We start from the raw sequence: 116,342 nt of genomic DNA, 5'->3' as shown, positions 1-116,342 counted from the left end.
GTACACGCAGCCTTAAAGGCTGCCTTGGTCAGGGCTGGTGTTAACATCTGGTCCCAGGCTTATGACAAGCACATTCCGAAACGGCCTGTCTTTCTGTCTCCCTGATCGCTCGGCCCTTGGTCTCTGAACCGGACCCTGTGCTACCAAGCTCTCTAAACAGGGCTCCTCGTTCCTCTCCCTTTCTGATTAAACTCAACCAATCAGTATCACCCTCTAAGGCACGACTTGGCTGCCTTTAGAAGAAGAAAAAGAAGCGTCATTGACTAACAACAGTACAGTACGAGAACTAAACCCAGCAGTATCTCCCCTGGCTATAGCAGTGCGGCAGCTGGTGGGGGAATGGCAGTTAAGCAGAGGAAATGGGACAAAAGGAGAGAGCTTAAGATTGTCGGAGAAAAACAGAGTTCTCACTATTTGTTTAGGTACAGCAAGTCAGATGTTTATTAACTCTCACATGTGCAGAGGGAGAGAGGTAAACAGGTCTCTCTCCGGTAACTAATTACAGCAAGCATTTATACCTTTCATTACAAAAATAATGAGGGACAGCAGCATTTTTGTTTATACATAGGCCATCTTGATATCTCATTTCCTCAGTTGTTTTGACTCTTGCCAACATACAATTATTTTCTATTCCTTATCTACACAAGGTCTTCTACACTTTATCTATGCTGAGGTCATCATAACTTCTCACACAGTCCTTTCTCACCCGCCTCACACAATCCTCGCTTCTACAAATCTCGCGTTATCAGGGTTACAGTTAGCCTGACTCTTGCTAACAAACGTCATGCATTACAGTTCCCTTCTGTCAGTTCTTTTCTCTGCTTCCACAAGATAATGCCCCCATGCGATTAAACAGAATCTGAAGCTGACACAGAGCTGTCAATGAGAATCAGGCCCGCTGGGTGAAATGCACCAAGGTCCTTTTTTCGCAGGGCTCGTAAGTTACAGTTCCATCCACTTGAAGGCCACTTTCCACTGTGAGAGCGACGTAAAAGGGCCTTAGTGTGTATGAGAAACAGGCCTGATGATTTGATCCTCCTCCTAAAGGATTCTGGGCCTGAACCAAAGCTCACTGATGTCAGCATGAGGCCCACTGACTTCAAGTGAGCTCTGCCATAGGGTCTAAGTGCAGTGGTATTGCATGGTTCTGAGAGCAACACGGCCCCTGGGGAACGACAGTCAGCGTTTCAGCTCGGATGGCTTTACTGCTGCTAGTCCTATATAAAAAGCTTTGGCCAAAAAAAGAAAAAAAAAATCTAGAGAGCAACTAATCTCTCTCTCTCTCTTTTTTTGGTAACCACAATTCTTCGATCTCTTTGGTTTTAGTTTTTAAAAAAACTTAAGCTGAAAAAATATTATTTTATAGAAATAGATTTTTTCTTAAAAAAAATCAAAGCGTCTTTTAGCATTTTATAGGTAAAATTTCTGCTGTAGAAACAAACAAACAAAAAAACCCCCTTTGTTTTAAAAAGGGGGGAAATGGTTCTCTGGCTTTGTGGAAAAAAATAGCATGATATGGCAAAAAGAAGAACAGGAGTACTTGTGGCACCTTAGAGACTAACAAATTTATTAGAGCATAAGCTTTCGTGGACTACAGCCCACTTCTATGCATCCGAAGAAGTGGGCTGTAGTCCACGAAAGCTTATGCTCTAATAAATTTGTTAGTCTCTAAGGTGCCACAAGTACTCCTGTTCTTCTTTTTGCGGATACAGACTAACACGGCTGTTACTCTGAAACTTGTCATGATATGGCAGGGTGTAAGCAGGGAGTGCGCCCTCTGCTGGTTACATGATGCTGCAGTTTTGCGGAGCCTGGAGGGAGAAAATAGAAAGTAAATAAATAAATAAGTTCTGTTTGCTTCAGTTAAAGGGGAACAGCAGTAGCCCTCAAGAAAATCTGTTGCTAAGTACTAATTATTTAGTAGTGTAAGTATTATAAAATACTCAGCTCATATTTTAGATTGTGACCCCTTGGGGCAGGGGCCATCTTTTTGTTTAGAATTTGTACAGCACCTAGCACCATGGGGTCCTGGTCCATGAGTGAGTGATTCTAGGTGCTACAGTAACACAAGTAATTAATAATAATAATTAGTGCTTTTCATCCATATATTGCAATCTCTCTATGATAAGTATATAATATAACTCCCCCCATTTTATAGATGGAGTATCTATGACACTAAATAGTTTGAGGATTAGTGGTATTATGTTAGAATAATAATAATAATATTGATTAGAATAATATTAATCTAATAAACTAATGCTATATATTAAAATATTACTACTAATAAGAATGATCTAATAGAGTATTTACAATACTCAGACACTAAGTGTTAACAATTAGTTTTGGAGTATTAAAATACACCACTAGAGTATTAGTAGTAGTACCATTTATTAGCATTAGAATATTATAAATACTCCACCATAAGCGCATGAGTAGTAACATACCACTAAGATGACACTTCTGTAGCAGCTGTCATCCGAAGATGTTAACATACTTTACAAACGTTAATGAATTAAACTTCCCCAGTCTCCTGGGAGGCAGGGCAGTGCATTATCCTGGTTGTACACCTGGGAAACTGAGGCACAGAGAGGGTAAGTGACTTGCCAAGGTCATGCAGCGAGACATGGACAGAGTAGGGGTAGGACCCAGGAGTTCCCCGTTCCCTGCTTAAGCGACTGAATATCTGTTCTTAACACTAAGGATAGAAGCCTGGTGCCTGGATTCCATCTGAGATGGGGAGGGGACACAGATGCATTTCTATGTACATTTCAGAGGCGGGGAGGACCTAACCACTTGCCTAAGAGAAGCACCTCCCATTAGAGACGTTCAGCTGAAGGAAGCCTGGCCAGGGCCATGAGCACAGGCAGCCGTGAGGGGTGTGGGAAGATGTGGGCAGCTGAGTGTCAGAAGGGAAGCAGCAGCTGCAGCCAGGAGATGGAGAGAAGGGGAGAGAGCCAGGAAAGGAACCGAAGCGGGAGAGGGAAGAGGGTTTAAAAGATCGCCTCTGTTAGAACTACGACGGAGGGGGAGGGTTAAGGGTTCCTCCCAGGAGCCCGGAAGTGGGTTTCTCACTCAGATGAGCTGAGCCAGTTCAGTCCTCGGTGCAGGTTTTGCCCCCCCCGGCTTCAGAGTCCCCCCCAGCTAATGTTAGAATAGGAACCACAACTCCTGGCTACTGGCTTTGCTGTGGCGATGCGGCCAGTGGGATCCTCAGCGGCTGGCTCATGGGGTTGGGAGGCTTTTAACTTGCCAGTTTGGCTAGCAGCCAGCCCTGGAGATCTGAGCCGCTGGCCACCTGACTGGCCAGTAAAACAGCCCAGGGGACACATGGATAAGCCAGAATCAAGAGGGTGGGGAACTAGGGGCTTAAACCTACAAATAGGGACCTTATCTTGAACATTCTGGGTATGATTAACATCGTCATCCATGTACAAGATACAAACCATCATGCTTCAAGGCGTGAGCCAGTCACTAGCTGGAGGGCTGTGGGGCTCTCTCTGATGAGTGGGGGTGCGGGACCCTTCCACATTCCCCAGCACTGCGGGCACACAGCCAGCAAACCCTGCAGTCCTCACTCCGGAAAGACTCCTGTTGGCTTGTGTGGGAGTTTGGCCCAAGTGAGGACCAGGGGACTGGGTGCAGCAGGGCATCAGAATTGGCCCACAGGGCCTCTGAAGCTGGTTCACAGCAGCAGAGATGGGATCTGACTCAGAACAGGCACACCCCGGCCTGGGGAGCCACCGGGGGCACACAAGTGGCCTGAAAGAAGGAGCATGTGCACAGTTGGCTTAGCCACGGGGGAGCTAAATCTGGGTCAGTAAATCCATTTAGACCATTTCCCAGTGACAGATCTGCAGAGAGGAGCCTTCACCAGATCCCCATCCACAAACTACTCGTGTTTGGGGACCTAATTTGTATTTAGAGCACATCGATCCTGGCACAGAACTGGCCCTGGCCAGCGGGCAGGGGGAAGAACCAAATATGATGGGGTTCCACCAGCTGGAATTCCCATTGCGACATTCAGATGAGCAAAATCCATTAGCCTGGAGCTCAGGCTGCGCATGGACACTCGGCTACCTGGAGTCCCCTTCTTGCTGGATTCCTTTGCCCCAGAGACAGGGGCCTTTTTTCTTGTGCACTGACCTTTCGTGGGTCAGAATTACCCAGGACGCAGGACCTGGTGATCGGGTTTTCTCCAAGGCCACCGCTGCTGTCTCCACCAGTGCCCCCAAGGGTGATGGTGACATTGGAGGTGGACGCTTCTGGGGACATGGAGCTGGCCGCAGCATTCTGGCCCCTGCTGGCTTTCGGAAGTGGCTTGCCGCAGGTGCGGCACACCACGGTGCGGGAACGCAGGTTGTACTCCTCAGGATCACCTGTGCCGCTGCAGTGGGCCTAGAGGGGTGGAAAGAGAAACAAGGGGGCTTCAGTACTTGATGGAACTTCCTCCAGGGCCAGAGGCCCCCAAGATCAGAGTGAGGAGTGGAACAGATCCCCTAGGTGGAGTTACTGAACCCCAGATCTCCTGTCTGATACGCGCTGGAGCGGCCTCTGTCTCTTGCCCATTTAGACAAGGGACGTTGTATGGGGGAGAAGAACTGAACACGCTTCTAACTGGGCACCAGCCCATCCTCTGTTTAATGAAGCCATCTGTCTGTCACCGGCCCCAGATTAGGAAGGACACCTTCAGCTCTGCAGGGAGGAGAGCACGAGTGCAAGAACGCACTGGGGGGGCTAAAACCACAGCAGCGTTTCAGCCATCAGCTGCGGCCTTGCAAAGCGGATGGCTTTGGAGAAGCCATCTCTGCAGCTTGGTTTCCACCAAAGCCCGCATCGTCCTCCAGATGAAACCCTGAATGCTCCAGGCTACGGGCTGGCTCCAGCTTGGAAGGTTATTCTCCCACTCCCCCATGGGGATGATCAGAGCCCTTTTGTTCAAGATGCTCCAAACGAACTCACATCCCCCATCGTCAGCTTGGTCCCATGGTGCAGGTGCTGAGGGTGTGTCCACGTGCAGAGAGAATCTCATGCCGTCTATGGAGAACAGTTTGCTTCCCTGACATTGTGGTTGGTTGTTTTCTAGCCAGATAACTGACAGGGTCCCTATACACCCATCGCCTCAGATCCCTGCGCCCCCGGGTCTGATCCTGGGAGGTGCAGGATCAGTGAGTGCATCAATCAGCAGGAGGGGGACTTGCCTGAGGTCACCCAGCAGGCCAGCGGCAGAACCAGATCTCTCAAGCCTCCTACTCCCTATATTCCACTGCCTGTCCCTGACAGGCCATGACACTTACACGGGGGTGGACGCTGCCTCCATCCTCCTCGTCATCATTGATGATCACCGTGCGCACCAGCTTCCTCATGGCCACCTCCTGGAAGGGAGGGAGGGAAAAGTCAAGTTGCAGCTACAGCTGCCAAGATCCCCCTTCGCTCTACGACTCAGGTGAAAGATCACCCTAGTGACTCCCAGCCCGCAGACGGTGACAACACACGAGGGAGAATCAGACCCGACTCCACTGGCCAATGCGTCACTTTCACCCTCCACCTCTTACCCCTCCCTCTCTTGCAGCCGGCCAGAGCATGTTGCCGCGAGACCTCGATCCCCCAGCTGCCACTGCCCTACCCCCAGCGCAAGCGTCTCACCTCTCCGCTGGAGTTGACCAGGGCGGTACGCAGGCTGTCTCCAGAGCCCCAGGAGCTTTGGGCCTTCCACACCATGTCAGTGGGAGGCCTATGGGTGGCGCCCGCTCCGGAGGCCCAGATCTAAAAAGGAACACACAGAGATCGGTAGCACCTCGCGCCAGCGGCATCAACCTCACCTAACTCCCCATGTGGGTCTTTGCCCCTGTCCAGCGGCTGCTCCACATGAGAAGATAAGAGTCTACTACAGCTGTTAACTAAAGGAACTGCTAAGATAACTCAAATGGGAGTTTGCTTTGGATGCTGTAGGTTCCAGGTTCAAACCCCCATGTCAGACTGCTGAATGGGGGGGGGTCACTACTCTCTAAACGGCAAGGAACGGAGGCAAGTGAGATGGGCTGAGAAAACCACAGGCAGGATCTGGATCCACATGGGGGAATTTGGTGCTGCATCAGGCTTCTGCTCATGCCAGGGCTGTGGTCTGGAGCTTAAGATGTCAAAATCCAGGACCACTTCAGTCCCAAATGGCAGGAATCCCACAAGAGCTGCTGCCGGGGTGCGATTTCTGCCATCCCAGGCTGATATCTGGCAGCGTCGGCAGTTCCTGCATGCAAAGGGGAGATCAGCCCCCCCACATTGGAGCGTTGTATCCCAGCTAGAATCCAAGCTGCAATCTCCCATCCGTCCCCAAGGGGGAGCCCTATGGCCATTCTACCAAGGGGCCCGGAGGTGAGATGCTTGTGCACTCAGAGGGGCTGGGTTTGCTCTGCTCCTCAGGAGGGTGGGACCCGCTGCTCCATCTCCCAGGGGCGACTCCAGAGTGACAAATGCCAACGGAGAACGGCGCATCAGCTCCCCAGGGCGCTAACCCTTCATTAGCCCCACGTGAGAGCAGTTTGTTACTCACCGTGACCACCTGGCTGGCCTTCAGGGTGAACTTGGGAGGGAAGCGGTAACTGATGAGGGCCGCGTCTCCATTCTGACGCTTGATCTGCCAGTTCCCCATCGCCTGGTCCTGTGTAACAGAAGGCAGAGGCCTTGAGAAACCGACCTTCAAGGTTGTTCCAGTTTTGCCTCCCCTTGGCTACAAATCTTGTGGTCAAGGGACTGAGCTGGGACTCTGCCACAGACCCTCTGACCTTCAGCAAGTCACCTCACCTCCCTTCGCCTCAGTTTCCCCATCTTCTGCTTGTATCCCTTTCCCCACCCTTTGTCTGTCTTGTTTATATACACAAAGATTTTCGGGGCAGGGACTGTCTCTCACCATGTGTATGTACAGCTCCCAGTACAGTGTGGCCCTGACTTCTGTTAGAGCCTCTAAGCACTTAGTTGACAGTGTGGCCTAGTGGACAGAGCACTGGACTCGTACTCAGGAGTCCTGGGTTTTATTCCTAGCTCTGACACTAGTCTCCTGGGTGACCTTGGGCAAGTCACTTCCCATTCCATGCCTCAGTATCCCCATCTGTAAAATGGGGATAATGATATTGAACTTCCTGGTAAAGCACTTGAGATCTGCTGATGAAAAGTGCCACATAAGAGCTAGAGACTGCTACTAAAGGAGTCAGAGCTGTGCTCCTACTTGATTCACTCGATGTTAAGACACCCTTGCAGCACCCTTTGTCTGCACAGATGGTTTAGGGCCGACCCGAGGGGAAGGACACTCAAGAACTACATGGTTTCCCTTCCAGCTACTGACCCATCGTGCCCCTGCTTAGGCATGACCAGCATCGCCACCAGGAAATCTACCTCGTTGGACTTGTTCCTGAGACGGACAAATTTCCCTTCCAGATCAACCTCTTCCACGGCCACGCGGCCGCTGGTCCTCGCGTGTTGGGAGAAGCTCGTCCGGCGCTCCCCGTCCTCCAGCTTCCTCTTCTTGGAGGAGCCCGGCGTGGTGGAGTGGCTGACGTGGATCCTGGAGCCCCCCTTCTGGGAGCTGGGGCTTGGAGACAGCCTCAGCCTTGGGAGAGAGGGAGAGGGAGTGAGTGGGGGCTGGGTGGGAATCAGGGCCTGGACCGCCTAGGGCGCTGGCCGATCCGGGCCTGGTTAGAAGCGACAGAGAGGACAAGATCTCATGGCTGCTTGGTGACCTGCGGACAGAGGCTGCCACCCCATGGGACGTCCCCTGAAGGACACGTCTCCATCACGACATCACACTTTTTTGTGACTGGCCCCTGTCTCTGTAACAGGCTGGGCCAACACCCCTCCCCTAGTAGGGAAGGTGGGATCCAGGTAAGTAGCTTGGGTCCGTATCCCACCCCCAATCGGCCCATCACTGCAGCACCAAACCCCTTCACATTAGGGTCAGGTGAATGCGACCAGGTCTGTCTTACCAGGCCACGCAAATCAGCATGTCCTCCATTCGCCCAGCTCCCATTGGCACATCCCTCACCCATCAGGCTCCCCACACCTCTCCTTGGCCACGCCCCCAGCAGGCTTCTCCCCCACCCTTCCTTGGCCACGCCCCCAGCAAGCTTCTCCCCCACCCTTCCTTGGCCACGCCCCCAGCAGGCTTCTCCCCCACCCTTCCTTGGCCACGCCCCCAGCAGGCTTCTCTCCCACCCTTCCTTGGCCACGCCTCTGGCAGGGTCCTCCCCCATCCCTGCTTAGCCACGCCCCCAGCAAGCTCCTCCCCCACCCCAGCAAGGAGCCTGTCTCTGCACCCACCTCTCCTCCTCTCCCTCCAGCAGCTTGCGGTAGGCGTGGATCTCCATGTCCAGGGCCAGCTTGATGTCCAGCAGCTCCTGGTACTCGTCCAGCTGCTGCTGCATCCTGGCCCGCATGTCCGCCATCTCCCGCTCCTTGTCGGACAGGATGCGTCGGCTGGTCTCCCGCTCCCGGGCCAGCGCGTCCTCCAGGTCCCGCAGCTGCGACTCCTTGGCAGCGAGCTGGGAGCAGAGAGGAGACACGGAGGAAGGGGGTGAGGAGAGCACACGCAGCAGAGGGAGCCCCTCGCTACCAGGGCTATTGGCCCCTTAGACACAGACATGTCACCTTCTCTTGGGGTGAACGTCCAGGGCCACTGAGCCATTACACAGCCTGGACTATTACTAGACACGGTCTATGGCGGCCTTTAGCTTCAACGGGCTTTGGATCAGGCCCACGAGCACCCATTGGTCCTAAGCCTGTTTAGGGTTTGGCTCACGGGTGCAGAATCAGGGCCAGGATCCGGCACGGCAAAGTCCTGCCGGCTTGTGGCCCTTGGAGAGACGTCAACCTGCAGCCCAAGTGGAAGTGCACAAGAGCCCCTCGGGAACCTGGAGCCGGTCTCGAGCTCTCGGGGTGGGATCGGCGCTGGACGGTCAGGGTCAGCTCCTCTGCTGGCAGAAACAGCTGTTGATAGAACTGCAGCCAGCAGAGAATTGGGCCCTTGAGCATCTCCTACCCCGGGATGCTACGGGACCCAGAACAAGAGCGCAGAGCCTGGCCCCTCCCTAGTCCTTATAATGCACGATGCGGAAGGTTTAAGACTAAGCTGGGTGGTGAAACCAGCAGTGGGGCAGGCAGCCCCCTGGCTTGCCCTAGGTGGGTGCAGCAGGTGAATGCACATTTCACGGCCACTGCTGTCATGCACCTGCTGGGTGACAAACGTCCCAGGGCACAGCTCTGTTGCAGCCAAGTGCTAGCCAGAGGATTGAGGGAGGCTGGGGGTGTTATGCCCATGTCCCCTCCAAACCTGCCCATCCCTCCCCATTCCTCCATGCCCCGCAATCATGGCAATGGGGGTGCGAATGCTGCCCCTAGCAGCCGGCCAGCTCCACTCAGCTCCCCTGCGGTGCCCAGCACCGTGGCTAGAGGGCAGCACCTAGCGCTGATTGAAGGGGCGTGTTCATGTCCTGAATGGAGCTCGCCCATGACAGGCGCTCAGCTGGGTTCTGGGGCAGCCACAAGGGGGCACTAGCGGGCGGAGGGGGCAGATGGCTGGACAATGCTCTCCCTGGCATCTCCTGCTCACCTGCTTCTGCAGCTGGCTGAGCTGGGCCGACAGGCTGTCGATGCGGATCCTCGACTGCTGCAGTTCTTCGTGGGCAGCGCCCACCATGCTGCTGTTCCTCTCCGCCGACTGCTTGGCGTTCTCCAGCTGCAAGCCACAGGCCAGGCAGGGTTAGCGCCGCAGAGGAGCAGCTCCCTACCGACGTCCCAGCGTGGTGGGAGTGAACGGCCCTGGGAGAGGCCGATCGGGGACCTGCGAGGGTGAGCTATCCATCAGCCCCTCGCAGGAGACAAAAACCCCGGCCTCTGGGCCAGCTTCCATCAGAGGCTGTGAACATGCCCGACAGGCGCTGATTTCGCTCCACATTCCCCACCGGGGAGGCTGGTACTAAGTGTTCTCTCCATTTCACAGGTGGGGAAAGCAGGGCCCAAAGAGCCCCCAACATTTTCACAAGTGGATCCCGAAAATCATCTTGCCAGCTCAGCCTGATTCCTCATTGAGGAGAGGCTCCCGTGAGCCTCTCAAAGCCAGGCTCCCGTGTGCTGCCAGCCGAGTTCCCAGAGATCAGAGGCTGCTGCTGCTGAAGATTTGGGGTTAAGTGACTTGCTTAAGGTCACATAGGATGTTGGTAGCAGAGGCAGGAATAGAACCCAGGAGTCCTAGTTCCAAGCCCTGTGCTTGAACCACTGGCCCACCATACTGGCATCTCTTTTTCCTGCCTCGTCTGTGCAGTGTGTTACCTTGGATCGGTAAGTCTTCTCCAGCTCCTCCTTGTACCATTTGACCTCCTCTTCGTGCTGGGCCCGCAGGCCCCGGAGGGCGTCGGCCAGTTTGCTCTCAAACTCCTGCTGCCGGCTGCTGTCTATCTCCTCCAAGCGGGTCTCGTGGCGACGCTCAGTCTTGTTACGTTCCTGGGAGGGGTCACAACAATAAGTGGAGGAGAATGTGAGCCTGGGTCTCAGAGATGGAGCTCACTGGCACAAGGCAGCGATCAGCCGTCAGCCTAGCTGGTGGGGCCCACACTGGCATCAGCTGGGACTCACCTGCCCCTGAGGTGGGAACTGTGCCAAGCCAGGCTCAAGTGGGAATTTCTCCATGTGTAATGTACATGCCCCAGACGGGGAAGCTAGAACAGAATGGGCCAAGGGGCCAGGGCCCATCCACTTTTAGCCATGCCCAGGCCCCCTGCCCCTCCTCTTCCCCCCAAGGCCTGGCCCCCCCTGGCCAGGCCGGAAGCTGGAGCCTGACTCAGGTTAGAGTGGCCCAGGCAGCCCAGACAGCTGTGGGGAGAAGTAGACCCTCCACCTGCCTGGGGTGGGGGGGCTCGAGAGCAGCCTCCAGCCCAAGTGCCCCCCCCCCGGGTTCCCCACCCAGGGCAGATGGAGGGTCCATGACTCCCCACACCTGCCCAGGTGGCACTTATCATGGCCCACCTGCAGCACTCGGGCCCCCAAGGCCCCGTCCCCAGGCCAGGCCAGAAGCCAGAGTTGGGTCAGGGTAAGAGCCACGTGGGCAGCTGCGCACCCGCCACCTGCCCTGGGCGAGGGGGGGCAGGACATGGGCTGGGGGCTGCACTCGGCCCCCGCACCCCAGGCAGGTGGAGGGGCCTGGTTCTCCAGCAAGGCTGCAGCTTGATTGGGGGGCAGGGCCTTGGAAGAGGAGCAGCGGGGCCATGGAGGGGGCAGGGCCTCGTGGGCCCCCCACTTCCAAGAAGAATCTGTCGCCCCTGACCCCAGAACCTGGTGCCTGATTCTCAGTGACTCCAAGGCCCCTTTATACCACTCTAGTGGCGGCTAATTTACTCTCACTTGACGGCTCCTTTAAACTGTCAGAGTGGAGTGAAGGAGCAGCTGCACACAGGACCCTGGCCCTTAATGCTGAGCTAGGGGGTTAGGGATGCAGAAGAGTCCCATACACTCTACAAACTGGCTTGGAAGGATTCGATTTTTTATCAGTAAATGTCAATTTCACCCCAAACATAAACCAATAAAAAATGTTTCCATTGGTAATGACAGAAATCTACAGCTAGGCAAGGTAAGAAAAATGCTGCTGGTGAACTTATTAGAGTTTGACTGAAGAACATTTCCTTTGTGTATTTTGACATGTGATGTTGACAATTTGTGTTTTAATGGTTGGAAAGTTTTAACTTTTCAAATCTCAACTTCTATTGTCGTGAAATAATTGTCTAGCTCCCCACCAATTTCCTATAACTGTGAAAATGTAAAGAGATAAAAATTTAAAAACTGCTTCAAAATAAGCATTGCTATTAGGGCTGTCGATTAATCGCAGTTAACTCACGCGATTAACTCAAAAGAATTAATCGCGATTAATCACAGTTTTAATCGCACTGTTAAACAATAGAATATCAACTGAAATGTATTAAATATTTTGGATGTTTTTCTACATTTTCATATATATTGTATTCTGTGTTGTAATTGAAATCAAAGTGTATATTATTTTTGATTACAAATATTTGCACTGTTTAAAGATAAACAAAAGAAATAGTATTTTTCAATTCACCTCATACAAGTACTGTAGTGCAATCTCTTTGTCCTGAAAGTGCAATTTACAAATGTCGAATTTTTTTTGTTACATAACTGCACTCAAAAACAAAACAACGTAAAACTTCAGAGCCTGCAAGTCCACTCAGTCCCACTTCTTGTTCAGCCAATCGCTAAGACAAACAAGTTTGTTTACATTTACAGGAGATAATGCTGCCCTCTTCTTATTTACATCTCCAGAAAGTGAGCCCAGGCATTTGAATGGCACTTTTGTAGCCGGCATTGCAAGGTATTTACGTGCCAGATCTGCTAAACATTTGTATGCCCCTTCATGCTTCAGCCACCATTCCAGAGGATATGCTTCCATGCTGATGACGCTCATTAAAAAAATAATGTGTTAATTAAATTTGTGACTAAACTCCCTGGGGAGAATTGTATGTCCCCTGCTCTGTTTTACCCACCTTCTGCCATATATTTCATGTTATAGCAGTCTCGGATGATGACCCAGCACATGCTCATTTTAAGAACACTTTCACAGCAGATATGACAAAACGCAAAGAAGGTACCAATGTGAGATTTCTAAAGATAGCTACAGCACATGACCCAAGCTTTAAGAATCTCAAGTGCCTTCCAAAATCTGAGAGGGACGAGGTGTGGAGCATGCTTTCAGAAGTCTTAAAAGAGCAACACTCCTATGCGGAAACTACAGAACCCAAACCACCAAAAAAGAAAATCAACCTTGTGCTGGTGGCATCTGACTCAGATAATGAAAATGAACATGCGCAGTCCGCACTGCTTTGGATCGTTATCAAGCAGAACTCGTCATCAGCAAGGACGCATGTCCCTTGGAATGGTGGATGAAGCATGAAGGGACATATGAATCTTTAGCGCATCTGGCATGTAAATATCTTGCGATGCTGGTTACAACAGTGCCTTGAGAATGCCTGTTCTCACTTTCAAGTGACATTGTAAACAAGAAGCAGGCAGCATTATCTCCTGCAAATGTAACCAAACTTGTTTGTCTGAGCGACTGGCTGAACAAGAAGTAGGACTGAGTGGACTTGCAGGCTCTAAAATTTTACATTGTTTTATTTTTGAATGCAGGTTTTTTAATATATAATTCTACATTTGTAAGTTCAACTTTCACGATAGAGAGATTGCACTACAGTACTTGTATTAGGTGAATTGAAAAATACTATTTCTTTTGTTTTTTTACAGTGCAAATATTTGTAATCAAAAATAAATATAAAGTGAGCACTGTACCCTTTGTATTCTGTTATAATTGAAATCAATATATTTGAAAATGTAGAAAACATCCAAAAATAGTTAAATAAATGGTATTCCTAGTATTAACCGTGCGACTAATCATGATTAATTTTTGTAATCACTTGACAGCCCTAATTGATATTATCCATCTAAATTACAAAATAAAAATAAAATTGAGCCAAGCCTGTCCACAAGACGTAAGAATCCCAATTCACAGGTAGGGAAACTGAGTCCCAAGAGGAAGTGACTTAACTAGTGTGTCACAAGACGTTAGTGGCAGAGCCGGGAATAGAACCCAGGAGTCCTAGCTCCTGATCCCATATGCTAACTAGTAAATCCTATTGCCGCTGGATTCTTTACCCTCTGCCCCCCAATCCTCACCAACAAGTGACTGGCAACCATCGCCCCAAAAGTTGACACTGCCAACACACCTCGCCTTAAGTCCTCTGTTCCTGGGGGTGTTGGTGTGACCCGTCCTCAGGGGGGAGCGATAAATCATGGGCCTGTACAGTGTATAAGTCTGCACCGAGGGGCTGTATTGGGGAAGGCCTTGCTCAGGGGCAGCCCGACCCCGCTCACCTCGCTGTAAATGTTCTTCTGGAAGTCGAGTTCTTCCTTCAGCGTCTGCAGACGGTTCTCGGCGTCCACCCGACGCAGCATCTCGTCCTGCAGCTGTTTCTTCACCTCGCCCAGGGCGGCTTCCAGCTGGGGAGGGGAGAGGGGAAAGTGAGCGCAGCCAGACGGAGATTCGCAGCCCCAGCAGGCGGGTCTCAAGCGCGGTCCCTCGCCAGGGGGCCGCTGAGCCTGGAGACTGCAGGCCAGCAAATCTGGAGACTTCCCGCAAATTGTGATTGCTCAATTTGCATATTCTACATATTCACCGCCTCATTTGAATAAACCACATCAGAGCTAAACCCATCAATTCTCCCCTCCCCCAATACCGAAATCATGCCTGTCAAATCCATTCCTCCCCTCCCCTCTGCCCCGCACCTCCCGCAGGTCAGGGGCTCTCCCTGTCACAAGACTGTGACAGCTGCTCAGGGGCCCAGGAAAGGACCCTCCAAATCGGGGATCTCCAGGCCAATTTGGGCGAATTGACACAGCTGGGCCGGGCATTTCCTACTTTGCCCAGGGCAGCAGAAGGGACCATGGCCGGCAATCGGCACAACTAGTCCATGGGCTGGATTTGTCCCCCGCTGCAACAGGAGCCAGACAAGGCTCCAGCCTTGCCGCTCCCATCAGCATTTGACAGGCATGATCAGCGAAGCGATCCCAGAGCTTCCAAGTCAGTGGTAGGAGCATGATTAGAACTGGAGCCTTCCCGACTCCCCCAGACACCAACCAAAACCTGGGACTGCGTTTCTCCCAGGGGATACTTAGAGAGAGTAGCTCACAGCTGCCTGTCCCCCATCCCACCTGGTGCTGGCTCCCTAACTCATTGGAGCCATTAACTCCCCGGAGCTGCAGGGTCCCATCCGCTTTGGACCACAAGGGGTTTCTCAGAAAGCTTGGCAGGATGCGTACGGGGAATGCCATGATCTCTGGCGCTGCAGAGGGGACCACAGGGGGCCCTGGGACAGCAGGGGACAGGAGTCAGGACCTGCCGCTCACCTTGTCCACTTGCACCCTCAGCTCCTGGACTTGACACTCCAGGTTCCTCTTCTCCCCCAGGGCGGTGGTGAGCGCGGCCTCTTTGGAGTTGAGTTGGGTCTTCCTGGAGTCGAGGCGAGCCTGAGCGGCCTGCAGGTCCCTTTCCTTCTTGGCATTCCTGGAACACAGCCAACAAACAGCTCTGTGGACATGTCGGGGAATCACCTGCCCCATGCAAATGAGGACCCAATGCTGGAGAGGGGCCCAGAGCACTACCCCCAGGTCCAAATACCCCTCCAGTCCCAGGGGAGAGCTCAGAACCTGATCCCAAGGGTCCTGGGGAATTTCACAACGGTGGAAGATGCTAGATTGACAACGCTGGTGCTCGGAGACCCATGTAGCCACAGTCCAGGTCCAGATTGCCCAATTCCTGCTCTGTTTCTCCTGGATCATGCAGCTACCATGCCCCCGACTTGGGATCTGCACAGACAGGACAGGGTTTGCACCAGTGCACTTAGTGATGCTTCAAAACCAGGGGAAACGACACGGGAGGCAGCCCCATTTCACACTGATGCAGCACATCCACCCCGCACCACTTGGCATAGTTACCCTGCTACAAATATCCCCTCTATAGACATGGCCGGAGTCTCTTTGATGTCCCAGTGCTCCCAGCGTCCCATTACACACACGGCTGCGCGATCAGTAACAAAAATAGCTTGTAGCATCCTATGTTACAGGCAATTTTACTGGTCCAGCCCTGCTGGTGTTTTTTGGCTGGTGATTCAGAGCGGCGTGTGGGTGTTTAAAAATTAAACACGGGCTGACGTATGAATTGGCAAGTGGCTTCCCGGGGAATCAAAGTAATGGTCCCTTTTACAGCACATCTGACGGAACATACACACGTGTGCACACGCACCCACCCTGCTGACAGCCTCCATCTCAGAATGCTTGAGCTGCGCAAAGCAAGTACAGAATCGTTAGTATTTATTATCTGTATTTGTGACCGGACCCCCGGGGTACAACCTTAAACTGTGGGACCACTGTGCCCCTTTAACTCTCCAGTCTGGGTTGTCTCACGATGCTTTGTGAGACAAGCAGCAAACCCCTCCAGGTGCTGTGATTAACTCAGTCAACAATGTGCAGGGACACACTCAGCTAAGTTGCACGAATACTCGCTAAGCCACTCATGAACTGCACAGAGGGAGACCCCAGCAATTCCTCCCAGCCTTGCACTCCCAGAAATGTACCATCTTCCACTGCCTGTGACTATCTCTTGAACAATGCAAGCTCATTAATTACTTCACCACGTTGTCAAAGGCTAGTGGACATGCCCCAGATTTTGTAATCTGAGCAAGATTCCCCAGGCATTTCAGGTAAAGATAAACATGTATTAACTACAGAAAGATAGATTTTAAGTGATTATAAGTGGTAGGCATAAAGGTCAGAGATGGTTACTTAAGAAATAAAAGTAAACATGCATTCAAAAAACCCTAAATTTTATCACACTCAGTAATATTTTAATCAAACAGCTTTTCTCACCCCACTGGATGTTGCAGGTAGGTTACAGTTCTTAATACACAGACTGAATTCCCTTCTCAGCCTGGGACCAATCTCCCCAGTTCAAAGTATTTGTCTTCTCTGTGTAGTAAGGTGGAGTGGCCTCCCACTGAGCCAGAGGGGGAGGAGCCAGTCTCTGATCCCTTGTGGGTGGAGCCAGGCCAGGCTCACCCCTCCCACCGGAAGCGAAGAGGTGGGACCGGAAGTATAAAAGGCAGAGCCGCTAACTCAGTTGAGGCTGAGCCAGGGAAGGGAGTGGATGTCTCCAGGCTGCTGCAGATTCCCGGAACTGAACCGGCACTGCCCCACACCCGGCCTCAGAGGAGACTAAGGCTATGTTTACACTGCACTTTTGTCCATAAAACTTTTGTTGGTCAGGGGTGTGAAAAAAAACCACCCTTGACCGACAAAAGTTTTACCAACAAAAAGTGCCGGTGGGGACACTCTCCCACTGACAAAGCTATCACCACTCACTGGGGGTGCTTTTATTTTGCCAGCAGGAGTGTTCGCTCCACTGTCACCACCTGCTCTCCAAGCACAAAGCAAGGTAGGAGCGGAGCTTTCAAGATAAATGGCCTGAGTCACTGATTGTCGCTTTTAATAACTAGGCTCAGAACAGGAGTGGTCATTTGGGAATCCCCTCGGGGACGGGAGCTTTTTCCAAGAGGGTCTGTTTGTATCAGAGAATGGCAGCAAAAACATCCATTTTTCGAGAATGCACCTCCCATTCCAGTAAGCAACAGATCCTACAGATTATAAACAGGGATCACTGCAATGCAGCCACCTCTGGAGTGGAGCAGGGCAGCTGTTTAACAGCCATGCCGCAGCAGGAGCTGGCTGCAGGCTGGGCATGATTGTAATGGATGGCTTAAGAAAAAGATTGAGGAGATTGTTTTAAAGTTTAAGGCTGCAAAACCTTTAGAAAACACGGCTCCTGATGTAGAAGCAAAATCTCTTCCTCCCCATATCCTTCAAAATCCTCCCCCATCCTGGCATGCCCATGGCCAGGGGAGAACAGACACAGACATTCAGCACAGGGAAAGCTGCATTCGAAATCCATCTCCAAATACCAACTAGTTCCTAGGATCTAAATGCAGAACTAGCAATTGTTCTAATGCAGAGATGACCACGGAGTTATCTAGAGACAGATCCGTCGTGGGGAGAAACACAGGAAGCTAAATATAAAATCCTGGGCAGCTTTTAAAGACATCTGTAAAATGTTCCTCCTGCTTTCTGGGCTGATGGATTATTTATGGCATGTTCTAGGCAGGTTAATTTCAGACTGTCCCTTTTGGGGGGCTTTTAGAAAACAAATCCCCTTACCACTAAACCTACTGCCTCAATAACATCCCAGCCAGGATAGAGATTTTTCCCTTTCTCCTACTCTGGATTGTTTTTCTTTCCCTTCACATCCCTCACCGTTTGCCAAACACATGACAACCCGCTATTCGCCTTGGCCCACGGCCTCGGGATATTTGTGGCTTCTTTCCCAAGGCTGCCAGCCCTGACTGCTCCCACTCCAGCTTCGAGGGGCGGCCTCAACCTTTGAGAGGGTGGGAGGAAATTCTCCCATGACCAGTTGCCCCATTGCCTAGCATGACTGTGATTTCGTGACCCCTGCTCATGCCCTGCCCCGGTGCTTACTGTGCCTTCAGGTCCTTGAATTCCTCCTGCACTTTGCTCAGCTCCAGCTGCAGTCGCGCCCTCTCCTTGGCCACGGAATCCAAGGTCTTGCGGGTATCCGCCAGCTCCGATTCGTAGGCCACTTTGATGCTCGACAATTCACGGCTTGACACCTCGTCAGGGATGGGGATGCGCAGCCGGTGACCGGCATTCTGCGACTCCAGCGAGCGCACCCAGCCAATGTAGACGGCCAGCCGGTCGTTGAGCTTCTGCAGGTTCTCCTTCTCCTGCAGGCGGGTCATGCGGGATTGGTAACCCGCTCTATACCATGCGTCCCTCTTCTGACCTGGGGTGTCCATAGCTGTTGACAGCCTGGGAGAGATGCAAGCAGGGGTCAGTGACTCAGATCCTCAGAGCTCCCTTCTTCACCTCTGCGTCTGCCTCGCTGGTACTGACAGCCTGAGTCACTCACCTGGATCTCCGCTCAAACAGGTGTGGAGAGTGGGAGGGGCTGTGCAAAAGAGGGCCAACCCCTCTGCTTTGATTAGTTAAAGGAGCAGAGGCTCCTGGAAGAACAGGCTCTGTTTAAACTAAGGGTTTGTCCTCATGGGAAGATTATAGCCGGATAAACTAAAGTGTGTATTTAAATACATAGGATGATGGTGGTATAATCCCCATGTGGATATTCTGGAATGAGAGCGCCTTTTTCAGTGTAATTTATGTTGCTTTGGAAGAGGTTTAAACTGAAGTGCAAAGTGCCACTCTTGTTCCAGAGCAATAAGAATAAATAACTACCCCTAGCACTTTTCTTTACAAAAGAGGTCAGTATAGTTATACCCATTTTACACAGGGGGCTACTCATGCAGAAGGAGGGAAGCAACTTGGCCAGGGCAGTGGCAAAGCCAGAAATAGGACCCAGGTCTCCAGAGTTCCAGGCCAATAATCTAGCCACTAGATCACACTGCCTTTGGAATAAGAGGGCCCATATTAGGAGTTAGGGCTTATCTACACAGGGCAATTGACCAGAATAGACCCCCCCCTTTGACACTTTTATTCCAGAATAAGGCCTTACCAAGAATGAGTCTATGGGATTCTCACCCTACTACCCAATGTTTGGTAGGGAAGTGTCTCTGCCTGTGGACATGTGCTTTGGAGAATCTACAAATGGCTCCAGTCAAGAGTCCTACTTGTAGTACGTAAGTAACATGGCTTCAAGAACAACTGAGTGCTGCCTATAAGCGAGCAAGGAATGCTGCAGAGAAAAGGAACCCCAGTAACAAGTAACTGAACAGGATTTGGTACCTGATGACCGTGTACTCATCTGAAATCCCGAGCATTGGAAGTCTGACCCGTAAGTCACGATCCAGACGCTACCAGACAGTCCAGTGTACCGCTTGAAGTGAGAGAATGGACTGAGAGACAGAAATCAACTGCTGCCAATGGGACAGTTAGTTAATTTTCCTGACATACCCACAGCGAAAACGCCTGGGACTCACTCCGCGACTAGAAATCAGGAACCCCAATCCACTGAAGGAAGTATTCTCGTTCCTCCAGAGGAAGAGTCCGATTCTGCCTCAGATGACAAGACAGAGCGTTTTTTATCCATCTCTGATGCTTTTTCACACCACTGTATTTGACAGGCTTCTTCTGCTACTGCTGCTGCTGAGAACGCAGTCAGAGCACCCAGTTCTGGATCTCAGCCCCGACAGCAAGGCTCAGAACGAGAGGGAGCAGAAGCTGGCGCTGCTCTACAAGTCACCCAACCGCCTGAGTTGTTGTGACGGCTACAGCGGACGCAGAAGAAAGATCTCCAGAGTAAGCAAGGCCTAAGAGACTGATAAGACCTGTGTCCTGACTCCCCTGGTGTGCCTGGTGACTTTCCGTTGAGTGTGGTGCAAAGGTTCAGATCACCTCTGACTGATTTCGCTCAGGTAGTGCCTCACGTGTCCTCTGCAGAGGTTCAAAATATAGCAAGTGTCAGATAAATGTTAGGATAGTACAGTTAAATAGGAATTTTGTGTAGGCAGATAGCACTGGTTCGCTAAGTGACTATAGACCAGGGGTCGGCAACCTTTCAGAAGTCCTGTGCCGAGTCTTCGTTTATTCACTCTAATTTAAGGTTTCACGTGCCAGTCATACATTTTAACATTTTTAGAAGGTCTCTTTCTATAAGTCTAATGTATAACTAAACTATTGTTGTATGTAAAGTAAATAAGGTTTTTAAAATGTTTAAGAAGCTTCATTTAAAATTAAATTAAAATGCAGAGCCCCCCGGACCGGTGGCCAGGACCCGGGCAGTGTGAGTGCCACTGAAAATCAGCTTGCGTGCCGCCTTTGGCACGCGTGCCCTGGGTTGCCTACCCCTGCTATAGACTTTGCAGTTCTGGACATTGGATACTTTTGATTTTTCAACGGTTAAAACCTTGGCCTTGATGGGTGCATCAGGATTCCAGGAGGGGGAGGATGTAGCCTCCCCACACACCTTAGCAAGGGGGCTGTACCCCAAGAGAAGAGACATCTTTGGGGCCCCAGTGGGGTCCACAACCAAGTGGTTGTAGCTCCAGTAATGTCAACAGTGTTTCACTGAAATTCAGTGACACAACGTCGATTTACAACAGCTGAGTGTCTGGCTCGGGCTGTGCATTTTATGGGTGCACGTGGTAGAAATCTATTACAATCAACAAACAGCACATATCTAAAACTCATCCCTTAACATTGAACTCTGGAGCCTAGGTTGGGATTACAAGTGTTTCTAGATAACTTTTTGCATGTTGGCAGAATTATTTTGATTAAACATCTTCTCAAGAGAAACAAAGGAATACAAGTCTTATCAATGCTCATTTTGAAACTGATAAGTACTTTCATTTTATTTAATAACTAGGTGTGACACCTCCAATGATTCTAAACAGCTGATCGCTTTGTCTCTTGTTCTACAGCTGAACCCTGCTCCCAGTCAAGTCAACGGGAACAAAGGTCATTCACTTTAAAGAGACAAAAGTGAGGAAATATCCTTTATTGGACCCACTTCTGTTGGTGAAAGAGACACATTTTTAAAATTAAGCCTTTGCTTAAATTCTTTGTGGGCCTGGGGCCTGATCCATCTGTCCAAGATACCACAGCACAGCTGGCACCAAATATTTTCTCTTGCTGCCTTCTACTGTCCTTCACTCCCCTCTCCATTTTGAGTTCAGTTACTATTAAATTAACACTTCCCTGTAGATTGGAGGTGGCTAAGGATTACAGGCCTGTTGGAATATTCTGAGGACGAGAGGCTAGAGACATGGCAGATCAAGTAGGGAGGGGATTTCAAGTGTTTGAGGAAGCATGAAAGAAGGTGTGAGGATGGCACTGGGAGGCAGGCACAAATGGTGGGGCTGATTGTAGGGCTTGGACAAAACAGAGGGGTTACAGAAGGATCCCAGGGAGAGAGAGGAGCAGGTTGTACAGGGCCTTTAATGAGCCTGAAATTTGGTGTGGGAAGTAGGGATGGTTGAAAATTTCCTGTCAAATTGTTTTCAGTGCAAACTTGTATTTCCAACAAAAACAAAATTTTCACAGAGAGTGTCTACTTCCCTCAAAGATTTTTGATTTTTCATTGGCAACCCAAAAAAATAAAAAATCCCTAAGTTGTCAACCTACAATTTCTGGGTTTTCAGCAGGCTTGGGCTGAACATTTGTAGTTTTCAACATTTTATGGATGAAGAAAAATGCAATGAAGGGGGTGCCTCCTGGTGGGTTCAGATGGGGTCGGTTTACCTCTCCTCATAGAAGCACAGAAAATAATAGGGACCAGAACCTCATTCTATTATTTGCTTCCTTTTTATGGTTTTTGCAGTAAGATGAATTATTGAGATGGAGGAGTTCAGTTTCTATTGGAGGATTTCTGCTGTGTTTCTAGTTATTATTAGTAGTAATATTAGTATTATTGTCCTGGACAAGGACCCCATGGTTATCAGGCTGACCAATAAGGTCTTATCGGTTCCTTGTATTTCCCCGTCTGTCTCCATCTTTTGTCTCTTGTTTTATCCATAAATTGTACACTCTTTTTGTTCGAGTCTACCCAAATGAAATATTAGGTCCACCGGAGTGTTGCCACTAAAGGGTCGTTACTTTTACCTGGCTTGGTGGTGAGCCTTCTCTTCAAATATCAGCTACAGGTGTGGATCCCCGTCTTCGAGGAACAGCTGCCTGGCAGCATGGAGTTTGGCAAAGGTTTCGGATTATCAAGTGAACCTCGATTCTGCAGCATTCGACCTGATCTAAATAACCAGGTCAAGGAGTGAAATGAATCACCCTCTAGAATTCCCCTTGGCTCCCATTTTTATCCAGTAGAGGAGAAGCGCCATATCGCACCACACGTAGCTGATCTTGGGAACTCGTTGCCATAAGGTATTATTGAATCCGAGATCTCAACAGGATTCAAGGCAAGAGGAGGCATTTATAGGTGTAGTAACTATAATTCACAGTTACATGACCTACGATAAACATTTATAAGGGACATAAAACCTCCCACTGATGGGCATAGCCAAGCACCAGCTGATGGGAATCAGGAATTAACTGTCCCGTGGACAGGTTACCCCAGAGGTGCAGGGGTTCTCGCAACCTCTCAAACAATGTGCCATCTTCTCAGATGACCAGAGGTCAAGGAACCTGTCCACATGACCAAGAAAAAGAGAGAGAATTGAGCGCGGTGCAAAGATTCAGATCCGCTCTAGCTGATTTCGCTCAGGTAGTGCCTCATGTGTCCTCTGCAGAGGTTCAAAATATAGCAAGTATCAGATAAATGTTAGGATATTCCGGTTAAATAGGAATTCTGTCTCGCCAGATAGCACTGCTTAGCTAAGTGACTGTGACATCGCGGTTGTGGACATTGGACAGTTTTGACTTTTGAACCGTTAAAGCCATAGGCGCTGACTCCATAGGTGTTATTATTAGCAGGTGGATAGCACCCACCGGCAGCCAGCTCTCCCCCTCCCACAGCGCCTCCCACCGATTAACTCCTCCCCCTCCCTCTCAGCACCTCCTGTCCTCCGCGATCAGCTGTTCCACAGCATGCTGAAGGCGCTGGGGGGGAGAGGGAGGAGTGGGGATGGGGCACGCTCAGGGGAGGGGGTAGAACTGGGTGGGAAGAGGTGGGGTGGGGGCAGAGCAGGGGTGGGAAGGTGGGGCCTTGGGGGAGGGGTGGTGTGGCGGTGGGGACTGGGGCTGAGCAGAGGTTGAGCGCCCCGGGGGGAAATGAGGAAGCTGGTGCCTGTGATGAAAGCCTAGGCCTTCACGGGGGTGTCCGGATTCCAGGAGTGGGAGCATGTTGCTCCCCACCCACCTTAGCAAGGGGGCTGTGCCCCAAGAGAAGAGACACCTCTTTGGGGCCCCAGTGGGCTCCACGACCGAGTGGTTGTAGCTCCATTCACTTCAACTGCATTTTACTGAACTTCAGTGACTCAAAGTCAACTTACAACAGCTGAGAGTCTGGCTCTGGCTGTGTATTTTATGGGTGCACCTGGTATGAAAAGATCCCAATCAATAGACAGCACCTGTCCAAAACTCAGCTCTCAACACTGAACCCTGGCACATATGTTGGGATTATAGATATCGCTTTGCACGTTGGCAGCATTTCTCCTTTTGATTGTACATCTTCTCAGGAAAAAACAAGTCATACAAGTCTTATCGATGTTTATTTTAAAACTAAAAATTACTTTCTTTTTTGTTTAATGACTAGGTGTGTCACGCCCAGTGATTTTAAACAGCTGATCGCTTTAGCAGCTGTTTTACAGTTGGATCCTGCTCCGGTTCAAGTCAACGGGAACAAAAGTTTAATGACGCAAGGTGGGTGAGGAAATATCTTTTGTTGAACCAACTTCTGTTGGTGCAAGAGACACATTTTTAAAATTAAGCATTTGCTTACATTTTTCCAGGATTGGGGTCTGATCCATCAATCCAAGATACCACAGCACAGTTGGCACCAAATATTTTCTCTTGTTGGCTTCTATTGTCCTTCACTCCCCTCTCCTTTTTGAGTTGAGTTACTATTAAATTAACACTTCCCTGTAGATTGGAGGAGGCTAAGGATTACAGACTTGTTGGAATATTCTGAGGAAGAGAGGCTAGAGACATGGCAGATTGAGTAGGGAGGGGATTTCAAGTGTTTGAGGCAACATGAAAGAAGGTGTGAGGATGGGACTGGGAGGCTGACACAAAAGTGTTGGCTAATTGTATGGCTTGGACCAAGCAGAGAGGGTTGCAGAAGCAACGGAGAGAGAGGAGCAGGTTGTACAGGGCCTTTAATGAGCCTGAATTTGGTGTGGGAAGTAGGGTTGGTTGAAAATTTCCTGTCCAACTGTTTTCAATGCAAACTTGTATTTCCAACAAAATGAAAATTTTCACAGAGAGCATCTGCTTCCCTCAAAATGTTTTGACTTTTCCTTGGCAACCTAAAAAAATCCAAACATTTTCAATCCAAAATTTCTGGGTTTTCGGCAGGCTTGGGCTGAACATTTCTAGTTTTCAACTTTTTTGGATGGAAAATTATACAATGCAAGGGGTGCCTCCTGGTGGGTTCAGATGGGGTTGGTTTAGTTTTCCTCATAGATGCAACAGAGGACCAGAACATAAATCTATTATTTGCCCCCTTTTCTATGGTTTTTGCAGTAATCTGGATTATTAGGATGGAGGAGTTCAGTTTCCATTGGAGGGCTTCAGCTTGGGCTAGTTATTATGAATTGCTATTAATAGTAATATTAGTATTATTGTCATGGACCAGGACGTCATGGTTTTCATGTTGACCAATATTGTCTTCTTGTTTCCCAGTACTTCCTCATCTGTCCATCTCCATCTGTTCTCTCTTGTCTTATAACATAGATTGTAACCTTTTGGGGGCTGGGACTGTCTTTTTATTTGAATATGAAATAAAACATTAGGTCCACTGGAGTGTTGCCACTAATAGGCCTTCACTCTTACCTGGCTTGGTGAGAAACCTTCATTTCAAGGATTGGCTACGGAGATGGATTTTGTTCTTCGAGGCAGGGTGTGGTTTGGCAAATGTTTCAGATTATCAAGTGAACCTCGGTTCTGCAGCATTTGACCTAATCTAAATACCCAGGTCAAGGAGTGAAATGAATCACCCCCTTCAATTCCCCTTGGCTCCCATTTTGATTTAGTAGATGAGAAAAGGCATTTTGCACAATGTGTAGTTGGCCTTGGGAACTCGTTGCCAAAAGATATCGTTGAATCCGAGAGCTCAGCGGGATTCAAGGCAAGAGGAGGCATTTATAGGTGTAGTAACTATAATTCACAATTATGTTACCTACACTAAACATTTATAAGGGACATAAAACCTCCCGCTGATGGGCATAGCCAAGCACCAGCTGATGGGAATCAGGAATCAATTTCCCCGTGGGCAGGTTACCCCAGAGGTGCAGGGGTTCTCGCAAACTCCTCTCAAGCGCCTGGTGCTGATCACCGTTGGAAACAGGATATGGGGCTAGAAGGACCCTCAGTCTAATCCAGTCTTGTAATTTCTCAGTTCACTAAGGGAACGTTGTCAGCTGTGTTTGGGGCAGAGCTAATGCCGTGAGCAGGGTTTCACGTCGGACCCCACAGTTAAGAAGTCACACCCTTCCCCCAGAACCTCTTTGCCTTTCAAAAAAACCTCATTCACACTCCCTCTATCTCCCCGTCCCATCAGAAGGTGTTGGGGCTCCTACCTTCCTCTTCCTGCAGATTTCCCCTTGCTCTGTCCACCATGTCCCTATCCAGCCTGGCTCTCACCTCCTGCTCTCTACCTCTGCACCTGCTCAGCCGGGGTCCCACCACCACACCGACTTCCTCTACTCCACATTCAATCTCACTTCCTTCTGCTCTTCTCCATCCCAGGCCTAGCAACCATAATTTGCCTTTTACTCACGCTGTGAGGGGGCATGTTCCCTCCCACTGGCCAATGAGACTATTAAGGGTATGCTGGCCCTTTAAGACTCTGTTCTCCTGGACATCCAGTTTACTTCTCTTTAAGCCTTGTATTGTAACCTTCCCAAGGGCCTGACTGCCTGGGCCTCAGAACCTCTGGTAGCCTTATCTCACTCCTCTCCTCATAGGGTTTCTGGGTATCTTTCTTAGGCAGCTCCTTGCTGAGGCACTCCATTGAGGGGGGTCCTCAGCCTCTCTGGCAGCCTCCCCGTTTTGTCTGAGCTGCTGCTAGTCAAGCCATGAACCCCTTTGTGGCTGGTGGCAGCGTAGGGTTTACACATCCCATCCCATATTCTAATGTCCTTAATCCTCAGCAACTCTTCGCCACTTTGTCCCTCTGCTCAAACTCTCCAGGTCTGTTGCTGAAGCTCCCGTCTCCTGGAGCTGATCATAGCAGTTCATGAAAACCTGTTCCCAGCCATAGTCTTCTAGGGATGGGTTCCCCATAATATCTTCTTTCTTTGAAGACCTTCAGAATAACATGAACCCAGAATACTGACTCCAATGCACTTCCTTCAGTCCTCACGTAGCAGAAGAACACAGACTTATATATCCTTGGAAGGGAGAAGAAAGTGGGTGGAGCTATGCAATGAAGGTCAGGTGGTTGGGTAGTTTTTTTCAAAAGTAATAATTACGCCAAGCTCAAAGTATTGCAACATTCTAGACAGGCTAACTTTAACCCAATGGAGTGCAATAACGGCAGCAAATTCCACCTAACACTGCTGTTTGAACTGTGCAAGGTGAGGGCTTATCCCTACAGCTCTGTTGAGTGAAGGATGCTGCGCACCTACCAATCTCAATGAGGTTTTAACTCAAACCCTAAGGAAATGTTACTTACCCTGTGCAATAACTGTGGTTCTTCGAGATGTGGCCCTGTATGGGTGCTCCGCTTCAGGTGTCCTTGCACCTCTTAGGCCCTGGATTGAAGATCTCTAGCTAGCAGTGTCTGTTCGACCTGTGCATGCGCCATGTGTCTCCTCATGGCAGAGACCGAGGCTATATAGGGTGAACTGCCCTCAGTTCCTTCTCTACCCAGTCATCCCCTAGGGCAGAACCGAAGCAGAAGGGAAGGAGGGTGGGCAATGGAGCACCCACAGGGGGACACATCTTGAGGAACTACATTTATTGCATTTGGTCAGTAACCTCCTCCTTTGAGTAGTGCCCCCAAGGGTGCGCCACGTCAGGTGATTTCCAAGCAGAATCCCGTGGAGGAGGCGGGAGCTTTGGAGCAGGGTCCAGAATTGAAGACAGCACTGCTACCCTTGTTACATCAGATCTAATGGCATGGAGCAGGGTGTCGTGCTTGGAAAATGTATGGCTTGAAGACCAGGTTAGCCACTCTACACATCTCAGACACCGGGACATTCTTCAAACATGCAGTAGATGTTGCCTGCGATCTGGCTGGATGTACTCTGGCCCCCGGGCAACAAAGATCCAACAAGGACTATCGCTGTATCCTTGTCTGTATCTGCCGCCCTGCCGTTGGCCTCAGCTGCTGATCAAGGGCTCGAGGGAGCGTGCACCCCCAAAGTGGAGCACCCCCAGGGACATTACTCAAAGAACAAGGTTTTACACAGCTCATAACAATATATGTACAACACCACTACTGAAATTCATGGCATGCGTTTCTAGAAGTTTGCTCAGTCCCTTTCATATAGCGCTGGGCAGCAAACGGTTTTATGTCCCATGAATATTTTTGAGAATGTACAAAAAATTCATCTTGAATCAGGATGAAAAGTTGAAATCTTGAAAATCCCTGCAAACCAAGAAAATGATTTGCTTTTCCATTTGGGGGTCAATCAAAACATTGTTTAGATAATTTCAAAACTGAAGCACTATCACAGAGAGCTCTCCAGATTGCAGCCTGGGGCTGTTGACTTTGAACGACTTTCATTGATGGATCTATTCCCCATGACTGTATTGAGTTCTTTGTTGACCGCAGTTATATTTATGGCCTTCACATCATCGCCTGGGATCGAGTTCCACAGACTGACTGTGCGTTGTGTGAAGAAGTACTTCCTTTTGTTTGTTTTAAACCTGTTGCCTATTAATTTCATCAGGTGACCCCTGGTTCTTGTGTTATATGAAAAAAAATAACACTTCCTCATTCACTTTCTCCGCACCAGTCATGATTTTATAGACCTCTGTGTCAGCTCACCCTTTCGTCATCTCTTTTCTAAGCTGACCACTCCCAGTCTTTTTAATCTCTCCTCCTACGGAAGCTTTTCCGTGCCCTTAATCATTTGTGTTGCCCTTCTCTTCACCTTTTTCAATTCTAATATATCTTTTTTGAGATGGGGCAACCAGAACTGCATGCAGTATTCAAGGTGTGGGTGTATTTTGGATTTATATAGTGACATTATGAGATTTTCTGTTTTAGTATCTATCCCTTTCCTAATAGTTTCTAACATTCTGTTAGCGGGTTTTTTTGTTTGTTATTTTTTTGATGCTGCCGCACATTGAGTGGATGTTTTCAGAGAACTATCCACAATGACTCCAAGATCTTTTTCCAGTTTAGACCCAATCATTTTCTATGTGTAGGAGGGATTATTTTTTCCAACTTGCATTCATAGAATCATAGAATATCAGGGTTGGAAGGGACCTCAGGAGGTATCTAGTCCAACCCCCTGCTCAAAGCAGGACCAATTCCCACCTAAATCATCCCAGCCAGGGCTTTGTCAAGCCTGACCTTCAAAACCTCTAAGGAAGGAGATTTCACCACCTCCCTAGGTAACCCATTCCAGTGCTTCACCGCCCTCCTAGTGAAAACGTTTTTCCTAATATCCAACCTAGACCTCCCCCACTGCAACTTGGGACCATTACTCCTTGTTCTGTCATCTGGTACCACTGAGAACAGTCTAGATCCATCCTCTTTGGAACCCCCTTTCAGGTAGTTGAAAGCAGCTATCAAATCCCCCCTCACTCTTCTCTTCTGCAGACTAAATAACCCCAGTTTCCTCAGCCTCTCCTCGTAAGTCATGTGCTCCAGCCCCCTAATCATTTTTATTGTCCTCCGCTGGACTCTCTCCAATTTTTCCACATCCTTCTTGTAGTGTGGGGCCCAAAACTGGATACAGTACTCCAGATGAGGCCTCACCAATGTCGAATAGAGGGGAATGATCATGTCCCTCGATCTGCTGGCAATGCCCCTACTTTAGACAGCCCAAAATGCAAGCCAGCTATATAAGAAGATTCCAGGATTGTCACTTTGTCTCTCTCTGAGGCCTACAACGTGCGCTGGGTCAGTGGGAAGGGACAGAAACAGCTGCAGGGTTGGTTGAGCTCTTTTTGTTTAGAATATCACCAGGTTCAATCATCACCGGGATTCGAGGTCCGTTCCCATGCAATTTTTAAGTTCTCTGCCATTTTGACTTTACGAATTACACCCATGTGACAGCAAGGCCTGTATCTCTGCCATGCCAAGAGTCCTACCCCACTGTGGTATCAAAGGTAACTCAAGCAATCACCACCCTTCTTCCTTTGTTTCAACCATTATAGTGCTTGTCTGAGGGAGGCTGCACAGATGGTTGATTAGTTGGACCATTTGCCGCCGTTCACAACATCACAGGCTTCCAGCTACCAATACTGACATAAAGTAGAACTGCGTCTACGCTGGGGTTTATACCGACATAGCTAATAATACACCCTTTATCCACAGTTATGCTGGCAAAACTTCTTAAGTGCAGTCTGGGCCTAAGGCCCATTGCCGTGTCAAAGCTGTGTAAACTGTCCTTAGTGTTTAGGGTGACCAGACAGCAAATGTGAAAAATTGGAACGGGGGTGGGGGGTAATAGGAGCCTATATAAGAAAAAGACCCCAAAATCGGGACATCTGGTCACCCTATTAGTGTAAATGAATTTCAGGCCTGCTGTTTTCCCCACAGTACCCCCCTGCCTCATTCAGAATTCAGGGGAGATGGGGAAGTCTAACTCCCCTCCAGCCCCCAGGACCCCACTAACAAATCACTTTCTGGTTTTTGAGTTTGGACAGAGAACAGGATTATGGTAAAAAGAGGCAGCCTGCTTTGACCCCAGGGACCCTCACTTGATCCACAAACTCATAGGAGACTTTACCCACAGGGCAAAATCCTGCTGGAAGGGGTTGGAGGATGTTTGATGCCTACCATGGTCGCCGTACGCAAGACGGGTGACACCTGGTAAGCGCACGCGTGTGCAGACGGTTTATGGTTTTATGCTGTTCTCGCGAATATTTTTGTCCTTAATAAACATACAGTGAGATGAGTTACGCCGGCAAAACTTTGTCATGCAGCCCAACCCTCTTATACTGGAATAGCAGTGCCCCCGCGGGGAGTTATACCAGTCGAACGACAGCTAGTTCACTCGACCCGTATAAGGCCTGGGTCTAGGCCAGTTTGTGTGAGAAAATCCCACCTCTGACACAGCTGTCCCGACTGTAGATGCAGTTGTACTAGCAAAAAAAAGTCCTTAACTGGATCTCCACGGGGAGGGTTGCTGACTAGATTATTTCATTTTTTGTATCATTGTAGCACCTAAGAGCTCCAGTCACAGACCAGGACCCCATGGTGCTGTACAACCACAGGGGGGCAAAAAGGACAGTCCCAGCCCCAAGGAGCTTCCAATCAAAGTATAAGAGGAGAGAGAACAGATGGCTACAGACAGACGGGGAGCACAAGGATACAATGAGCTAATATGATCAGCATGGCAGGCAGTGCTCTTAGCCCACCAGCCGCCTAACCGTCGTCAATGTTTTTTCCGGGCTCATGGCAAAGGAGATTTTTAGGAGAGTGCTGAAGGAGATCATGGGTAGGTCTGTGGATGGTTCCAGGGAGCCTGTCCCAGGTGTGAGGGGCGGCAGGGGAGAAAGCACAAAGGGGCTCGTTAGAAAATGTAACAAGTGGGCGCTGGAGGCTGGGATCATGGGCTGATGGAGGCAGGCGTCGACCTTGCAATGCCGAATGAGAGATGACAGGCAGGGTGGGGATAAGTCGTGAAGGGCCTTGAAAGGGAAAGATACCAGCACACGGCTTTAGTGGAGCCAAGGCCTTACTGGTAAAACTTGGCCGTGTAGACCAGTCCTGAGTTTATGGCTACAGGAGCTTTGGTTTTAGTGAGAGTCTCTTCTCTTCTAAAGCGTGGCTTGTTAAAGATGCTCATTGTTTGAGACTGTTTTGGGGATGCCTCTGCCAACCCATCCGGCAAGAGAGAAAGAAGTCTTCAGCTTCTGAGAAGTGGAGTTTGTGGGAGGACCCCGAAGCTTGGTCTACACCTAAAACTTAGGTCAAACTTAGGACCCTGAGAGATGTAGTTAAAAGCCAACCTAAACCCGGTGTAGACACTGCTATGTCAGTGAAGAATTCTTCTGTTGACCTAGCTGCTGTCGCTCGAGGGGATCGATTAACTAGAGTCTGACTTGCTGAGAAACTCAGTGGAATCAGGGAGTTGTGTAGCTTGGAAATACCCTGGTCAGGAGGGAGACACACATGGGTCTCCACCTTCCCTCTAAGCTGCGCGGCAGGCTATCAAGGGCTGCACAGGTGGGGAGAGGTGCCTCTCCCCCGGCCCCAGCCCCGGAGCCCTCAACCTCCCCCCCCACACACACACACTCCAACCCTCTGCCCTAGCCCTGAGCCCCCTCCCGCACCCCAAACTCCTCATCCGCAGCCCCACCCTAAAGCCCACACCCCCAGCCAGAGTCCTCACCCCCCCACACCCCAACCCTCTGCCCAGCCCTGGGCCTCCTCCCCCACTTCGAACCCTCCTTGGCCCCATCCCCACCACACATCATCTCCCTATTGGTGCACAGAACATTCATTTTGCACATGGATGTAAAAAATTAGAGGGAACATTGGTCTCCACCCAAGAGAGGCGACAGCTGAGGAGCCTGGAGCCCAGAGTGGGTGACCTGGCTGGACCACAGGGTGGGAGAATACCAATGCAGTTGCATTGAACTATGGCAACCAGTGTTAGCCCACTATCCCCCTCCTCCCCACTTCGTGGGGTGATGTTAGAGGCTCCCCCTGCATGACAAACGGCAGCTGAAATAACGAGAGGACACAGGCTGGGTAGGATCTCTGGTGTATTGATTTTGGAAAACAGAAATATTGCAACATTTCCAATTAACAGTACAAGACCTTGCCAGATCCACCTCCAGCAACCAAACCTTAACAGCGACAAAGCCGGGACGGCCCCTGCAGAACACAACTCGGCACCCGGCAGAGTGGATCGAGGTGGGTGACGCGGCAGGGAGGTGGTGGGGCAGAGGACGGGCGCTGTAGTGGGTACAAGCCTTGGCCAGTGGTAACGCCTCCAAGACAAGGAGATCGACAGATACGGGGATTGGGGTGGTTTTATTTTAGTGTTGGATTTTTGCACCGAAAGAAAAGGCAACATTTTGCCAACACAGCATTGACTGGACAACTCTACACTGACTCTACTCTGAGCTGCCCTTGGCCCCCCACCCGGCTCTGATGGAGGAGGGGCATGCGATGGGCTCAAACAGTGCCACGCAGGAAAACAAAAGCCACCGAGCACAACGGGGCCAATGGGCTGGATGGATCTTGCTGGGCCGTCTTGATCCATCCTGGGCTCGGACAGGCCTCCAAAACAAATGAATTAGTGTAATACAGGGTGGGAAAGAGACCTGTCCTGAAAACCATGTGAGCCCCCCCCCCCCCCCCATTCCTTAGCGGACTTGGGGTCTGATCCTGCCCACCGGAGTCCCCCCGAACTCCCACTGAAGTCAGCAGAAGGAGCGGGGTGTGACGCAGGATCAGACCCGCACTGGAGAAGCGGCACCTTGTGCAGCCGTCATCACACAACGCCAGAGCCTCAGTTGGTGTCAGTGAGCTCCGTTAAGGCTGACAGGGTCGGCAGGCTTCACACCAGCTGAGAATAAACCCAACACACTTTGCCCAGCCTCTTGGCGACCTTAAAGATCGCTCTGGTCAGGGCTGGCTTCGACATCTGGTCCCAGGCTTATAACAAGCACATTCCGAAACGGTCTGGCTTTCTGTCTCCCTGATCGCTCGGCCCTTGGTCTCTGAACCGGATCCTGTGCTACCAAGCTCTCTAAACAGGGCTCCTCGTTCCTCTCCCTTTCTGATTAAACTCAACCAATCAGTATCACCCTCTAAGGCACGACTTGGCTGCCTTTAGAAGAAGAAAAAGAAGCGTCATCGACTAACAACAGTACAGTACGAGAACTAAACCCAGCAGTATCTCCCCTGGCTATAGCAGTGCGGCAGCTGGTGGGGGAATGGCAGTTAAGCAGAGGAAATGGGACAAAAGGAGAGAGCTTAAGATAATGCCCCCATGCGATTAAACAGAATCTGAAGCTGACACAGAGCTGTCAATGAGAATCAGGCCCGCTGGGTGAAATGCACCAAGCTCCTTTTTTCGCAGGGCTCGTAAGTTACAGTTCCATCCACTTGAAGGCCACTTTCCACTGTGAGAGCGACGTAAAAGGGCCTTAGTGTGCATGAGAAACAGGCCTGATGATTTGATCCTCCTCCTAAAGGATTCTGGGCCTGAACCAAAGCTCACTTACATCAGCGTAAGGCCCACTGACTTCAAGTGAGCTCTGCCATAGGGTCTAAGTGCCGTGGTATTGCATGGTTCTGAGAGCAACACGGCCCCTGGGGAACGACAGTCAGCGTTTCAGCTCGGATGGCTTTACTGCCGCTAGTCCTATATAAAAAGCTTTGGCAAAAAAATACATCTAGAAAGCTATTAAACTACAATCTTTTTTTTTTCCCTCTTTTTTTTGGTAACCACAATTCTTTGACCTCTTTGGTTTTAGTTTTTAAAAAAATTTAGAAGCTGAAAAGTAATTTTTTTTTTATAGAAATAGATTTTTTCTTAAAAAAAAATCAAAGCATCTTTTAGCATTTTTATATATATATATATAAAATTTCTGCTGTAGAAAAAAAACACAAAAAAACCCTTTGTTTTAAAAAGGGGGAAAAATGGTTTTCTAGCCTTGGGATGGGGAAATAGCATGATATGGCAGGGTGTAAGCAAGGAGTGCGCCCTCTGCTGGTTACATGATGCTGCAGTTTTGAGGACCCTGGAGGGAGAAAAGAGAAAATAAATCATTATGAATTCCTGTTTGCTTCAGTTAAAGGGGAACCGCAGTAGCCCTCAAGAAAAATCTACTGCCAAGTACTAATTACTACACGCGGCAGTTCCCGGGCCCCAGTAGTTGCACGAGTTCTAACTTAACAAGTGACTCCTCTCATTGATTTCATTCGTCTGGCTGGAGGAACACCCGCTTCTGCTTATGGACGGTGACAAAATGCTCGCCAGTTGGAACCTTTCGCCAGCCAGATTTCAAGTAAAAAATAAGTGACCGAACTTTTCTTGGTAAGTGGCCTTTGCTTTTCAAATCCAGCCCTAGCTCAGGGACTCAGCATCCCTCTTACAGCAGTATTGGAATGATCCCAGAAGTATGCCCATAAGAACCCATCCCCGGACATGGGCAATACCAGGAGGGATGAGCTGGGGTGCTGATGAGAAGCGCAGTTGGGAAAGTAACCCAACTACTTTCCTGATGGACTGTTTTTTTCTCTAAATGGACAAACTATCCGAAATTCTCAATTACTGAGCAACAATCTGCACTCATTGGTATATTTTGCTTTCCGCCACCAACTCTCTGTATAACTTTTTTCATGAGTGATGTACCCGAATGCATGGATGCTAAATATCTAAACTGTATTCTTAAATTCATTCACCTACATTTGGGTTATTGCTGATTATGCACTATAGGTATCTTCGAAAAGAACAGGAGTACTTGTGGCACCTTAGAGACTAACACATTTATTTGAGCATAAGCTTTCGTGGGCTACCGCCCACGTCTTCGGATCCATCTCCTGCTCTTTTCGGGGATACAGACTAACACGGCTGCTACTTTGAAACCTGACTATATGTAGCTTATGACTTTAAAAACAAACGCCGTATTTGTGGATAATCTAAGCACTATACCCAGATGTGTATACACAATGTTTTTAACAAGCAACAGAGGGTCCTGTGGCACCTTTGAGACTAACAGAAGTATTGGGAGCATAAGCTTTCATGGGTAAGAACCTCACTTCTTCACTTGCATCTGAAGAAGTGAGGTTCTTACCCACGAAAGCTTATGCTCCCAATACTTCTGTTAGTCTTAAAGGTGCCACAGGACCCTCTGTTGCTTTTTACAGATTCAGACTAACACGGCCACCCCTCTGATACTTGACACAATGTTTTTAACATTAGCTTTAATAAACATTTGAAATCTGTTAAAATACTCAGCTCATATTTTAAGATGGTGACCCTTTAGGGCAGGGAATAATCTTTTTGTTTTGAATTTGTACAGCATTGAGCACCATGGGGTCCTGATCCATGAGTGAGTGTCCAGTAATGCAAATAAGAATACTAAAAATGAGTGCCTTTCATCCGTATCTCGAAGCGCTCTATAATCATATAAAAGCATTCCTCCCCATTCTATAGATGGAGTATCTATAACATTAAATAGTTTGAGAATTAGGGGTAGTATATTAGAATAATAATACTGATTAGAATAGTATTCATCTAATAAACTGATACTAACTATTACTAATAATGATCTAGAAAGGTGGAGTATTACAATACTCAGATACTAAGTACTAACATTTAGTTTTGGAGTATTATAAATACTCGATTAGAGCATTAGTAGAAGTAGTATTTGTTAGCATTAGAATATTATAAATACAGCAGAACCTCATTTATATGCTCTAATTAAGACCGGGGCCAGGTAGGGTAATAAAAAAATCTGGAAAATCTGGAGAATGGGAACGCGTAAGGCTGCAGCGCCATCTAGCTGCCATAGGTGAGATCACCTGCTCTGGACCTGCGAGCGCTGGTTGTGGGTTCATACGGAGAGCTGGATAATGGCGGGTCGGATAAACGGGGTTCTACTGTACTCCACCATTCGAGCATAAGCAGTAACATGCCACTGATACAACACTTCTGGAGCAGATGTCATCCACGGATGTCAACACACTTTACAAACAGAGAGTCATGGCAGTGCTATTAAACCCACTGCACAGCTGGGACACTCGGGCACAGAGCAGCTGAGTAACTTGCCAAGGTCATGCAGCGAGACATGGACAGAGTAGGGGATAGGACCCATGAGTTCCCCGTTCCCTGCTTAAGCGACTGAATTTTTGTTCTTAGCACTAAGGATGGAAGCCTGGTGCCTGGATTCCATCTGAGACGGGAAGGGGACACAGATGCATTTCTATGTACATTTCAGAGGCGGGGAGGACCTAACCACTTGCCCGAAGAGAAGCACCTCCCATTAGAGACGTTCAGCTGAAGGAAGCCTGGCCAGGGCCATGAGCACAGGGAGCCGTGAGGGGTGTGGGAAGATGTGGGCAGCTGAGTGTCAGGAGGGAAGCAGCAGCTGCAGCCAGGAGATGGAGAGAAGGGGAGAGAGCCAGGAAAGGAACCGAAGCGGGAGAGGAAAGAGGGTTTAAAAGATCGCCTCTGTTAGAACTACGACGGAGGGGGAGGGTTAAGGGTTCCTCCCAGGAGCCCGGAGGTGGGTTTCTCACTCAGATGAGTCCTGGGGCAGGTTTTGCCCCCCGGCTTCAGAGTCCCCCCCAGCTAATGTTAGAATAGGAACCACAACTCCTGGCTACTGGCTTTGCTGTGGCGATGCGGCCAGTGGGATCCTCGGCGGCTGGCTCAGGCGGTTGGAAGGCTTTTAACTTGCCAGTTTGGCTAGCAGCCAGCCCTGGAGATCTGAGCCGCTGGCCACCTGACTGGCCAGTAAAACAGCCCAGGGGACACATGGATAAGCCAGAATCAAGAGTGTGGGGAACTAGGGGCGTAACCCTATAAACAGGGACCTTATCTTGAATGTTCTAAGCATAATTAACATGGTCAACCATGTACAAGGTACAAACCATCATGCTTCAAGGCATGAGCCAGTCACTAGCTGCCTGGGTAAGGAAGAAACATCCCCCATTGTCAGGCAATTCCATTGGGGGCGGGAGGGGTCTCTTGTACTTTCCTCGGAAGCCACTGGTCACCCTAGGAGACAGGCCGCTGGTTTCGAAGGACCACTGGCGAGTCCCACGGTCCCCGTTAAGGTGCGTCATGGGCCCTTCATGTCAGGGGAGGTCCCTTGGAGGCAGAAAGCTCAGAACTTCCATATTCTGAAGGACCCTGGACAGTCTGGTTATGGACAGACGGGCCCATTCAGGGGTAGCGCTGACCTAGACAGCTACAGTTTGGGCTCTGCTGCAGGGAGAGTAGAGCTCATTTGGGCCCCTAGAGGAAGCTGGTGATTCGGATGTAGCCTCATTAGCCAGGCTCCTTGCTCGGGGGAATATTTCTCTGGCTTTGACAGGTTTTCTGTTGCAGACCCAAATATTGCAGCCTCCGCCTGGAGGGCTGTGGGGCTGTCTCTGATGAGTGGGGGTGCGGGACCCTGCCACATTCCCCAGCACTGCGCGCACACAGCCAGCAAACCCTGCAGTCCTCACTCCGGAAAGACTCCTGTGGGCTTGTGTGGGAGTTTGGCCCAAGTGAGGACCCTGGGACTGGGGGCAGCGGGGCATCAGAACTGGCTGCAAATGGCCTCTGGAGCCGGTTCACAGCAGCAGAGATGGGCTCTGACTCAGAACAGGCACACTCCGGCCTGGGGAGCCACCGGGGGCACAAAAGCGATCTCAAAGGAGGAGCGCGTACACAGTTGGCTTAGCCACGGGGGAAGCTAAATCTGGCTCAGTAAATCCATTTAGACCATTTCCCAGTCTGTCCAACTCAGAGATCTGCAGAGAGGAGCCTTCACCAGATCCCCATCCACAAACTACTCATGTCTGTAGCAGGAGCTGCTAGAGGAGAGAGCTGGATTTTGGCTTATCGAGTGGGGAACCTATTTGTATTTAGAGCACATTGATCCTGGCACAGAACTGGCCCTAACCAGCGGGCAAGAGGAAGAACCAAACGATGATGGGGTTCCACCAGCTGGAATTCCCACTGGGACCTTCAGATGAGCGAGAGCCATTAGCCTGGAGCCTTGGACACTTGGCTACCTTGGGATTCCCTTGCCCCAGAGATAGGGGCCTTTCTTCTCGTGCACTCACCTGAGTGCGTGGGTTGGAGTTACCCAGGATGTAGGACCTGGTCACCAGGTTTTCTCCAAGGCCGCCGCTGCTTCCCCCGCCAGCGCCCCCGAGGGAGCGGTAGCTGCGGGTGATGGTGAGGCTGGAGGCGGACGATTCCGAGGACATGGAGCCGGCTGCGGCGTTCTGGCCCCCGCTGGCTTTCTCTGCCGGCTGGCCACAGGTGCCGCACACCACGGTGCGGGAACGCAGGTTGTACTCCCCAGGATCACCTGTGCCGCTGCAGTGGGCCTAGAGGGGTGGAAAGAAAAACAAGGGGGCTTCAATACTTGATGGAACTTCCTCCAGAGCCAGAGGCCCCCAAGATCAGAGCGAGGAGTGGAACTGATCCCAGGCCCAGCTGAGTCAGCTCGGGGGTTTAACGAGCGCTCCAAGGAGGCAGAGGCCTAAGGCTGCTCTCAAGCTACTCCCACCCCGCCCTGCTGGAGCCCCATGGCTGTGCAGGGGTCCCCGAGAGGAGGCATTGGCCTTTCCTGTTTTCAGAGGGGCATCGCAGCTGGCCAAGAACCTCTCCGCCGTGGTAGGGCTGGATTGTGCCCGTCCAACACCCAGCCTAGTCTTGTGATCGGTACTTTGGGACGTCGGACCCCAGCAGATGTTCTGCCATTGCAGGAGGCCCAAAAGCCATGGAGCCCTGAGTCCATGGTGATGGGTGCATTAGAAGAACCTGAATAAAATAGAACGTGTGAGGGGGGGTGTCTCTACCTGGGGGTTGTGACCTCCCTGCCATGCCCACATTGCTGAATGTGGGGGCAAGGGGTACCGGCTACATGGTGGTCAGTGTGTGAGAAATGGTTGAGAACCTCTGGAATGGACGAACTCCTACCGAAGCCAAAGGGAGCAACTCACACCCAGGATGGGCAAACGGCTCCCCAAAATAGCTGGCTGTGGGACACATGGTGTATTCCTGCAGTCTGGTCTAGACACTGGTGCTACTCCCTCTTGTCACACACGTACCCGACTCCTGCTAACAGAGACGGGAGCTGGATTTGTGCATCGAGAAGGGAATCGCATCTCTCTTAAGCCAGAAAAGCCCTTTGTACTGGGGGAACAGCACCATGGGAACCAGAAGTGCCGCACTCAAATTTCATGTCAAGATCACCTAAGACGTAATTAAGTGGTGCAGTCCCTGAGCCGAGTTAGTCACACTTTGGACCACTCCACATGTAGAACCAGGGTGGGGTGACCCAAGATAGGCCCCAGGATGTAAGATTCCGATCTGGTGAGTTTGCAGGGAGGGGAGGGATGGTTTGAAGTCTGTTCCACTCAGGGTCTTAGCGTGAGTCCATCCCCTGGGGTATCGGAGTCAGGCCCACCCAGACGGATACTCAGCAGTGGCATGACCACGCTGTGCGAGGAAATGGACCAGTTTGGAGTCAGATCTGTTGCTTCCTTCCTCTCCTTGTCATGCCTGGTTCTTCTGCACCAATAATATGGACAACTCAGTGCTTTGAAGACATCAGGGGCAGTGTCATTAGTGGTTTACCTTCAGTTAGCACCCAGCTAACCAGTCCTGTCTATTCCTCAGCCCTGCCTCTGATGGCTAAGCCGGAGATTCGCCTGGGAGGAGAAATGTTTATCCAAGCCCATCCTGAACAGCTACCGTCCCCCCTGTCAAGGACCCAATATGGGCTGGGTGACTCTGCTTGAAGGTAGGAAGCGCACTCCTGGAAGGAATTCAATCCTCCCAACAAACGGGCAATGCCAGCCAGAAGGAGATCCTGGCTCGTTTCTCTGGGCTGATCAACATTCATCCTGACATGGCTGGTTGGATCCAGAGCAATGAAATATAAAAGTTGATCACGCACGGTACAGCACCAGCTGCACCAATCCGAGCTGCATCCGGCACCATCCCCTAGGTGGAGTTACTGAACCCCAGATCTCCTGTCTGATACGCGCTGGAGCGGCCTCTGTCTCTTGCCCATTTAGACAAGGGACGTTGTATGGGGGAGAAGAACTGAACACGCTTCTAACTGGGCACCAGCCCATCCTCTGTTTAATGAAGCCATCTGTCACCGGCCCCAGATTAGGAAGGACACCTTCAGCTCTGCAGGGAGGAGAGCACGAGTGCAAGAACGCACCGGGGGGGCTAAAACCACAGCAGCCATCAGGATCCTTGGACGCGTTTCAGCCATCAGCTGCTACATGGCAATGCGGAGGGCATCGGAGCAGCTATCTACAGATTGATTTCCACCAAAGCCCGGATCGTCCTCCAGACAAAACCCTGCATGCTCCAGGCTACGGGCTGGATTGCAGAGTTAATCTTCACGGTTCCAGCTTGAAAGTTTATTCTGCCACTCCTCCATGGGGATGATCAGAGCCCTTTTGTCTGAGATGCTCCAACAAACCCACATCCCCCATCGTCAGCTCGATCCCTTCGTGCAGGTGCTTGGAGTGTCTCCATGTGCAGAGATAATCTCATGCAGTCGATGGAGAGCAGTGTGCTTCCCTGACATTGTGGTTGGTTGTTTTCCAGATAAGTCACAGGGCCCTTCCCCCATCACCTCAACTCCCTGCTCCCCTGGGTCTGGTCCTGGAAGGTGCAGGATCAGTGCATCAATCAACAGGAGGGGGACTTGCCCAAGGTCACCCAGCAGGCCAGCAGCAGAACCAGGTCTTGAGTCCCCTACCCACTGGATCCCGCTGCCTGTCCCTGACAGAGCATGATGCTTACATGGTGGTGACGGTGGTGAACGCTGACTTCGTCATCGTCATCCTCCTCGTCATCATTGATGATCACCGTGCGCACCAGCTTCCTCATGGCCACCTCCTGGAAGGGAGGGAGGGAAAAGTCAGGTTGACCCTAGTGACTCCCAGCCCGCAGACGGCGACAACACACAAGGGAGGAATCAGACCCGACTCCACTGACCAATGCGTCACTTTCACCCTCCACCTCTTACCCCTCCCTCTCTTGCATCCGGCCAGAGCATGTTGCCGCGAGACCTCGATCCCCCAGCTGCCACCGCCCCACCCCCAGGTAAGAGTCTCACCTCTCCGCTGGAGTTGATCAGGGCGGTACGCAGGCTGTCTCCAGAGCCCCAAGAACTTTGGGCCTTCCACACCATGTCAGTGGGAGGGCTATGGGTGGCGCCGGCTCCGGAAGCCCAGATCTAAAAAGGAACACACAGAGATCGGTAGCACCTCGCGCCAGCGGCATCAACCTCACCTAACTCCCCATGTGGGTCTTTGCCCCTGTCCAGCGGCTGCTCCGCAAAAGACGGTACGAGTCTACTACCGCTGTTAACTAAAGGAACTGCTCCGATCGCTCGTTCCAGGTTCAAACCCCCATGTTGGACTGCTGAATTGGGAGCGGGGCGGGGGGGGGTCACTACTCTCTAAACGGCAAGGAACGGAGGCAAGGGAGATGGGCTGAGAAAACCACAGGCAGGATCTGAATCCTGGTGCTACATCAGGCGTCTGCTTATGCAGGGGCCATGACTTGGAACTTAAAATGTCAAAATCCAGCGCCACTTCAGCCCCAAATGGCAGGAATCCTACAAGAGCTGCTGCCGGGGTGCGATTTCTGCCAGCCCGAGCTCAGATCCGGCAATGTCGGCAGTTCCTGCATGCAAAGGGGAGATCAGCTCCCCCACATTGGAGCGTTGTATCCCAGCTAGAATCCGAGCTGCAATCTCCCATCCGTCCCCAAGGGGGAGCCCTATGGCCATTCTACCAAGGGGCCCGGAGGTGAGATGCCTGTGCACTCAGAGGGGCTGGGTTTGCTCTGCTCTTCATTAGGGTGGGACCCGCTGCTCCATCTCCCAGGGGCGACTCCAGAGTGACAAATGCCAACGGAGAACGGCGCATCAGCTCCCCAGGGCGCTAACCCTTCATTAGCCCCACGCGAGTGCAGTTTGTTACTCACCGTAACCACCTGGCCGGCCTTCAGGGTGAACTTGGGAGGGAAGCGGTAACTGATGAGGGCCTCGTCTCCATTCTGACGCTTGATCTGCCAGTTCCCCATCGCCTGGTCCTGTGTAACAGAAGGCAGAGGCCTTGAGAAACCGACCTTCAAGGTTGTTCTGGTTTCGCCTCCCCTTAGCCACAAGTCCTGCGGTTAAGGGACTGAACTGGGACTCTGCCACAGACCCTCTGACCTTCAGCAAGTCACCTCACCTCCCTTCGCCTCAGTTTCCCCATCTTCTGCTTGTATCCCTTTCCCCACCCTTTGTCTGTCTTGTTTATATACACAAAGATTCTAGGGGCAGGGACTGTCTCTCACCATGTGTATGTACAGCTCCCAGTACAGTGTGGCCTAGTAAACAGCGCACTGGACTGGACTCAGGAAACCTGGGTTCTACTCCCAAGCTCTGACACTAGTCTCCTGGGTGACCTTGGGAAAGTCATGTCCCTGTTCTGTGCCTCAGTTTCCCCATCCGTAAAAGGGGGCTAATGATACTGATCTCCTTGCAACGAGCTTTGAGATCAGCTGATGAGATCTGCTTTGGTTCTAAAGCATTCCAAAGCGATTTGCAAGCCACACACAACAGCAACTGTTGAAATGCACCCACCTCTGGGGTGGGACACAGCAGCTGTCTAACAGCACACAAAACAGAACACCACCTGGTTTACACTAGGAATTGGCTCTAAGTTTGAAGTCTCACAAAAATTGCAGCACCCTTTGTCTGCACAGATGGCTTAGGGCCGACCCGAGGGGAAGGACACTCAAGAACTACATGGTTTCCCTTCCAGCTACTGACCCATCCTGCCCCTGCTTAGGCACGACCAGCATCGCCACCAGGAAATCTACCTCGTTGGACTTGTTCCTGAGACGGACAAATTTCCCTTCCAGATCAACCTCTTCCACAGCCACGCGGCCGCTGGTCCTCGCGTGTTGGGAGAAGCTCGTCCGGCGCTCCCCGTCCTCCAGCTTCCTCTTCTTGGAGGAGCCCGGCGTGGTGGAGTGGCTTACGTGGATCCTGGAGCCCCCCTTCTGGGAGCTGGGGCTTGGAGACAGCCTCAGCCTTGGGAGAGAGGGAGAGGGAGTGAGTGGGGGCTGGGTGGGAATCAGGGCCTGGACCCCCTAGGGCGCTGGCCGATCCGGGCCTGGTTAGAAGCGACAGAGAGGACAACATCTTGTGGCTGCTTGGGGACCTGCAGACAGAGGCTGCTACCCCATGGGACGTTCCCTGAAGGACACGTCTCCGGCACAAAATCCCTCCCCACCGCTTCCCCCAACCTCTCGGCAGAAATACCAAGGGCTGAACTGGCTGTGGTGGTTGAGGACTGGCCCCCAGCATGGAGCTGGGAGGCTCATCAGCAGGGCAGGAGGCCAAGCCCACCTGGATGCTGCCTGTTCCCCAGGGAGGGAATTCTGCCTCTGGGGCCATCAGTTCCACACACGTTTGAGGTGCAGCTGCCCTTCTCACACCCCCAGCATGGCTGCGGGGATACAGGCTGCTGTGGGGAGCAGAGCTGAGCTAGTCTCCATTCCTGGCCAGCCCATCACGTCCCGCTCTGAGCTACCGGCCTCCCTGTCCACCTGAGCTCCCGGATGTGCCCCCTTCCCTCACCAACGCCCTAAAATCCCCATCCCTGCCTGGATCCAGGCTCGGCACCTGACTGTCCCCTGCATCTGGGAGTCTCCGATCGTGTCGGGTGGGAACAGATTTTGTGACTGGCTCCTGTCTTTGTAACAGGCTGGGCCAACACCCCCCCCCATTAGGGCAGGTGGGATGAAGTTGAGTAGGGTCCATGACCCACCCCCAATCTGTCCACCACTGCAGCACCAAACCCCTTCACATTCGGGTCAGGTCAACCTGACCAGGCCTGTGTTAGCAGCCCACCCAAATCAGCATGTCCTCCATTCGCCCAGCCCCCAGTGGCACATCCCCCAACCCATCAGGCTCCCCCCGCACCTCTCCTTGGCCACGCCCCCAGCAAGCTCCTCCCCCACCCCAGCAAGGAGCCGTTCTCTGCACCCACCTCTCCTCCTCTCCCTCCAGCAGCTTGCGGTAGGCGTGGATCTCCATGTCCAGGGCCAGCTTGATGTCCAGCAGCTCCTGGTACTCGTCCAGCTGCTGCTGCATCCTGGCCCGCATGTCCGCCATCTCCCGCTCCTTGTCGGACAGGATGCGTCGGCTGGTCTCCCGCTCCCGGGCCAGCGCGTCCTCCAGGTCCCGCAGCTGCGACTCCTTGGCAGCCAGCTTGGAGCAGAGGGGAGACGCGGAGGAAGGGGGTGAGGAGAGCACACGCAGCAGAGGGAGCCCCTCGCTACCAGGGCTATTGGCCCCTTAGACACCCCACAATGCTGTCATGCACCTGCTGGGATGTTTGCCTGTGACAGACGTCCCAGGGCCCAGCTCTGTTGCAGCCAAGTGCTAGCCAGAGGATTGAGGGAGGCTGGGGGTGTTATGCCCATGTCCCCTCCAAACCTACCCATCCCGCCCCATTCCTCCATGCCCCACAATCATGGCAATGGGGGTGCGAATGCTGCCCCTAGCGGCCGGCCAGCTCCACTCAGCTCCCCTGCGGTGCCCAGCACCGTGGCTAGAGGGCAGCACCTAGCGCTGATTGAAGGGGCGTGTTCATGTCCTGAATGGAGCTCGCCCATGACAGGCGCTCAGCTGGGTTCTGGGGCAGCCACAAGGGGGCACTAGTGGGCGGAGGGGGCAGATGGCTGGACAATGCTCTCCCTGGCATCTCCTGCTCACCTGCTTCTGCAGCTGGCTGAGCTGGGCCGACAGGCTGTCGATGCGGATCCTCGACTGCTGCAGTTCTTCGTGGGCGGCGCCCACCATGCTGCTGTTCCTCTCCGCCGACTGCTTGGCGTTCTCCAGCTGCAAGCCACAGGCCAGGCAGGGTTAGCGCCGCAGAGGAGCAGCTCCCTACCGACGTCCCATCGTGGTGGGAGTGAACGGCCCTGGGAGAGGCCGATCGGGGGCTGCGAGGGTGAGCTATCCATCAGCCCCTCGCAGGAGACAAAAACCCCGGCCTCTGGGCCAGCTTCCATCAGAGGCTGTGAACATGCCCGACAGGCGCTGATTTCGCTCCACATTCCCCACCGGGGAGGCTGGTACTAAGTGTTCTCTCCATTTCACAGGTGGGTTAAGCAGGACCCAAGGACAGGAAAGGGCCCCCAACATTTTCACAAGTGGGCCCCTATTTTCAGTGCCCAGCTCTGGACGTCTTGCCAGCTCAGCCTGATTCCTCATTGATCTCACACGGAGGGGAGGCTGCTCCAGGCCTCTCAAAGCCAGGACCCCGGGTGCTGTGAGCTGAGCTCCCAGAGATCAGAGGCTAAGGGTGAAAATGTGGGTTTAAGTGACTTGCTTAAAGGTCACCGAGAGTTGGGGGCAAAGGCAGGACTAGAACCCAGGAGTCCTGGCTCCCAGTCCTGAACCCCTGGCCCACCACACCCCATCTCATGTCATCTCCCTGGCCCTGTGCAGTGTGTTACCTTGGAGCCATAGGTCTTCTCCAGCTCCTCCTTGTACAGTCTGACCTGGGCTTCGTGCTGGGCCCGCAGGTCCTGGAGGGCATCGGCCAGCTTGCTCTCGAACTCCCGCTGCCGGCCGTTGTCGATCTCCACCAAGCGGGTCTCGTGGCGGCGCTTGGTCTCGCGAAGTTCCTGGTGGGGGGAGAGAGGGGCTGTGTGAGCCATGGCTCTCAGAGATGGAGCTCACTGGCACAGGGCAGCAAACGTGGCAGCAAACCATTAACTTCGCTGCTGGGACCCGCACTGGTGTCGCCTGGGAGTCACCTGCCCCCTAGGTGGGAGCGGTGCCGAGCCAGGCGCAACGTACATGCCCCAGAACCTGGCGCTTGATCCTCAGGGTTTGTCTACAATTGGGCCACTGTAGCGCTTCGAGTGTAGACTTTACCTACACATCTCCCATCGACACAGGGAATCCACCTCCCAGGAGAATAATTCTTCCACCCACCTAGTGCTGTCTACATGGGGACTTCGATCGGCTTAACTACACCGCTCAGAGCTGTGGATTTTTCCCCATTGCCCCAAAAGCTAGGTGGGGTTTTGTGAACGCTGCTAAATGGATCCCCTGCACGTCCTCAGCTGAGCTGCCACCGCTAATGCATCTCGCCTTGAGTTCTCTGTTGCTGAGGGCGTTGGCATGACCTGTCCTCATCGGGGAGCGATAAATCATGGGCCTGTACAGTGTATAAGTCTGCACCGAGGGGCTGTATTGGAGAAGGCCTTGCTCAGGGGCAGCCCGACCCTGCTCACCTCGCTGTAAATGTTCTTCTGGAAGTCGAGTTCTTCCTTCAGCGTCTGCAGACGGTTCTCGGCGTCCACCCGACGCAGCATCTCGTCCTGTAGCTGCTTCTTCACCTCGCCCAGGGCGGCTTCCAGCTGGGGAGGGGAGAGGGGAAAGTGAGCGCAGCCAGACGGAGATTCGCAGCCCCAGCAGGCGGGTCTCAAGCGCGGTCCCTCGCCAGGGGGCCGCTGAGCCTGGGGACTGCAGGCCGGCAAATCCGGAGACTTCCCGCAAATTGTCACTGCCTCATTTGAATAAACCACATCAGAGCTAAACCCATCAATTCTCCCCTCCCCCCAGTACCGAAATCATGCCTGTCAAATCCACTCCTTCCATGCACCTCAGCCCCCCACCTCCCGCAGGTCAGGGGCTCTCCCTGTCACAAGACTGTGACAGCTGCTCAGGGGCCCAGGAAAGGACCCTCCAAATTGGGGATCTCCAGGCCAATTTGGGCGAATTGACACGGCTGGGCCGGGCATTTCCTACTTTGCCCAGGGCAGCAGAAGGGACCATGGCCGGCAATCGGCACAACTAGTCCATGGGCTGGATTTGTCCCCCACTGCAACAGGAGCCAGACAAGGCTCCCGCCTCGCCGCTCCCATCAGCGAAGGAGTGGGTCGCCTGCCTCCCCCCTACCCACCATTCCACCTGGGGTTGGCTCCCTAGCTCACACCTCGCTGGGACCATTAACTGCTGCGTGGTCCCATCCGCTCCAAACCAGATGGGGTATTTCAGCAGGCTTGGCAGGATGTGCATGGGGAATGCCATGATCTCTGGCGCTGCAGAAGGGGCTGCGGGGGGCCCCGGGGTCAGGACCTGCTGCTCACCTTGGACACTTGCGCCCTCAGCTCCCGGATTTCATTATCCAGATTCCTCTTCTCCCCCAGGGCGGTGGTGAGCGCGGCCTCTTTGGAGTTGAGCAGGGCCTCCAGGTCCTTGAGGCGAGCCTGAGCGGCCAGCAGGTCCCCTTCCTTCTTGCCATTCCTGGAACACAGCCAACAAACTGCTCTGGTGATGTGTTCGGGGAACCCCCTGCCCCCTGCAAACGAGGGCCCAATGCTGGAGAGAGGCCCAGAGCACAATTCCCAGGTCCAAATACCCCTCCAGTCCCAGGGGAGAGCTCAGAACCTGATCCCAAGGGGCCTGGGGAATTTCACAACGGTGGAAGATGCCAGACTGACAGCCCTGGTGCTCGGAGACCCATGTAGCCACAAACCGGGTCCAGATTGCCCAATTCCTGCTCTGTTTCTCTCATGCAGCTACCATGCCCCCAACTTGGGATCTGCACAGACAGGACGGGGTTTTGCACCAGTGCAGTTAGTGATGCTTCAAAACCAGGGGAAACGACACGGGAGGCAGCCCCATTTCACACTGATGCAGCACATCCACCCCGCCCCGCCGGGCATAGCTACTCTGCTACAAATATCCCCTCTATAGACAGGACTTGAGACTCTTTGATCTCCCAGTGCTCCCAGCTTCCCATTACACGCATCACGGGGTGATCAGCTGGGAAAGCAGCTCGTGCCCCATCCCATGTTACGGGCTGTTTTACTGACCCTACCCTGCTGGTGTTTTTTGGCTGGTGATTCAGAGCGGCGCGTGGGTGTTTAAAAATTAAACACGGGCTGACGTATGAATTGGCAAGTGGCTCCCTGGGGAATTACAGCAGTGATCCCTTTTACAGCACATCTGACGGAAAACACACACACACACACCCCTGCTCCCAGTCTCCAGCTCAGACTGGAAAAGCAAGTACAGTATCATTAGTATATATCCTCTGTACTGCAGCAGCATCAAGGCCTCCCAGTTGTGGACCAGGTGCTAGGCGCCGAACAGACAGAGCACAAAAAGATGGTCCCTGCCTCAAAGGCCCACCAATGTAAGCAACCTCCCTCCTCCACACTACCTACTAAAGAGGTCTTGGATCCACAGGACATTTCAGAAACATTTTACATACCAGGGATGGGAAAAGGTGAGTGGGAACTCGGGCCTAAACTTTCTGGTGGCTCGTGATTTTGGGCGCCAGACCCGAGACCCGAAAGCGCCAGATTTCCAACGGGATAGCGCTCAGCTCTGTTTCAAAGGGAAACCCCTTTAAAAAGGCAACTCAGGTTGCGCACTGAAAAACCCCAACATCGCTAGCTGCCCGTGAAACTTGAGACCTTAGAGGACAGTTAATAAGGGATTGATTGAGGAGGAAAGACCAAGAGATTTACAGTAGAAGTATTTACAGCCCGGCCCTAAGAGTCTGGGGGTATTTGAAAGATATCTACACCAAGGAAGGAAAGGGAATTATTCAGGGTGCTCTGAGGAGCAAGGAGATGAAGGAGAATGGAGTTGCAGGCTGATCATCAGGAAACACCTCCTCGCAAGAAGATAGATGAGTCTTCCATAGGACCTTTAAAACCAGACTTAAGTGCTGGGCAAACCACAGCGATCCTGCTCCGGTTGGTGGATGTGATATGTTGGCTTGCAATATATTATGGACCCGCTAGATGGTGATGTATACTGCATGTACTCCAAGGGGGGCGTGATCCCTGGCATACAACAGAGACAAAGCTGGAACTCGGGCTGTAGGGAAGCCTGCTTAGATCTGTAGCTATTCTGATCAATAAACACCTGCTTAAGATGGACTTTGACTCCATACAGAACGACAGCATGGGAGGGTCGGACAGCTCGACCCTCTAAGTCTTATGAGGTTAACATCTCCTCCCTCATGTTGATCTATGCGTAGCTATTTATTCTTGTGTGCATAATATAAGATGGTAGCGTCCGGAGGCCCCAACTGAGATCATGGCTCCACCGTGCTAGGTGCTGCGCACCCAGTGAGAACGTCTCTGCCCCAAAGAGCTTACAGTCTAAACAACCACGACAGACCACAGGTGGAGGGGAAGTGCTGAGACTCTAAGAGTAGGAAATGCCTCGGGAGGAAGAGTCACCTAAAATAAGGAAATCCAAGTGGTTTGTTCTCATCTTGATCAAGGCAAGCCAGGCTCGGCAAGGTCAATCGGCGTCTCGAGCAGGCACAAAGGAGAGGAACGGAACCTCAGAAATATCCCCACTTGGAACCCAAACTGCTGAGACCCTAGCAAGTAGGGTTGCCAACTTTCTCATCGAACCGAACGCTCTAGCCCTGCCCCCAACCCCGAGGCCACGCCCTCACTCACTAATTCCCCCTCCCTTGGTGGCTCGCTCTCCCCCACCCTCACTCACTTTCACTGGGCTGGGGCAGGGGGTTGGGGTGCGGGAGGAGGTGAGGGCTCAAACTGGGGGTGAGGGCTCCAGGGTAGGGCCAGAAATGAGGGGTTCAGGGTGCAGGAGGGGGCTCCAGGCTGGGGCAGGGAGTTGGGGTGCGGGAGAGGGTGAGCGCTCCAGCTGGGGGTGCAGGCTCTGGGGTGGGACTGGGCAGGGCCGGCTCTGGCTTTTTTGCTGCCCCAAGCAAAAATAAAAAATTTGAGGGAATGCTGCCCCAAGCACGAGCTTACTCGGTTGGTGCCTGGAGCCGGCCCTGAGACTGGGGATGAGGGATTTGGGGCACAGGAGGGGGCTCCAGGCTGGGGGGTGGGGCCGAGGGATTCGGAGTGAGGGAGAGTGCTGCAGGTTGAGGAAAGGGGTTGGGATGTGGGAGGGGAGTGCTGGCTCTGAGGTGGGGCCAGAGATGAGGGGTTCAGGGTGCAGGAGGGGGCTCTGGGCTGGGGCAGGGGGCTGATATGCGGGAAGGGGTGCAGGCTCTGAGCTGGGGATGAGGGGTTCATGGTGTGAGAAGGGGCTCTGGGCTGAGGCAGGGGGCCTGGATGCAGGGGGTGAGGGCTCTGAGATGGGGTCGGGGATGAGGGGTTGGGAGGGGGCTCAGAGCAAGGGATTGGGGCGCGGGCTTACCTCCGGCGGCTCCCGGTCAGCAGCGCAGCAGGGGTGCAGAGGCAGGCTTCCTGCCCATCCTGGCACCGCGCTGCGCCCCAGAAGCGTCCAGCAGCAGGTCTGGCACCTAAGGGGGAGGCACGCAGTCGGCTCTGTTTTCTGCTCTCACCTGCAGGCACCACTCCCCCCAACTCCCATTGGCCGGTGCTCGGGGTAGGGGCAGCACGCGGAGCCCCGTGGCCCCCCTGCCTAGGAGCCAGACCTGCTAGCCGCTTCTGGGACGCCGCATGGTACCAGGACAGATAGGGACTAGCCTGCCTTAGCCGGGCAGCACCGCCAACTGGACTTTTAATGGCCTGGTCGGCGGTGCTGACCGGAACCACCGGGGTCCCTTTCTGCCCGGGTGTTCTGGTCAAACACTGGACACCTGGTCACCCTACGAGCAAGACCTGTAGGTTTGCTCCCTCTCCTGTGCAGGACTGGGGCTGCTGGATTCATTCTTGCAGTGAGTCTGAGCTGAAGGGAGGACTCCTGGTTTAGATCGCTCTGGTACAACAGTATAAAGATCACGCAGGTCCTCACGTGGGCAGCAGCTGGACTGCGTCATAAAGGCCACCCACCCGAGCTGCAGAGACCGCTTCAGGTCCCTCCCATCGTACGCTCCGAGTGAGGCCTGCACAGAGAGACAAGCCAAATGCTGGCAGCTCAGCCGTCTGCTGCCCTTGTTGATACAGGCTGACTAACTTGCTATTTCTGCTAACTCCCCAGAGCCACATCTGCTTAAGGACAGAGCTGGCATGAATTTGACCCAGATTCCTTTAGAGAGATTGAGGCTCAGGACTCCTGGGTTCTAGTCCCAGCTCTGCCACAGAGCCATGATCACCCCAAGAAGTCCTGGGTCAGGGCTCTGAGGTTGTAGTCGCAGTTGTGCAGCCTTCCCTCCCTGGGCCTCAGGGTGAGGCTTACTTGGCATTTGTGAAATGCTTCAAAATCCTTTGCTAACAGGAGCTATAATGTTTATAAAGCAATGGAAACGCTGCGAAGTATTATTACTCGGTGTCACGTATGAAAGGACTTTTTAGGTGTGCAAATTCTTTATCTGCATCTGGGGCGCTGCAGAAATTGGGATTTCCTGCCTTCTGGGCATTTTGAAATATTTGAGATTCCACCCAAGAACCCTGGCTTTCCCAGGCACAGAATCCATTACACTCTGAATTGCTGCTCTTTGCTTTGTGCAGATGTCAGTAGCCAAACAGTAACGAATGCTGTAAGAAGAAAGCATCCAGGTTACTTTCAATATGTGACGTAGTTCATGCCGATCATCATTCAGGTTTCAGGGAGGTTGCTGAACCAAAACCAACCAAACACTATCTGACACTATTTTGGTAGGACCTATAAAAAGAAAGATCGTTCCTTCCGCACGATCGGGGTGCTGATCATTCCTAGTCCCTAAAACTGTACTGGAAACATCTGCTGTGGGTGTCAACACCCAAGTAAAAGCTGGGCTGGAAAGAGGAAGGGTCTCGGCAAGACTGTTAATTTTAGCTAGCAACGTCAATTTCAGCTCTGTTCTAAACAGCCACCGTGGGCTCAGATCGCATAACCTGGGGGTCCAAGTGGGATCTGTTTGGCTCCGGCTGTGTGAAATGGGCATTTATGTGCTGAAGCCCCAAATCTCAGCACCTGCAGGCAGGTGACCTTTAAAGAGAGAGCCAAATTTGTGCGCGAGAGGGTCTTTGTTTCAGACCTATCTCTACCACCGTCCTACAGATGGGGAAACGGAGGGAGGTGAACTGACTTGCCCCAGGTCACCCAGCAAATCCCATCACCAAGTCATGGATAGAAGCCGGGAGTCCCAGGCCTCTGTTCTAGCCCAGTCTGCTTCCTCTCAAACCACTTTGCATTTGGTGCAGCAACTGACACTCGAGTGCACAGCTGAGTTATGTGAGGCTGGCAAACTGAATCCCAGCGCACATTCTGCAGGCAGGAGAAAAGGCAGGGGGGCGACAGCAAACTCCTGAATCATTAGATCATGGGTAAAAATATCAGGGCGGCGATGGCCAAGGCTGATGCCCAGTGCCACGGGCTGGCCTGCTTTGCACACAGTGCCGGCAGAGGAAAGCAAGGAGCTATTCCCTCACGCCCCTTGTCTCGCTCCTATTCTGGGAGCCATACGGCTACAACCGCCCTGCAAACAACTTCCAGCAAGAGGCAGGCCCGAACCCAGCTCCAGAGGCTCATGGGCAGATCTGACTAGCCCTAATCTAGCCAAAACACACCACCCACCGCAGAGACGGTTCCCGGCTGGCCCTACCCAGCCCCCGGGGCTCCCAAGTCACTGTAGAACCCTACGCTCTGTACATGCCAGTGACTCAGAGAAGGAAAATGCCAACTGAGAGCGTTTCTGGAGCTTCTCTGGCTTATTACAAACACCCTTTAATGCTGAATTATCCCCATCTGGCAGCAGCCTCTTCCTTACAACCAGCATGACGGGGATACAGGGATCTGGGGCTTAAACCCCATGGCCTTTGATTATTGGCCAGCACTTAAATTCTCACTCTGGTTATTCCTTCCCTTAACTCTTTCCTCCCTGGCCTGATCCAGACAAGCCAGGAGACCTGCAACTCTGAAGAGCTGGGCCAGGGCTCATAGAATCAGACTATCCAGGTTGGAAGGGACCTCAGGAGGTATCTAGTCCAACCCCCTGCTCAGAGCAGGACCAATCCCCAACTAAATCATCCCAGCCAGGGCTTTGTCAAGCCTGACCTTAAAAACCTCTAAGGAAGGAGATTCCACCACCTCCCTAGGTAACCCATTCCAGTGCTTCACCACCCTCCTAGTGAAATAGTGTTTCTTAATATCCAACCTGGACCTCCCCCACTGCAACTTTAGACCATTGCTCCTTGTTCTGTCATCTGCCACCACTGAGAACAGCCGAGCTCCATCCTCTTTGGAACCCCCCTTCAGGTAGTTGAAAGCAGCTATCAAATCCCCCCTCATTCTTCTCTTCTGCAGACTACACAATACCAGTTCCTTCAGCCTCTCATAAGTCGTGGGGCACCTTAAATAACCACCCGAGTAATACAGCCTCCCCAAGTGACATAACAGTAGCAGCAACCACGCTGTGCCTGTAGGGAACCTTCCATCGCCTGGAAACGCCGTATCGTTGTCTCCCCCTGGATAAAAGGGGTTTTGGAGTCAGCCGCAGCATCTAACCTAATGGACTTCATTGGGTTGGAGCCGCAGCGGTTCATGGTTTTTGGACAGAGGGTCCTGGGTTCAATCCCGCCCGGAAAGCAGCTGAATGTAGCTCTCGATGTGCTAGCCAAAGGTCAGTGCACGCTTGGGGGGTTTTAGGACCCCACGGCCCACTGACTTGGAAAATCCGTCCTCTCTCTCCTCAGGGAAGTTGGGACACTCCAGTAGTGTTTACAGACCAGGAAATGACTAGCCCGAGGCCACAGAGTAAGTCAGTGGCAGAGCCAGCCTTGGATTTTAATATAATCAGATCTCCCTACCCACAGTCCCCCTTTCCCTCTAACCACTAGTCCAACACTGCCACCCCGGAGGGTTGCTGCTAGGGTAAAAGGATTCCTGCCAGCCGAGGCTCCAGGAACACAGGGGTCACTGCATGCAGACCATAGCCAGGAGTTAGGAAAGCTTTAGAGAAAGCAGCCAGCACAGAGACGGGCCTGAATCAAAACCCCAGAGTGCAAACCTGGCCCCAAACGCAAAGAAACGACTCTCTCCGAGGCTGCCCACGGGCTCGGGGACGTGGGACGTCCCAGCCGTCTGTGTGAAGCTGCGCCGTGTCTTTCCAACGCAGAAAGATCATTCGTACAGCTGGGGTCAAACAGCATAACTGAGAACCGCCCAGGACAGAGCTGCAGACCCAGAGTCCCTGGCCTGCCCCTCGGGTGGGCTTTACGCCAGTGTTACCAGTCAGACCGGGCAGCAATGCACACCCATTCTGTGCTGGCGTGGCCGGCTACGCAAGGCCCAGGGCGATCAAGAACCACACCAGCCAATGTGAAAAATGAGAGCGGCGTGAAAACTAGACCGCCTTTGGTCTGTGTTTGTACAGCCCCTAGCGCCATGGGGTCCTGGCGCTCCCACAAAGAAATCACATGAATAGACTCTGATGGGTTGCCAGACGCACTCCTCAGCGTTGATTAGTCTGGGAGCAGCACGGTGATGCCAGTGAAAGCCCCCGCCCGGTCGACGCTGGGCCAGGTTCTGATGGCCAGGGTGGCTCTGGACTGACAGTGTGAACAGCATGGCAGCGATTAGCCCCCGATAGAAGGTGACACCTGCACCCAGCCCGTGCTGTAAGTTCCCATGGTCCACGGAGCCAGCAGGAGAGTATGAATACAGCCATCCCGAGCAGGGCACGGACCCCGGAGCTGCTGCGTCCCCGAGTGGCATACACAGTGCATGCCAAGGGGAGCCGCGGGGGGAGGGGGAGTATTCCTGCAGCTGGGTAGTGTTACCCCTTTCTGCTCGCTCCTTTCAGCCTCTGCCTTCTCCTCCAGCATCAGCTCTTAACAACAGCCAGGAAGAGTGGCCGTGTGGGTAAAACTCTGAGCAGCGCTGGAGGTTCGATCCCTGACTCTGCCACGAGCTCTGGGGGCGACCCTGTGTCGACAGTCTCTCTGCACCTCAGTTTCCCCATCTGTAAAACGGGCAGACTAATCCTTCCTTTGCCTTGTCTATTTAGGCTGTACGCTGTCTGGGGCAGGAACTGCGTCACTATGTGTATATACAGCATCTTGCGCAGTCCTGATATCTGCTGGGGCCGCGAGGTGCTACTGTAATGCTGGGAGACCTTGTGTAAATCCCACTCTCTCTGCCTCAGTTTGCCCCTCAGACACGGGGTCAGTAATTTTACACCCTTGGAAAGTGGACTGACACCTCCCACGGAAGATGCAAGGCACAGGAGTATCATTCACCCCATGATGCGGAAACTGGGGAAACTGAGGCACTGAGCGAACAAGTGACTTGCCTAACATCACACGGGCAACCTGCGGCCGAGAGGAAAACTGAACCGAAGTCTCCTGAGTTCTGGTTCAGTGCCTGGCCCCGGGGCAGTCCATCTCCAGACATTTCAAACAACGGGGGAGCTGACCTGATGCTAGCAGCAGTGGAGAATTTTTTTGCAGAGATTCCTCAACCAGTGCAGGCCAGGTTGGAAGGCGGAGAATTGCAAAGGGGACCCGAATGGGCCATTCCCATTTGAATGATTGGGAATGGGGCAGCCAAATCGGCAGGCGCGGCTTTAAGAAATCAACAAACACATCCCCAATTAACTCATTTAGTCCAAATATCCTGGACTAGGAGTGACTAGGAGCTCAGTGATGTGTGCCTCACCCAACAACTTTGCACGTGCAATCAGCCTAGGTCTCTGTCCCCATGAGGAACGAGAATGTCAGCAGACTAGCTGCCAGCAGACAGCTGAGGGGGGTTTCTCTCTGTCTCGTGTGCTTTTCCTCCAAGGAAAGAGAATTCACACCAACTTCCTTAAAACCTCTGGTGATTAATTCGCGGCTCCTGATGCAAGGAGGAACTGGGATCCCTTTTGCTCTAAAAAGACTTTGCGAGAGGCCTCCAGCAGGCAACTGTGTCTGCTAACATCTGCCAGGGAAGCTGCGGCACCAAACCGGGTGCATCTTTGAGAACGGAAACTAGCCGCAGAACAGACCTGACCAGTTCTGACAGCAGCGTGCAACACACACGCGGCTGGATTTGGCGAGAGCAGCTTTTATGCTTCAGATCAACAATGCTCCACAAATCCTTGGCAAAGCAGATACCTTCTGGGGCAGCTGGGGACTTGCCCGGTCCCTACTGCGAGTCAGTACATTCTGCTTCTTATGGCCCCTGGTAAGCGGAGGAGAGCCTTAATGTAGGTGCTACGTCTATGTCCCCTCCTCGCCTCTCCCTCACTCTGGCACTCCCCCTATGCTAGGGGCTGGGCCCTGACGCCTGCCCCACACCAGCTGGGGAGGCCCCTGCGCATGTGTGTGCGTGATTTCTCAGCAGGGCCAATCTCCAAGTGGACACAGCAGCATAAAGCCGGTTTAGTGTAACTGAGAATCAGGCCCTTTGCAGCCAGTCCTGCAGAGGCTCTGAACACCCTCAGTTCCCATCGGTGTCAGTGCGAGCTCAGGATGCTTGACGCTTCTATTACTGTTTATATGGCAATCGCATTCAGAGGCCCCTACAGGGATGCCAGCGTGCTGGTCTGTCTGGGCAACGTCCTTTCCCGCCATTAACCATTCGGGAAGAAACAAAGGTTCCAGCCAGAAGCATCTGTGCGATAGAAACAGGCGTCACCATGCTGTATGTGGCCCCCAATTGTCTGAGTGCCTCATAATCTTTGGTGTATTCACCCTCACAATTTCCCTCCTGGCAAGGCCGGGCTATTACCCCATTATACAGATGGGAAACTGAGGCACAGTAAGGCTCAGGGACTAACCCAAGGGCACATGGGGAGTCTGAGGCAGAGCAGGGAATTAAACCCAGGCAAGCGCCCCAACCACTGGGCCACCCTTCCTCCCCAGAATTTAATTTAAAACATACACACGCAAAAACCAAACAATTTTTATGGCTGTTTCATGTTTTTCTACTGAGAAGCAAATCAATATTAAGCACTTAGCAATTCTCTGCCTTTTCAACAGCTCCAATTTCTCCTTTGGTCTGTGCCTTCTCAATGCAGCAACAACGGCAACGCGGGAATAAAGACGCAGAAATGCCAAGATTAGAGCGCTAATCTTCGCCTGAACAGCAGCATGAGACACGCTGGAGTCCCTCGCTCGGAACTGGGGAGTCCTTTGCCAAGGGAAAGTGCGGGTACTGTGTAATGCCGGGATCTTTAACAGAAATCAAAAAGTCTGAGCACGAGTCATTTTCCTCCCACACCAACTGAAAACTGGCTGATCCTAACAACACTGCTATTCATCTCAAGGGACCTGGCACAATCCAGCCTGCTTCTTGTACGTTCCACCAGAACTACTGCTGTAAAGTGTTGCAGAGAGACAAATACACAGGCCCACATGTTATTCCTGAGGAAGGATGGTCTAGTGGTTACAGCACTAGCCTGAGATTTAGGAGTCCTGCGTTCAATTCCTTGCTCTGCCACCGACTCGCCATGTGACCTCAGCCAAGTCATTTAGCCCCTCTGTGCCTCAGTTTCCCATCTGTAAAAGGCGGGTGACCACATTGCACTGCCTCACAAGGCTGCTGTGAGGATAAATACATTAAAGACTGAAGCACTTTAAGTTCTACTGTTGAAAAGCGCTAGGTATTAGCATCTGCCTGTTATCCAGATGCCTGAATTACGAGCGCCGGAGCAGCTCTTGGTTGAACTAAAAAGCACAACGGCATTGCCAGCCGCGGTGATTCTATCACGAGTCTGGGGCTATGTGCTACGTGAGAATTTCAGCTCACACATTTCTGGCCCTCGCAGCTGCAGAGAAAAGCTTGAAAAAAAGTGACTCCTTAAAAAGCTTCAAAACCAAAAGCAGATAAACCCCCCAATTATTTTAAGAACCTCCTGATTTCTAAGCCAATCTCAGGATTTTTGAAGTCTTGAGGCTGTATTAGTTTCGTGTCTTTTTTAATCAACATATGGGGATAAGACTCGGTTGTGAAAGTGCCTTTTCAATTCAAACGCTCAAAGCACTAACTTGGTGCTCCAGGAGTGGGGAATTGGGGGTGAGGGGAGAAAAGACGAGGCCAACGGCAAATACCTGGGGCCTGAGAGTCATCGCTGCTTGCGCTTAAGCACAGAGAACTGGCTGGAGGATGTGCTTTCAACAAAACATCTGGTGAAGGATGCATGGGGAAAAAATAGCCATGTTTCAAGATGGTCGGGGCTGTGTCGGCTGGCTGGTGGGACGGGACAGACCTCACGGCTTCGGCGGATCTGTGCACTCATGTGCTGCTGCTGTCAATCTGCCTGCTTGAATATCTCGTATTGCAAGGACATCTAGTCATTGCTGATTTAACCTGACTAGGCTTACAGCTCTGACCGGCTGCCACAAAAGGCCCGATTCTCCAGCACCCTGAATCTTGAGCCCTCATTTACCCCAGTGCTGTGACCCACTCTGATTTGGTATTTTGTATTGGTGTTGGTGCTGGTGCTGGCACATGGTAAAACCAGGAGCCAGCAATGGAGAATTGGGCCCAGAGAGCTGAGCTGATCAGGTCCCACAGGCCGAAGGAGGCGTCCTCTGGAAACAGCTTGCATCCCTCCTCCTGCCATCAGCGCAGGCTGCAGCCTCCTGTCACCAGCTGAGCAGATCCCATGAGCCCCTAGCATCAGAAGGCGCCTACTTTCGGCAGGTGCAGGAGTCTCCACCCCTTGCGCTTGCATTTGGTTGATTAGGAGCAGGTGTTAGAAACAGGTGCTAGAGGGTTTCCTGTGCCGTGCAACCACTGAAGAGCTGTTTGGATCCAGTTTGCGCAGTGTGTGATCAAACGAGGCCAATCCAAATCTGGACAGCGCTGCCATCTCCAGGCAAAGGATTTAGCAATTAGCACAGGGAGTCTTCATTCCCCAGTCTACCCCAGCAAACACAGGCAAAAGACGGGTTGCTTCACTTGCTTGGAACATTTGGAATTAGCCTAGAGAAGTGAGTTTGCGAGAGTCTTGGATTAGCTTTTAGCCTTTGGCAAGTCCCTTTGTCAGACGCTGCTCTGGGTGACGTGGGTCTAGGCTCCATTAAAGCTGCCTAGCGAAGATAAGTGCTAGGATGTTACAGCGGCTCTCTGGGCCATTTGAAACAGACAAGGGCGTAAGATGGGGAGGGGAATTCCTGAAAAGGCAACAGGGCTGCTGTGAATGCTAAGTGCGAGCTGTATCAGAGGGGTGGCCCTGTTAGTCTGAATCTGTAAAAAGCAACAGAGGGTCCTGTGGCACCTTTAAGACTAACAGAAGTATTGGGAGCATAAGCTTTCGTGGGTGAATGCCCGCTTCATCAGACGCAAGTGTGAGCTGGTTAGTCATCAGGAAGGAAAAACTCAATTGCTGGGACCGGAGACAGAGCTTTGCCTTCGCTGCCCCACAGTCCGGCTTCCCCCGGCCACTCAAAGAGCAGTGGAGCTCTTTAATTGGCTGGATAAAGTTACGAGGTCAGCCCATGATCTGATGCTAGTTGGGGGCTCCTATTAAAAGCTGGTTGTTAAGGTACCTGAGCGAGCACCTACAGAGACTGACCTAAGGTACCAAAGATGCCTGTGGGATGTACCAGGCTTCATCTCGACATTTCCCCATAACCACTGGACTGGCCCATTTCAGGCAAGCGGCCAATTCAAAGTCCAGCCACATTAGAGCTTTCTAAAGAAAGCCGCCTACCGGCAAATTGACACATTGGTCCAAACTTCTGACCTTGAACACGTTCGCTCGGCTCCCTCTAATTTCAACATGTGCATCGGAAGCCAGAATGTGGCCCTGGAGCCATTTCATTTCTCCAGGGAATCCCAGCATTTCCTTTAGCAACTTTGTCTGGTAGATTGTCCCAGAAGCTCTATATTACTAAAGAAAAATGAAGAATCTTGCAGCATCTACCCCTGCATGTGTTGGCCCTTCGCTTTCATTTATATCCCCTTTGTCCTCTAGCCTGTCTGTGCCAAGCTAAAAATAGTAACTCGGTTTGGCGGGCGCTGGGCTCTTTCCACCTCCATGGAAAAAATTTTTTCTCCTACCTGCCCTTGTGAACTGGGATGTTCAAGAGATTTTTTCCACTTCTCCCTACTAGACCTCCCCCACCTTCAGGACTACACCAGCTGCCACAGTGTTAATTTCCCTTTGTCAAGTCAACTGAGTGAAGACAGTTAAATGCTAAACGCGAGGGGAATTAACCATCGAAGAGGGTCTCATGGGATCCAGTGGATTCTCCACCACTTGGAATTTCTGAAACTGACACTGAGCATCTTTCTAGGGTGGGGTTTTCCAAAGCACTTAAATCATTTGGGAGCACAATCCCACGGTTTACAATGGAACTTGTGCTCCTAAGTGACACAGAAGCGACTGAAAATCCAGGCCCTACAACATATGCTCTAGTTCGACTATACATTTTTGGGCTTGATGCAGGGATCACAGAGCGAGGTTCTTTGGCTTGTGCCATGCAGGAGGTGAGACTACGCAATCATAATGGTCCTTGCTTGCTTTGAAGCCTTACAGACACGAGCTAAACTCTGGATCCAAACAGTTCCACACTAGATTCGGGATGGCGCTGAACCAAAATCCCAGAATGGTGCAAGGGAGGCCCTGTGCTACTTGGACTGGCTGGCTTTCAGATTAGGACGTCAGGGCACTGTTTCAGTATCAGCTTGGGAAAGGCTTTGCAGTGCTGCCAAATCTTGTGATATTTTTCTTAAAGCGCCAGGTCCTGGAGTCAGGGGAAAATCTCAGCTTTCCTTTTTAACCAGGTAAATTTTTAGCCCTTAGGGCCATGTAGAAATCTGGAAAATGTGCGGGGCACGCTGCCTAACATTTAAAAACCAGAAGGCAATTTTTTTTTTTAATCTCAGGATTTTGGGGGCTTGGCTCATGGTTTTTGAGAATCTTGGGTAGGCAATAGAGAGGTTGTATCTATCTGAGGAACTTATCTTGCCCCTTACATAGATCTGATCATCTCCATTTTTCATGTACTTTTATCCCCACAACCTCCATTTTACAGGTGGGGAAACTGAGGTACAGCAAAACTAAGCAACTTGCTCTTGTTCACACCTGGAGTCCTGTGCTGGAGCAGGAAATTGAAGCTAAATAGTGCTCTAACCACTAGACAATCCTTCCTCTCCACCTATGATTCTAGTTCAAGTTTCATTACAGACCAGGGAGCAATTCTCCAGGGGGCTGAGTGCTCTCCCCTGGAAGCAGCTGGCGCACAGCACTCCAGAACTTGCTCAGAGTCTCATAGGATCCAGCCCCTGTTGCATCTAAATTTAGATGTTCTAAAAAGGCATTTATCAGGATCAGCAACAAAAATGCAACGGATGCATCCAATCCTCAGGAAGAAAAAGTCACAAGAGAAAATATGAGAGAGGGGAAAAAAGGGCCTCAAGACGGGGTGCTTATTTTTAGCTTTTAAACACAGAAAAAACATAACATGGTTGAGCTGGGAGAAAATCCAAACTGTACAGTTAGATCAGTTTCCATTACTTTAGTACGGGGGGGGGGGGGGGGGGAGGAGGGAGGGGACAAAAAACTTCCAGGCAGATGCTGCTGCAAATAACGGCAGCTGCTTAAGAAGCAGGAGAAAAATCTTCTAATCTGATGATGGGGGAGAGAAATCATACTTAGGTTGAGAACAGACAGCCCGAGCTCCAATGGGACATATAAGGGAACAGCCCTTTGGAAGCAGTATAGGCCAGCAAGTCTCTGCATTGCGTCAGGGAGATCTTGCCTAAATACTTGGCTGAGTGGAGGAGTTCATCTTTATTGTTCCTTATTACGGCAGCCACCACTGAGATCAGGGTGCTAGGTGCTGCACAGACATAAGGAGAGAGAGTCCCTGCCCCGACCAGCCTACAATCTAAATAGCCAACCCAGTCAACGGAGACATTGTTATTCCCCTCTTACAGATGAGAAACCGAGGCACCGAGAGAAGGGAAGTGACTTGCCCAACTTTGCATTCCTCATGAATTGAGATGCCAGGTTAAATATTTAGTAGAGAACAAAGTTCCGTTTATCAACAGAGCAGGTACAGCGCTGGGTGAGCATCCCATCCACACTGCCCAGCCATCATGCCATAATCCTGACCTTCAGAGATGCCCCGGGAGAGCGAGAAGGGAGGTACACCGGACCCTCCCTAGAACGTGTGTCTATATAGCACGAATTCGCATATAACGCGGTCGCGGCCATGGATCCCAAATGTAATTACAATTCATTTTAACGGGGTCCCCGCGTTAACGCGGTACCGTGCACGGATCCCAAATCCCGTGTTCCAGAGAGGGTCCGGTGTACATTTCCACAACCCAGTCACATGCCTGGTCACTTAAAGATTAGCAGCGATACTACAAAAGGCGGAATGACTGGCTGGGCAGGCAGCCGTCCTGCTAAAGAGGAGCAGCGAGTCAGAGTGGATCACACATTAAATACGAGTCAACAATGCGATGCAGTTGCAAAACACGTGACTATCGTCCTGGGGTGTATGAACAGGAGCGTTGCATGTAAGAGATGGGAGGTAACGGTCCTGCTCTACTCGGCGCTGGTGAGGCCTCAGCTGAACTAGTGTGCCCAGTTCTGCCCACCGCGCTTTAGGAAGGATGTGGACAAACTGGAGCGAATCCAGAGGAGAGCGACGAAAATCATCAGAGGTTTAGAAATCCTGACCTGTGAGGAGAGGTTAAAAAAAGGGGCATGTTTAGTCTGGAGAAAAGAAGACTGAAGGGAGACCTGAGAAGAGTCTTCCAATATGTGAAGGGCTGGTCTAAGAGGACTGTGATCGATTGTTCCCCATGTCCACTGAAGGTAGGACAAGAAGCAACGGGCTTAACCTGCGCGCAAGGGAGATTTAGTTTGGCTTAGGCTATGTCTACACTGCAGACCTTACAGTGACACAGCTGTGCCGCTGTCAGGTCTCCCTTGTAGCCGCTCTATGCCGGGGGGAGAGAGCTCTCCCGTTGGCATAATTAAACCACATTGGCGGGAGATTGTCTCCCACCGACATAGAGCTGTCCACACCGGCGCTTCTGTCGGTGAAACTTATGTCCGTCGGGGGCGGGTGTGTGTTTTTCACACCCCTGACCAACAAACATTTTATCGACAAAAGTGCTGGTGTAGACAAAGCCTTAGAAAGACTTTCTAACTCTCGGGGGGTGGGGGGAGGTTTAAGCTCTGGAACAGGCTTCCAAGGGAGGTTGTGGAACCCCCATCACTGGAGATTTTTAAGAACAGGCTGGCCAAACCCCTGTCAGGGCTGGTCTAGGGTTACTTGGTCCTGCCTCAGCATGGGGGGGACTAGCCCTGATGATGTCTCGAGGTCCCTTCCGGCCCGACGTTGCTCGGATTCATGCAAACTTTGCCTTGGAACGATGTTGCTCAGGCAGATTGGACCTGCGACCAAGACTGGAGGGCAAATAAAGGGTGTAACAACCTGAGGAATGTTCGCAGCAGGGCTTGGCTTGCAGAGGTGCCAGAGAGAGAATGCGGAAGGCACTCAGGTGAAGGGCGGTAACGGCAGGGCGTTTGCTGCAGCAGAGAAGAAAGGTTTGGAATGCCACTGGGCACTCCAGAGCGACTGGCAGTGCCCTGCCCACGCATTTACTTCTGCAAGACATGCCCGCCACGGGTTTCCCACTAGACTCGTTTAAGGAAGCGACACCTCCCCAATATGCCTATTATAAATAGATAGCAGCAGCCTTCACTTCCTAGTCACGAGGTTCCTTGCTAGGAGACGCCAGCTTCTATTTTGGGTCCTGGAGACGCGGCGATTTGGGGTGGGTTTTTTTTTTTTTTTTTTAAGTTTGCAAAGTTGGCATCGAACCAGCATGCCGGGATTAATCGGTAGCAATATGGGCGTTGCCTCCCCCGCTGGTTTCTAAGTTAAAATCCATCCCACGCCGCGCCATGCAAAATGCCGGATCAGGCAGAATTAACCTGGAGCGGAAGAACGGACTGACACTCGTGCCAAGCCAGCCAGCCGCCAAGTTTCCACGTACAGATGAGGTAACTGACGCACAGAGGAGCAACTATAATTTGCACAGATCTGTTAATAGAATCCAGGGGTCCTGATTCCCAATCCCTACCTGATCTCACTTCTACAGCACGTTTCCCTCTGAGAGCTGGGAACAGAACCCAGGAATCCTGCCTCCTCCCAGCCCCCAGTTCTAGCCTCACTGCCTGCTACAAGAGCAGGCGTTGCCCCAGGTACTCTTTGATTTCAAGTCAAACTCACTGGAAGCAGGTTGGGAAGTTTGGAGGGCTCCCTAGGGCGCAGGGTCCCTGCTGAAACGTTGTTGTGCTTGGAAAACAATGTGGAAAGCAGGAAAGGGTGGAATGGGAAGCGTTACAATGTGGCAATGGGGAGAAACCGCTTCTCAGGTCTTCTGACTCATCCGTACTCTGAAGAGACGCTGCCAATCGCCTGGGTAAACAGACGCCAGTATCCAAGGAGGGTTGCGAATCGCGAAACATCTGTACAGTGCGAGCATCCCGTTGGGGCATCAAACCCAGCACTGATTCTGATCCACCCTGTATCAGAGGATGCTGGGAGACCAGGCCTCCCAGAACCAGACACACCAGACCTAGGGGCCTCCCAAGGTACCAACCCAGAGCTGACAGCAGCCTCCCTGCCAGACACCCGCTGGCCACGCCCAAGCGGCCTCTATAGGGACATGTATTTCATTAAGGCGAGACGGGGATTCGCTCAGGGCTGCCTGGCTCTCGACAGCATGGAAACAGCTCGTTGGCAGAGCTGGTGGAAAAGTTTTGAACAAGCCATTTTCCCGTTACAACAGCGGCTTCCTCGCCCAAAATGAGAGGTGTTCCTCATTTCCTGAAATCGCAAGCAAAGCTTTGGTTTCTTATAAAAGGAAGATTTCAAATGAGACTGGGAAACAAATCCATTACATTGCGTGTGTGTCTCCCCCCACCCCCTGACGTTTTCCTTCACACATTCCTGCCTCACCCCTTTTCAGGGGCAAAATTGGGGGGGGAAGTGGGAGGAGAAGAAAAAGAAAAAGTGTTGGGGGGTGGGAATCTTTGGTTAAAAAAAAAAAGTAAGTTCTGAGTAGCAGGACGAGCGCCCATTTTCTAAAGCCGCCGAATGAAAACAGCTTCCGGCTTTTCAAAACTTTCTGTGCAAGATTTCTTTTTTTTTTTTATTATTATCCCTATCCTCCTCCATTTTTCAGCTGGCTCTGCTCACTGGAGAAATCCACCAGCAATCAAGCCCAGCATGGAATGAACCTTACAGGTCCCATCTCTTGCTGTGTGTCTGTACTGCTCCGGGCACACTGGAGCTCTGATTTCAGACAGGGCTTCCAGATGCCAATACACACCGATTTTGTGTGTGCTTTTTTATGATCCTGCTGTTTATGTGAAAAACAACCACTGTAGGTACTTATATGGCCACCGTAGCTTCTGAGCACCTCATCAATTTTAAAAAAAAAACTTATTTATCCTCACAACCCCCTGTGAGGCAGGGTTGTGCTGTTACCCCTATTTTACAGATGGAAAACTGAGGCACAGAGAGATTAAGTGACTCGCCTAAGGTCACAGAGGAAGTCTGTGGCACAGTAGGGAATTCCACCTGGGTTTCCCAAGTCCTAGACTAATCCCCTAACCACTGCGCCATCCTTCCTCCCACCACAACACAAGACATCTACACGCACCTCAACACGCCTGCCTCCCCAACAGATCTTACCAAGCTACTAATTACTGGAGTCAGTCACTCCTGCAACAGATCAAAACCTGTGAGCACAGAGCAGCTGTGTTTGTTTCAGTTGCTTAAAAAACAAGTAACAGGATTTTAGAACAAATATTGCATTTAAAAAACCCCACACAGACCAGTGGCTGGAAGCGATCCCATATCCATCGCCCGTCCAGACCTGCCACGCCCATACTGATGAGTCATCCCAGCCGCTCAGTGGGTTTCCATAAGGCCAGAAATGGAAACCCCGAGTCACCAGGGTTTGCTCCTGTTGGGGCTGATGTTGCCCTAGCAACGGGGTGGGCTTTGGCTCTGGGTAGGAATGGCTGCAGGCGGAGGGCAATATCGAAGGGGAGGGGATCGTGGCTGGGTTTCTCAGGAGTGGGCCGCGAAATGGTAGTGTTTAGCAGAGCTTTAACCATGAGCAATCAGCCAGCTATGCTGGGACAGTTTCGGGGGAAAGAGACGGGAACTCTGCTTCCCACAGAGCTGAAAGGCTGGGCCAGAACTTCAGCTGGTGGGCATCAACTCATCTCCTAGCACGGGAGAGGGGCCCGTTCCAGTCATTCACCCCACTGCAAAGTGGGTTCCGAACACGACCCCGCTGATCTGGTGTGAATGACTTCTCAAGGCGCCGGGGGACGGAGGATCGGGCCTGATTTCCAGGTACCAAGATTCCTGGAGTAACAAAGTTTCCTCTTCCCTTGCTACGGTCTATCAGTCAGCTCTTTGCCCAGGGAATCTCTTTAGCAGCTGTATTTGGGTTAGGCAGGATGTGGTGAGTTTCTGGAGCCAGGTGCCAGGTGCATGCAAATAGTTGTGTGCTACCGGGACGTACCGATGAAAGAACAAGCTAATGTACATGCTGAGATAGGCTGAGATGCGGTGACTATTCTGTGCCCATGTAGTGCCTTGTTGCAGAGTATCTGGGAGCGCTGCAGAATCAGACCAGCCCCACACACCCCGCCCCGGGCCAGCTAAATAATTATATCTCCTTTCTACAGACAGGGAAACTGAGGCACAGGATGGGGGAAGTGACATGCCCACAGTCTATCAGTAGTCTGTGGCAGAGTTGGGAACAGAGTCTCAGTCACCTAATGCCCAGCCCCTCTGGCTCTCACCACTAGACAGCATTCCCAGCCCTTCATTAAAATGCCAATGGAAAAACATTGCGTTCTCCAGGGAAAGTGGAAGCGCCTGGCCGTCACACGCTGACCAGACGCTGTGGCCTGTGACGTTTTGCTGCCTGATGCCGCAGCCTACTCGGCCTTCTGCAGGACAGCCAGCCCTGGGAATGCACCCCAGTTCAGCAACATACATGTAGAGAAGCACATGTCGCATACTGAAAGCATGTGCTTATTTACATGCATGTATCCGATCCGTGCCATGCAAAAGTGCACAGCCAGGGAGGCCGTGTAGCCCAGTGGTTATAGCAAGGCAAGCACTAGGACACCTGGGTTCTATTCACAGCTCTGGCACCAACGCAGCCTTTGGAAAGCACCCCAAAGATTCACAGCGATGCAACTGAGATCAGCATTCAGCCCTGCGTGCATAAACCCGCCCTCCAGCCTCCCTGGGACTGCCTCCATCAGACAAACAGAGCATTCACACGCTTCTTCGCCTTGAGAGCTAATCCAGGTCATTGGTCTTCCCAAGGCAATCTGGCAGCAAAGGAGCCTTCCCTCTCTGCTCTACGCCCCATCACCCCCCCTAAAGTGTGGGAAAGCAGGCACAGAACTACTGCCAGGCTCCTGCCTTGTAAACAGGGTTCTCTAGCCTATAAGAAGAGCTGTGCGGGCTAGAAAGAACATTTCCCAGTCACCAGACAGGAGCTTGAAGACAAGACATTTTTTATTTACAGGTCAACCCGCAGCTCATGTGTCTCCACCACACACCCCGGCTCCTTGGCTCAGCATCAGACTTGCTATCGCTTCCAACGCGCAACACACCCACAGCAAACACAGCCAAGCCCCTCACAATCTCACTCAGATGCCCGGCCTTATTTCCCACCCTTGCAAGATTAAGGGAGGGGAAGGACGAACTAGTGGTTAAGGCGCTGACTTAAAGGTTCTATTCCCACCTCTGCCACTGGCCTGCAGGGGGATCTTGGGCAAATCACCACCCCGTCCATGTCTCAGTTTCCCCATCTGTAAAATGGACATAATAATACAGCCCTCCTTTGTAAAGTGCTTTGCGATCAATGGATGATAAAAGCTAGGGATCATTATTGCAAATCCCTGTTTGGGCACATTTAATCTGATTTAAACCTGTTTACATTGATTAAGTTTAACTCAAATCGCATCTTCAATTCAGCTGGTGCAACTCTGAAGATAGTTTGGGTGTCACTAAGGCTACGTCTACACTAGCACTTTTGTTGCTATAACTTACGTTGCTCAGGGATGTGAAAAAAAAACCCACCCCTTTGAACGACATAAGTTACACCGACAGAAGTGCCGGTGTATCGGTGGGGGACGCTCTCCCGTCGACATAGCAACCCCCACTTGTTGGGGGTGGTTTAATTATGTCTTTCCCATTGGCATAGGGCGGCTACACAGGAGATCTCACAGCAGCACAGCTGTATCGGTAGTGTAGACGTGGCCTTAACCCTTGTCTAAGAGGTAGTCTCCATGAAGAATTACTTTAACATTACACCAGTGTGACACCTCAAACTGATCAGTTAAACCCCCACACAGCCTTTTGGACCAAACCCCTTTATTTCAGTTTAAAGCAGGCTTATATCAGTTTAGTTTAAGTCAATTAGGAACAGGTTTAAGCTACATCAAAATAAGCTGCTCTTAAAGTGAAGAAAGAATCCACACCAGGGTCTGCACAGGTTTATCTAAATCAGTTTAAAAACCAGACTTAAGGCCTTGTCTACACATGGGAAACTGACCAGCATAACTATTCTAGATGACTATTATTAAACTCTTCTGGACTAACTACCCCACACAGACACTATTCTGAAACAAAAGTGATTTTATTCCAGATAATTATTCCGCTTTGTGTATGCTGGTCAATTTCCCCATTTAGACCAGGCCTGAGTTAAACAGATGCAACCTGAGTGCCTAATACAAGCCCTAAAAGGAGACTGAAGTACTAACAATTCTGCCCCCGCAGGGTAACCGTTTTTTCAGGGAGGGCTGCTTCAGAGCCCGAACTGTCCTCCTCCTCTTTAAAAAGCCATCAAAAGCCAGAGATCAGACGAGATAATCACAGTGGCCCCTTCTGGCCTTAGAATCTATATGGATGCAAAAGAAACCATAACGCTAACAGTAATATTTAGGCAGCTCTGAAGATCAAATAGGTGCAAATGCCGAGGGATCGCAGACTCAGCATCGCGAACCTCAAGGATTCAAAAATCATGAGTCTCACCCCAAGACTGGCTAAAGCGTAAAACAGCCGAGGTCCTTTTGATTTGCCTTTTGGTGTTTGAGCCTTTGGGAGTCACGTTTTCTAACTTCTCCCTGTAACCGGGAAGGCTGGAAATGTACTTTTTTGGTTAAATAAAAGCTGAGATTCTTATATAACCACATGGGACATAAAGAAAATCTCCAAACCTCACAGGAACACGATAAAAATTGTAAGAGCTGACGACTCTGCTACCTTGACAAAAAATACACTAAGGGCTGATACATATCCTTTGAATGTAGGAATGCAGAAGTCTTGTCCAATCCCCTTTAGGGCGTAGGGCAGGAACCAAAACTTGCTTCCAACATGTAAACACTGTGGGTTAGCTCCTCTTTTCAGCGCTTTGCCTTGTATACACATGTGCACAACAGCTGGGCTCATACCAGCGGGGAAAGCCTAGTACAGTCAACACAGCTGAGAGCAGCATTGAAATGGAAAATCTGACCCTCTGCCACGTCTTAGTCTTGACTCCATGCTCCCGAAGCAAAAAGGGAGCTAGACCAGAGGTGGGCAAACTACGGCCCACAGGACCCTCCTGCCCAGCCCCTGAGCTCCTGGCCTGGGAGGCTAGCCCCCAGCCCCTCCCCTGCAGCCTCCGCTCTGGGCGGTGGGGCTGCTCTTGCCAGACAGCGCAACTGCAGAGCCGCGGCCTGACCCGGTGCTCTGTGCTGCGCGGTGGCTTGGCTGGGTCCAGCCGGGCAGCGTGGCTGCCTGTCCTGGTGCTCCAGGCAGCGCGGTAAGGGGGCAGGGAGAAGGGGTGGTTGGATGGGGCAGGGGTTCTGGGGGCAGTCACGAAGGAGAGAGGGGGGTTGGATGGGGTGGTGGGGGGCAGTCGGGGCAGGGGTTCCGGGGGCAGTCAGGGGACAGGGAGAAGGGGTGGTTGGATGGGGCAGGAGTCCCGGGAAGGCCATCAGGGGGAGAGAAGCAGGAGGGGTCAGATAGGGGGCAAGGCTGGGCCATGCCTGGCTGCTTGGGGAGGCACAGCCTCCCTTAACTGGCCCTCCATACAATTTTGGAAACCGGATGTGGCCCTCAGGCCAAAAAGTTTGCCCGCCCCTGAGCTAGACCATCACCTGTCTGCACCCCTCACCGTCGCCCCCATGAGAAATGAAGGCACAAAAGCAGGATTAACGCACCATATAGAACGGATGGGACTTGAGAGTGTTGGCACAGTCACAGATCAGCTACTCGGCGGCCCCATTCTGGCAACGTCAGGGGGCCTTAAAGTGGGTGGAACGAGCACCCTGAGAATCCCATGTACGTAGGGGTCTCCCCAGCCAGCATGTAAGGCCCTGGGGGCAGATCAAGGATGTGACTGGAGCACACTACAGCTGTTCTCTGCTTCCCAGGGTGCCAGGCAGGGCCCAGAATATGGGAAGTGCAAAGGTGGCTTAAAGCCACCTCTCTGCTCCATCCTAGCCCTGAGCACAGGAACGAGGGAGCTGAGAAACCGGCCCGACGCAGCTCTCAAACCTCTCAGCTAATTTACATGTCTCATGCCAGAGTTTAAGCTTTGGTGTAATTGCTGCCCTCTCCTGGATGGAACTGGAGTTGCCCAACTATGTTTCATATACCCTGTAATGTTAACGGGGATTCTCCTTTAGCCCGAGTGGTAGGGGCCCGTGCTTTTGGATCAGATCCCCACTCTTGCTGGAGACACAACATGCAGCACAACAACAGAGGTGAAGGCTTTGGTAGACATGGATTTATTAGACAAAAGATGCACTCAGCTAAAGTGTCCATTGCAGGCTAACCCCTGATAACCTCGCGCTCACTGTATGTATGTATCCGTGTGAGAGGTTATCAGGGGTTAGCTTGCTACATCTACATATCTATATACACACAGCCCACATCTGCTGGAGCTTGTCAAACAGGTCATACAGGCGTTGCGTGATCTTCTCTGAAGCCATCGCATTAGGACAGCCTGGCCTCCAAGGTCTTAGGCTCACTTTTGCAGAAAGAGTCACACGGTTTGAAGACTCAAGACCAGAGAGAGACAGCGGCTCAATGAAGGAGCACAAGACACGCGATCAAGTAGGACCTCCACGCATGGGCAAAACCCCAGTCAAAGTGCCTGGACCCAGCCAGTTGGTGTCTATGTTCAGGGTGGTTTGGAGTTTTTTTTACGCATAGAGTGTGTAGATCAACAGGCTGTTCTGAGGTTAAGACTCAGACGTTAAGGTCAGAAGGGACCATTGTGATCATCTAGTCTGACCTCCTGCACAACGCAGGCCACAGCACCTCACCCACCCACTCCTGTAATAGACCCTTAGCCTCCGGCTGAGTCACTGACGTCCTCAAATCATGGTTTAAAGACTTCAAGTTACAGAGAATCCACCACTTACACTAGTTTAAACCTGCAAGTGACCTGTGCCCCGCGCTGCAGAGGAAGGCGAAAAGACCCCCAGGGTCTCTGCTAATCTGACTCGGGGGGGAAATTCCTTCCCGACCCCAAATCTGGCGATCAGTTAGACCTGAGCATGTGGGCGAGAGCCGCCAGGCAGATACCTGGGAAAGAATTCTCTGCAGTAACTCGAACGCTGCCTGAGACTGAAGAGCTGGGTTCGATTCCCAGCACTGCCACAAACTCCTTAGGTGCCACTGGTCAAGTCACGTCATCTTTCTGTGCCTTGGTTTCCCCAGCTCTAAAATGGGGAGAACCACTCTTCTTTTCTGGCATCCTGAATCCATCTGGTCTGTTTAGACGGTGCTCTCTCTGGGGCAGGACTGTCCCTCCCTAGTGGTCTCTGCAGCGCCTAGCACAATGGGCCCCAGACCTTGTTTACTACGTGTCTGTGCAGTGTCCCGATCTCTGTGGGAGTCTGTAATACAAACAGACTCAATGAAGCACCCACAGAGCACCGGAGATTTTCTGCGACTTTAATCATGAGCGACTGGGAAGAACTGATGCAGCCAAAGATAATTCGCCCACGCAGCAACTCATCTCTAGACAGTATCCAGGACACTGGTTCTATAACCAGAGCTCCTCTGGGTCCCCAGTTGTCCCGGGCGGTGGGGGGTAGACAAGACCTGAAATTCTAACACAGGAGAGACGTTCTGAATCAGGGACTCGCCAAACGGGCAAAGGGTTGTGACAATACTGGGAAATGGGAGGGAGCTCCTGGCTAGACGTGGGGGTCCCCATTCTAGCCCTCTTTATCCATCATCAAGCCGCAGTAAAAGAAACTCTCCTCTCCCTCCGCCTGTTGCATATATCTTTATATGTAAATTTCCAGCGGGTAATATCTGAGGGAATGCTGGTTTCAGTTTAAAGAGGAGCTACAACCGGCCTTGCTGGAACAAAAGGGGTTTTATATTTTGGCTGGCAGGGAAAGCGGCAGATAAATGCAGGAGAATTATTTACATTTACACACGGCCAGGGCCTTTGTTTTGCATGAGACAGAGAAGCAGCAGCAGCAGAAGAAAGGCCCCGACAGAAGCCAGCGCTGGCAGCGGACGGAGGAGCCGGCTTGTTTGCCCCGTTCGGGATGCCTGGGAATGAGTCATTCCCCTTTAAAAGCAAGTTCTCAACTGCTGTTGTGTCTATAAACGTGGCATTGTGGGGCTGGCAGTAACTGCTGCTGCCGAAAACGGGCCTGTAAAGCCAGAGGGGAGAGAAGAAAGGGAAAAAGAGGGGGAGGAGGAAGGGAGAGAAAGAATTTAATTTTGTCTAGGTAGCGACATGGCCCTCGGCAATGTAGTATTTGAGGCACAATCACCAAAGGAGGCAGTATGGCCTAATGGATAGAGAACTGGGGATTTGGACTCGGGAGCCCTGGGTTCTAATCCTGACCCTGCCACTGGCCTGCCAGCTGACCTTTGGCAAGTCCTCACCCCTCCCCGTGCCTCAGTTTTCCCATCTGTAAAATAGAGATATTGCTATTGATGTGCTTTGAGATCTACAGTTGAAAAGAGCTAGGTGCGATGATGGGATTTTATCTTCACAATCCCCCTGTGGGTGTTAGGGAAGGATTATTCCATTGCACAGACAGGGAACGGAGGCACAGGGGAAATTGGTCATACAGGAAAAGTCTTGCAGAAACAGGGATTGAACTCCAGTGTCCCAACCCAGTCGCCCATCCTTCCTTCCATGTACAGTCAATGATCAAACCGGCTCTGCCGTCTGCACCTAAAGAGAACGGCAGATGTTCGCAACGTGCCCTGGGCTGGCAGTTATTCCGAAGGCTCTGTCGTGGCACATCCAGAAACACACACGCGCGCGCCCTGCCGCGAGGAGCGGCGATAAGGTTTGTTAGCACAGCGCTCGGCTCTCCTGTACGTGCACGCACGGAGTAAACAGCCCTGCCGCGACCTTTGTGCGATCAGGATATAGAGTAACCGAGAGTCGTTAGGGGACTATGAACAGCACCTTGTTTTATGAACGGGGCGGAGATTAACGAGAAGAAAAATGCCAGCACCTGGTACACAGCAAGGCTGAGCTACCCCCAATCCTTTGATTCTGTTCGTGACCAAGGCCAGCAATCCTAAGCAGCCCGACGCTCAACAAAAGGAGTGTCGACGTCCAACAGAGGGAAGTTAGTTTGGTAATCTGTACACCTTTGCCACCCCACAGGGTGGGTGAAGGGGGAACATTACCCCCATTTTACAGACAGGGAAACTGAGGCACCCAGTCGTACCCATCTCCGTTTACGGAAGGATCCCTCTAGCTTTGGGGGCACCTGGAGCCTGATTTTCAGAGCTGCTGAACTTGGAGTTGTGGGTTCCAACACAGGAGATAAAAAAAATCAACCTCCAGGTGTTCCCAAGCTGGGTGCACAAAATTAGACAGGCACTTAAACTTTAGGCCTAGCTTTCCTCAGGATCACAGAAAGCTACCGGCAGAGCTGGGACTAGAACCCAGGACCCCTGTTCTAACCACAACAGCAAACTCTCCCTCCCAGAGCGAGGAACAGAATCCAGGAGTCCTGAACTCCGGTCTCCAGCTTTAACCATTAAACCCCACTGGTTCCCTACAGTGAGAAGTGAAAATTTCTCATGCCCAATGCCCACTTCCCAGCGCTGCTGGGGGACAAGAGTGGGAGGAGAAGGGGAAATTCTGACTCACTGGACAATCATCTCACGCCCTGGAGCACAGAATCCAATTGCCCCGACTCCGCTGCCTAGACTGCATGTCCAGCGTGGGAGTATCCCCCCAGGGCAGGGCGGGGTTGGCAGCACTGCAGCCGCTTGGTGCCAGCTCAGGAATTCAGAGCGACCTCCTGCCAGAAAGGACAAACAAAGCCGGGCTTCTTGCTGGGCTGCACTGGGGGAAGACGAACGCGTGCTGGGCTGCTGTGACATGAGAGATGAGACAGACCCAGCCCAGTGGTTTTGCTGGATAACTGAGGGCTCCTAACCCCCACGTGCAACAGAGCAGGTTGCTTTACCGGCTCAAAACACAACCCCCTTAGACCCGCAATACTGCCCACTACGCCAGAACGGGAGGCTGCAGCTAGCCACGACATTCCGGCTGCGGGACTATCCAGCCCCTTCCAGGTTCTCCGGAGAACCATCCCTCGAGCTTTCGTCTGTGCTGGGGTTTCAGCCGCCGCTGCCCATTCACCCTGGTGCAGGACCATTTGTGCCGGGGCAAATCCCCTCCGTGTTAGGGGCAGTTGCACTGGCACAATACAGAGATGGCGGAAATCGCAGCACAGGCCAGGCCGCCGAGCCAAGCAGCCAGGTGTGGCAGGCAGAGGTCGCAGCTAAGCAGTTCCCTAAGACACTCCCGGGAACGACATTCTGGTTAGATCATGTTTCCGCCAATGCACCTATGTCGGCTCATGCAATATTTAAGGAAGGAAACAGCAGCGGACCGTAACATGTGTGTGTGGGAGGGAGGGGGGGAAACGGGGAGGGGAGGGAGGAAGGGAGGCAACCACCACCTTTCCATTCAGTTTTTACAGCTTTCCCCAGAAGCAACCACTCCCTGGAGAGCTTCTTCTCGCAGGCAGCTGCACATGAGTCACACCCCACCCCCACCATACTTTTACCAACCAAGAGCGCAGAATCTCCTCGGTTCCTACTCCGGGGCCCGGGGCCGCAACAGAGCAAGACGAAGGGAGGCTGAGCATCCAGCACTGTGCATAGTCCAGCGGACACGGGACAGAACTGGGAGTCAGGTGTCAGTTCCCTGCTTGGCCCCAGACTCGCTGCGGGTCTCTATACACAGCGACAGCCGTGCATGGGCTAGCCACCCAAGCTAGCCCGACTCCTGCCAGCACAGGTAACAACAGGAGCGAAGACAGGGCAGCGCATGCCTGAGAACAGGCTTGTGAGCCAACCACCCACCCGGATGCGTTCGCTGTGTAGACAAACGCTGTGGGACCCTGGGCAAGTCACTCGGCCCCTCTCCGTGCCTCAGTTTCCCCTGCCACCCCTTGTCTTGTCTAGATTGTACCCTTTGACAGTGGAGCCCCAGGCCCAATTGAAGTCTCCAGACACTACTGTAATACATATAATATGGGGGCAGGGGATTGTTACTGTCTTGTACCTACGGCATCATATGCTGGCCCAATACAGGAGGGTTCCACCTCCTCCGTGGGTTTGCAGGGACTCAGATCAATGCAGACAGCACGTTCAAAGCAGCCACCCAGCACAATGGCAGGATAGGTGAGCTCAGCCCCACATCCCCTTATGAGCGAAGGGCTCCCTGAGTCTCATCTGCGGCTACCATCACCGAGAGGCCGGCATCAGACCCAAAGCTGTGCATTCCCAGGGGTTTCTTTCTTCTGTAGGAAGCCAAGGAACAAAACACGGGGGGGGGTGGGAGAGGAGGAGATCTTGCGAGCAGACTGAGTCAGGATTGCTGCTTTCTGACGATCTTAAGGAATTAGGGTGACCAGATGTCCCGATTTTATAGGGACAGTCTCGATGTCTGAGGCTTTTTCTTATATAGAAGCCTATTACCCCCCACCCCCGTCCCGCTTTTTCACAGTTGCTGTCTGGTCACCCTATAAGGAATTGACAGCAAACACAGGAACTTTACCATGAAGGTGGGGGTGGGGGAGACAGGGATTACAATGAAAAAACCCATGAGAATGGCCTAAAAAGTCATGAGGGGTTCTTTAAAAAAAAGTGTGTGTGTGTGTTTGGGTTTTTACCTTCTAGCTTTTCTCTGCAACCACAAGACCAACAAACGACTGCCTCTCCTGGGCAGTTACTGCAGTTTATACTATTACAAATTACAGCAGTGACACTAGAATCCGGTAATACAGTGGGGGTAAAACGCAATCTCTCTAATCTGACACCGGCCCGTGTTTTATCTCTTCCGCTCCTGATTCTTAACAGAGGACTTTGCCCCAGTCGATATGTTTAGGGCATTGCGATATTTAAACAAAAGCAACGGTCCTCTTCACCATAGATAGCAAGGATCTGTTCCCACTACCGCTGGAATGGCGTTAGCCACACTGTTCCAAGCACTGTTCTGTTTGTATTACCGGCTCCAACTGAAATCAGGACCCCATCGTCCGAGGTACTGTACATATATACACAGTAAGAGGCCGTCCCTGCTTCGAACAGTCTAACTAGACAAGGCAAGTAATAATCATCCCTAGCTCTGCTATAGTGCTTTTCATCAGTAGGTCTCAAAGTACTTTACAAAGGTCAGAATCATCCATCATTTTACAGCTGGGAAAACCGAAACATGGGGAGATTAAGTGGCTTGACTAAGGTCATCGGGGGAGGCTGTAGCAGAGCAGGAAATCGAAGGCAGGTTTCCAAATCCCAGGTCAGTGCTTAACCACAAGACCATCCCTCTTAGGAGAACGGGGACTGACCAGTGCTCTCCCATGGTTGTTCTGCCATGTCCCTATTCAGTGTGGCCAGGAAGTTATCGTATAACCTACAACCAATTAGGATCCTGCAACACTATAGAACGTACCATGTTGGAGGGAGCTGGTAACAACATGGGTGTCCGCACCAGCATGGTTAGAACAGCTGCTCTTGCAGCATTACATGGGGCCGAAGCATGTTTTAGTCACAGACCAGTCCAAAGTCTCCGTGCAGTTTGGAGTGTGATTAACATGTGTTTTGTCCAGTTTAATTCCGCACGGAGGGGCGCCCAGCCCTGCTGTGGGGGCTGCCCAGCCCCAACTAGGTATTTTCACGGTGCAGCCAGGTTGCGTGTCTGTCCCTGTGTTAATGCTGAGTGCTGTCTGGAGCTGCTGCAGAGGCAGGAGGGCGTGCGGGGCAACACCACGGGGCCCGATTCTCCGCTGCCCTGCTCTCCTCGGGCTCCCAGTCGCACCAGCGCAACGTGGTCCCAGATCAGAACGGGAACGTTTCACACCCGCTACGCGCTGGTGCGGATGTCACGGGGCAGTGGAGAACTGAGCCCTGCTCTCGATCTCATCGTCCTTGGCTCTCCCGATGCCGTGGGGAGCTCAACCGGCAGGCCTTGCTAGGAGACAGGCTGCTGCATTCCACTGCAGCAAAGGATGTGAAACTGACACAGATCGCCGGCTTCATCACTGAATCCTCTTTAACCCCCCCCCCCGCACCTCCAGTCCCCTCCACAGTTGTCTGCCCGGCCAGTTGTTTAGCCTCACACTGAAGCTATTGAGTGCCTGCTGGGGAGGGAGAGAACACGAGAACAGGTGGACGATCAGAGACGAGGCGGGGGTCTGATTGACAGGGGCTATGTATAGAACCGGGTCTTATAAAACGCCTGTCATACTGGCGGGTATCTCCGGGACATGGAGATCCCAGCCATGCAGCGACGTGCAGGAAGATCGAGCGACTGGAGCATGCTCAGCCGAAAGGGACGCGAGTGACTCCGCAGAGCAAGCCCGGTGCTGGGAAAGCCATGTGGCTTCCTCACAGCATTGCTGGAAGTGGGAAGAACCCCTTCAAATCAGAGAGGCAGCATAGTCCAGTGGATACAGCCATTGGACTGGGAGACTTCGGTTCTATTCCCAGCTCTGTCAGTGACCTGCTTGGCAACTGTGGGCAAATCGCGTCTCTCTGTGCCTCAGTTTCCCCCTTCTCGTCTCGCTGTGAGTTCTTTTGGGACACTCTCTCTGACCGTGTATACGTACTGCACCTACCACAATGGGGCCTGATTTCGGTTAGGACCTCTAGCCCCTACTAGAATACAAGTAAATAATTTGAGGTCCCCTCCAATTGCAATATCGAGGAGGCCTTCCCATCCTCCCCAGTCCAGGACCACATCCCTGCCACGCCCGGCTTAGAATCAAGCCAGGGTAGGTTTGCTTCCTCGGACTCAAATCCTGGCTGCTGATGGCTCTTTAAGAAACCCACAGTGGAAATTCGAACCTCTCTCCTGGAGAATATGCACTGACTGAACAAAATAAGAGGCACACAGAAGACTCCCACCCATCTTCTCATTCACTCCCTCATTTTCCTAAGGGCCACTATAGTCAGAAAATCACCTAAGTGACTTAGGCACCTAAGTTGCATGAGATGGCAATGGGATTTAGGCACCAATGGGACTTAAGTACTTTTGAAAATTTTACCCTATTAGTTATTTCTATGATGGCAGCTTGCAGGAGCCCCAGTCAGACCAGGGCCCCATGGCGCGAGGTGCTGTACAAACAGAACAAAATAAGTCCCTGTGCTAAAGAGCTCACGATCTAAGTACCCTATGTGAAAAGGGATCCTCCCTCCTAACGTAACATCCCTTCTGCCTCTCTGGGTTTGGGGCAGATTTGTCTGGGACAGAGGAGCTATTGCTCCCGCTAACCCTGAAGCTTTGGGGGAGCAAGCGGGAGTCTTCATTCTGTGTACAGCACGACCACTGCCAGCTAAACCCTGCCTGGGCCCGAACACCACCGGATCGGATTCTCACTTACAATAAGGCCCCTTTACGTTGCCAGAGGGGTTCAAAACGGCTCGGGGGCAGGGAGGGAAGGGGCCCAAGAGTGGATGAGCATCAGGCCCTGTAGCTATGAAATTAGCAAGGATATAAATGTGGGATATTCCCCTGCCCAATGTACTTTTCTTTTAGCGGGTCGCTCTTGTGATTCCTGTACAGTCCTTTGAAGTCCTGCCTGACCGTACAATCTGTTCTTTGTTCATCCCAGAAGGGCAGATCTCCCCCTAAGTAAAATGATTTTCCCTCTGGAGGCCTTTTATAAAGCAGGGGGGGGAGGAATGTTCCATAAAGATCAAATTTTTCTCCCCACGCACAACGTTCCAGCAAAACCACATCATCCTCGTGAAGCATTTCAGAGAGGAGTCGGCCCAGCTCCGCGCAGGATGAATGGAAGAGGGGAGATCGCTTCCCGCGTGGGGAGTTTTAGCAGGCATTTGCACTTGTTTATCATTTATATACACAAGGCTCTCAAAGCACTCTGGGGACTTTAAGTCTCATGTGAGATTTTACCGATGGGGGAAACTGAGGCAGACAGCAGAGCGGTGACTTGCATAAGGTCACACAAAGTCAGTAGCAAACTGGGATTAGAACCCGGGAGTCCTGACTCCCAACTGCCCCTGCTCTGGTCCAGAGCTGGGACCAGAACCCATGAGTCCTGACTGACACTTCCTTGCTTCCCCCAGTAGATCACACTCCCCCTTCCAGACCTAGGAAGCGAATCCAGGCTCAAGGCTCAGACTGGCTGTTTAGACAACACAAGAGAGCCCTCAGATTAAACAAACACACCAGCCCCGTAATTCTCTTTATACAACAAGAAGTGGAAGTTCTAAGGGACTGGCTGGCACAGGGGACCAGCCATGTGCTGCGAGCCTAGCATCTCTAGCTTGCTTGCTCGAGTCCAACCGAGTTTAGTAGGGATCAAACACTCTTTCCATCTGATGGATGTTTGGGGACCCTCTGTGTGGAATGAGTTTGATGGTGTCTCAGTGGAGTTCCCAGTGGGTAGGGCAGATGTCTCCCATTAAATCCCAGAGCAGGCATAGACCCACCCGCAACTAACAAAGTGCTGCCGCGCAGGTCTGGTGGGGAGGGGGAAAATCAGTGCTGGATGTTAACTAACCACCCACTGCCCACAGCCAGGCGCGGCTGCTTGGTAACGCCACGTCCACACGGATTTCAAAGGCCGAGAGACTCTTCTTCATTAAGAAGCAGGAGAAGAACTGGGCTGGGGAAGGAGCGAAAGTCAATACTGAGCTACCGAGCTACCGGCTTAATCAGGTTAGGGGCTGCAATTCAGGAAGCAATCGCTCAGACAATCTTATAACGAGCAGGGTCTGGTTCCTGTTTCGGAGAAGGAACGGGGGAAAAAAAAAAAAAAAAACACCTCTATCTTTCCTCGTCTCCGATCAGGCTCTTAGCAAAACTGCCAGCAGTGGCGGGAATGGAACGAGCTATTAGGCCAGACATGAAGCATGGGCTGAGATGAACAGTTTAGCATCTGGAGACTTTGGGGAGCCCAAAGCACATTGCACCTCCCCGTGCACTGCAGCAGCGGGGAGGCCCATGAAGAATCTAGTTCCCTTTGCTGGGGGGCAAGGCCCTCGATTTCTCCAGCAGCGGGATAACAGGGGGTCAGGTACCCACAAAGGGCTAACTCACCTGAACAAGAGTGAGGGTATCAACCCTTACTCTGGCAATGCAGCTCCTTATTCACCAGAGGAAATAGCCCCGTAGAGCCGGATGTCCAGATCCATTCCCGTGGGGGCCCCAGAGACAGCCAGACCATCACTGCCTAACACAAAGCAACTAAAGGTGCATGGCACGCGTGGCTAGCTCCCCATGGAGGCTCTGGGCCACCCAGCTGGGATGTGCTGCTGGCAGAACCGTGGTGCTGAAAGGATCAGGCCAAACGTGGTTTTAGACCCAGGAGGGCAGCAGCAGGATCCGATTAAGGCAGGAACGTAGCCACGCCCGAAACCAACCACTGAGCTTCCTGCGTGGCTTGGGGGGTGGGGGGCAGTGAGAACGAGATCGGGAGCGGAAGGAGAGCTGGGGCTGCTTTTACAGCAAAGCCACCTCTGGAAAGTAAACCCAAGGTAAGGCTCCATCCCAGCCCCTCTCCCGCCTGCAGGTTTCCCCCAGCCCCGAGCAATGGCTTGTGTAGACTTTGGATACCTCCGCCTGGAAGATGCAACACGCTTGGGCTACACCAAGCTGGGAAAGGGGGAGATGAAGGAGCAGACAGGCTGGGCTGAGCAGCGCTTGTGAGGCCTTCATCCCAAGCAGAGAACCACGGAGAGGAAAGGATAAGCCGTGGCAGGGCTTGACAAACCTATTCTCCCAGTGACCTGTCCTAGGCAGCCGTCAATCACCTTCTGGAGGCGCTCGGTTGGCTTGCATTTACCGAGTCCCAGTGCTGCTGCCCTTCAGAGCTTTCGAAGGAAACCTCCAACCTGCCCTCATCTGGTGACTGCCTGCTCCCAGCCCAGCTAGTGCTGCCCCACGCGGGAGAACAGCCCACAGTATCTCGTGTCATCTGGCAATCCTGTCCTCCAGCAGCTAAGACAGACCGGGAGAGCGACCCAGGTTTTCCCAGGATGCACCGGTGCAGACATGGCTGTCCTTCAGAGGCGCGGACAGGCCAACACAGCAGTGCTGGGGAAAATCGCCGCTGTGGGGGCAGGGACCGCGGCGCAGGAAAACGGCTGTGATGTGGCACAGCGGGTGGCGTGAAGGGGGCCCCGATCTGAGGGGCGCTGGGTGGGGGGCTGTTTGGGCTGCGATCCCCCCAGCCTGGCTGAGCGTGGTAGGGGAGGCCTGGCTTTCCCCATGAATCCCAGGCCTCGTGAAGCGGGAGGGGAAGGGCGTTGGCTGCCGCCTGCAGATGTGAGTCAGACACGGGGCCGCCCCAGCATTGCCACGCCCTCGTGCCTGAGGGGATCTCAGCCTTTAAATCCAAACCACCCGCAAACTACCACTCCCCCGCCCAATCACAGGCTGCCAGGGAATGCCCTGGAGTGCGACTGGCCCATTGGAAAACCGCCGGCTGCTGGGGGCGGGGGCAGGCAGGCGAGCCTGGCTGTTAGGGACACGTGCGGCTGGCCCCACCCCAGAGCCAGCTCTGCACAGCACAGGAGCGACGGCCCAGCAGCCAGCTCCTGCCGGGGACCTGTCCCTGAACTGGTGCAGGCCAAGCGTGTGCCCGTGCCTTGTGCCGGGCCATAATCTATAGGCTGTTTCTGCAACGCTCTCTCAATCTCCCTCCATTCGTCCAGCATGAATGCAGCCCCTGCCACTTGGAGTGCTAGCACCTACTAGGCCCTGGCATCTTCACCATCACGGCACCCAGCCCTGCTCAGAGCCGAGCGAGGTGGGAACCAGACACCCCTGCCCAGTCCGGACGAGGGCACTGCCAGGAGAGCGGGAAGTGCTAGGCAACGGCAAAGCTGCCCAGGGATACATGACAGCTGTGCCTCCACTGCTGAGCTCTGAGCAGGCTAGTTAATCATAACCCAGCCCTTGCTGCACTGTGCTCTATTGCTTCGTCCCCTTTCACCTCCACGCAGCCGGCCCAGCCCTGCTCGTTAAAGCAGGCACACAATAGGCGCCTTCTTTCAAGAGCAGTGTTAGGAGCTCCCGCGCGCCGGGGATCAGCTCTCACAGCCGGCCCTACACAGAAGGAGCCATGTGCCCATCTCCCACCATCAGTCACGCTGGGAGAGCCCAACCCTGCAACGAGATCTCCCTGGCACGTGCCACTAGGGCACCAGACAGCAAGTGTGAAAAATCGGGACAGGGGGTGGGAGTGGGGGTAATAGGAGCCTATATAAGAAAAAGACCCCAAAATCGGGACTGTCCCTATAAAGTCGGGACATCTGGTCACCCTACGTGCCACCCCCAGCTCAGGGGGTGGGTGTGAACTCAGGACCAGATGTTGCTGGAAGCCCAGCGATCAGCCACACCCTCTACGGCAGGGCACGGGGATTGGACCACGGAAACTGCCAACCCTAGAGCGAGTTCCCCAGGGCAAAACAGGCCAGGGAGATATCACTCCCTTGTACTTGTACACACAGGGCTGTGACAGGGCTCTGGGAAGGGGGCTCTGTCTCAAATCCAAGGAGTGGAGGGGTTCTTCTGGTACTGTAGTTAATTCACCTTCCCGAGACATGGTAGCTAGAATTCTTCCCTGGACCTAGAACTGTCTACACTGGGAGGAATGTCGGCGTAACTTTGTTGATCGGGGGGGTGGCTTTTTCCTACCCCTTACTGATGTAGCTGAGTCGACTTAACTTTTTAGTGTAGACCTGGCCTTACAGTCTCACCGCCTGCACCAGGTGGATTCAGCAGAGAAGGGACTGGAATGCCTTCAGGAGAGCGTGTGGCCTACCGGTTAGAGCAGAAAACTTTGAGGACTCCTGGGTCCAGTCCCCCACCTCTGGGAGGGGAGTGTGATCTAATGATCAGAGCAAGGGGCCAGGGGACGAATGGGGGAGTCAGAACTTATGGGTCCTGTTCCAGACAGAATCTGAGAGCTTCGGTGAGTCACTGAGCCTAATTCTACCTCAGTTTCCCCATTGCTAAAATGGGTTCAGTAATGTACCTCCTATTGCACAAAGCTGTCGGGAGGCTCGGTGAACACAGTTGCCAAGCCACCAGCCAAGCCCCTTGAGGAAAAGAGCTAGAAAGCGGCACGAATTTAGCACTCAGCCCCTGGCCTGAGCCAACGCGGCACCTTTCTCCAGTGTTAATTTCACCAGCAAGAATCGAGACTCCAGCCCTGGAAGGAAGCAGGGTCTGCACCTACGGCAAGGGGAGGGCATCTCCGCTGAGCGACTCAACGTCCCCAGCACCAGATCATCACCACGCCTGCGTTTACTGACCCAGAGCCAAGTGCTACGAGTAGCACCATGGCTTCCCTTCTCCTGACACGCCCTGCCGGGTGGATCCAGCCACGCTAATGGCTCGGGCGGCCTGGGGAATAAGACACCCAAAGCAAAGCTCATGAGTGAGAGACACTGGGTGCTGACACCCACCAGCCTTTAGACACTTTGCTCTCGTCATTTCTCCCGTGCTGCAGATGCTATCACACCAGCCCTTCGAAGGGACCAGTGGCTGCTCGGCCCAGATAACGCTCACGCAGGAGGTCAGGGAGCCTGGTGGGGGAAGATACCAAGGAAACGTTTCCGCCTCGGCGCTAGACGCAAGACTGAATGCGTGCAGGGACTGGGCTAGTCGTGCTCCTAGAGCATCTTCCCCCGGGGCCGCTCGGAGTATTTCAGACAATGGGCCCCGTCCTCCGTCCCCTTGTGCAGCCACTTACCCCAGCTGGAAGCAAGCTCAGAACCTGTTCACAGCTGGTAGCGTGTTGCGCCCCTTTAGTAATGGGATAAGTGACTGCAGGAGAGGCCTGACTCCATTGTCCTGCCCAATGAGTCCAGCCTCACAGCCCCCTCTGGGACCTGGGTGAGCGTTATTGTCCCTGCCCCTTTTTACAGAGGGGGAAACTGAGCCACAGAGAGGGGACGGGACGTGCTCCGTAGGTCCTAGTGCCCCAGCTGGGACCAGGAGCCCTGACTGCCCAATCCGGAGCTTTCGCCCCAAAAGCGTATCCTTCGGAATTCCCTTCCCAGCCTGTAGTAGGGGATTCAGTCAACTCTATGGGGCCGCCACACAGGCCAGCTATTCTCCAAGCCATTAGCCCCGGGCAGAGCAACTAACGCGCATTCAGGGAGGCCTCCCTGAACACCGGATCCAAATATCTTTATCCCAGAAAAGGCTGCTCTGAATGAACGGCCTACACCTCCCGCTTTTAGCTGACCTCTTTCCAACCCAGATCTCTCCCGTACAGAGGAGACACTGGATATTGTCTGTGGTTAGAGCCAGGACCCCGGCAATCCATTCCCAGCTCAGGTCTTGGCTACACTGGTGCTGTACAGCACTGCAACTTGCTGCCCTCAGGGGTGTGAAAACGCCCCCCCCCCCCCCCCCCCCCCGAGCGCAGCGAGTGCAGCGCTGCAAGCTACTCCCCTCGGAGAGGTGGCGGCGCTGTGAATTGCCAAGTGTAGCCAAGGCCTCAGTGAAGGACCTCGAACCAGTCACTTCAGCTCCGTTTCCCTCTATGTGTAAAGTGAGTCAAGTAACTACCTCTCTTGCTGGCGGTGTATTAAAGAGCTTTGAGAACCTCAGAGGAGTCACGCTACAGAGGCAAGAAATGCTGTTTCGACTGGAACGCCTCCCCAAAGCGGAGTTGTTTTGATTCATTTAACTTGTGCCTCGCTCTGAATAACTTCACAGCCCCGAGGAAGCAATCGGAGCAGAATGCAATAAATCCTGCTCATTACAAGGGGGAAAGTCCCTAACAAGGACTTTTCAGATCAGAAAGCTTCCTGAAACCCAACCCAACTCCTCCACGCTCACCCACCCCTACATTCACTGTCAAGCTCTTCCCAGAATTCATGCTCACAGTAACCAGTACAGTGACTCTAAGTAGTAAATGAATCATGCAATATCGACAGCCGGGGAAATAAACCCTGTTCTTCACTCTCGCTGCTGATTCACAGGTCTTTATTTGAGACATCACAACACTTTGGTCTCTCTTGGTAACCACTGTCACGGCCTGTTCTCCAAGCACAAAGCAAGGTAGGAGCGGAGCTTTCAAGATAAATGGCCTGAGTCACTGATTGTCGCTTTTAATAACTAGGCTCAGAACAGGAGTGGTCATTTGGGAATCCCCTCGGGGAAGGGAGCTTTTTCCAAGAGGGTCTGTTTGTATCAGAGAATGGCAGCAAAAACATCCAGTTTTCGAGAATGCACATTCCATTCCAGTAGGCAACAGATCCTACAGATTACATACAGGGATCACTGCAATGCAGCCACCTCTGGAGTGGAGCAGGGCAGCTGTGTAACAGCCACGCCGCAGCAGGAGCTGGCTGCAGGCTGGGCATGACTGTAATGGATGGCTTAAGAAAAAGATTGAGGAGATTGTTTTAAAGCTTACGGCTGCAAAACCTTTAGAAAACACGGCTCCTGTTGTAGTAGCAAAATCTCTTCCTCCCCATATCCTTCAAAATCCTCCTTCATCCTGGCATGTCCATGGCCAGGGGAGAACAGACACAGACATTCAGCGCATGGAAACCTGCATTCAAAATCCATCTCCAAATAGTAACGAGACTCTAGGATCTAAATGCAGAACTAGCTACAGTTCTAGGCAGAGATGACCACGGAGTTATCTAGAGACAGATCCGTCGTTGGGGAGAGACACAGGAAGCTAAATATAAAATCCTGGGCAGCTTTTAAAGACATCTGTAAAATGTTCCTCCTGCTTTCTGCGGGAGCGGATTATTCATGGCAGGCTGTCCCTTTCGGGGGCCTTTTAGAAAATAAACTCCTTTACAGCAAAGCCAGGGAGGTAGGACGCTGCAGATCTAATGCAGGAAGGGGAGACGCGCTTTGTTTGCCATCACGCAAACCTGGGTTCGAATCCCGCTCATGCTCCCTGGAACTGACTGTGGATGGGAGCATGATGGAGGCAGCCGACTTAGCCCTGTGGGAGCATCCCCTACTGCTCAGCAAGGATCGGGTCTCAGCAGAGACCAGAATACGCCAGAGCTGCAGACCCTAAAGGGTCATGTTCTGATCCAAACTCCATGGAGTCCATGGGAGTCCAGGACTTTTGAATCAGGACCACTGGGTGAAGTTGCAGGGCTCTGAAGTTTTCTGGATACAGGAGCCACTCCCAACCGCCATTGGATCCCTCTGACCTCCACCACCGCCCGCTGGGGACAAGCGCCTCCACCACGCGGGCCGAGGAGAGACAGAACGGGAAACCCAAGTCCCCAGGGAACCCTTGCTGGTTGGGGGCCAAGATCCAAAACATGGGAGGGAACCAGCTCGTCGGCATGGGCAGAATGCCACCATGTGCTATCGAGCTCCCTGGTGCCAACTCTAGTATAGCAGGGAGGTGCGTGCGTGGGGAAAGGGGGGGTTAGGCAAATTTGGCAGCAGCAGGGGAAAGGAAAATACAATAGCGGGAGGGGAGGGACAGAATTTGAAGCTACCAGACAGACAGAACCAGGGGGGGGCCCCCATCACACCCCAGAGCACCGCAGTGAGAAGGTGAGTTTGACACGCCGCCAAGCCCTTGAATCCCATTTGGCTGACCAGGCTCAGGCTAGTTTCAAAAGAGACGCAGCGGAATCAAAAGAGGCTCAGCGGAGCCATGGATCTGCGCTCCAGCCCGTTCCCAAAGACCCTCCCGCATGGCATCTCGCACTATAAGCGCAGAAAACCCCCTGGCCACCGGTTACGGGGACATCTCAGCTTCCACAAAACAGGTTTTTAAATGACTGGCAAAGGTGGAGTGGGGGAATATGCCAGGGAAGCAAGATCTGCAGGCAGGAGAGCCGGGGCCGGCTAGACCTGGGCCAGCGAGACCAATACCGCAGGGCTTATTCAGCAACCTCTGAGAGAATCGAAGATAGAGATAGGTCCCGAAATGCAAATTCAGAGGCATCTGGATCCGGGGCACCGGATCCAGCCTATTAGAGAAAGGGAGGCCAGACGCAGAGTTTAGATTCGGATACCGACCCCGCTCCACTCTCTCCGAAGCGTGGCAGTTCGGATCAGATCCCACGCTAATTCTACGTCACAGTCACCAGGAACTCGCCGCACCAGCTGACAGCTGCCGAGACAATCCCGCGCCAAGGACGGCGCCGGCTCCTGAACACCCAGTGCTGAATTTATACACTGACCATGCAGCAATTTATTGCGGGGGGGTGGGGGAAGCCAAGAATCATCCCCCCCCCCCCCCCCACCACCACCACGACACCAGCTTCCACAGTAACATCCCAGCCAGGGTAGAGATTTTTCCCATCCTCCTCCTATTCTGGATTGGTTTTTTTCCCCTCCACGTCCCTCACTGTTTGCCAAACACATTACAACACGCTAGTCGCTTGGCCCACGGCCTCGGGATATTTGTGGCTTCTTTCCCAAGGCTGCCAGCCCTGACTGCTCCCACTCAGGCTTTTAGGGACTGCTCCGTTCTTGGAAAGGGGGGGAAAAAGGAAAATTTTTCCACTAGCTGCCTCACTGCTTGGCATGGGCACTACCCCGGTGCTTACCGTGCCTTCAGCTCCTTGAACTCCTCCCGCACTTTGCTCAGCTCCAGCTGCAGTCGCGCCCTCTCCTTGGCCACGGAATCCAAGGTCTTGCGGGCATCCGCCAGCTCCGATTCGTAGGCCGACTTGATGCCCGACACCTCGCGGCTCACCACCTCCTCGGATTCGGTGATGCGCAGCCGGAGACCGGCATTCTCCGACTCCAGCGAGCGCACCCGGTCGATGTAGACGGCCAGCCGGTCGTTGAGCTCCTGCAGGTCCTCCTTCTCCTGCAGGCGGGTGATGCGGGTGGGAGAGAGCGGGGTGCCACCCGCCCCACTCCGTGTGGCCCTCTTCTGAGATGGGGTGTCCATCGCGCTTCACAGCCTGGCAGAGAGACGGGAGCACGGGTCAGTGACTCAGATCTCTGGAGCTGCCTTCCCCACGTCTGCGTCTGCCTCGCTGATACTGACAGTCTGAGTCACTTGCACGGATCTCGGCTCAAATATCCTTGGGAAGTAGGAGATGGGGGAGTGGGAGCGGCTATGTAAAATAGCGCCAGCCCCCTGCTTTGATTATTTAAAGGAGCAGAGTTCCTGGAAGAACAGACTGTTTAAAATAAACAGTCCACAAGGGAAAATTATAGCAAGATGTGCTCAGATGTGAATTTAAACAGCTATAATGATAGTGGTATAATCCCCATATGAGTATTCTGGAAGCCGAGCACCTTTTGCAGTTGAGTTTATGCTGTTTTGGACGGGGTTTAACCTGACGTGCAAAGTGCCCCTCTTGTTCCAGAATAAAAATAATACATAGCAATCCCTAGTTCTTCTGGGGCACTCTTCATCAGCAGATCTCAAAGCACTTTACAAAGGTCAGTATCATGATCTCCATTTTACAGGTGGGGAAACTGAGGCAGGGGGCAGGGAAATGACTTGCTCAGGGTCACCCAGCAGGGCAGTGGCAAAGCCAGATCTCCTGAAGCCCAGTGCAGTGTTCTATCCACTAGGCCACCCTGCTGCCAGAATCAGAGTGCTCACACAAGGAGTTAGGGCTTATCTACGTGGGGCAGTTGACCAGAATAGCTCCCCAGGTGGACACTCTTATTCCAGAATAAGGTCTTGCCTACAAGGAGACACCCAGGAAAGTTTATCCGAATTAACAAAAGGTGTGAATTTAACCTGCTTTAACCTCACGTGGGCACGCTCATTTGGAATATGAAGCAGCCCACTTCTCATTGGAAGTGGATTAAGCTACGCCAGAAAAAGGCACCCTCGTGCTGGAATAAGAGCGTCTGGAGAGCTATTGCACTTTAAATTCACACCCAGGCTTAATCGGCAACAACTTCCCCTTGTGTAGACAAGCTCTTAGAGCCACCTCCCATCCCAAACCAGATCAGTGCCAGGCCATGGCATCAAGGGACCTTGTGGGTGCTGGGGTGGGGCAGCCACTCAGCACACACAGTAACACCCCTTAAGTGAGCCACATGGTCCAGTGGCTAGTGAGAGTCAAGACTCCCGGGTTCTACAGCCCAACTTCAGGGACTCAGGAGTCCTGCGTTCTCTTCCGAACACGAGGAGGGAGCCTGGTCTATTAGGCTACGTCTACACTAGGAAATTAGGTCCGTATAACTACACCGCTCAGATGTGACGTGCCACAGCTGTGTCGCTGCAGCGTTTTAAGTGTAGACCAGCCCCTAGTTCGAGCAGGAGCCTGGCATGATACTCGGATCAGGGCGAGGAGTGTGGTCTAGTAATAGTAAAACCAGGAGGGACTCAGGAGTGAATTCACACTGGAGCAGCCAGAGAGAAGTGTTATTAGGATGCTCCAGGCCAGTGGCTCTCAACCTATCCAGACGACTGTCCCCCTTTCAGGAGTCTGATTTGTCTTGCGTACCCCCAAGTTCCACCTCACTTCAAAACGACTTGCTGACAAAATCAGACATAAAAATACAAAAGCATCACAGCCACTGTTACTGACAAATTGCTCTCTTTCCCATTGCTCCCATATAATTATAAAATAAATCAACTGGAACATAAATATTGTGCTTACATTTCAGTGTACAATATATAGAGCAGCACAAACAAGTCATTGTCGGCATGAAATTTTAGCTTGTATTGACTTCGCTGGTGCTTTTTATGTAACCTGTTGTAAAACTAGGCCAATATCTAGATGAGTTGATGTACCCCCAGAAGACCTCTGTGTACCCCTGGTTGAGAACCACCGCTCCAGGGAACAGAAAACCAGTCTTACAAGAGGACACTACAAGAGCTTGGCAAAGCGCAGGCCGAGAGGGGATCTGATTGCTGTCTCTAACTACATCTCGACCAGGTGGTGAGCCAGCATGTTTGCTCTAGACCAGTGATCCCCAACCTTTTCCAGGTGGCGGGCGCCGGATGACGAAACACCAAGGACCATGGCTGGCGGACAAACATCCACCAAAATGCCGCCGAGAAGCGGCAACGTCAAGAGGCGTCGCCATCGAAAATCAGCGGCATTTCGGCGGCAACGCCTCTTGGTGACGCCGCTTTTCGGCAGATGCTTGTCCGCCAGCCAGTTACGCGGGTGCACATAGATGCCCCGGCGGGCACCATGGCACCACGTTGGGGACCACTGCTCTAGACAATGCGGGGGGGGGGGGGGGAAGGAGGCGCGCAGGGGCAGGACATTTCCCCTCCCCCTGCTGTCACTCAGACCACCATGGCCCAAGCCGCTTCTAGCAGGCAGAGCTTGTTAGGTGGCTTTTGGGTCCCAGTCCCCAGAGGCTTAGCTGGGTGCAGACAGCATGTCAGCAGCTGATACACCGAGCGTGGACCCAGCTGAGCGTGTGCACCAAGGATAGTCCAAGCAGCTGTGTGCACGTGTGGGTGGGTGGAGGGGGGGCTCATCCCTAGGGACAATGGGACCCCCCCTTCCCTCTCCCCCTCCAACCTGGCAGCAGGATCAGAGTAGGAAGCAACTACCCAGCCAGCGTCTTCCTCTAGAGAGGGCGGCAACTGATTGGCCCACCGCCCCACCTTAGCAGCAACTGAGGCTGCCTCCCCCACCCCGTTCACGGGCATCATGGACTGCACCGATCCCAGGCCCAGCCTGCTACGGGCAGCGTCATTCCCAAGGGGGACACATTAGCCACATTTATGCAGCGATGACACCTAGGCCAGGGCCCTGCTGGGCCAGAGGCAACACGGACGTGGTACCTCCCAAGCCTTCCTAGTGCAGGAAGCAAGATCCCAATTTACTGCTTCAGTGATCTCCCTCTCCCCAGTTGGCCTCCCAGCTTACAAGAAGTCTTCGCTCATCAGCTTACGAGAGTAATAACCCGCTATAGCAGTGCGTCAACCAGGGGTACGCAGAGGTTTTTCAGGGGGTCCATCAACTCATCTAGATATTTGCCTAGGTTTACAACAGGCTACAGCAAAAGCCCTAGCGAAGTCAGTACAAATTAACATTTCATACAGCCAATGACTTGTTTAGACTGCTCTCTATACGACACACCAAAATGTAAGTACAATATTTATATTCCAATTGCTTTATTGTAGAATTGAATGGTAAAAATGAGAACGTCGGCAACTTGTCAGTAACAGTGGCTGTGACGCTTTTGTGTTTTTATGTCCGATTTTGTCAGCAAGTCGTTTTGAAGTGAGGCGAAACCTGGGGGTACACAAGACAAATCAGACTCCTGAAAGAGGGACAGTGGTCTGGAAAGATTGAGAACTATAGCACTTTTTTAAACCCTCGATCTGGCTAGGTAGCTAGACAGGGTCCTTCTCGTTTTTGGGTTTGTCTGAACAACCCCTAGCACTATGGGGCCCTGGTCTGTGAGGGAGGCTCCCATGTGCCATCACAATAATAAATTATAATACCTGGGCACCATCACGGTCAGCGCCTCCCCATTCCTGTGTATTTATCCTCACACCCTCTGTGCGGCAGGGCAGTGCCGATATCCCCATTGTACACATGGGGAAACTGAGGCACAGAGAGGCTAAATGACTCACCCCCTGCCACCGAGGGACTCTGGGGCAGAGCAGGGAATTGAACCGCAGTTTCCTGAGTCCCAGGCTAGGGCCTGAACCACTGGCCCATCTTTCCTCTCCCCTAGCGCTCATAGTACTTTACAAAGGTTATCTGATGGAGGAAACTGAGGCACGGGGGCAGTGCAGTGACTTGCTTAAGGTCACACAATAAATCAGTGGCAGAGCTGGGAATACCACCCAGGTCTCCTAGTACCCAGTCTCCAGCGCTAACTATTAGACCACACTCCCTTCTGGAGCCAGGAATAGAACGCAGGATCCCTTGACACCCCTAACCAATAGGGAAGGCATTAAAAATTGGCAGCTTTACTGAAGCCCTCCTGCACTGTCAATCCATGAAGGCATTGCCCCAGCAAGCACCAGTGCCCTTTAGGGGCAGGGAGGGTTATTGCTAAATCAGTTCTATGCAGGTTCTTTCACCCCACCCCCTTCCAGTCATGCATTAAGCAATGCGACTAATAGCCATTGTTCTCTCGGATCCTCTCCCCAGGAGAACAGGGCGTGCCACAGAGGGGTTTGTTTTGGTAGGGTTTTGCTCTGTGTACAGCTGTGCACGCTCAGTACAAGCCCTGCCCATGGATACCGCAAGAGAGCAAGGGGGGACATGCACAAGAGTTAGCCAGCTGTGCTCTGCCTCCCACGGGGGCGCGCCAGGCTCTTTCCAGCCCAGGAATGCAAGGCCCAGGATGAGCCCAGATGAGAGCAAGATGGCAGCTCTGATCCAGCACTGGAGCAGGCATCTCCCCTGCCCCTGGACATCTTAAAGAGCCAGGAAGTGTGCCCTCCCCTACAGCCCCCCTGCCTTTAACAAAGCCTCTCTCAGATTCAGGCATCTGGACAGTTTGGAGGGGCCCCTGCTAAACTCCGCCTTGGAAGCTCAGGGGTGGAGGGAGCTTGGTCGGGGTCAGGGATAAAGGGGGCTCAGTGTTACACAGGTGGGATCGGGGAGGGGGGGTTACGTTAGCAAAGGAGAGGGGCAGCTTGGTGGCACAGGAAGGGCAGGTGTGGGGGGCTCAGTGATAAAAGCTCAGACTGTCAGTGGGGGGGTGGGGAGGGTGTGGTTCACATGGTAGCGATCTAGATAGTAATGGCCCAGTCCCTGTGGGCGGGGAGGGATTCGAATGCCTGATGGGATCGAGGGCAGGAACCATCGTTGTTCTGTACAGCACCTAGCACCATGGGGTCCTGGTTCTGCGACTGGGGCTCCTGGGTGCTATCGCAATGTAGATGGTGATGACAAAAGACAGCTTGGGGGTGGCAAAGTGTGGGGATCAGGAGTAGTGAAAGCCTGGGGGAGATGGAGAAGGGGCTCTGTGGTACACATGATAAGGGGACCTGGGGCTCACCCATGAGCAGTGTAGCACCAAGCGGGGCAGAGGGGGTCTGGGACAGAAAGGGTTTGCTTGGTGCCCGGATCACACTCCCAGCAGACAGAAAGGGCAAAGGAGTTGCCCTCTAATAATAATTAATGGAGATATCCCATCTCCTACAGCTGGAAGGGACCTTGAAAGGTCATCAAGTCCATCCCCCTGCCTTCACTAGCAGGACCAAGTACTGATTTTTCCCCAGATCCCCAAGTGGCCCCCTCAAGGATTGAACTCACAACCCTGGGTTTAGCAGGCCAATGCTCAAACCACTGAGCTAGCCCTCCCTTTCCTCTGTTTGGAGGGGCTTGGAGTGGGGCAGGGTCACTGCGAACTTGGTCACAGCTTCTCTTCTCTGCAGAGGCAGCGTTTGGAGGGAAGCCCCTCGCAGGGTTAGCCCAGCCCCTCTTCCCCCATCGCTGAGCATTACTTACCCCACCCAGCGCTCCCCCAGGGAGCAGCCCCCTCGACCTGCCTCCTTAAACCACTGCACCAGCCAACCACACAGCCCCCCTCCTTACCTGCAGCAGCTGCGCAGGGGGAGAGCCTGCCTCATGCCTCTGCCCTCGAAGGGGTTAATCTGCAGCTGTCCCTCTGCACCCAGCCCTTGCCTTCAATGAGTGTGTGCTGATGACGCAGCGATTCTCATTGGTTGATGGGGTTGTCACTCTGCCTAGCTTCTCTTCCCTCCCCTACCCCACCCCACCCCCACCCCTTTTTTTGCTGCCCCTGCAGTTTGGATTCATCTCTCTCAAACCCAGGCAGTTGTTTTTCAAATCCCAGCTCTCCTGGGGGGGAGGGGGGCAGAGAAAAAGCAGGGAGCATGAAGCTGGCAGCCCCTCCAGGCCCCCCAAAAAAGATGGCCAATAAAAAGACCCCCTCTCCCCCGCAAATATAACTGATAAATATAGAATTATGACATTGGCTTAACAATCAGTAATTTCCCCCTCTATAAAAATATAACTAATACACATAAGCAAGAGAGAGAGAAATCTCCTGGGTGTCAAGCCAGTCTCGTGACTGGGGCGGGCGAGGGGGCTGTGCCTGCTGATTGTTGATGGCCTGGGGTTGGCTTTTCTGTGTCTCGCCTCCGGCCCTCACTCCACCTAGATGGTTTGCATTCTGGAGGCTGCTGATTAAAGACCCTGGCAGGAGAGAAAATCCCTCTAAGAGGGAGGCGCTCTGGGCACAAATGGCGGGAGACCAGAGCTGCCCTCGGTGACTCTCACAGGGGTGGCGGGTTAAGGGTAGAAGATAGCAGCAGGGCTAAGTGGAGGAGACTGGACGCTCTCTAGGGGTACGTCGGAGTGATCCTCCCAGCACGAGAAGACAGACTACAGCGTGTGCTACTCCCCGTGGCCGCTGGCTCGCACCTGCACATCTGTGGCGTACTGCATGGGGGGAGGGGGGGTTTGCAAGCCAAGTAACCATGGCCCCATAAATGCCATCTTGTATTTGGCTCCCCCCAGGAGGCAGTACAACCTAGTGCTGGGACACAGGAGAGCTGGCTTCCATCCCTAGCTCTGCCACCAGCTTGCTGGGTGGCCTTCGGCAAATCACAGCACTGCTCTGTGCCTCAGTTTCCCCATCTGTAAAACAAGGAGAATGATACTGACTCTCTTTGTAAAGCGCTTTGAGAGCTATGGATCAAAAATGCTAGAGAAGAGCTAGGGCTTATTACATTTAAAAAAATACAACCATTGCCAATTCTGGTGATTTTATCACCAGTCTCATGATAGTTGGCATGTTTCTTAAAGCCCCAGCTCCTGGAGGCCTGTGATTAGGTGAGAATCTTAGGGGTTTTTTTTGCTAGCCCTTGTAGATGTGGAGAAAAGCTGGAAAACGTTATTATTATTTATTATTTGCACTAGGGTAGTGCCAGTCATGGACCAGGACCCCATGGTGCCAGGCGCTGCACAACCACAGAACAAAAAGACAGTCCCTGCCCCCAGGAGCTTCTGACCCCTAAAGACTCTAACCCCACATTTATTATGTTTTTAAAATCCTGGCAGTGGTCCCAGGAAGGCTGCAATGTAGGAGCAGGTCATGCCCCAGGTGGCAGGCTGCAGTGCAAACCCTTTCTCACCTCTGCGGTGCACACCCCATATCCTGCATCTGGAGATCACACGAGCGAAAAATCAGATCTGGCGGTTTCACCACCACACAACTTCACGTGACGGAAAGGAGGTTCCGGGCAGATATGGGGGCTGCGAGTCGGGATTGAGGGGCATTGGCAGAGCTGTGTGGGAAAGGAGCCCAAGACTGGAATAGCGGGGAGACCGTGAGTTGGGATTGAGGGGCATCAGCCATGTGGGGAGCCCAGGAGTGGTATAACAGGGGGGCCTGCACGTCAGGATTGAGGGGCATTGGCGGAGCTGCAGGTGGGTCAATCACCCAGCACCCACACACATGAGCCCTGATTCAGTCTGGTGCTCCCAAATCCTGTCTGAAATTAGACAAAATTCCCTCCCAAGCTAATTAGAAAGAAGCAAAACTGCCTGGTTTGCAAGGCAGCCGGGCGGGTGACTCACTCTGCAGCCACGGCAACATACACACAGTCCAGCTTTTATGAATAAGTAATCTGATTTCTCTCCGTCATGGCAACGGTGAGTCACTGACTGTCAACAAACAAAAGTGGGGGGGAGGTTCTGCTCCTGGCGGAGCAGCGGAGAATCTGCCCCAATCCCAGCAAAGATTAAAGGTCCAACTTTCAAAAAATAACATTTCCAGTCCGGGAAGCCACATGGTCTCGTAATTGCAGCCACAGGGCTGGCGTGGGTTCAGGGGGTGTGGCGAGCCAGGCAGCTTTCTGCTCACAAACGCTGGCTTCTACGAATCATAGGATCATAGACTATCAGGTTGGAAGGGGCCTCAGGAGATCATCTAGTCCAACCCCCTGCTCAGAGCAGGACCAATCCCCAACTACATCATCCCAGCCAGGGCTTTGTCAAGCCTGACCTTAAAAACCTCGAAAGAAGGAGATTCCACCACCTCCCTAGGGAACCTATTCCAGTGCTTCACCACCCTCCTAGGGAAATAGTGTTTCCTAATATCCAACCTAGACCTCCCCCACTGCAACTTGAGACCGTTACTCCTTGTTCTGTCATCTGGTACCACTGAGAACAGTCTAGATCCATCCTCTTTGGAACCCCCCTTCAGGTAGCTGAAGGCTGCTATCAAATCCCCCCTCATTCTTCTCTTCTGCAAACTAAATAACCCCAGTTCCCTTAGCCTCTCCTCATAAGTCATGTGCTCCAGCCCCCTAATCATTTTTGTTGCCCTCCTCTGGATTCTTTCCAATTTTTCCACGTCCTTTTTGTAGTGGGGGCCCAAAACTGGACACAGTACTCCGGACGAGGCCTCACCAATGTCAAATAGAGGAGAACGATCACATCCCTCGATCTGCTGGCAGACAAGGAGACAGACAAGACCCAGTAGGTCACCCTGGCCAATGCAGGATTGTTGTCTAGTACTAACGTCCAACACAGGTTTAACAGTGTTTCCACCACTTCCCTCCTGTGGCCAGGGCATGAGGGCTGCAAACTGCCCTTTGCGTGCCATCCCCTGGTCCTGAGGCTGCTGTGGGCCAGGCCGGTACTGCCCGCCTCCCAGCATTAGAGCGGCTGGCTCCCTCCAGCTGCCAACTGGGCCTTGCAGCAGCTGGGCTGAAATGCATGGAAAATGACCTCCAGTAGCGCAGTGTAAATCTGGAGCGACTCCACCCAAGCTGCTGGATTTACACCAGTCAGTGACTGAGAGCAGAATGGGAGCTGATAGCAGCCCTTCCCTGTGCCGGGGAGATCCCTGCCGCGTTGCTGAGCTGCGGGAGGGAGTTCCCCAGTAAATCAGAAAGTTCCACGGCTCCAGACATGATGGAGAAGGGGCCAGCGGGTCTGAATTCTGCCAGGCTGTTGTGTGGGGGCAGGGAGGGGCAGGTGGGAGGGAATTCACCCACACTCCCATCAGCTGGGGCTTCTCTTCCCCTGCACCTTTGGTTTAGCGGTCTCCCGCAGCCGACTTCTCCTGCAGCCCAATTTGTATGTGAAAAACCCACCTGCTCCAGCACATGGCTGCAGAGCCTATAATTAACTGGGGTGCAGGGGGGCTGGCACCCCAACGTGGAAGCTTTCTGGGGGTCACTGAACCCTAGGCTGGATGCAGGAATTTCTGGGTGGGGCTCTCTGGCCTGACTAGCCAGGTGGGTCAGACAGGATGATCTGAGCCTTGAAATCTATGAGTCAGGTGGAGGAGGCGGCATGGATATTTAATAACATTTCCCTCTCCCAAAAAAGGCAACTAGACTTGAGCCCAGATCCCCACAGAGAGGGCAGTCAGGGTCCCCCAATAAGGCGATACCCTTTAACTCAAAGTATTAGTACTGAGCTCTGTAGTCACGCTTTTCTCACAGCACTTTACCAAGGAGGTCAGTATCTTAATCCCCATTTTACAGGTGGGGAAACTGAGGCACAAGTGACTTGCCCAAGGTCACCCAGCAGGCTAGTGACAGGGCCAGGAATAGAACCTAGGTCTACTGAGTGCTCTATCCAATAGGCTACACTGCCTGTCAAAGGACACCCTCACACACAGCCATTTGTCCCACCTTCCGCCCACAGCCAGCCTGAGTCCCTGCTGCCCTGCAGTGCAAAGTGGCTGCAAAATGCTCTCATCCTGGTTAAACAGCCTTTTATACCCAGTAGGTCAGATTCTCATTTACCCTTTACGCCACCCTGGCAGCGTAAACAGGCCTTAGAGTGGATATGAGTGTCATGTCCACCCGTTTTCCAGGAGCTAAACACAGCCAATTCAGCGTCAACAGGCCTGACTGTATTGGGAAGCTGGCCCATTGCCTGTGTGCTGATGTAAATGACCCCTCGAGGAGCTGGGCCCAAAGCTCCCCCAACACGCTGGGGCAGAAGCCTGCGGTGCTGTGTCTAGCTCGGTGGTTTCATTCTGCCTGCACGTCCAGCAGCAGAAAGGAAGAGCGAATGCACAAACAGGGCTGCTTGTGCGCCAGCTGGACCGTAAACAGCCTCCCCAGCGCCCAGCGCTCCCTCTCTCCTGGACACTACCACGTTCTTTCTTCCTCCCTCACACTTCTCTTTGCTTCCTGTCTTTCTCTTGTATTCTTTTTTCCCTTCTTCAGTCACTCTTTTTTCCTGCCTTCAATTCATTCTTTCTTTCTTTCTTCTTCTCTTTACTTCATGTTTTTTATTCTCCTTCTTCCCTCCTTTCTCCTTCTTTCCTTCTGTCTCTCTCACTTCTTTTCCCTTTATCCCCTTCCTTCCTTCCTTCCATTTTCTCCCTTTTTGCCATCCTGTCTTTCTTTCTTCTCTCTCTCTCTCTCATACACCTCTCTCTTCATGTCCAGCACAGGGCCTGGTCCCCTGCTCTGGAATCTGCCTCTGACAGAGCTCCATACCTCATGCTTCCTTGAACCACTGCGTACCACTTGCCTCTCCAGGCAGGATGTGTGGCTGGGTGGAGTGAGGTGCAATGGGACCTTCTCCCTATGGGGGGCGTTGATCCTATGTGGGGCCCTGAGCCCCCACTGAATCCGCTCCTTGTGTCCCATCCTGTGTCTACACAACCCATAATGTCACACACCCTTGGAGGCAGGATGTGTGGGAGCAGCCAGAAGGGTGTTTGACATTATGCATCATAGCCCCACATCTTCGGCCTGGCCTCATGTCAGTTAGAGCAGCCCTGAGGCTGCTCTAATTGACACTCTGGTCCCTATGGGAAGCAGAGAATAGCCAGAGTGCGGTGCCCTCTGGCCACGCCCAGTCTGTCCCTTACACTGAAGCTGGGAGCAGGGTGGCCCAGCTTCACAGTGGCAGGGGAGTCTGGGGGCCATTTCCACCCCCTTGGGCTGCCACGGCGGCCTTGGCGTCACTGAGTATCCCCCTCCTGGGGAGTGCCACGCAGCTGCCCCTTGCATGGAGCTGTGGGATCAACTCGCCTTCGTGGACAGCTCTTTCTTTCCTTCCCTGAGCCGGCTTCCCTGCTCCCTGGGCTGGGATCCCAGCAGCCCCGGCTCCATTGTTACCGATGACCCGGCAGCACCTTTAACTAGCGGACGCGGCTCTCTGCCAGCTCAGGGCTGGTTTATTTTGGATCGGATTCCCTGCGGCTCCAGGAAATGCTCCCCTGGCTGAGAGCGGCCCCGGCTTGCTTAGGGAAGGCGGGACTCTGGGAGGCCCTGTCAAGAATTCAGCGCCCTGCCAAGGCTGTGAAGTATTAGCGGATGTTAGAGGTTTGCTTTTCATCCCAGAGCTGTTATTTTGATGTTTTCCTAAATGGGGAGGGAATTGAGGGGGAAAATTCTACTCCTGCTTGGCCATTGTATATCACCGTTCAGCCAAAGATTTCACAGCTCTCTGGAGACACAAATTCATTTAGGTTCAAAGCATCCCACGGAGTAAGGACAGCATTATTATCCCCATGTTGTGAGTGGGTAAACTGAGGCACGGGGCCCCACTACAGCTGATGCTATAAAAGAAAAGGCTATGCTCAGCTACCAGGAGCAGCCTTTTCATTCAAATAATACTTTAGCTCTTGCCATCAGTAGATCTCAAAGCACATTACAGAGGCCAGTATCATTATCCCCACTGTACAGCCAGGGAAACGGCGGCATAGAAGGGGGGAGTGATTTATCCAAGGTCACCCTGCAGGCCAGCAACACAGCCAGGAACAGGATTCGGGTCTCCTGAGTTCCAATCCAGTGCTGAATCCACTAGACAACGCTGCTTATCTAGCAAATATAAGAGACTCCTCTACTGGTATCACAGTCAGAGTGGCCAGGGACAGCCCAGCTGCTTTGGGGGAGATACTGTCTGACCTCACAACCAAGAGGGTCTGGCGATGGGAGAGCACGGCACTGGTGATTCTAGCTAAGGATCATATAAAGTTCTCCTCACCGTAGTATCTGGGCCCCTCACCAACTTGAACATACTGATCCTCACAACACTCCAGGGCGGCAGGGCAGGGCTATCGTCCGCATGCTATAGGTGGGGAAACTGAGGCACGCAGCGGGTAAGGGTAAACCTCCAGGACTTGTCTACATGGGAAAGTTACATCTGGGACCAGGCTTTCATTAGCAAAGCATCGATTGCAAAACAAGAGCGGAGCGGGACCCTGGCTTTTTACGAGCAGTGGACCGAGTGCTCCAGAGCTGGGGAGGCGGGTGGCGAACGAAGCTTTTATCGTTCATATAATGCAGGAGTTGTACTCAGCGGGAAATCTGAAGCAGATGAGGCAGGGTGGATCACATGCATCACGTTCCCGGGGACATGAGGACAAGCTCCTTTTTCCACCCCCCTTCTCCCCTGCCCTGCCAGCTCCTCCACCACCAGGCAAACCAGCCCCTCGCCTCTAAACAGAGAGAGACCTACATAAACCTATAGAACTCCACTGAGCATGCAACTGTTTCCAAATTCCTGCGGGGCTAGGGAAGGAGGGTTTTGTTCCTGTCTTTCTAGCTCTTAAAGCAGAAATGGAGCAGGGAGAGCAGGGGAACTGGGTGTGTGAAATAGTCCAAGGCAGGAGATTAACGGTGGATCTTGCTTTCAAACTCTTTCCCCCTCTTCCAAAGAGGCCTGTCAAAGAGCTGTTCCCAGCCAAACCCCGGTGACTCAGAAGGAAAACAAGTCATTTCCATGGTATTAATAGCCTTTCGCATTTATAACTCGCTTTTCGTCCCAAAGGGCTTTTCGATGGCAGATCAGCCTGACTGCAGGGGCTCCCCGGAGCTGAGCATTTCCAAAAATTTCCCCGCAATCATCACTCACCCAGCACTGAAATGCAGCTGCCTCTGGGGTGCAGCACAGCGAACCGCGATGCAACACAATTTGATGGTCGTTGTTCAGTGAGGAGGGGAAATGAATTACTTTTTCCCATGGGACTGGAAGGGGAGAAAGGGTCCAGAGCGCCTCCTGCTGAATTGCTAACCTGTCATTCTGTCTAAGAATCCCATTGTTTAATCCCCAGCCCGTGGGCAGGCCGCACTCATCTCCAGCTTCAATGAGCACAAAGCAAAAGGAGAAAGAACGAACCGGATCCCAGGCTGGGCAGCAATTTTCCTTTAACATGCAGGCCTCCCTCGCGCCTGGCCCCAGGGATCATGCTGCCATTTCAAAAGCAGCCACACCCAGTCCCCAGGGTTTCTCTGCTGAAAGAGCCTGGGATTTCCCCCCTCTGCGCTCCCGTGTTCTGCACAGTCTACAGAGCAGGAAAATGCTCCGTTAACCCTTGTTCTTCCAGGGAGCCAATCAGGGCTTAATTTGTGCCATGCTTGGCAGTTCATAGCCCCGGCACTGCTGGGCTTGCCGCATCAGTTATGAATGTAATAATATTGCTTGAGCCCCGGCAACTAATTGCTGGAGTCCCGGCACCTCTTTCGTTACAGATTAAGCCTTGGAGCCAACCCTCCCACCGGGGTCTTTGCAGTTAATCCAGGCACAAAACCAAAGCTCCTGCAACGTGGAGGACCTGAGTGTCCCAGGGCTGGGGGAGGCGGATCAGAGCTGGCGGGATGCTGACAGAAGGGACCGATTGAACTGAGGTGTTTCCTCTTCCTGCTGGGATGGGGAGCTGCCGAGGAAGAACCTGGCCTAGGAGATGCCTCCCTGGCTGACCCCACTGCTGGCCCAGCGCGCAAGCTGAACATTTGCGACAGCCCCCCTATATCACAGGCTCCCAAGGGATCACCGCCGCCCTGGAGTCAGTGGGGTGGGACCCCCTGGGAGTGTTTGTTGCCTTGACATTTTCCATTGGCTTCCATCCAGCTGTATCCCTCACAGCCCAGTGGCCATTGCGGGCGTCATTCCAGCAACACCCAGCACTGGGAAGTATCGGCCAAAGCCGGCGCCTTTTCCAGTGGGTGGGTGAATCCAGGAAAGAGCTAATGGCCTCAGGTAACCACGACCTGTGGGAGATTCGACAGAGCAGATTGGATGCAGAGCAGGGGTCCGGTGACAGCGAAGGCAGAACGAGGTTGGCCATTCCCACTTTACTGCCTTTCACTGCAGAGTGGGACAAGCCACCCTACAAAGTCACAGGAAAAGCCAGGATCCAAAACTTTGATCACACAGTATGTGGCGCAGCCAGAAATGTAACCTAGACCTCCCCAGTCCCTGTCCAGTGCCTTACCCACAATGTCCCAGCCGTGCTGACGCTAGGTGCTGTGATGACCAGTGCATTCTTCACCTTGCTTTGGTGGACTTGTAATTCTAACCGCTAACAACTTGTGAACATAAGGGGGTTTTGTGTGTGTGTGTGTATAGGAGCTTTAATTAGCTAATAATCTTTACTAGGGCTTAATTGCCTTGTTATAAAAGGTAATTACAGCAATACATCAATTAGCACTGTGAAATTAATAGATTTACCAGTTGTATTTATTGAGAGAGAGCTGAAACTTCCAGCCAGCAGCAGCCCGGGCGGCTGCCTAAGCACCCGCTTGGAGATACTTGTGCTAGTGGAAGTGAGAACGTGACAGCGAGACCTTTGCTAATTCGACAAGGAATCCAATTAAAGGATCAGCCACCCAAGCCAAGCACAGAACTCGCAGGCAGAGCGAACCAAGCGCCAGCGTGCTAGCTGCGAGCAGCGGTCGAAGGGTTAAGGCACAGAGGCAGAGAACACGCCGGGCATGCTGGGGAAAGATGCTAGACCCACGGGCTGTTGCTCTTGATGTTGAGGAGTTAGCTGGAACTCAGCAGACCTGGGTTCACTTTCCTGCTCTGCCACAGACTCCCTGTGTGACCTTGGGCAAATCACTCAGGCCCAAATCCTCAAAGGGGTTTACGCCCTTGGGAGTTAGGTGCCTAAATACCTTTGACAATCTGGGCCTTAATCGCTCTGGGACTCAGTTTCCCAGCTGCACAGTAATCTTCCATTTGTCTGCCTTGGCTAAGCCCTTTGGGGCAGGCCTGTGTCTGTCCAGCGCCCAGCTCCACGGGGTCACGAGGAGCAAGCTTCCCCACACGCCCATCCCTGCTCTGGTCTCCACGCTCCGTTTAGTCTTTGGCCTCTCTGCTGAGAGCTGACCGTGGAGGCCAGATTTAATGGCAGCCGCCTGTCTACTGGAGTGAGCTTTTGGCCACCCGCCCGTTGCTTAGAAGCGACCCCATAGGAGTCACTGCTGCCCCAGGAGGGATCAGAACAGGAGCTCTAAGGGTGTTTCTACACTGCAATTACAAATCCACGGCTGGCCTGCACCAGCTGAGGTTTGGGCTAAGACATTCAGGGCAGTGTGGACATCCGGGCTTGGGCTGTGAGATGGGAGGGTCCCAGAGTTCAGGCTGCAGGCCAAGCAGGAACCCCTACAAGGCAATTAAACAGCCCCTAAACTGGAGAGCCGAGTCAGCTGGCAGGGGCCAGCCACTTGTCTAACTGCAGTGTAGACATACGCTAAGAGCACAAGCATCCCTAGTCCTTACCAGCCAGCAGGCGGCACCCCTGTCCCCTTATCAGTAGGGTCCCTATGCTCAGAGTTCCCGATTCCCTTTATCAATACCCTCCCTGCCCTCTGATCTCTGCCTACAGGGTCTCACTTCTTTATCTATAGGGTCTCTGCACTCGTATCCCTGCCACTTTATCTCTTATCACTTTATGCCCCCTTTAGCTTTAGGAACATTGTACTCTGCCCCCGACCCCATTAGCTATAGGATCCCTGGGTACTGTTCCCTGCTGCCTTATCCATAGGATCCCAGCACTCTGAGCCCTGCCCCTTTTCCCAGAAGGTCTCTGCCTGCTGACCTTTGCCCCACACAACATGCTTTCCCGTAACATTTAGCAGGGAACAATTTCTCTTTTTTCCAGAGACACGACAACCCTATTCCAAGTGTCCCACCCCTTTTTCCTGTCTGTGAGAAGCAGGTAATGCAGAGGGTCTAGCCAGCAGCAGCCGGATCTGTGCCCCATTACGATCCTGTGCCCCCACTCCTTTCCCCCGAGAGCAGGGATGGGAAGCCCAGGCTTTCATGTCCACCAGCACCCCCTCCGACCTGCCCTTCATTCTCCCCCTCCCCCCTCCCCCCCCCCGTGAGAAGGGAGTAATGCAGCTGACCAGGGTATGGCCCACGCCTCTCATTAAATAACTTTGTGGTGGAACTTCCTCTCCCAGAACTAGGGGCATCTATTCCTCTAGCAGTCTCACCTCCCCGGCACTGTGGGTCCTTCTTCAATTCCACGGTTGATACTGATTTGATAACACTTTGCGTTTCCTTAGGCATTTCCCTCTCTACACACGGGTTTATTCAGGAGTGGCTATGTCAGGTGGATTCAGCTTCGTGGGTCAAGCTAAACCAGAACAAGGCATTCTTACTCCGGAATAAGACTGTCCACACACAGAGTTAATCAGGCATAGCTATTACGCTTTAAATTCACACCCTATCTTAATCTGGATTAATTCTCAAGTGTAGACAATCCCTGAGGCTCAGAGAAAGGAAGATGAAGGTTCACAGGCCAGGATCCTTCCTCACCAACACAGGCTACAACAGACATGTTTGCCCCCTAGTTTGAAGGGGTCTTGATCCACAGTCACCTGGTTCCCCCAATTCTTCCCACCCCCCACTTCATCAACTCTTGTGAAGTGCTTTGAGATCCTTCAGCGGAAGGGAAAATATTGCAATGAACTCTGTGTGTGTGTGGGAGGGGGGTTACATGTTAGAGAGAAAGAGAGACCACTGCCTTCTACAGCATGGAATGAGTCAGGCTCAGCTGTATATCATAGACCCTATATGCTAACAGCTAGTGGGGATTCTCCTCTAGCCCTAATGGGAGCAAGAGGAGCTGAGTTCTAGCTCCTCCAAATTCTGAGTGGCCATGGATTTATTACAGTATAACCAAGGCAACCTAGGGCTTTGACGGAGAGCCGGGTGGAAGGCGGGGCTTCGAGGCAGGGCAGGAAGCTCCGCCTCCTTGAGGTCGTACCCAAAAACGGTGAGTGGCGGGGGACGGAATGCAGACGCAGCTGTTTGGTTTCTGTCCTAGCAGCTGTTCTTTTTCACTGTGCCTTTTGCAGTCTTACCAGCTGGCAGAAGAGAGCTCTCTCAAGGCTTCAGCTCGCTCCCAAAGCAGTGGCAGGCATTATAAACCATCCCCATTTGGGTTTGCCTGGATAACATCATGAGAACAGCCTCTCCATTGCAAGGCTGAGATTTAGGGAACTGAGTGTCCAAATCCCCTCAGCATCCTTGAAAATCTCGGCCTAAATATTCAACAAGGAAAAGGAAAAGGAAAAGGAAAAACCCACCACCACCACAACTGTGGTAGAACCTCGCGACAGTAACGGCTGTCCCTGCAGCAGCAGTGAGCTAGCAAAGATGATTTCCCAGGGACCAATGCAGTCCATTGTCCAAAAATAGCCACCACACAATAAAACACCTGTTTTGGTAGCACCTACCAAAAATAACTGCTGTTCTTGCAGCTACAGAGGCAAAACAAATCAGAAAAACAACCATCAAACAAAAAAAACCAAACGCCCTGTCCCTCCCGCAAACTAACAACCCTATGAAGCCACCACACTCTGGTTGTTTCCATATGGAATAACTTGTGTGGAGGGGGAGTCAACCTGACCCAGGGGCCCTAGAGATTGTTCATACATGAATCAGCCCCTCCTAAGCATCTTCTCCAGATTGTGACTTTCCCTCATGGGCCAGCAATGGCGCCGTTCTGCGGGGGCCTCTGCCCATGGGGGAGGGCACACAGATACAGGAGCAGGTGGAGTTTTTCCCTGCATGGATATGACAGGGTGGGCACGGAATAAGTGCCCGGGTTACAGGCAGGTTCGTGTGGTGGGAGGAGGGTCACAGATCAGAGCTCTGCAGAGGAGAGAAAGCTTCCAAGCAAACAGGTTGAAACAGCTGAGCGCAATTAAAGGGAATTAGAGCAACAAGCGGGAGCAGAGCTTGGGAATGCGGAGTCTGCATAACTGCACCTGGAGCCAAAGGATCTTCTCTCATCTCCATTTCTAGATCATGGGGCAGGGAGCAGCTTGCAGGGACCCTGTGCATAAAGGGGCAGGGATCCTGGTGCATGCACCCTATAGATGAAGGGGCAGGGATTGGAATGCAGGAACACTACAGATAAAGGAGCAGGGATCTCACTGTAGGGATCCCATAGATTAAGGGGCAGGGCTTGGAGTGCAGAGTCAGTGCACGTACAGGGAAAGGGCTGGGATCAGACTTCTGCTCTAGTGGACATGCCGTCCAGACTGTGTTCTCATAAAACACACGCGTGCTGGTGCCGGGGAAGCGTAGCCAAGCCCCAGGGATACAGGCCGTTCCGGGCCATCTAACGGAAAACACACCTCATCCTTGGATCACCCTCGCCTCCTGTCCAGCGGAGCAGGGAGATCTTTTTAAAGGAAAATCTGCTGAACCCCTTGCCTTGGAGCTCCAATCCCAGACCCCAAAGCAGCCAGCCACGTGGGGTCCATGAATCTTCCCTGCTCCTGTCCTGGGCCCGCGGCTTCTCTTCTCTCCTCCCCTTTGGTGACGCCATTATCTTTAACAAGTATCAGGGGGTAGCCGTGTTAATCTGTATGCACAAAAACAAATTGGAGTCCGGTGGCACCTTGCAGACTAACAGATTTATTTGGGCAGAAGCTGTTGTGGGTAAAACACCCACCTCTTTCTTCATGCCTCTGAAGAAGTGGGTTTTTTACCCACGAAAGCTTATGCCCAAATAAATCTGTTAGCCTTTAAGGTGCCACCGGACTCCTCGTTGTTATTATCTTTAACAGCTGTTGGATCAGGCCCCAGCTCAGAAAGCCAATAGCCCAGGTTACAGCCCCTAAGGGGTCATGACTAATTCGTACCAGTGGCGCCAGTGCCGGGGAGGGGGGGGGGGAGAGGGGTGCACATAGGGAACCAATCACGCCCAGCACCACCCCACCACCTTGTTTCACTTAATCCAGCTTCCTGGTGAAGAAGCCTAACCAAGCCAAATTCCCTCCTCCCTCCCCACGCCAGGAATGCCGGTGGGTTGGGGTTAAGTTCAAATTTCAATGTACATTTTTTTCCTCTGTGGCTGCCAAGGTAGCAAATTCGGAGAGCTCAGGGAAATTCAAACACAATGAGCTGGCTCTGGATCTGTGCATGGGGGAGGGTGCAAAGGGAAGCAGGCACCTCCCTGCCCCCCCCTCCTCCCCAGCCCAGGACATGCCACACGAAATGCCAATCTCGGAGGTTTTTCTGGGAACAACGTTGGCTTCCTGTAGATAAACTGAGCCCCTAAAGGGCTGATTCTCAGGCTACATTTATGCTGCACGCTGCAGGCTTTGATCGCAGCATGTGCAGATGATACAGGAGCTAACTTTGATCTAGCTAGGAGCTCCGGTCCTGGAGCAGTGTAGCCGTGCCAGCACAGATATCAGCAAAGGCGTCAGAAGCTGCAGCTTCACCTCTCCGGGACCCAAGCTAGCGAGAACATGTCTATACGGATATACGGCGTGAGCAGCCTCAGGGTGGCTCTAACTTGCACTCTGCTACTTGTACAATGGAAAGCAGCGAATACGCACAGTACAGTGTGTTCTGGCCACACCCCTAGTCCGCCCCCTACAGTGCGGGCTGGGCCCTTCAGCCAGTTCTACCCTGCAAGGAGGGAAATTCCCAGGGGGGGCGCTTCCACCATCAGGGCCCTTTATGCTACTAGCTAACAGGGCTTTAAACACGGCTTGTCCCATGCTAAGCAATGTTGAATGCCTTGTTTGTTGACCCGTCCTTTTACATGATGCTTTTTCCCCAGTGCAGAAGTGGCCAGCTTTGGGGGAGTGCAAGATCCAAGGTTTTATTCCAGCCCTTTAATAAAGACCCCCCCCCCAAACACACCGACACACCCCTTTAACTGCTGGGAAAGACAACATGTTCTGATACAGTCTGGCAGTCCCCGAGGAGCTTCTGTTGGCACCATTGTCTGCACGATGGTTGCGAGCGAAGCGCTTCCCCCCTCCTCCCAAGCTGACAATTCTTGGAAAGGCTTGTGAGCCCTGGGGCTGGGCTTTTCTAGCAGAGGCCCCTGCCCTTTCATCTCCGTGCTGGAGTGGCAGCGCTGCGGTTTCTGGGCCGTTCTGGTAGAGGCACGTGGTTCCCCCCTTAATTACAGATCACGGAGAAGAGACAGGAGGGGGCAAAGTCACATGACCAGGGAGGGGCTCTGCCATCCACACTCTCATGATCCTGGCAGCACAAAGGGGCCTTAAAGTAGGTGAAAACAGCCTCCTAGAGCCTCACCAAGCAGGGGGCCTCCCCAGCCAGGGGGGAGCTGGCAAAAGGGCCTTACCCCAGCTCTGCTCCTAGAGCATGGATCGGGGGTGCAGCGGGAGCACAGTGCACTCTGGCTAGTCTCTGCTCACCAGGAGCCCATGGTCTCAGAGTGTGTTAGAGCAGCCTGGAGGCGGCTCTAACTTAGACCGAGGGCCAGGTTGCAGGGCCACAGAATCTTGGACGTGCTAAGGTGGCTCAAGGCTGCCTTCTCTTCGCCCCCTCCATCCCGGCTCCCAAGGCAGGGCTGGGGGAGCTGAGAATCCGGCCCAGTCTCAAAGGTACCAGGCTCAGTGATGCCTCAGGCTGGTGATGCTTGGTTTGTGTATTAAAGTGTTGGCTCCTTGTATATTTCTCATCATTCCTAAGCAGAGGTAATGGGCTTTGGACGCTTTCACCTCCGGGTCACCAATCTGAATCCACCCTGGGTCGGCCCACTCCTCCTACGCTGGCCTGCAGGGAGTTTATGTAGGAAATTCTGTCTCTGCATCACAGAGCCCACTGGGGCAACTGGCACTGGCTGGCCTCCAGCAGCTCCCAGGACCAAGCCATATCTCAGCAGCCAAAGATGCAGATCAGAGCATGCACGGGTTACAAGCAAATGTGAAACGTGCAAGCTCTTACCCTGGTGCTCAAAACCCTCGTGCGACCATTTTAATTCCCACACCAGCTGGCTCTTTCACCAGACATTGTGGGCAGGATCTGGCCCTGCCGCCCTGCCGTCCCAGGCCAGAGACATTCCCGGCTGAGTCACCAGGCAACGACTTATCAATTTCCTACCAGCCCGAGTGGAGAGGTTTGGGGGGAAATGTTTGTGCAGGATGGAGCTGGAACCCATCCAGGATGTTAATGGTACTCGGCTTTCCCCTGGCAATTGTGGGTGGAGATGAAAGTGCCTGCAGGAAACACAACGTTAACCTGCAGAGGGGTAAAGCCAGTGTTACTTTACAGGCCAAATCCTGGCCCTGCTGAATGGGAGAACTGCCCATTGGTGTCAACGGGAGGCAGGGAGGCACCATAGTTCTGATCTCACTTCCACCAACAGCAATCCAGAGCGACTCCATTTAGACCAACGGAGTGAGTCTGGATTCACTGGGGAGCTGAAACCAGGCCCAAACCAAGAGGCAGAACCCCACCCTCACATCCGGGCGTGGAATAGACCTCGGCCCCTTGATGCAAACAAGCTGCTCGACTGCCCCCGGGGCTCTGTTTCCCCTCCAGAGGGCTCTCTGAGGGAGTCCAGGGTCCTTACAGGGAAGGGGAGTCGGGGGTGGGAGGGCACCACAGGCCAATCCACCAGATGTGTGGGAGGCTTCTCCATGGGAAGGAGGTAAGCCCCGTCCCCTCCCAATGGAATGATACCGGAGGGAGGACTCTAGACCAGATGGGCACAAGCGAGGGGCCAAAGAGCATCAGCAGGGAAAAGTCCTTTAGCGGCTTAAAATCGTTTTACTATAGGAATCTCTGGGGCCAGAGTCTTAGCTGGTGTCAAGGGTAATGGCTCCAGTGGGGCGACACCGATTTATGCCAGCGGAGGATCTAGCCTCAGTGAATTGCAATGTGCTAGCATGTCCGTGGTGGGACTCTAGCAGTAGATAGTGACTCATCCCTTCCATAGGCAAAGCAGCCAGTTTATCTGAGCAGGAACTGCAGGACCAGGCCCACTCCTTCTCGTAGACAATAAAGCCCTTTGACGCTGATCTGGTGCCATAGGATATGTCTGGACTTCAGTCTGAGGGTGTGATTGCAGCGCGTGTAAACACACCCAAGTCAGCTTTCATCTAGCTGGACCGGCCGCTCCGCCCCGCGTCTCAGGCGGGCTTGGACAGCCCATGCTGAAGGCGTGTTGCTGCAGCTCGCCTGCCATGGGTGCCCGGGCTGCCTACATTAAAGCCAGCTCGGGTAGGTCTGCACAAGCCGCAATCACACCCTGGGACTGCAGAGTAGATGTACCCAGGAAGTGAAAGGCCCATTTAAGCTTCCAGGTGGGTGTCCAGGGGCCCCAGTGTCAATGGCAGGGGTGGCCAACTTGAGTCTGAGAAGGAGCAAGAATTTACCAATGTACCTTGCCAAAGAGCCACAGTAATACGTCAGCAGCCCCCATCAGCTCCCTCCACCGCTCCCAGTGCCTCCCACCCACCGGCAGCCCCACCGATCAGCGCCTCCCCTGCACCACCCGATCAGCTGTTTCGTGGCGTGCAGGAGGCTCTGGGGGGAGGGGGAGGAGCGAGGGCACGGCAGGCTCAGGGGAGGGGGCGGGAAGGGGTGGAGTGGGGGCAAGGCCTGTGGCACAGCCAGGGGTTGAGCAGTGAGCACCCCCCGGCACATTGGAAAGTTGTTGCTTGTAGCTCCAGCCCCGGAGTCGGAGCCGCATATTAACTTCTGAAGAGCCGCAGGTGGCTCCGGAGCCACAGGTTGGCCCACCCCTGGTCAATGGGAACAAGGCCCTGCTCTTTTCTTTCTGGTTCTCTGGAGCAAAAGCCACCGTCGAAGTGGGCTTTGGGGGGAGGCGTCTGTGCAGGTTCCCCATGAGCAGGTGCCCGGCAGGGCTCACAGTCAGGAGCTGGCCTCCACGGCTGCTGCTTTTGCAGTCTGGCAGGGCAGACTTTACCCAAACGCAGCGCGGGCAGCAGTGACTCCGCGGCCACTGCTCGAAGGCTGTGTTGTTCCTCGGGCTGGTTTCCTTAGTGACAAGAGGGAAACCCCGAAGCGTATGGTTTCCGGCGCTTCCCTCTGTGTGCTCCCCGTGTGTGTGGGTGGCAGGGGGACCGGACGTCACTCTGCAGGCGAAACCCCTCTCGAGATGACACCGCAGAGTCAAATCAATTCCTCCCACACTCAGAGCTCTGCTAGCCACCGCTGGCAAAGGGCGCCCATTAAAATTATCCATCCAGGCAGACAGTCACCCTCCATAGCTCGCCTCAAGCCTCTTAGCTGTGATTAACGCTAGTATACTATTGCTAGTGGACGGTATATGATGCCAGCTGAAGACAGCAGGCAAGGGTAGGTGTAAAGAATCACATACAACCTTGAGAAATTGGAGAATCGTAGAATATCCGGGTTGGAAGGGACCTCAGGAGGTATCTAGTCCAACCCCCTGCTCAAAGCAGGACCAGCCCCAACTCAATCATCCCAGCCAGGGCTTTGTCAAGCCTGACCTTCAAAACCTCTAAGGATGGAGATTCCACCACCTCCCTAGGGAACCCATTCCAGTGCTTCACCACCCTCCTAGTGAAATAGTGTTTGCTGATCGGGGCCGACTCTGGCTTTTTTGCCGCCCTAGACAAAAAAGCCCCCCGCCCCGCCCCCCCAGCACGGCAGGGGAGGGTGCCGAGCCCAGCCGCGGGCCCGCATTCCCCAACTGGCTGGAGCGCCGGGCGGAGGGCGGTGAGCCCGCCGCGGCCGCCGCTCCAGAGCGCCGGGAGGAGGGCGGAGAGCCCGCCGCGGCTCCCTGCTCTCCCCGGCAGCCAGAGCGCCGGGGGGAGAGTGGAGAGCCCCCGGCGGCCAGAGCGCAGGAGCAGGGCGGTGAGCCCGGCCGGGACTCTCTGCTCTCCCCGGCGGCCAGAGTGCCGGGGGGAGGGCGGAGAGCCGCCGGCAGCCAGAGCGCTGCGGGGAGGGCAGCGAGCCCGCCGCGGCTCTCCGCTCTCCCCGACCGGCCGGAGCCTGGGGGGAGGGTGGCGAGCCCAGCCGGGGCCCCGCTCTCCTCGACCATACAGAGCTCCGGGGGGAGGGCAGCGAGCCCGCTGCGGCTCCGCTCTCCCCGGCGGCGGGAACGCCGCGGGGAGGGCGGCGAGCCCAGTCGCAGCCCCGCTCTCGGGCTGGAGCGCCCCGCCGCGCCACCCCCCTCCAGGCGCCGCCCCAAGCAGATGCTTGGTGGGCTGGTGCCTGGAGCCGGCCCTGTTCCTGATATCCAACCTAAACTTCCCCCACTGCAACTTGAGACCATTGCTCCTTGTTCTGTCATCTGCCACCACTGAGAACAGCCGAGCTCCATCCTCTTTGACGAATTGGGCTGAAACCAACAAGATGAAACTGAATAAAGACAAGTGCAAAGGAAGGAAAAATCGACACAACTACAGAATGGCGCATACCTGGCGAGGTGGTAATACTGCTGAAAATGCTCTGGGGGTTCTTGTGGATCACAAATTGACTATGAGTCAACAGTGCGACGCCGTTGTGAAAAAGGCTAGTATCATTCTGGGTTGTATTAACAGGAGCGTCGTATGTCAGGCTTTGTCTGCACTACCCACCTTTTAGCGACACAGCTGTACCGCTACAGCCGTGCCACTAAAAGGCGCGCAGGGTAGCTGCTGTTTGTCAGCGGGAGAGAGCTCTCCCACCGACAAAAACCTTCCACCCCCAACAAGCAGCAGCACCTTTGTCAGCAGGACAGCGCTGTGACGCAGTAGGGAGCGGGCAGATTTGACCTGGGAATGTTGCAGGGAAGTTGCATTGGGAATGGGGGACTTCCCTTGAAGGAAGTTATCTGAGCCAGGAGGGGGGTGGGAGAAGTGACACCTTCTGCCCAGGAGACTGAACAAAGGAGAGGGGAGGGGGGAGAAAGCGGCTGGAGGAGTTTTTTAGTTTCAGTTTTGGGCTGGGTGGTGCCATGCAGGGAACCCCAAGCTGGGGTCTAAGCTCCCTACACCCCCCAGAAGGACTTGATTGAGGCGTTCTGGTTGTACCTACACACTCTGCTTGGGACGGTGTTCCTGTCATCTAATAAACCTTCTGTTTTACTGGCTGGCTGAGAGTCATGGTGAATCTCAGGAAGAGGGGTGCAGGGCCCTGACTCCCCGACACTCCGTGACAAGCGCTCCTGCCAACAAAGAGCTGTTCACACCGGTGCTTTTCGTCCGTAAAATGTTTGTCGTTTGGTGGGGTGGTTTTTTAACATCCCTGAACGACAGAAGTTTTGCCGACAAAGTTCCAGTGGAGACAAAGCCTAAGACACAGGCGGTAACTGTCCCACTCTACTCAGCGCTGGTGAGGCCTCCGCTGGAGTCCTGTGTCCAGCTCTGAGCACCGCACTTTAGGAAAGACGACAATTTGGAGAGAATCCAAAGGAGAGCAACAAAAATGATCAAAGATTTAGAAAACCTAATCTGTGAGGAGAGGTTAAAAAAACTGGGCATGTTTAGTCTTGAGAAAAGAAGACTGAAGGGGGGACCCGACAGCTCTTCACCTGGTGCTGGTTCCGTCTCCTCATGGGGAAGGGCATGGCGGAGTGCCAGTTCAGCTCTGACGCTGTAGCCACTCACTACAGCGATGGGAGGGGTTCTCCTATGACTGTAGGTAACCACCTCCCCGAGAGGCGGGAGCTAGGTTGACATCTACCTAAGGCTGTATACTCAGGAGGTAGTGGATTGACTTACATAGGCCAGTCGGGGTGTGTGTGTGTGGATTTTTCACCCTTCCTGAGCAACGTAGCTGGGTCACTTCACTTTTTAAAGAACCCAAAACATATATATATATATAATGATTTTTAAGATAATCTCATGATTTTGGGGGGTCTGACTTGTGATTTCTGAGTTCTTGCGATTGGCAATTCTGCAGATTTATGTAAACACGTCATCTCCCACTGAGCTAAAGAGAGTTACCTTGATGTGTAGATCGGGAGTAAGGCTTGTCTACATGGCAACACTCAGGAAAGTTAATCCAAATTAACTGCATTAAACACTGGTGTGGATACTCCCTGACCCTGGGGACTGGGACTCAAGAGGCCTGGGTTCAATTCCCAGCTTTGCCATTGCCTGCGGGGTGACCTTGGGAAGTCACTTCACCTCTCTGTGCCTCAATTTCCCCATCTGCAAAATGGGAAGAATGACACTGACTGCCAGCCTTATTACTTTATAGGCCTTGTCAATACTGCATTGGATTAACCTGGATGTGTTCGTGCTAGAAAAGGGGTGGTATCCTTACCATGCGCTAGCTACCACATGATAAAAGTCTAGTGAAGACAAAGCAGTTTATAGTTTTCCCATGTGTTAGCAAGTTGAGGTAAGTGCTAGAGGTGAGTGCTAACAGGATGTCAAACCCTGCTAGACGGCAGGGAGAGCATTTCACAGCCACTTTGCAGTGCTGCACCACACCATCAGGGGCTCGTTCACCTGCACATCTACCAATGTGATATATGCCATCATGTGCCAGCAATGCCCCTCTGCCATGTACATTGGCCAAACCGGACAGTCTCTACCCAAAAGAATTAATGGAGACAAATCTGACATCAGGAATCATAATACTCAAAAACCAGTGGGAGAACACTTTAACCTGTCTGGCCATTCAATGACAGACCTGCGGGTGGCTATCTTACAACAGAAAAACTTCAAAAACAGACTCCAAAGAGAGACTGGTGAGCTGGAATTGATATGCAAACTAGACACAATCAATTCAGGATTGAATAAGGACTGGGAATGGCTGAGCCATTACAAACATTGAATCTATCTCCCCTTGTAAGTATTCTCACACTTCTTATCAAACTGTCTGTACTCGGCTAGCTTGATTATCACTTCAACAGTTTTTTTCTCTTACTTAATTGGCCTCTCAGAGTTGGTAAGACAACTCCCACCTGTTCATGCTCTCTGTATGTGTGTATATATCTCCTCAATATATGTTCCACTCTATATGCATCCGAAGAAGTGGGCTGTAGTCCACGAAAGCTTATGCTCTAATAAATTTGTTAGTCTCTAAGGTGCCACAAGTACTCCTGTTCTTTTTGAGTACACGAGGTGCAGGGTGAGGGAGAATCTGGCCCTCTCCTCCTTTGTTCACTGGCAGGCACAACTTGCTTCATGCATCAGACCTTTCCAGGTTCTGGACTGCAGGGACACACTACAGTGGCTAGCAGTCATCTCACTCCCTCCTCCAGTGCCTCTTCTGCATGGCCTGGAGATGAATCATAGCTCCCTGTAACCTAACAACGCCAGAGCCCTGTTGCCAAAACACTCCAGCCAGGCCCAGACTTGTGCGTAAGCAGTCGTGCTTCATTCATTTTCCTTTACCGCGGTTTCTACAACTGGTGTTTTCTCAATCTCCATGATTAGCTCGGCTTTCATGGAAAGGCTGTGCTCTTCAGCAGTGGGTTTGACTGACTTTAACACAGCATCTGAGCAACACAAAAAGGGATAAAAATAGCCCCAAACCAAACGGCACATGCTGGGATGGCTCAGCTACAGGAGTGGGGCCAGGACGGTCCAAGGAGCAGTAGAAAGCAGTGGATTTGCGGAGTCAGAACAGGGCACTCCGAGCGAGAGCCACGGGGGACCCTGGGTGCAGATTTTAAAGCCTGCTGTTGTCAGGGTTGTTTGCACTTTCTAAGCCCGGTTCTGAGTGCTGCTGAGGCCCCTTTAAGCTGCCCTGACAGCAAAGATGTCAACGGATTGGGTGGAAATGACCCCCTGACGACTAATCCACCCTGTGCAAGGCGCCTCTGCAGCAAATGTAGCACTGCAGTACGGGGTGGGCACCAGCCCCTCAGTGTAGGGGGCGGATCCTAACACCCCTGTTCGTGTTGGGTTGGGAGAGCAATCCCTGTGCAGCACTGCTGTGTGCGGTTACAACAGCTGTTGTGTTCTGCCCCAGAGGTGGCTGCATTTGAGAAGTGGCTGAAAGGGCTAGAATCATCAGACTAGACAGCGCAGAAGGTTTGTTCCAGCCAGGCTGGAGGTAGGCCACTGGGCTGAATGGGCCCATGGACTG

At 52.7% G+C, this 116,342-nt stretch overlaps 1 protein-coding gene across 3 annotated transcripts; it reads right to left on the bottom strand.

Moving 5' to 3' along the window:
- Positions 1–1,668: 1,668 nt before the first annotated feature.
- LMNA (lamin A/C) lies at positions 1,669–88,461 on the bottom strand. 3 transcript variants are annotated; one of them, XM_054010411.1, is made up of 12 exons: positions 18,133–18,540; positions 14,953–15,109; positions 13,921–14,046; positions 10,315–10,485; positions 9,596–9,721; positions 8,308–8,528; positions 7,387–7,600; positions 6,548–6,655; positions 5,644–5,763; positions 5,295–5,372; positions 4,144–4,395; positions 1,669–1,811 (listed from the first exon to the last, which is right to left on the bottom strand). In XM_054010411.1, the coding sequence occupies exons 1-12, from the start codon at positions 18,468–18,470 to the stop codon at positions 1,785–1,787; spliced, it is 1,938 nt and encodes a 645-aa protein (XP_053866386.1). In that variant the 5' UTR covers positions 18,471–18,540; the 3' UTR covers positions 1,669–1,784. The 3 variants fall into 3 exon arrangements, with proteins under 3 accessions (XP_053866386.1, XP_053866384.1, XP_053866387.1); XM_054010409.1 differs by lacking the exons at positions 6,548–6,655; positions 7,387–7,600; positions 8,308–8,528; ... (3 more) ...; positions 14,953–15,109; positions 18,133–18,540 and adding exons at positions 42,066–42,173; positions 42,951–43,164; positions 44,126–44,346; ... (3 more) ...; positions 47,244–47,400; positions 88,011–88,461 and having other exon boundaries at positions 1,677–1,811; XM_054010412.1 differs by lacking the exons at positions 1,669–1,811; positions 4,144–4,395; positions 5,295–5,372; ... (7 more) ...; positions 14,953–15,109; positions 18,133–18,540 and adding exons at positions 32,114–34,119; positions 38,162–38,431; positions 40,875–40,970; ... (7 more) ...; positions 47,244–47,400; positions 88,011–88,461.
- Between the last annotated feature and the right edge of the window lie 27,881 nt (positions 88,462–116,342).

This window comes from Malaclemys terrapin, chromosome 21, assembly GCF_027887155.1.
Source record: "Malaclemys terrapin pileata isolate rMalTer1 chromosome 21, rMalTer1.hap1, whole genome shotgun sequence".
Taxonomy (NCBI): domain Eukaryota; kingdom Metazoa; phylum Chordata; order Testudines; family Emydidae; genus Malaclemys; species Malaclemys terrapin.
The sequence above is the reverse complement of the archived record's forward strand: the minus strand, read 5'-3'. Positions and strand labels throughout refer to the sequence as shown.

What these genes read in the sequence shown, in the direction of transcription:
- LMNA (XM_054010412.1), bottom strand. Translation starts at nt 88,360, where the DNA reads ATGGACACCCCATCTCAGAAGAGGGCCACACGGAGTGGGGCGGGTGGC. An exon ending in TCAGGAACAAGTCCAACGAG is followed by an intron (nt 42,174 to 42,950) that starts GTAGATTTCCTG and finishes TCTGTTACACAG; the next exon opens with GACCAGGCGATGGGGAACTG. An exon ending in TTCACCACCGTCACCACCAT is followed by an intron (nt 38,432 to 40,874) that starts GTAAGCATCATG and finishes CCACCCCTCTAG; the next exon opens with GCCCACTGCAGCGGCACAGG.